Genomic DNA, 144179 nt, shown 5'->3' on the forward strand with positions numbered 1-144179 from the left:
GTAGCAAACCAACTGCGCTGAACTTAACCTCCCATCCCAACACCTGCCACAGCATCTGTGAAAAGTTGTAGTTCCATGCATGAAACCCAAGGGGATTTCCAGAAAGATACCCCATTTACTGATTAAAAAAGATATACCACAAGCGGAGGCCCTCCTTGACTCTGCATGTTTTCTTACTTTGTAATGATTGAGCTTGCTACCTGTTAATACATTTAAGATGGCTCAAAGGAATGTTCTACCCAGGGCAGAAGCCTTGCAAGCAAAGATTAATATCCATGAAACTGTATTACCTCTTCCACCTTATCCCTACTAGCCCCCAGAAACTTTTTTATCATGCTTTTGAGAAACCAATCTACCAAAAGTTTGAAGGACCTTGAAGTAATGTCCACTATCAGTCCTAGTAATGTCAACTATCAAAAAATCATCCAGGTAATGAATCTTTGCTTGCCATGAGCCCTTTGCTCCCAATACCAGTGAATGGCTGTGCTGAATACTTTGATGGTGGAACAAGCTATGGCACAATCCATTGACATGACTTTGTCAAAATAAAGTTTCCCATCCAACTGAAAACCTGACAAAAGCCAGTCTTCTTGCCTGATTGGAAGAAAGTGAGAAGCCTATTTGATATCTAATTTACAAAGCCAGAGATGGAGTATCTATAAATCATGTCACTTCATCAAGGAAAGTATAGTGTTCTTTAGATTAGTCCTTGTCAATCTAATCATTAATGGATACACCAGCTGGGTGAGAAAGATAGTGTCTCAGTCTAAATTTCCCCTCCTTCTTTTTAGGGACTAAACCTATTGAAGAAATTTTGAAAGAAGGCTAAGGTGGATGCACAAAGGGGCCCAATGCCCTACCTGATAATACTGCTTTCTCAATTGCTCTGAAGGCAATATCCTCATACACCTTGAATGATAACAAATTTTTAGCGGGTCTACAATCCAAAGTAAGCAAGGAACCAATCCTGAAACCAATTGCAAAATCTTCAATAAGAAACTCTGCTGCATCACGGTTGTATTAATCTGAGAACACTTGAACCACTTTATCTAACTTGACTGGGGAGTGCAAATGCCTGCCCCCTAGTTTGCTCCCTAAACCCAATGGCTCTTGAGCCATGAAAAAGATGACTTGCCCTTGCTGAGCTATTCTGCGATGAAACTAAGTTATTTTCCTAATATGTGAAGGGGTTGTTGTAAGTCGGGTGACTTGACTTCGATGAACAACTGCTGAACATAGGTTCATAGATAGGTACTAGGATATCGGCCCTGGGGCCTATACAAGCCCAGCCAAAAAGGTACCCTGGCATTTGCCACCCAAGAAAATTATTTTCCAGTGCCACTGTCGAGCAGAGCCACAGAAGTGATCCCCAGGGTCAATTTCCTATTTCCCATCCAGTTATCAAGATTTTTCTTGAAGAGTGCTAATGAGGAGCTTTGTTTGATATAGATGGGTAGTTTATTCCAGAGTATGGGAAGTCTCTGGGACAGGAATCTATCCCTCTGGCATGTTCTGTTTATTGTGGTGACAAGATTTATGTCCCTAGAGCATGTAGCTCGGAGGGATTGGGATTTCTTTAAGTGGAGCATGTCCAACAGCTCTGGGTTTGACATAGCTTGTATGTTAGGCAGAGATCACCTCTGAGTAGGCGATATGCGACAGAGTAAAGCTGGAGTTTTTTGAGACGGTTCATGAGGGCATCTGTTTGAGGCCAGTAATCCTCTTTGTGAGGTATTTCTGCAGCCTTTCCAGTTGTTGTAGATTTCTTGTGAGGTACATACCAAAAGGGGCATTGTACTCTGTAATGAGGGATGAGTAGAGGGGAACAATGACCTTTTTTTTCTGGGTGAGAAACCTTTTGTAATGAGGTGTGCCACATAGAAGGATTTCCTGACTACCATGGCAATGTGATTATCAAAGGAGAGACTACTGTCCACCTGTGTCCCAAAGTCTCTTATCACACTTTTGGTGTTAAGTATACTACTGCCTATGTTGTAGTTCATGGAACAGGTGCCCTTTTCCCAGGAAGAACATAAGTGTGGGAACTTACAAGACAGCCAGACGTACTTGCCACTGTTGAACACCCAGCAGAACTTATTCTCACCTGGAACTATGGTGGAAACTTCATTCCCTAAAGTATTACATTTACCTAACATGGCACTTAGCCAGATATCAGGATGCCTTCTCTCCCATTTGATGGATTTGTCCACTGCTCTCAGTTTTCTAAACATATGATCATAGAATGGCCATGCCCTCTTTTAGATGATGGGCTTCACTCAAGGACAAAAAATAGGCAAGCAAAGGCAAGGCCTGACTCGGACCCTTTTCCATGATAATAGGCATAAACACCATGACTCCTAAAGACCACATATCCCAGTTTCTAGTCAAAGCTTTGGCTGAGGCTTTTTTCCCTACAGCTGCTAAGGTTGGTGTTATGTCCTTTGATCCAGGGTTTTCTGCCTCTATTATACAATGAATAACTTCAGTATCCACCAAGTCAAAAATATCAACAAAATCCCCTCTACATATTTTATCTTTGATAACTAAGGGGACATGGGCAGTAATGTGAGAACCCAGAACTGCAGTTCTAGAAGGGTTAGTGAGGGCCAAGGGTCACAAAAGTTGAGGTTTGTTGAGGTCAGGGTCAGGCAAAAAAAATCCTTCTCTGGAATGGGAGAGGCAACATCTGTCTGTCTGATTGTATGGGGGGGGCCCAAGGAGGATCTCCCTGGGAGATATTAGGCAGTGCAGGTTAGGCACCAAAATGCTTCTCCAAAGCTAAGTCAAATATTCTCACCCTACACTTCTCTGGAAGTGAAAAACTCTTCAAGATATTCCTCTGCTGACTGTCCCTATCACCGACATTCATTTCAACCTCCCCACTTCTAAGATTACCTTTGGAGACAGCCACACTTTCTTGTAAGGCCGTTGCATTTTCTCCAGTAACTGGAGCATCTTTACTAGCCCTTTCCATTGATTTCCTTGGAGAGCTGGTCCTTGCGGTTGACTCATCTTCTATCACTGACAATGGTCATTTTCTCACAATCGAAACCTGGTCCTGCATTTGGGCTGCTTCTAGCTCCATAAAGGACCCTGTGCCTCTTGGATTTACCGCCATCATAGGTGATTGAGTACCTGGAAGGATGAAGTACTTGCAAATACAAAAAAAAATTATTAGTAAGTACAAGATATTAATTTAACCTATGTTACAAAGTGTTAACCTGCTAAGGCAATGGAACCTAATATTCTCTTATTACTGTATGGTTTTAATATTCTATGCTTAACCAAAATATGTAAAAATGCTTTATTATATTTATTCATTTATTTTACCTTTGTTCATAAATGTGTGTATATATATATATATATATATATATATATATATATATATATGGGTCTACTGCTCTACATCGAAAATACACTTCTTCGAAATAGAGCAGTAGACCCTACACTTCAGTGAAAGTCCACGTAAACGAAAGTGCACTTTCGCTGAAGTCTAGTTCCCCGGGCTACCCAAAAAAAAAAAACACTAAAACATGCTTTTGCAAGCCCCCCTGCACCCCCCATGTGTGGGGGGCTGTGCCCCCCACCCCCCCTACTTAAATATACCAACTTTGAGATTGCACTACAGTCGGGAAAGGGAATATTCCCAGTCCACATTGTAGTGTGACTGCCGAAGTCAATGTTCAAAGTTTCACTACTTCGAACAAGACAAGTGGACCCGGTGAAGTGGGGTTCGAAGTAGTGAAACTTCTAATATATTGACGGATCCCATATATATATATATATATATATATATATATATATATATATATATGTGTGTGTGTGTGTGTGTGTGTGTGTGTGTGTGTGTGTGTGTGTGTGTGTGTGTGTGTGTGTGTGTGTGTGTGTGTGTGTGTGTGTGTGTGTGTGTGTGTCCCAGTTACAGGTGGTGCAGTGGTGCAGCAGTGTGTGGAGTCTGCATGTCCTCCCTGCATTCCTGTGGGTTTCCTCTGGATGCTCCGGTTTCTTCCCACATTCCAAAGACATGCACCTGGAACATTTCTCCCCACTGAAAATAGGCTCTGTGCCATTCGGACTTTCCCAGTAAACAAATGTTAAATAAAATAAATATAATTTATTTACTGTTGATTGCTTTCTGTTCTTGTTTGTCCACCAGGCCTCACTTCATTAAGCAACCTTAGAACAAAGTTTCTACACAAATTAATAATACTGGAAAATGGCACAACAACTCTCTCCAGATTCTAGATTCACTGCCGCTGCATTGGTTCCAGAATGCCAAACAATTTCAAATAATTGAATAGAAAGTTGCTTCAACAAATGCAGGGCCAAGATGACAAGAGTAAAATCAACCCTAAAGTTATCATCTGAAGAATGAACATGGTGCACCAACACCCAAAACAAAACCAAAGATTAAAGCAGGTGCCCTGTACATAAAGAAAACAAAAACAAACCTAAGTAAGCCTGACAAGAAGCAACACAATGTATAGCTCCAAACCCTTCACAAATGCAGTAACTTGCAGTCCCACAGCACCTTATGTGCACCCAGGTAAACCCAACATTTTTATATAACATTGTCTCTACTTTTATTTTCTATTTTTTTTAAAGGTCCTCTATCACCTATAAAATAATATTCTAAATTCCTGAAAATACTTCTGCACCTCCCGCTTGGTGGCATTTATTTTACATTGCCTTTACTTTTCCCTGCCTCCTTTGTTTTTTTGTTTTTATTTTTTAATATTAAAGTCTGCTATATCCTATATAAAAATTCAACCCTCCTGGAAAAAAGATCCCCACACTCCCAGCCCACTGGCACCTTGTATGGAAAATGCACACTTCAACTTTAACCCCCTACGGAAACCTTGACTGATTATTCCTTGTACAGTGAGAAACTCATATATGTTTGAGTGCAAACGTCCCTGTATGAAGCACTGCTAAACTTCAATCTACTCTAAGTGATAAACACACAACTTTCTGTTGACATGAATGAATATATTAATGCTGCTGGGCATGCACATTAGCAAGAACTATGTTGTTTTTTAACGTAAGGTACCACACATACTTTACAGAGATAAATAACAGCCTGCGATATCTGATATCTCAGCACTAGCTCTCTCAGAAATGTGCCTACCAACATTCCAAAAATCTGGATTAGTTAACCTTTAGTTTTATTTTTATTTATGTATTTACTTATTTTAAAGTGCAACAAATTCTATATGATCATCCAACCCACGGACCTGCCTTGCCACTTGCAATAAACCTATAGACATTCTAAATATTTTCTCTTCCTTTTAAAACAGCAATAACATGGCTGTGGACAAACAAATGGGCAGCTTTAAGACCTACCTGTTCGGTCACTGACAGCAGGCTTAATTTCCTTACACCAAGATGAAACATAACAGTATCCTACAAGACGCTGCCATGAAGGAAAAGAATAGTGCAATAAGAGAGGGAAACCAACTCTGCCTGGGTCTAGGACATTTGATCGAATTATCAAAAGTCCGAAACCCAAACGGCCAGGCATACTTATGCGAAAGTGCTTTTCACCGAAGAAGCACTTTCGCGTAAGCATGCCTGATGCCGAGGTTGTACTATGGTGCGGATAAGGGAAATTTTCCTTTTTCCCACTGTAGTGCGGTCTCGAGGGAGAATATTAAAGTAGGTGGGTTGGGGGACACGGGGGGGGTGAAGCCCCCCTGCTAAAACGTTAATGCAGTGGGTTTTTTTTTTTGTTTTTTAGTAACATACTTTAACGAAAGGGCTTCTTCAATAAAAGCTCTTTCGTTAAAGTGCGTTCTGTGGTTATGAATTCGGACGTTTGATCATTCGATCAGACGTCCTAGATCCCTCTGCCCATGCTTAGCTCATGGACAAGTGGGCTTTCTGGTAAGCCTTCCATGTACTACCCTTAAAAAATAAACATTTCTGGAGAACCTCTTCAGACACATACTACATAATTGAATAAAACATTAACAGAATTTATTTAGTTATTTATTGACCGGGTTAGTCCATCTGAGCTAGTGCCCATTTTCAGCAGAGACCCGAGGAGAAAAACTCCACAGTAAAAAAATATACAAGTATAAAAACCCAAAGCATAAATTTGGAAGTATAAAAAAGAAAAAAAATCACAATTCTCACAGCTCCACATTGCAAAGTATAAAATTAAAAGGGCAAGTTGTACAGAAGATAAAATTATAGTACAAAAATCATATTCACTGTAAAGAATATTCTAGTGTATAATAATACAAATTAGTTTCAAAAGATATAAAGGAAAAGATAGTACAGATGAACAGATGCAGTACGAGAAGAAAAGTCTGCAAGTGAGGGATTAAAAAAAGGATGAGTATGGAAGAGCATATGGTCCAGGCAAAGGTAGATAAGATGCAGAATAAGAGTTATAGATGGTTAGTGATTACAGACATAAGATATAGACATAAGATACAGATATAAGTTAGTTTTACAAATAGTAGAGTGAGGGGAAGAGCTAGGTAGAGGGGGAGAAGGGAGAATAGTATCAGTTTACCAGGGACTGTAAATTAGAATGGAATAGAGAGCAGTAAAAGAAAAATAAGTTAGTATAAAGGAAGTTGAGTTACTGGAAAGAGTACATTAGAGGGTATAAAGAACACTAGAAGAGTATAGTAAGGTAAAGAGGAAGTCAGGATACATAATACTGTAGAAGTAACAGAATTAACAGAGAGGAAAGTAAGGGAGGAAAAAGATTAAAGGAGGAGAGAGGGAGGGAGGAAATGTAGGTGGGATGAAGAATAAACCGTCCTAACATCTTTATAATAACATAGCTCATAAAAAGAATTGTTCGCCAGCAGCTCTTCTATATGTCAATATATTTATTAGAGTCCAGGAGGACAGTTCTGCCTCCTTTGTCACATTTCATCACTCATACATCATGACAGTAGCTATATCAATGCAAAGCAATCTTTTGTCAGATTTCATCATTCGTATATCATGATTGTTTCTTAGTTCCAGAAATGCATGGATGCCACACACACATATTGTAATATACAAATCGCAAACCAGTGATCAAACTGCCTAACTTAAAAACATGAGCACTAATCTGTAAACTACCAGTTAGTATGTGATAATACTGGCCACACTACCAGTGTGTCCACACTGCCCACACTATCAGTGTGTCCACACTGCCCACTGGATAACAAGAGTAACAAGAGTGCCAGTGATTGCTTCAAAGCTGAACATATCCTCCATGGACACTTATTAGATGATCCTAAATATTTGCTTGAGACATAACGTTTGAGACCCTACAGCAAATCCTAGTGAATTTAAATACTTTAAAAGTGCTATCATGTACCTACACTATGAAGAAATATTGAAATTCACCTATGACTGCACCACCCAAGAATTTGATATAGCAGCTAGTTTCACTAAGAAATTCACACTCATTTAAATAATCTATAAACACAGCAGTCCTACCCAACACCAAGTTATCACAGAAAATTAAAACATAAATCACCCTTTGGTTCACCACCATAAATATACTCTACAAAAAACTTTAAAAACAGATCCAAAACCAATTTTCTCAAATAGATGTCAAAAACATCATAAAAACAAAACAGTATCGGGTCTACTAAAGGAGCCTATAAACTTAGGCTGGCCTCAAAAGTCAAAGATAGTTATAAATCCATTTTCTACTATGTTGAAAAACTATAAAGCAATACCCTACACTGTTCTGAACTTATTTATAATGACATTTCTTACTCTGACCTAATAAAATGCATCCTCGTGTCTTGGTGAGTATCTTCATGTGACGGACACAGTTTTTAAAAAAAATAACTAAGATGACATTGATATATAACCTGTATTTTGTATATTGTTGAGAAAGGTAGTTCAAAAGATTAGAAAGAAGACTGGAAGTACAGGTCCCAGGATAAAATAGGTGCCTACCCTAGTGTTAGGACTGGAAAAAAGGCAGTGTAGAATCCACAGAACATGAACATATTCCTACAATAGATCTAGGCCAGGCTTAGGTTGAGAGTGGACTACCATGGTAGAAGGAAGTAGTAGTCCACAAAAACAAAAAACTGATAGGCCTAGCAAAAGACATAAGGACAATTAAATGTTAGGAATAAGGAAGAGATTATATACTGTTACTATTATGAAAAAAAAAATACAGAGGATATGTTGCAAGAGTAAAAGAGAAATTAGGGAAAAATGATTGTATTTGAACATAACAAAGATTCTGAATGGATAAAAGAGTTAACAGGAGCAGTAAGACACTCTAATAAACAGGATGTGCAATGGGAGAAAGTAACAGCCAGAGAAACTGAGACAAAAATTAAGAAAATCACCTAAGTGAAAAACACTGGTTCTAGCTGCAGTATCTAATGTCTGGCTGAAGGTATTAACATGTTTACACAAAGATTTGGCCCTGAGTAAAAATTATTTATATTCACATCCTAAACAGACACCAACGTGGTTATCAACAGGAAAAACATACTCCTCCTTAAAAGTGAACTTGTAAGCCATCCTAATAACTATATAGACCAATAACATGCCTTCTAACAATATATTAGTTATATATTGGAACTAATGCCGGCAGAGGTTATAACCATCTAGAAAAAGCAATCATGGCAATAAAACAAAAAGTAATAAAAGACAGTCATGTAGAACAAAGGATCATCTATTCTTAAATAAAACCATAACAGAGAGCTGTAAAAAGTGGAAGAATATGGATAGATTACAAAAGCAGTATTCAAAAATATCTTACATTCATGTATAATGGAATGGAATGTTTACAAATGTATAAAATGCACCCTTCAGTAATCAGTTACCTTGTAGCGACTATGAAACAGTGGCAACCACTTTGCAGCTAAGCCATTACAAAGGGCATATTATTATCCCCAGGATAAAGATTCAGAGGGGGATAGTCCACAGTAATTCTTTGTCATTCTGGAGGTTTTGTCTTACACTTAACCCATTAAGCTGTTTTCTTAATACTCTAGGATATGGTTACAGCATAACTTACACAAACTAACCTTGTTCAAAGACTAATGTCTACTTTTTCTGGATAATTAAAAACTGTGTAGTTCATCAGATGAGAATTGAAAAGCACAACTACAAATAGTAAAACATTTCTCAGATGATGTGAGAATGGCATCTGGTGCTGATAAATTGCTAAAGTTACAGTGTCTGTTATTCTAAAAGTGTAGTAGTTATGGTTTAAGCACTTGGGCTTCAGGCCAGTTATTTTACATTAAGAAGGTTCATGGTCTGCACTCTTGTGGGAGGAGAGGCTGGACTCTGCCCTTCTGAGCTGGGAATTTCTGGTTAAAGGCTTATAGTGCCTGCATATTTCAACTGTTTCTTACTGAAATTGGTACACCTTGTTTGCTGTAGCATAGACTAGATCCAGGCCTGCTGCATCTAGATTTGTTTGTATGCTTGTTGTTTGTTTGCTTGTTATTTCCCTGAAACGCTAATTCCACCTAAAACGCGGCTTTTCAGCGCTTCTGTGGATCCCTAGTGATATCTGCATTGCTTACTGTACTCATTTCCTTGTTTCACTTAAAAGAAAGTTACTGTTTGTCGTTTTTGCATTTAAGTTACCTGGCACTTGCTCACTAAAGGCACTTGCTCACTAAAGCAATTATATAAGTCAGCACTAAAAAATTAAAAGCACTACACTCTCACAAAGTCCTCTTGAGTACCTTGTTCCCCATTGGCCCCTTTTTTTTCAATTATAAAGGAATTCCCAATACTATTTTAGCATGTCCAAAGGTCAGTTGTCAATCTTCTCTTCAGTCCAGCTGGTGAATCTGGGAATCTTGAGGCAATGTTACAACTGCCTCATGTACACAGACAACCCTCTCCTCCTCCCAACAAATTCCACCACATGTGAGAGATGCATCCATATAGCCAAACTGGAGGCTAAGCTCTCTCAACTCAGTACTGGTGTAACCAGTCAGGAGGAGAAGGAAACCACACTCAGTACAATTGCAGTCTCACATAGACCTACCACGACAGCAAGCCAAACACATAAACACACAAAAACATACTCGGAGGCTCTAAATAAAAATCTGCCTAAGCAGCAGAGACCTCCAAGGCAGACACCCGTGCAACCGCTACCCCAAAACAAAACACGTGCAACACATAGCTCACAAAGCCAGTGTGCCGAACAGTCACAGCCCTTAAGGCTAAACAACACACCTGATACACTTGTAATAGGTGACTCTATCATCAGGCACACTGACGTCCCGCTCACCAGGCTGAACAAGGAGAAGGTCACGGTGAGCTGCCTGTCGGGCGCTAGGATCTGCCACATAACACAAGCACTTAGGTCACTCCAAGGCAAGTACAAATATGACTCAGTCATTGTCCATGCTGGTGTGAATGACCTGAGACGTACCTCCCTGGACTACATGAAAAGACACATAGAGGAGCTCTCTGAGCATGTGGCTCAGGCCGGTATGACCCTGACCTTGAGTAGCATCTTACCCTCACCAAGAATGATGCCACAATATGAAGACAAGATGATCAATTTCAACAACTGGCTTAAGTATTGGTGTCATTCAATGGGGATCCAATGCCTGTCAGCCTGGGATGACATGCTCGACAAGCCACGATGCTTCGCTAGGGACGGCTTGCGCCTGTCACCCCTGGGCTTTCGGATATTGGCAAAGGCTCTTACTACCCCCATAGTGCCTTTTTTAGGCAAGGCACAAAAGACAAACCCACCTCCATAGGTATCACAAGGGATAAGAAACTAAGAGTAATGCTACTCAATGCCAGAAGTCTAAACCTCAAGATGCACTTTTCAAACTCTCCTTAGCATGGAGAACATCGATATATGTGCAGTAACAGAAACCTGGTTCAAGGCTCCAGAGAGCACCCCAGCACTACCAGGTTATACCTCATACCATGCTTTTCGGCCCCAAAACTTGGACCGACCCACAAAAGGAGAGGGAGTATCAATATTCGTCAAAGATACCCACACCTCCAGGTTGGTGGCACAGCACGAAGCATCAGAGACTATCCATGTGCAACTAACAGTGGGTAAAACTACCTTCCAGTTTATAGCCTGCTACAGACCACTGTCCCTAACCCAGGAACCCCACTCAGCCTTTCTGAGAACACTGGAAAATATGAAGGTCTCTCCAAACACCATTATATTGGGCGACTTCAACTACCCAAATATAGACTGGGAGCATTACTCTAGCTCCAACACCCTAGCCCAAAGGTTCCTAGAATTTATAAACTCAAATGCTATGGAACAACTTGTTACCACTCCCACAAGAGGGGAAAACATACTGGACCTGATCATCACCAACATGGGGACTCTATGCTCCGGACCAGAAGTGTATCCCTCACTGGTAAGATCAGACCATAAACTAACCTCACTGGATATTCACATCCCGACACCACCCCCTGCCCAGAAAACCACAGTGAAAAACTTCTCTAAAGCAAATTTCACACTCCTCAAAACCGAGGTGGAATCCTTCAAAGCCCCCGGGCCTGTGGAAAATACGGCCCAGACCGAGAATCCTTTATAAACGCATTCTATGAACACCTTCAGGAATGCATGGATCATGCGATCCCAAATAAAACCAAGACCCAGTCCTCCAAAGGCAGACGTCCTGTCTGGTGGACCCCAGCCATAAACAAACTATACAATAGAAGGAGGAAGCTACTAAATGATAGAGCAAAATTCCAAAAAGGGAAGGCATCTCTGATAAGTATTAGCAAAAAACTACGGGCACTCATAAAATCGTCTAAGGCCAGCTTCAAGAGAAAAATTGCACAGGACACTAAGGATAATCACAAGGCTTTCTTTAGTTATGTTAGGACCCTGGGTGGTAATTCCCAGATATGCTCAGAATTAGTCCAAAATGACAAAAATACACGAACCCACAGACATTGCCAACATCCTAGCTGACAGGTTCAGCAGACTTCTCCCCTCCCCACCAAAAGGGCAAATATCTATCCCAGCAGAGTGCTGCCCCCTGACATCTCAGATGCTCAGGTAAGAGCCGCTCTCCAAAGCAAAAACACAGCATCAATGGGACCAGACGGTGTCCCGGGCTGCATCCTACATGAACTCCAAGAAGAGCTAAACCCAAACATAAAACTACTGTTCAATCTCAGCCTTACTACAGGATATGTACCCAAAGAGTGGCGTACAGCAACAGTGGTCCCTCTCCACAAAGGTGGTGCCTAAACGGATCCTGGAAACTATCGCCCCATAAGCCTGACTAGCTTGGTCTGCAAAGCTATGGAAAGGATCATCATGGACCTCATAAATAAAGATATTGGGGACCTACAGACAATGGATCCTACCCAGTTCAGCTTTGTTAAGGCAGATCCTGCCTCTTAAACTTGGTTGATTCCTTTGAAACAGTCACAAGGCCATTGACGAGGGGAAGGTGGTCCACACAGCCTACCTGGACCTCGCAAAAGCCTTCGATACAATACCCCACTCGGGCATTATAGATAAGCTCACCAGCTTAAATATAAACCCCTATGTCACTAGATGGGTTGCAAACTGGCTCAAGGACAGAACCCACATGGTTAGAATTGCTGGAGCCATGTCAGACTCCAAACCAGTTACAAGTGGCGTGCCACAAGGCTCAGTCCTAGGACCTCTCTTGTTCGGTATATATTTCTCGGAGGTACAGGCCAACATGGAAGGACTGTGGCTGACCAAGTTCGCAGATGATTGCAAACTGGGCGCCATAATCGACTCTCCAGCTGACACAAGCATCCTCCAAAAGGGCCTCATAGAAACAGATAACTGGTGCCAGAGCCATGGCCTCAAGCTAAACGCCAAAGTGTATAGTCAGCCCTTTGGCAAAAACAAAGTGCCCACAAATTACCACATAGGTGGTAATCCATTAAGTACAGAGGAAGTAATTAGGGACCTGGGGACCCAAGTTGATAGCAATCTCTCATTTGACAACCACATGGCCAAAGTGGTTAGAAAAACATTTTATATAGCCCACCTAATCATGAAGGGATTCACATCTAGATCAGGGGAGGTCATCGTGCCTCTTTACTCATCCCTCATCAGGCCCATAATTGAGTACAATGCCCCTTTTGGGATGTACCTTACCAGCCACCTGCAGCAACTGGAAAGACCCCAAAAGTACCTCACCAAGAGGATCAAAGAACTCAAACAGATGCCATATGCTGCCCGGTTAAAGAAACACCAGCTCTACTCAGTGGCATACCACCTGTTCAGAGGCGATCTGTGCCTGACGTATAAAGCCATGTCCAACCTGGAATTAATGGACATGCTGCACCTCAGAAAATCCAAATCCTATCGAGCTACACGCTCGAGAGACTTGAACCTCAGCACTGAAATAAATAGGACATGCTGGAGGGACAGATTCATAACCCAGAGGCTCCCTTCACTCTGGAATAAAATCCCAGTCCAGGTTAGGCAGAGTCCCTCATTGACTCTCTTCAAGAGGAATCTTGATGAGTGGATGGGAGATCGTAGGTTTACCCTGGGTATCACGTCTGTGTCACTGTTAGACAGAGACACAGTATACTAACCTCGAAAAAGGGCATAGCAAAATTAATTTAAAATGGGTGGCGAAAGCCAAACACATTCTGGCTAGGCTTATAAATGCCCTAGGGCAGATAGCCTAGTATGAACCTATGAACCTAATAACAGGAAAACTGCATTGCCAAGAAAACATCAACCTGAGACAGGAATGTGGTATAGAGGAACTCAAACAGGAGGTAGTGTATAAATATTTTGGAGCAGAAGAAGGATCAGAAAAAACATGAACTAGTGAGAACAAAGCTTAGTAAGGACTACTTTGAGTGACCAAAGGTAACAATGGAAACTGCCTTGACATCTAGGAATAAACTGCAAGCTATAAATCAATTTATTCTTTATGTTCTAACTTACATATTTGTTATGGTTGACTGGTCCTAAAATGCACTGAATCTTTTGGACCAGAAAACAAGAAAAAATGTTTTAAGCTTATCAAATTATATATAAAACCAAGATTAAATATCACTTGGTCTGAAGGAGGTAGGGACTTTATCAAAACTGACTACATGTGTAGGTCTGCAGTTGTGGGAATACATACATATCTAGTGATCTTATCAGATCCCCAAATCTACACTTGTGTTTGGTTTTTTGGAGTACATAAATCCATTTCTACTTATTTTTCCGAAAAACATCATAAAAACAAAATACTATCGGGTCTACTAAAGGAGCCTATAAACTTAGGCTGGCCTCAAAAGTCAAAGATAGTTATAAATCCATTTTCTACTATGTTGAAAAACTAAAAAGCAATACCCTACATTGTTCTGAACTTATTTATAATGACATTTCTTACTCTGACCTAATAAAATGCATCCTCATGTCTTGGTAATTATCATGTGATGGACACAGTTTTTAAAAAATTTAACTAAGATGGCATTAATATATAACCTGTATTTTGTATATTTTTGAGAAATGTAATTCAAAAGATTAGAAAGAAGACTGGATGTACAGGTCCCAGGATAAAATAGATGCCTACCCTAGTTCATAGCTCTCAACCTTCAATCTCTAAAATGAGGAACACTAGCCCTCATGATGTGGAACAAATGGGCAAAATGTGGGACACATACTAATGGCTTACTAACAACTTCAACTAGGAAGGTCATAGGATGGTTAAAATATGCTGATTTTACTTATAATGAAGATATTTTAATGAATTAATAGGATTAATTTATATTTACAATGGATTTCACTAAAAAAATTCCTAACACTGAATGTGTGACAGAGTCTTTCAATGTGGAACATTTGAGGAACTTGGAGGAACCTGAACTTTTTAAGACCCCAAATGAGGTACGTTCCTCGTAATGAGGTACACTTGAGAGGTATGCCTAGTGTTAGGACTGGAAAAAAGGCAGTGTAGAATCCACAGAACATGAACGTATTCCTACAATAGATCTAGGCCAGGCTTAGGTTGAGAGTGGACTCCCATAGTAGAAGGAAGTAGTAGTCCACAAAAACAAAAAAACTGATAGCCTAGCAAAAGACATAAGGACAATTAAATGTTAGGAATAAGGAAGAGATTATGTACTGTTACTATTATGGAAAAAAAAATACAGAGGATATGTCGCAAGAGTAAAAGAGAAATTAGGGAAAAATTATTGTATTTGAACATAACAAAGATTCTGAATGGATAAAAGAGTTAAAAGGAGCAGTAAGACACTCTAATAAACAGGATGTGCAATGGGAGAAAGTAACAGCCAGAGAAACTGAGACAAAAATTAAGAAAATCACCTAAGTGAAAAACATTGGTTCTAGCTGCAGTATCTAATGTCTGGCTAAAGGTATTAACATGTTTACACAAAGATTTGGCCCTGAGTAAAAATTATTTATATTCACATCCTAAACAGACACCAACCTGGTTATCAACAGGAAAAACATACTCCTCCTTAAAAGTGAACTTGTAAGCTATCCTAAGAACTATATAGACCAATAACATGCCTTCTAACAATATATTAGTTATATATTGGAACTAATGCAGGCAGAGGTTATAACCATCTAGAAAAAGCAGTCATGGCAATAAAATAAAAAGTAATAAAAGACCGTCGTGTAGAACAAAGGATCATCTATTCTTAAATAAAACCATAACAGAGAGCTGTAAAAAGTGGAAGAATATGGATAGATTACAAAAGCAGTATTCAACAATATCTTACATTCATGTATAATGGAATGGAATGTTTACGAATGTATAAAATGCACCCTTCAGTAATCAGTTACCTTGTAGCGACTATGAAACAGTGGCAACCACTTTGCAGCTAAGCCATTACAAAGGGCAAATTATTATCCCCAGGATAAAGATTCAGAGGGGGATAGTCCACAGTGATTATTTGTCATTCTGGTGGTTTTGTCTTACACTTAACCCATTAAGTTGTTTTCTTAATACTCTAGGATGTGGTTACAGCATAACTTACACAAACTAACCTTGTTCAAAGACTAATGTCTGCTTTCTCTGGATGATTAAAAACTGTGTAGTTCATCAGATGAGAATCGAAAAGCACAACTACAAATAGTAAAAAATTTCTCAGATGATGTGAGAATGGCATCTGGTGCTGATAAATTGCTAAAGTTACATTAATAACAGGAAAACTGCATTGCCAAGAAAACATCAACCTGAGACAGGAATGTGGTATAGAGGAACTCAAACAGGAGGTAGTGTATAAATATTTCGGAGAAGAAGAAGGATCAGACAAAAACATGAACTAGTGAGAACAAAGCTTAGTAAGGACTATTTTGAGTGACCAAAGGTAACAATGGAAACTGCCTTGACATCTAGGAATAAACTGCAAGCTATAAATCAATTTATTCTTTGTGTTCTAACTTACATATTTGTTATGGTTGACTGGTCCTAAAAAGCACTGAATCTTTTGGACCAGAACACAAGAAAAAATGTTTCAAGCTTATCAAATTATATATAAAGCCAAGATTAAATATCACTTGGTCTGAAGGAGGTAGGGGCTTTATCAAAACTGACTACATGTGTAGGTCTGCAGTTGTGGGAATACATACATATCTAGTGATCTTATCAGATCCAAACATCACGAAAGTTCTGAAGCTTGAAGAGAAGAAGACTGAAATGACATCTTTGGTTAGTTTAGCAGCGGCATTTCAGAAAAGAGTGGGAATGGAAATCAAACTGTAAGCAGACAAGAATCAGGTCACAACAAAACAAAAAAACAAACAACTAGAAGTGCCAAAAACAAACAAAAAAACAAATACAGAGAAATGGACCAGAAGAGAAGGAAAGACAACTGGAAATCCCACAAATACAGTGGCAAGTATAGAAAACTTCTAGAACAACCACTTGTTGACTAAGACTTAATACAAGAATGGTTAAGGAGAGGTGACTCTAAACCAAAACAATGGCAATCCAAGACAGTGGGCTACATACGCATTGGTTTACAAAGGCTAGAGAAAAAGTCGGGGAAACAGACAAATGCAGGTTCTGTAAAACAGAACTGAGAACAATTGTGCATCACACACCTTGTTGCTGTTTGCAGTATACTCATCACTGCGGGTCTGTATACTGAAAGGCACAATAATGTGAGACTGCTGCATTGGGGATTGTGCAAACATTCTAATATACAAGTAGCTGAGAAGAACTGGAATCATAAACCACAAAGTATTATTGACAATGAAGATACATTATATAGTATTAGCTAATAAATAAATAAACAAATTCAGCAAAAAAAAAATATAGTAGTCCAAGAAAAAAGGACAAAGGTAGCACTAATCACTGAAATAGCTGCACCCAGTGATTTTACTGTCATAAATATGGAGAGACACAACATTATAAAATGGAAGGAACAGATCCAGACAGTTCCAATAGCAGTAGCAGCAAGACTAATTACAAATAATTTTCAAGCTTACTTCAATATTCAGCCAATACATGTAGCCCCATAAGAACTACAGAAGGAAACAAATCTAGGCGTATCATGGGTGCTGAGAATAGCACTCTTGGAAAACGCCAAAAGACTGAAGCAATATTAATTTCATATAGTTAATAAAAGTTTAACTATTGGTTTTATCTCTGATGAGTGGCACAAAGCAGTGGTGATGCTTCCAATAAAGGTGGCCTTACAACCGATCCAGATGATTACAGACCAATCGACCTTCCAAACCACATCTGCAAAGCCGTGGAATGTATTACAACAGACATCATAAACTATAATATCAAAAATCTAAATAGACTTGAACCCCCAACAGTTTGGCTCTCTGGAGGGTAGATGCTGTCTACTAAATCTAGTAAACATCCACAAAAGAATTTATGGAGGCTGTAGATGGTGGCCATACATATCTTGACCCATCCTAAGGCCTTCAACAGCTTCCCCAGGATGGTATCAAGCAGAAGCTAAATGTTTAAAAAAACGAACCCCTGTATGGCAAGATGGACAGCAGACTAGAGGAATGACAGGACTTACACATTGTGAGTTGGAGGCATCTCGTCAGAAAGTATGAAAGTGACCAGTGCTGTCCTCATGGTTTGGTGCTGGGATCTTTCCTTTTCAGCCTTTCCTTCTCAAACAGAAAGCCATGAACTACTATTAATGAGAACTGCAGATATCTGCAAAATAAAAGCTGTTGTTAAGTCACCCTGTGAGACCAAAACCCACCAGAATGAACTCTCCATAACAAACTATTGCTGTGCTAAAAATAGGCTCAAGCTAAATGTTGTAGAAATTTAGTACTGTTATTTTGTGTGTGTGGGAAAGATCCCTCCCCTCAATATAGACAACACACTAGCACACCACTGCAAAACAAAGATGTTGTCAGGGACTTAGATTGATAATTACCTCTCTTTTGACCATCATGTGCTAACAGTTGGGGGGAAATCTTTTTATTTAGTACAGCTAATTGCCAAAGGAATATCATTAGGTCTAAAGAGGCAATTATTCCCTTATACTCAGCATTGATTAGGTCAATTGTCATGTGCAATGCCCCTTTGAAATGTACCTCACTAAATATGTCAAACCATTAGAAAGACCCCCAAAGGTTCCTAATCAAAAAGATTACAGGTCTAAAGTCCCTGAGCAATCAAGAGGGGCTGAATGCTCTATCCCTTTATTCGGTGTCTTAAAGAGTTTTGAGAGGAGATCTCTGTTTCACTTACTGCACCATTATCTACCCAGTTTTCCCGAACCTCCTGTATCTCTGCAAGTCCAGTGGCTCCACCAATACTAAATCCAGGGACCTATATTTTCACCAACAGATAAATAAAACATGGTAGAAAGGTGAGTTAATAACCTGACACTTCAGAACTCTCTAGAAAAGAACGTCCTCTGCATGTTAAACAGTATGACTCACTATTTTCCTTTAAATATAACCTAGATGATTGGACGAGTATCCAAAAATTTACTTGGACATGGATTGATATGGCCCTCCTGGAAGGTGTAGTGAGAGAGAAGGTAATGAGAACGTTTAAATGGTCAAAAGGCTCAATAGCCTTGAAATATCTATGAATCAATGAATCTGTAGGTATCTTTTTAATAACATTTTGCTGCTGCTGCAAATAGCTCATCATTCCTGTTGCTTTGCAGTTTTTTAATTGGTGTGTGTTATTTCTGGCTGCATTTGTCCTTTGCATTTATTCTGCAGTATATATTTGAAAATTTGAAGCATGCCTGTCTGTGTTAGCCATGTACAGGTATGACTCTAGGTTCCCACTGCGTATTAAAGAGCCATTAAGTGTGTGCCTCATATGTCTGCCTATATTTTTCATCCATGTGATATGCATAACCCTATCAGCAGTCTATTATCACTGCAATATGTGAACAGTTGTGTGCATATTGGCAATGTTATGACTCAGTTGTAGCACACACACAATGTCAGTAAGTTCCATTTATGTTCACATACTATTCTACTGCAGTCATCACAAATAATTGCAGGGTGCCTTTGTGTAACATGTTACTGTTCACAAAACCTGTACTGATCTTTGTGGTACACTACATTGTGCATATTTTCCTCACTGTGCAGCACCATGTACTTCATTTATACATCTAATGGTAAATCTGCATTTGTCTTGAAACTAAATGAAGAAAGACATCAATGACCAGTCCAGGGTACACTCACTCTCCAGTGCAACACAGCTAAGCCACAAGGAACAGGAGCTCTATCAAGTACAATGGGTGCAAGTAAATGTAAGTAGGAATTAAAACTACCACTGCTAGACTGTAAGGTCCAATAATGAGATGGAAAATCTCAGGAAAAATAAAACTAAACACAAAGGAAATCAAGACAGACATGAAGAGGAATTAAAACTGTGGATCTGCATAATACTGCAATGCAGGATTACTGATGAACTGAAACAAGGAAGTCATAGGTTCATACTAGGCTATCTGCCCTAGGGCATTTATAAGCCTAGCCAGAATGTGTTTGGCTTTCGCCACCCATTTTAAATTTATTTTGCTATGCCCTTTTTCGAGGTTAGTATACTGTGCCTCTGTCTAACAGTGACACAGAAGTGATACCCGGGGTAAACCTACGATCTCCCATCCACTCATCAAGATTCCTCTTGAAGAGAGTCAATGAGGGACTCTGCCTAACCTGGACTGGAATTTTATTCCAGAGTGAAGGGAGCCTCTGGGTTATGAATCTGTCCCTCCAGCATGTCCTATTTATTTCAGTGCTGAGGTTCAAGTAGCTCGATGGGATTTGGATTTTCTGAGGTGCAGCATGTCCATTAATTCTGGGTTGGACATGGCTTTATACATCAGGCACAGATCGCCTCTGAACAGGCGGTATGCCACTGAGTAGAGCTAGAGTTTCTTTAACCGGGCAGCATATGGCATCTGTTTGAGCCCTTTGATCCTCTTGGTGAGGTACTTTTGGGGTCTTTCCAGTTGCTGCAGGTGTCTGGTAAGGTACATCCCAAAAGGGGCATTGTACTTAATTATGGGCCTGATGAGGGATGAGTAAAGAGGCACAATGACCTCCCTTGATCTAGATGTGAATCCCTTCATGATTAGGTGGGCTATATAAAATGTTTTTCTAACCACTTTGGCCACGTGGTTGTCAAATGAGAGATTGCTATCAACTTGTGTCCCCAGGTCCCTAATTACTTCTTCTGTACTTAATGGATTACCACCTATGTGGTAATTTGTGGGCACTTTGTTTTTGCCAAAGGGGATGACTATACACTTTTTGGCATTTAGCTTGAGGCCATGGCTCTGGCACCAGTTGTCTGTTTCTATGAGGCCCTTTTGGAGGATGCTTTTGTCGGCTGGAGAGTCGATTATGGCGCCCAGTTTGCAGTCATCTGCGAACTTAGTCAGCCATAGTCCTTCCATGTTGGCCTGTACCTCCGAGAAATATATACCGAACAAGAGAGGTCCCAGGACTGAGCCTTGTGGGACACCACTTGTAACTGGTTTGGAGTCTGACATGGCTCCAGCAATTCTAACCATGTGGGTTCTGTCCTTGAGCCAGTTTGCAATCCATCTAGTGACATAGGGGTTTATATTTAAGCTGGTGAGCTTATCTATAATGCCTGAGTGGGGTATTGTATCGAAGGCTTTTGCGAGGTCCAGGTAGGCTGTGTGGACCACCTTCCCCTCGTCAATGGCCTTGGTGACTGTTTCAAAGAAATCAACCAGGTTTAAGAGGCAGGATCTGCCCTTAACAAAGCCGAACTGGGTAGGATCCAGTGTTTGTAGGTCCCCAATATCTTTATTTATGAGGTCCATGATGATCCTTTCCATAGCTTTGCAGACCAAGCTAGTCAGGCTTATGGGGCGATAGTTTCCAGGATCCGATGAGGCACCACCTTTATGGAGAGGGACCACTGTTGCTGTACGCCACTCTTTGGGCACATATCCTGTAGTAAGGCTGAGATTGAACAGTAGTTTTATGTTTGAGTTTAGCTCTTCTTGGAGTTCATGTAGGATGCAGCCGGGACACCATCTGGTCCCATTGATGCTGTGTTTTTGCTTTGGAGAGGGCGGCTCTTACCTGAGCATCTGAGATGTCAGGGGCAGCACTCTGCTGGGATAGACATTTGCCCTTTTGGGGGGGAGGGAGAAGTTTGCGCTGAACCTGTCAGCTAGGATGTTGGCAATGTCTGTGGGTTCGGTGTATTTTTTGTCATTTTGGACTAATTCTGAGCATATCTGGGAATTACCACCCAGGTTCCTAACATAACTAAAGAAAGCCTTATGATTATCCTGAGTGTCCTGTGCAATTTTTCTCTCGAAGCTGGCCTTGGACAATTTTATGTGTGCCCGTAGTTTTTTGCTAATACAGATCAGTAATGCCTTCCCTTTTTGGGATTTTGCTCTATCATTTAGTAGCTTCCTCCTTCTATTGTATAGTTTGTTTATGGCTGGGGTCCACCAGACAGGACATCTGCCTTTGGAGGATTGGGTCTTGGTTTTATTTGGGATCGCATGATCCATGCATTCCTGAAGGTGTTCATAGAATGCATTTATAAAGGATTCTGTGGTCTGGGCTGTATTTTCCACAGGCCCGGGGGCTTTGAAGGATTCCACCTCAGTTTTGAGGAGTGTGAAATTTGCTTTAGAGAAGTTTTTCACTGTGGTTTTCTGGGCAGGGGGTGGGGTTGGGATGTGAATATCCAGTGAGATTAGTTCATGGTCTGATCTTACCAGTGAAGGATACACTTCTGGTCTGGAGCATAGAGTCCCCATGTTGGTGATGATCAGGTCCAGTATGTTTTCCCCTCTTGTGGGAGTGGTAACAAGTTGTTCCATAGCATTTGAGTTTATAAATTCAAGGAACCTTTGGGCTAGGTTGTTGGAGCTAGAGTAATGCTCCCAGTCTATGTTTGGGTAGTTGAAGTCGCCCAATATAATGGTGTTTGGAGAGACCTTCATATTTTCCAGTGTTCTCAGGAAGGCCGAGTGGGGTTCCTGGGTTTGGGAGGGTGGTCTGTAGCAGGCTATAAACTGGAAGGCAGTTTTACTCACTGTTAGTTGCACATGGATAGTCTCTGATGCTTCGTGCTTTGCCACCAACCTGGAGGTGTGGGTATCTTTGATGAATATCGATACTCCCCCTCCTTTTGTGGTTCGGTCCAAGTTTTGGGGCCGAAAAGCATGGTATGAGGTATAACCTGGTAGTGTTGGGGTGCTCTCGGGAGCCCTGAACCAGGTTTCTGTTACTGCACAGATATCAATGTTCTCCATGCTAAGGAGAGTTTTGAGTGCATGCATCTTGAGGTTTAGACTTCTGGCATTGAGTAGCATTACTCTTAGTTTCTTATCCCTTGTGATACCTATGGAGGTGGGGTTGTCTTTTGAGCCTTGCCTAAAAAAGGCACTATGGGGGTAGCAAGAGGCTTTTCCAATATCCGAAAGCCCAGGGGTGACAGGTGCAAGCCGTCCCTAGTGAAGCATCGTGGCTTGTCGAGCATATCATCACAAGCTGACAGGCATTGGATCCCCTTTGAATGACACCAGTACTTAAGCCAATTGTTGAAATTGATCATCTTGTCTTCATATTGTGGCATCATTCTTGGTGAGGGTAAGATACTACTCAAGGTCAGGGTCATACCGGCCTGGGCTACATGCTCAGAGAGCTCCTTTATGTCTCTTTTCATGTAGTTCAGGGAGGTACATCTCAGGTCATTCACACCAGCATGGACAATGACTGAGTCATATTTGTACTTGCCTTGGAGTGACCTGAGTGCTTGTGTTATGTGGCGGATCCTAGCACCCGACAGACTGCTCACCGTGACCCTCTCCTTGTTCAGCCTGGTGAGCGGGACGTCAGTGTGCCTGATGATAGAGTCACCTATTACAAGTGTATCAGGTGTGTTGTTTAGTCTTAAGGGCTGTGACTGTTTGGCACACTGGCTTTGTGAGATATGTGTTGCACGTGTTTTGTTTTGGGGTAGCGGCTGCTTGGGTGTCTGCTTTGGAGGACTCTGCTGCTTCGGCAGATCTTTATTTAGAGCCTCCGAGTATGTTTTTGTGTGATTATGTGTTTGGTTTGCTGTCGTGGTAGGTCTATGTGAGACTGGAATTGTAGTGAGTGTGGTTTCCTTCTCCTCCTGACTGGTTATGCCAGTACTGAGTTGAGAGAGCTTAGCCTCCAGTTTGGCTATATGGTTGCATCTCTCACATGTGTTGGAATTTGTTGGGAGGAGGAGAGGGTTGTCTGTGTACATGAGGCAGTTGTAACATTGCATCAAGATTCCCAGATTCACCAGCTGGACCAGAGAGGAGATTGACAACTGACCTTTGGACATGCTAGAATAATATTGGGAATTCCTTAATAATTGAAAACCAGGGCGAGTGGGGAGTGAGGGGGTAGTACTTTTAATTTTTAGTGCTGACTTATATAATTGCTTTAGTGAGCAAGTGCCAGGTAACTTAAGTGCAATGTGTTACAGGTAACTTAAATGCAAAAACGACAAACAGTAACTTTCTTTCAAGTGAAACAAGGAAATAAGTACAGTAAGCAATGCAGATATCACTAGTGATCCACAGAAGCGCTGAGAAGCCGCGTATTAGGTGGAATTAGCATTCCAGGGAAATAACAAGCAAGCAAACAACAAGCATATAAACAAAGCTAGATTCAGCAGGCCTGGATCTAGTCTATGCTACAGCAAACAAGGTGTACCAATTTCAGTAAGATACAGTTCAAATATTCAGGCACTATAAACCTTTAACCAGAAATTCCCAGCTCAGAAGGGCAGAGTCCAGCCTCTTCTCCCACAAGAGTGCAGACCATGAACCTTCTTAATGTAAAATAACTGGCCTGAAGCCCAAGTGCTTAAACCAGAACTAATACACTTTAAGAATAACAGACACTGGGCTCTCAATCAGCAGTTCCCAACTTAGAAGGATGAAATCTACCTCTCCTGCCACCACAGTGCATACCACAAACCTTTCTAATGTAAAACATCTGGTCTGAAGCCCAAGTGCTTAATCCAAAAGGCTTAGAATGATAGCTACACTTTAATCAAATTACTACCAAGCAGTAATAAATACAATTGAATACTTTAGAGAATGCCTGGATTAGTGCTCAAGTTACACAAACAAAGCTAGATCCAGCAGGCCCGAATCCAGTCTATGCCACAGCAAACAAGGCGCACCAACTTCAGTAAGAAGCAGTTCAGATATGCATGCACTATAAGCCTTCAACCAGAAATTCCTAGCTCAGAAGGGCAGCATCCAGCCTCTCCTCCCACAAGAGTGCAGACCACGAACCCTCTTAATGTAAAATAACTGGCCTGAAAGCCCAAGTGCTTAAACCAGAATTAATACACTTTTAGAATAACAGACACTGAGCCCTCAATCAGCAGTTCCCAACCTAGAAGGATGTAAGCTACCTGTTCTGCCACTACAGTGCAGACCACAAACCCTCTCAGTGCAAAACAACTGGTCCGAAGCCCAAGTGTTTAAACCAAAAGGCTTAGAATGAGTTACACCAAGCAGTAATAAATACAATTGAGTACTTTTAAGATGATGCAAAAGTAAAAAAGTAGGTAGAAACACAAGTACAGTAAAAGCAGATGAAATTTTTATTTATTTTTTTTTTTCTGAACAAGTGCTGAGATCAAAGAAACAGATTTGAGTGCTGAAACTAGAAAACTGGCTAGTTATAAGAAAAAAACTAAGCTAGAAGGCTTCCCGCCAACACAGAAGGGCTTGGGGCTCAGAAGCCTACAAATAGTCTATACCACTTAACAGGAAAGGCAGGAAACAAGCTTAATTTTTTTTTCTGTTTCCCAGATGCTCTCTTTGTACACAGTAGGAGTGCCTGAAATCAGAATATGATCTCACTGCACTCAGTTGAGTGAGCAAATGAGATGGGCCCAGAAGGAGTATCCAAACACTAATTTACAAGAGGGGCGGGCAGTTGCAAGGCCACTAAGATTAACACCAAAACAAAAACAGGGACGGTGGGTGGGACTAACTGAAGAGCAGAGTGAAAACTTCCAGTTCAGTTAATATTCCTTCCACACAGTTAAAATCAATTTAAATACTGTATTTTTTGAAAAAAAAAGAGCAGATAAAGGTACTTAAATTCTCTTATACGTCCAGTTGAATATAGCAAGTTCTTAGCCGGCCAAAGCTGAGGTTTTTAAGCAGAAAATATTTCACACTGTACCACTTAAATAGGCAAGGACAGGAAATCAAAGAATGTGACTACCCCCACACCTGTAATTACTAGCAAATAACAAAATTCAGCAAACACTGACTAACTTCCAGTTCAGCTAATATTCCTTCCACACAGTTAAAATCAATTTAAATACTGTATTTTTTTGAAAAAAAGAGCAGATAAAGGTACTTAAATTCTCTTATACGTCCAGTTGAATATAGCAAGTTCTTAGCTGGCCAAAGCTGAGGTTTTTAAGCCATGGCATGAATTGGGGGGTACTGTGGACATACTGTTGGTGGTGATAAATATGACAGGGCATGGATGCTGCTATGTATATCACCACTGTCTGAAGTGCAGTGAACTAAAGGAGTGAAGGAGATCATCAAAGATGGTGAAGTAATAAGATGTGAGTATTATTAATACAGTTGTAGGGAATCTGGAAAAGAAATCTTGTTAGCTCTGAAGTAAGAACCTCTGTTCTATTTTCTGTCTCTCTTACTTTTATTAGTTAAACACACACACACACACACACACACACACACACACACACACACACACACACACACACACACACACACACACACACACACACACTATTATAAACAAACGAAAACAGCTAAAGAAACTGGGACAGGATACAGAGCAATGCTCTATACCAGCAATTAACAAGCACAAGTAAGACTTGCAACAAAAACTTACAGTTCTCCAGAGTAATACGGTCAGCTAGAATTTTTCTGTTCTTCAAAACTGAAAATTTGAAACAACTTTTTATTTTTTTTTCTTAATTTATTTATTTATTTATTTTTTTTTTTTGAAACTCCACCCCCATGCAAGCAACTTCTCACATTCCCCTAAGGATTCTGATCTTTATCATAATTTTCCATAACATTCTATCCTGTATAATTTCTAAGCTTTCTCACTCTTTTTTGAAGTCTGTAATAGTTTGTATGCTGGAATCTGCACTACTATTTATTTTTATTTATTTATTTAACATTTGTTTACTGGGAAAGTCCGACTTGAAACGAAGCCAATTTTCAGCGGAGACCTGGGAGAAATGCTCTAGACCATGATAATAATAATATAAAAAAAGTCAAGCTGAGTAAGGCAGATTTTCACATCATGTCAGCATGAGTACAGTTCTTGTGTTTCACTATAGTCATATTATTATGAGAATGCAAACCTGGGATGTTTTCTTCGATTAATAGTATTAATCATAGCCCAGTGTTCAGTAGGTGTATTAAGCAGAAATCAAAAAGTTATGGCTCCTTGCCAGCCCAAGGTAAACAGATTTTCTAAAGCCTAGTGAAGCATTCTAACCTTCACATGTCATGCCATTATTAATGAAAAAAAAAAAATAGCCACACACACTCGTACAATTCTGCTCCAAAGAACCCCAGATGATAGCCTGTGCATTCAGAGAAATTACTACAGCTAGGTGGAGCTTTAGAAATGATGCCATAGTAGATAAACTACACTGTATTAAAATAATTGTTAGCAACTCTGTGCAGTATATAGAATCCTTAAATGATCAGACTAATAAGTCATGGTACTTTGCTAGCTAAAATACAGAGATTTGAAACCATTTAGTAGTTAAATTAAAAATCATGCATAGTGTATATGATGGTTTCCTTTCCACTGCAAACTTAGCACTCAGCCGAGCCTTGAAAATAAAACTGTCTTACATAAAAACTGAGAAAATTATTTTGTTATCTGATCATTCCTAAGATGATAAAATCACAAACAGGAAGCACTGTTTACTTTTTAAAAACTATGTTGACTGACAGCAGAAAATGCTTTCTCTGCATTGTTCTGTGTATTGTGTTAGATAATTTTAAATGCTTATTGTGATTCTCAAAGGAGAAATGTATTTTGCTAATGGATCCCAACAGAATTTGAAATTAATTCATTTGTTTAACAGAAGCAATGCTGATAAGCATACTATATCTGAGATTCCTAAACATTTGAAATGACAAAGTGCCTGTCACACACTACATTGGAAGTTGTACAAAGCAAATAGCTGGGCCCAATAGTTACAGAGGAGAAATGGAATGAACTAGAAGATGGCATTCATATTGCACCAGAAGAAATGAACTGCATAAGATAAAGAGCAAGGGGAACAGCCACATACAAGGTGTCAATAAAAGCAGCAAAGCACATAAATGAGCAGGCTGATTAGCAAAATAAGAGACAGACAGGTACAGGGGCTTCTGGAAATGGAACATTCCAGCACAATCAGTGATGGTACAACAGAAGCTCACAGTAATATAATGACAGAACAGTAGTGTTGTTCTCTCCATGGTGTGGTGAACCTCAAAAGCTACGCACACATGCATGGGCGTATGCACACAGACACACACACACACACACACACACACACACACACACACACACACACACACACACACACACACACACACACACACACACACACACGTATATATACACACACACACACACACACACACACACACACACACACACACACACACACACACACACACAAAACTTACAGATTGGGATGCACTCGCAGTGTGGGCTAGGAAGGGGTATGCAACACAAAACAGCATGAACACACATGAGAAAGTGAGCAATACCTAAGAATGCATATGTGTGACACCAAGTGGTACCTGACGTAGTGGTTGCAGGAACAGCATGGGGGTAGCGAGACTACCATTCTCTTTGAGTACCCTTGCTACCTCAGCTGTCACGTCTTTAGACAATGCTCCTGCAGCAATCTGCTAACATTAAATAAACTGGAAAGAATAACACCATCACTTAGAACATAAGCAACTATACATTTATATAAATGAAAACAAACCGCACCAACACATTACCACCATGGAAAATGCACTCCCAGAACCTGGACAAGAAATCTTTATAGGACTCCCAAGAAGACTTCTAGCTGAGAAGTTAGGAGTGTGTTTCTGATGTGATAATAATATTCATTCCACTTTGTTATCTGCTATTTTTAATTTTTATTGAATAGATAATCTCCTTACGATGTTGGATACATCAGTTCAATAGCTCAATCTAAATCTCCTTATGATGTTGGATATATCACTGCGATAGCTCTTTCTCTGGTGCATTGTACACATCACAAATGCCATTTGCTGTAGTGTCAGAGACTGCAGTCTGAGTGGCATTGGTGTGTCACATCCTCCTCATGCATGGTTGCAATGTGATCCGTAATGGTAAAGATGCCCAGGGCCAGAGGGATATAGCAAGCACAACCATTACCAGGGCATCTGTCAGCTGTGGGTCATCGCCTGTACACTGGCATTGTATGTATCTACAAATAAACCGTCCAGTCTAATCTTCATCCTCCTCTTCATCTGCACATGTCCAGAGGGTTTACTGCATGAGAAGCTGTAGAAAGTGATGGGATTACAGTGTATATGCAAAACAAGTGTACATCATCAGCAGCATGTCTGGCAAAAATACTTTAACCTTGGGAAGCATGTAATCACATCTCATTTGAAGTCCAAACACACTACACTGGACATACATATCTACATTCTGATGTTATGTCACCTCATCTAGACAATATGTGCATGGGAAGCAGGTGAGCACACATGTAGAATCCAAGCATAGCTTTGCACAGCAACGAAGTCTCACAAAGCACAAACCTCAAAGCAAATTAAGCAAGTCTGAGAAAAGAGTCAGTCATCCACTGGTGACTATATCCCCACCCAAAATAACATGAAAATCTGGCAGTTAGTTCAGAAGATAATCTCCTCTTACACTCAGTCACTATCTTCCTTCATAGAGCCAAGCCCGCAGTCACTACATCTGACCTCAATATTGAAAGAGCTCTGCCACAAGGCCCAACTCCTACAGGTTTACTGAGAATTTTATCATTGTGTAATAGATTGTGGTTACTACATCTGACCTCGATACTGCAGGAGCTCTGCCACAAGACCTTATTTCTACAAGTTTAATGAGAATTTTGTCATTGTATAATGCAAGCACATTTATCATGAAGAACCTTGCTATGTATTAACTTAATCAGTTAAATGAATGTATGCTCTGTGATTGCAAGTCTCTGTGAAATAGTTTGTGCACTCTAAGGACCTCTTACTAAGTTGACCACTGTCCCTTTTTCTTGACCAGAAGGCTATACTGCAGATACCAGTTATTTAGCCTCAGGAAATGACAGAAAACCTGTTTTAATTTGCCATCTCTTTGTTAATTACTTTGTACTGCCTATAAACTGATTGTTCTCAGTTATAATTTGACCTGAAGGTGGGATGGTCACTGTAGTAGAATGTATTGCTAAATATCCCCTCAGTGTGGTCCCCTCTTACACTCAGTCACTATCTTCCTTCATAGTGCAGATATGTGTCATATGTTCTAAGTTTCTGTTTGTTCTAACACTGTGCAGAACAGTGAAAAGACTTTGGTAGGGTGTTATATTTGTAACAATTTCATTCATATTGGATAAGCTTTATGTATGCTGAGCGTGTTTCCCTTTAAAACGTATGCATGTAATGTGAGTTGCTGGTGTTCTGCTATATATATAACTTTATATATATATATATATATATATATATATATATATATATATATATATATATATATATATATATATATAAACACTTTCTTGATGACATACTGGTTAATGCCATGAATATTTATTAAGTGATGGTTTTATACTGTGCTTATCAGTGTAGTGCCATGTTATGATAATTTGCTTAGTACAGCTGCATATTTGCAGTACACTGTACTACTGTGATTCCTTATCAGTATATTTCTGCTAAAACTGCTTTAAACTTACATTCATAAACTTTCTTGCCATCACTCTGCTCGTATACTTCCCCCATATTCTCTTGCTCCGACTTACTGTGGTCCTTCCTCCATCTCTTTTTTGTATAATAAGTACTAATTTTATTGCCTTAACATAATATTACAGAGAAATGTTCTCTTTCTTTCATTTCAGAGCCTGTGGTCACTACAGCTGACCTTGATACTGCAGGAGCTCTGCCACAAAGCCCTAATCCTACAAGTTTATTTATTTATTTATTTATTTATTTATTTATTGACATTTGGTTACCGGGAAAGTCCATCTTGGTGAAAAACCCATTTTCACTGGAGGCCCAGGGAGAAAAGCTCCACATATAGGTTAAAAGTACATAGTATTACAAAAATTTTGCAGTACAATCAATAATATATTTCAGACAATATCTTCTTTCAGCTTTTCCCGGTTAGGGTTCACCACAGTGGATCACCTGTCTGCTCATGATTAGCAGTGGAGCTTTTATGGTGTTGAGTTGCCAGGCCAGCATCCAACCTTCCACAGAAGGCACACACACTCACACCTAGGGCCAATTGAGAGTGTCCAATCCACTTGCAACATGTTGATGGGATGAGGAAGGAAAACAGAGCACCTGGAGGGAACCCACACGACCACAGGGAGGGCATGCAGACTCCACACAGAAAGCAGCCCAGCCAAGGATCGAATTGGAGAACCTCATGCTGTGAGGCGGCAGTGCTAACCACTGCACCACCACGGCTACCCAATATATATATATATATATATATATATATATATATATATATATATATATATATATATATATATTGCAAAAGACAAATTAATAAAGATGCAGTACAAATTAACAGAGATGCAGTAAGTACAGGATTTTTAAAGTAACAATTCAGTTAAATATAACAATATTTAAGTAACAATTCAATTAAATATAACAATATTAAGACAGTTTAAATATAGCTATTTGTCAGAAAGAGCTAGGATAGCAAGAACAAGCAATTCTACAGCTACTTAGCCTGGACTAGTATAGGTACAAAGCCAAGAGTCATCAAGGAAACTTTTTAGGGAATTTTTAAACTAATGGGCATTGGTAGTAGTTTTAATAGGAAGAGGAAGTAAATGCCAGACTTTTGCTACATAGTGGGAATATAAAGAATCACCAGCAGAGTTGGTTGATTTACTCACTTGTAGTAGTGATTTATTTTCAGATCTAAGACTGCGGTTAGTAAAATAAGGTTTTAATATGTTTAACAGAGCTGGAATTTTTTCAGCCTGATATAATAATTTGGTGCCATGATTAGTTGATTGTATGATAATAGTTGTGGTATTTCTAGCCAAAATATTTTTTTAAGGAGTTACAGTGGTGTGCCTGATGTCGACAGTCAGTAGTAAACTTTGTTATATTGTTATAGCATATTTCAAGTTTCCTTAAATCTGCCTTTTATAGATTAAGAAGAATTGGGGAAGCATATAGCAAGGTTGAGAAGAGATGGGTTCTACAAATAGTAATTCTAGAAGTATGTTAGGAATTATTTGTTCCTGTATAAGATGCCCACATTTTTTATGAACTTTCTTGATTGTTTGGGATATATGTAGATCAAACCATAGGTTATCAACTGCAACACCAAGTAATTTTGCTAGAGAGTCAGAGATGATTTGATTTTTGCAATATTGCCAGAAGTAATATAGAAGATGGCAGGGATGTATGAGAGTCTAGTAGGTTGGAAGATCATAAGTTTTGTTTTTTTGGGGTTAAGTATGAGCTGGGATTTTGATAGCCATAATTCATTATCAGAGAAGGACTTCTGGGTTATGTCTAGGAAGTTTACTGAGAATTTTGTCATTGTATAATGTAAGCACATTTATCATGAAGAACATTTCTGTGTATTAACTTAGTCAGTTAAATACATGCCTGCTTCGTGGTTGCAAGTCTCTGTCTCTTTGAAATAGTCCATGTACTCTAAGGAGCTTTTACTAAGTTGGCCACTGTCCCCTTTTTCTTGACCAGTAGACAATACTGGACACGCCCATTAGGAAATGACAGAAAACCTGTTTTAATTTGACATGTCTTTGTTAATTACTTTGTACTGGCTATAAACTGATTTCTCTCAGTTATAATTTGAAAAGGAATACTTTGTCCAAAGGACTTACCCAGTTAATAAATAGATGGACTACAAAGGTGTGCAATTTATCTGGAAATATTTCCAGAACAGAACATAGCAGACATGTGTTAAAGACCATGTACAAAGAGAAGTGGCAACATGTCAGTACAGTATGTCTCAACATTAGAAAAATGTCAAGGTAATTTGAAATTATTTGAGCAGACTAGTTCATAGGTTCAAAGGTTGGTACTAGGCTATCGGCTCTAGGGCCTATACAAGCCAGAGTCCCTTAGTGTTAGCCTGTACTTCAGAGAAGTAGATGCCAAACAAGAGTGGTCCCAGGACTGAACCCAGAGGTACTCTACTTGTCACTTGTCTGGAGCTGGGTTTGGAGTCGGCTACTTTTACAGTGTGGGTTCTGTCAGTAAGCCAGTTGGCAACCCATCAAGTGACGTACAGATTAATGCCCAGCTTAATAAGTGATATTAGGTGAACACTGGTGCATACCATAGCATGCCCCTTTGGGCAGCTACACATCTGATCTGTTATTTCAGAATGCCAAGCATTCTTTCTACCATTGTGTATATTTTGCTATGGTCGAGATGCACTTGTCCCTAATTTTCATTTTGAATGGAGGATAGACCTCATCATCCAAGGCTGAAGTAGAAGGCTACATTACCTGTGATGTACACAGAACACACACTTTAGCTGACAGGGGTTCTGTGCAGCAAACCTATCCCTATGTCATGGAAATTTCTTTGCTGGTTTCAACCCCATATGTTCCTGTAAAATTTCCTTGTAGATGAGAATGCCTTGGATAGGTTATTCATCTGCCACAAGTATAGACATTGGTCACAGATAACAGCTTTTTCTTTCTGTTGTCTATTACCTTGAATGAAAATGTGGTTCTGTTGGGGAAACATAGACATTTATATGCCAGGTCATGTTTCTTAACATTCTGCAAAAAGTAAACATAACTAAGATCATTACATCTTCGGGTAATAATGTATTTTAGTATGAATGTGAAGAGGTCTTCGGGGTTCTGCCTCCCACCAATGCATTCTTCCCTTTTGTGTAGTCCAGACAGTAATATTTTTTAACAGTTTTATCATTGGAGAACTCATATTAGAGATAGCTATATCTATAAGCCTGCTGTTAAATCATGCTTTGTTTTTTTACAGCATGTGAATGTATAAGGCATAAATCACCAGCAGCTTCTTTTAGCAGGACATATTCCTTGTTATGGAAATGTATTAACAAGTTAAAGCACTTTATTTTACTTTTGCATCATCTTAAAAGTACTCAATTGTATTTATTACTGCTTGGTGTAACTCATTCTAAGACTTTTGGTTTAAACACTTGGGCTTCGGACCAGTTGTTTTGCACTGAGAGGGTTTGTGGTCTGCACTGTAGTGGCAGAACAGGTAGCTTACATCCTTCTAGGTTGGGAACTGCTGATTGAGGGCTCAGTGTCTGTTATTCTAAAAGTGTATTAATTCTGGTTTAAGCACTTGGGCTTTCAGGCCAGTTATTTTACATTAAGAGGGTTTGTGGTCTGCACTCTTGTGGGAGGAAAGGCTGGACTCTGTCCTTCTGAGCTGGGAATTTCTGGTTAAAGGCTTATAGTGCATGCATATCTGAACTGCTTCTTACTGAAGTTGGTATGCCTTGTTTGCTGTGGCATAGACTGGATTCGGGCCTGCTGGATCTAGCTTTGTTTGTGTAACTTGAGCACTAATCCAGGCATTCTCTAAAGTATTCAATTGTATTTATTACTGCTTGGTAGTAATTTGATTAAAGTGTAGCTATCATTCTAAGTCTTTTGGATTAAGCACTTGGGCTTCAGACCAGTTGTTTTACATTAGGAAGGTTTGTGGCATGCACTGTGGTGGCAGGACAGGTAGCTTTAATCCTTCTAAGTTGGGAACTGCTGATTGAGAGCCCAGTGTCTATTATTCTTAAAGTGTATTAGTTCTGGTTTAAGCACTTGGGCTTCAGGCCAGTTATTTTACATTAAGAAGGTTCGTGGTCTGCACTCTTGTGGGAGAAGAGGTTGGACTCTGCCCTTCTGAGCTGGGAATTTCTGGTTAAAGGTTTATAGTGCCTGAATATTTGAACTGTATCTTACTGAAATTGGTACACCTTGTTTGCTGTAGCATAGACTAGATCCAGGCCTGCTGAATCTAGCTTTGTTTATATGCTTGTTGTTTGTTTGCTTGTTATTTCCCTGGAACTCTAATTCTACCTAATACACGGCTTCTCAGTGCTTCTGTGGATCACTAGTGATATCTGCATTGCTTACTGTACTTATTTCCTTGTTTCACTTGAAAGAAAGTTGCTGTTTGTCATTTTTGCATTTAAGTTACCTGTAACACATTGCACTTAAGTTACCTGGCACTTGCTCACTAAAGCAATTATATAAGTCAGCACTAAAAATTAAAAGCACTACAACCTCACTCTCCACTGGCCCTTGTTTTCAATTATTAAGGAATTCCCAGTATTATTCTAGCATGTCCAAAGGTCAGTTGTCAATCTCCTCTCTGGTCCAGCTGGTGAATCTGGGAATCTTGAGGCAATGTTACAACTGCCTCATGTACACAGACAACCCTCTCCTCCTCCCAACAAATTCCAACACGTGAGAGATGCAACCATATAGCCAAACTGGAGGCTGAGCTCTCTCAACTCAGTATTGGCATAAACAGTCAGGAGGAGAAGGAAACCACACTCACTACAATTCCAGTCTCACATAGACCTACCACGACAGCAAACCAAACACATAATCACACAAAAACATACTCGGAGGCTCTAAATAAAGATCTGCCTAAGCAGCAGAGACCTCCAAAGCAGACACCCAAGCAACCGCTACCCCAAAACAAAACACGTGCAACACATATCTCACAAAGCCAGTGTGCCGAACAGTCACAGCCCTTAAGACTAAACAACACACCTGATACACTTGTAATAGGTGACTCTATCGTCAGGCACACTGACGTCCCGCTCACCAGGCTGAACAAGGAGAGGGTCACAGTGAGCAGACTGTCGGGCGCTAGGATCCGCCACATAACACAAGCACTCAGGTCACTCCAAGGCAAGTACAAATATGACTCAGTCATTGTCCATGCTGGTGTGAATGACCTGAGACGTACCTCCCTGGACTACATGAAAAGAGACATAAAGGAGCTCTCTGAGCATGTAGCCCAGGCGGTATGACCCTGACCTTGAGTAGCATCTTACCCTCACCAAGAATGATGCCACAATATGAAGACAAGATGATCAATTTCAACAATTGGCTTAAGTACTGGTGTCATTCAAAGGGGATCCAATGCCTGTCAGCTTGGGATGATATGCTTGACAAGCCACGATGCTTCGCTATGGACGGCTTGCACCTGTCACCCCTGGGCTTTCGGATATTGGCAAAGGCTCTTGCAACCCCTATAGTGCCTTTTTTAGGCAAGGCTCAAAAGGCAAACCCACCTCCATAGGTATCACAAGGGATAAGAAACTAAGAGTAATGCTACTCAACGCCAGAAGTCTAAACCTCAAGATGCATGCACTCGAAACTCTCCTTAGCATGGAGAACATTGATATCTGTGCAGTAACAGAAACCTGGTTCAGGGCTCCCGAGAGCACCACAGCACTACCAGGTTATACCTCATACCATGCTTTTCAGCCCCAAAACTTGGACAGAACCACAAAAGGAGGGGGGGAGTATCGATATTCATCAAAGATACCCACACCTCCAGGTTGGTGGCACAGCACGAAGCATCAGAGACTATCCATGTGCAACTAACAGTGGGTAAAACTGCCTTCCAGTTTATAGCCTGCTACAGACCACCCTCCCAAACCCAGGAACCCCACTTGGCCTTCCTGAGAACACTGGAAAATATGAAGGTCTCTCCAAACACCATTATATTAGACGACTTCAACTACCCAAACATAGACTGAGAGCATTACTCTAGCTCCAACACCCTAGCCCAAAGGTTCCTAGAATTTATAAACTGAAATGCTATGGAACAACTTGATCATCACCAACATGGAGACTCTATGCTCCAGACCAGAAGTGTATCCCTCACTGGTAAGATCAGACCATAAAATAATCTCACTGGATATTCACATCCTGACCCCACCCCTTGCCCAGAAAACCACAGTGAAAAACTTCTCTAAAGCAAATTTCACACTCCTCAAAACCGAGGTGGAATCCTTCAAAGCCCCCGGGCCTGTGGAAAATATGGCCCAGACCGCAGAATCCTTTATAAACACATTCTATGAACACCTTCAGGAATGCATGGATCATGTGATCCCGAATAAAACCAAGACCCAATCATCCAAAGGCAGACGTCCTGTCTGGTGGACCCCAGCCATAAACAAACTATACAATAGAAGGAGGAAGCTACTAAATGATAGAGCAAAATCCCAAAAAGGGAAGGCATCACTGATCAGTATTAGCAAAAAACTACGGGCACTCATAAAATTGTCTAAGGCCAGCTTTGAGAGAAAAATTGCACAGGACACTAAGGATAATCACAAAGCTTTCTTTAGTTATGTTAGGAACCTGGGTGGTAATTCCCAGATATGCTCAGAATTAGTCCAAAATGACAAAAAATACACTGAACCCACAGACATTGCCAACATCCTAGCTGACAGGTTCAGTGCAAACTCCCCCGCCCCACCAAAAGGGCAAATATCTAGCCCAGCAGAGTGCTGGCCGCCTGACATCTCAGATGCTCAGGTAAGAGCCGCCCTCGCCAAAGCAAAAAACACAGCATCAATGGGACCAGATGGTGTCCCGGGCTGCGTCCTACATGAACTCCAAGAAGAGCTAAACCCAAACATAAAACTACTGTTCAATCTCAGCCTTACTACAGGATATGTGCCCAAAGAGTGGCGTACAGCAACAGTGGTCCCTCTCCATAAAGGTGGTGCCTCAACGGATCCTGGAAACTATCGCCCCATAAGCCTGACTAGCTTAGTCTGCAAAGCTATGGAAAGGATCATCATGGACCTCATAAATAAAGATATTGGGGACCTACAGACACTGGATCCTACCCAGTTCGGCTTTGTTAAGGGCAGATCCTGCCTTTTAAACCTGGTTGATTTCTTTGAAACAGTCTCCAAGGCGATTGACGAGGGGAAGGTGGTCCACACAGCCTACCTGGACCTCGCTAAAGCCTTCGATACAATACCCCACTCAGGCATTATAGATAAGCTCACCAGCTTAAATATAAACCCCTATGTCACTAGATGGATTGCAAACTGGCTCAAGGACAGAACCCACATGGTTAGAATTGCTGGAGCCATGTCAGACTCCAAACTAGTTACAAGTGGTGTCCCACAAGGCTCATTCCTGGGACCTCTCTTGTTCAGTATATATTTCTCGGAGGTACAGGCCAACACAGAAGGACTGTGACTGACCAAGTTCGCAGATGACTGTAAACTGGGCGCCATAATCGACTCTCCAGCCGACACAAGCATCCTCCAAAAGGGCCTCAAAGAAACAGACAACTGGTGCCAGAGCCATGGCCTCAAGCTAAATGCCAAAAAGTGTATAGTCATCCCCTTTGGCAAAAACAAAGTGCCCACAAATTACCACATAGGTGGTAATCCATTAAGTACAGAAGAAGTAATTAGGGACCTGGGGACCCAAGTTGATAGCAATCTCTCATTTGACAACCACGTGGCCAAAGTGGTTAGAAAAACATTTTATATAGCCCACCTAATCATGAAGGGATTCACATCTAGATCAGGGAGGTCATCGTGCCTCTTTACTCATCCCTCATCAGGCCCATAATTGAGTACAATGCCCTTTTGGGATGTACCTTACCAGACACCTGCAGCAACTGGAAAGACCCCAAAAGTACCTCACCAAGAGGATCAAAGGGCTCAAACAGATGCCATATGCTGCCCGGTTAAAGAAACTCCAGCTCTACTCAGTGGCATACCACCTGTTCAGAGGCGATCTGTGCCTGACGTATAAAGCCATGTCCAACCCAGAATTAATGGACATGCTGCACCTCAGAAAATCCAAATCCCATTGAGCTATGCGCTCAAGAGACTTGAACCTCAGCACTGAAATAAATAGGACATGCTGGAGGGACAGATTCATAACCCAGAGGCTCCCTTCACTCTGGAATAAAATCCCAGTCCAGGTTAGGCAGAGTCCCTCATTGACTCTCTTCAAGAAGAATCTTGATGAGTGGATGGGAGATCATAGGTTTACCCCGGGTATCACTTCTGTGTCACTGTTAGACAGAGGCACAGTATACTAACCTCGAAAAAGGGCATAGCAAAATAAATTTAAAATGGGTGGCGAAAGCCAAACACATTCTGGCTAGGCTTATAAATGCCCTAGGGCAGATAGCCTAGTATGAACCTATGAACCTATAAACCTTATGCTCTCTATGCTCAATTAAAAAAGGTAACCCATCATGCATTTACATCAATATTAGTAAAATGCGCATGCAGATTATATTGGGTTATACAGTCATTTGCCTTAAAGTAATGCTTGGATGCAGATCTGAGTGAGGAAAATCTGAGAACACATTAATGAGAAATATGAACCACAGAGAGTTTTTTTTCAGGAATTCTGTCCATTCATGGAATGAATACGGTCATTCCTCTTGACAAGAACTGTACTTAAGTGTAGGTACATGGTCCATAACTAAGTATAGACCTTTAAGAGACAGCATTTATTGCCCTATGCAGTTAACCGGGAACCTCTTTTTGATACAAAAGATTAGTTTTGATTAAAGTATATCATTTTTTAATAGCTACTCGGATGTGCAGAGGCAAGGTGTCTGTCTCTGCCCCTGACATAAGTTCAGTTACTCCAAGATAAAAAAAAAAAAAAACACTGTGGAACAAACTGTGCTGTAACCAAACTCAGAAATCCAATATCATAGTTTTATGACTGTATAAAATTGAAAGAATACTGGAAGTCAATTAATGAATTTTTGCAGGCTCTTTTTACAGATAATTTCATTATTTCTAAATCTCTTATATTATTCAGTTCAATGAATTTAAAATGTTATGAATATAGTGTGCCATATGGAAATAAACACAATTAGGACTAGAACAAATAGAAAAACATCTTATTTTATTGTATGGGATAATTTACAAAATTTGTTAAAAAAAAATTTAATTTCAATAGCATGGTATTTTAGTTTAATTAATTGATCTGATTGTAGTGGATGTCTTTGTAAATACTTTAGTTGTTTTGTTGAATATTATAATAATACCTATTTTTAATTACTTGTATAAAATTGTTATGATATTTCTCTTATATGTTAAAACAATAAACCTGTTTTGAAAATAAAAAAGAAATCCAATATCATAAACTGCAACAGCACAGACCACGGATGACTGAGAACAGATACGCAAGGTGGATCTTAATAATGCCCTTGCCAAGCATGTATTGGACAAAGGCAATAATCATATCTTCTCATTTAGAGTTTTAGAAAAATATATATAAACATCAGGATGGGTGATTATAAAGTGGATACTGAAAATCGTGAGCTCCAATGGATTATTTCATGGGTTCATAGGTTCATAGGTAGGTACTAGGCTATTGGCCCAAGGGCCTAAGTAAGCCTAGCCAACAAGGTTCCCTGGCTTACGCCACCCAAGAAAGTTATTTTCCTGTGCCCCTGTCGAACAGAGCCACAGAAGTGATCCCCGGGGTGTATTTCCTATTTCCATCCACTCATCAAGATTTTTCTTGAAGAGTGCTAATGAGGAGCTCTGTTTGACATAGATAGGTAGTCTGTTCCAGAGTATGGGAAGTCTCCGGGACAGGAATCTATCCCTCCAGTATGTCCTGTTTATTGTGGTGACAAGGTTTAGGTTCCTAGAGCATGTAGCTCGGAGGGATTGGGATTTCCTTAGGAGTAGCATGTTCAACAGCTCTGGGTTTGACATAGCTTTCTATGTTAGGCAGAGATCACCTCTGAGTAGGCAATATGCTACGGAGTAAAGCTGGAGTTTTTTGAGACGGTCAGTGTAGGGCATCTGTTTGAGCCCAGTAATCTTCTTTGTGAGGTACTTCTGTGGCCTTTCCAGCTGCTGCAGATGTCTTGTGAGGTACATTCCAAAAGGGGTGTTGTACTCTATAATGGGTCTAATGAGTGTCAAGTAGAGGGGAACAATGACCTCTTTTTTCCTGGATGAGAATCCTTTTGTGATGAGGTGTGCCATATAGAAGGATTTTCTGACTACTGTGACAATGTGATTATCAAAGGAGAGACTACTGCCCACATGGGTCCCAAGGTCTCTTTATCACACATTCAGTGTTAAGTAGACTGCCACCTATGTAGTAGTTCATGAGTACAGAGTTTTTACCAAAGGGGATGACAATGCACTTTTTGGCATTGAGCTTGAGGACATGGCTCTGACACCAGGCATCTATCTCAGTGAGGCCCTTCTGTAGGATGCCCATATCATTTGGGGACTCAACTATGGCTCCTAGTTTGCATTTGCAGTCATCTGCGAAGTTTGTTAGCCAAAGGCCTTCTGTGTTAGCACTTCAGAGAAGTAGATTCCAAACAGGAGAGATTCCAGCACTGAACCCTGTGGTACTCCACTTGTCACTGGTTTGAAGTCAGATTTGGAGTCTGCAACTTTTACAGTGTGGGTTCTGTCAGTGAGTCAGTTGGCAACCCATCTTGTGATGTAGGGATTTATACCTAGTTTAGTGAGTTTAGCAATAATTCCAGAATGGGGTATGATGTTGAAAGCCTTGGCGAGGTCAAGATAGGCTGTGTGAACCACCTTACCCTCGTCTACGGCTTTGGTGACTGCCTCAAAGAAGTCAATCAGGTTAAGGAGGCATGCTCTGCCTTTCACAAACCCAAACTGGGTGGGGTCCAGAGTTTGGAGGTTACCAATGTCTTTCTTTATGTGTTCCATGATGATACGCTCAATGGCTTTACAGACCAGGCTCGTCAGGCTAATAGGGAGATAGTTCCCGGGATCAGTGGTGGCTTCCCCTTTGTGGAGTGGGATAACTGTTGCTTTGCACCATTCAGTGGGCAAAAAGCCTGATGTGAGACTATGATTGAACATGGTGCTTAGGTGGGGAGTCAGTTTGTTCTGAAGTTTGTGTAAAACACAGTCTGGGATATTAAAGTGCAGGCAGACAAAACTCCAGGGTAGAATGGGCATGTCTCTCTGAGAACTGTCCTGAAATCCAGGGTTTATTTAAGTGAATATACTACTAATTAAGTGATAGACGTGATTGGGGATTTTGCAATGTGATGTGTATTTTTATAGGTTAGTTTCTGGTTGGTTTTCTATTTAACTGTGCTTGACTCATATACTTGCATGGTCTGATGTAGCACTTCATAGCGTGAAAGTGCTTGCCAATGTTTTTTGTGGAATAAAGTTTCTATCTGTGCTCAGTCGTCTGTGGTCTGTGCTGTTGCAATTTATGATACACGTTCAGTTACTGCCCTGGTCACATATGGGCTACATGGGGGAATATGGTTCACTATGCATATGGAGCTCACCTATCTCTGGAGAAAGACAGCTAGCAGTACATGTTCACCCCATAGTGGTGACCATGAGGAAATCAGGTAAGGCTCCACTTACAAGAAGGAACATTAAGAATGGTGTATGACTACTGCACACATGTGTTTATGGTGTAGGTGCACTGATGACACTGCATACACATGTCTCAGTAGGCCTAGGGTGAAAAACACAGCCCCTGGCTGCAGCACTCAGGCCTTGCCTCTGTTTAACTCTACTTCCTTGTGCTAGGGTGAAGCACAGGGGCATACCTAGGATTTTTTTGAATTATAAGCCAATTTATAGCCCCCCAACCACAGACATCGCATGTTATTTACATAATTACCTTTAATGCGATATGTGGCATATAATAGACTTCAGCTTTTATTGACATATATTTTGATTAAAATATACTTAGAAATGTAGGTACTTAATACCTTTATAAGACTTAGAAGCATAGTAGAGAAACAGACTCATGGCTCTGTTGGATGAATCTGTATAAACAGAGCATAACTTTCATATACAGAAAAGTTTCTATGTAATAGTATAATGCTCTGCATTGTATACATGATATACTATCAAATATGCAATGACTCCTAAAAGAGCTTGATATTTTGAGTCTTGTAACCAGCATACGATAAGTCATAAAAATTGTTCAGAACAGGGTATCAAAATGCACACTTAAAAAGGAAGGAATAGCAAGCAGAAGACTGAAAATTAATGTTATACTACTATGATATTCCTATTAGGGATGAGAGAATGCACATATAAGTTTCTCTGCATACATCTGTCCTGTAGGTATACTCATATCTAGCCTCCTGATGCTGAATATTTTTTTCAGTACATCATACTTGTACAGAAAGAAGAAATGGGTGTTATAAATTAACTATAAGACATTGCGTGACATTCATAGTGTCATTCACTGATGCATAATGGGAGTTTGTGTAGGGTCAATATCACATTATTGAACTTCCAAAATATGGAATAGCATAAGCTCGAACTTGGAAGTTTGAAATGTGATATAATCAAAACCTCAGAACAGCGAATTTTTTCCCAGGGAAAAAAAATTGCTGTTCCAAGAAACACACACACAACACAAGCACACCACAAACCTATGTCTAACACCCCTCAACATGGGGGGCTGTGCCCCCCACACACCCCCTACTTAAATATACCAACTCCGAGATCGCACCACAGTGGAGGAAATAGAATATATGTGGTGTGGGGGGCAAAGCCCCCCACTTACTTTTGTTTTACTAAGCAGTATTAAAGCAAAACTAAACAATATAATATGAAATTAAGTAGGGGGCAAAGCCCCCCACACCCCCCATTGTGGGGTTTGTGCCCCCCACACCCCCCTAATTATATATTCTAACTCCAGGGTCGCACTACAGTGGGGAAGGGGGCATATCCCATTTTCTTGCCAATAATACTTGTCGGTCAAATGAAGTGTCGGTCAAATGAAATTTCAGTCATTTGGTCTCGGGCAAATGGGTGTCGGTCAATCGGAAGTTAGGGCAAATGAAGTAGACCCATATATATATATATATATATATATATATATATATATATATATATATATATATATATGTGTATATATATATATATATATATATATATATATATATATATATATATATAAATACGACACCTCACATGCCCGACAAACAAGTAACCGACGGTCCACAAACATGAAACCCCATACACTGCACACACCACAATAACAACAATCAACTAACAAACACATCCCTTATCCAAAACCACACACAGAACACAAGCACCAAACTCCTCACAAACCCACACTAAACCTCACACACAACTATGTACAACCCTAACCCAAACCCTTACCCTAAGGTCCGTCACTATCGCACACTCAGCTAACCCTAACTCACTTAACCCACCCCTAACCCAAAAATACCACTACCAAGACACCTCCTACATAACCTCTAACCCTAACTCACTTAACCCGCCCCTAACCCAAAACATACCACTAACCCAAAACATACCACTACCGCACACTTTACCCCGCCCTAACCCTAACTCACTTAACCCACCCCTATCCCCACAGACTGTCACTATCCACACTTACCCACCACCACATACTCACACAGCCTTCTTTCCAACTCACTATCCCCGTCACTATATCTCGGCATGTTATTCATCATCGTCCGGTCTTCCGAAAGTGTCGATCATCTGGCCGCTAATCCGTTGTCGGTGATGTCGGCTCGATCTTCTAACCTAGACCCATATATATATATATATATATATATATATGTGTGTATATATATATATATATATATATATATATATATATATATATATGTGTATATATATATATATATATATATATATATATATGTGTGTATATATATATATATATATATATATATATATATATATGTGTATGGGTCTGCTTTCAGTCACTGAAAACTCATTCCACTGAATTTCAATTCACCCTCAAAAAATTGTTGAAAGCTCTAATCACTGAAAAATCATTTCACTAAACCACATTTCACTGAATGTAAGTACCATTGGGCAAATAAAATGTATATGCCTTTTTCCCCACTGTAGTGTGATCCTGGAGTTAGTATATATAGCTGGGGGGGTATGTGGGGGGTGTAGCCCCTCACCTACTTATCTTTTATATTTATGAATCTTATTTCACTGAAAGCTAACAGTATAAAACCAAAAGTAGGTGGGGGCTACGCCCCTGAGGAATCCCACCATGAGGAAGAGGCAGTACAGTGAGCTAGTGTGCTAAATATGGGAGTAATAAGTGTTGCCATGATACTCGGCTGACATGAGTCATAGGTTCACATTCATGCAGCACATATTACCTGGCAGCTGATGGAATGGTAGTCCTTCCTGTTCAAGTACCACTCTCCCCATGGGTCCATATGGGGCATTGCTAGCAACATTGGTGCAATCTATCACACCAAGCACCTCTGGAAAGTGTGTCATTATGCTGAAAGTATGTATGGTACTGGCTCAGTTTTGAGGAAACACTGGGGAATAGATATACTGATCCACATGTGCCAATAGTATGCCGAGGAAGGCTGAAGTATCTTCAAAGCAAAAGCCTGTGAGAAACTCAAGGTGTTCCCAATTTGTCTCTGGAAGGTCTTTGTGGCAAATATAGTACTCTCTATGTATATCTTAGTATGCACCATTATAGGAAGGCCCCATATTCTGCAAGTCCATGTATGTGGGTAATACCAACTCACCAAAGCATGCATTATGCCCCTGTCCGCTCTAAACCTGTCCAAGATTTCATAATCAGCCAAGCTCAGATGAGTTATCCTTTATCTATATCTCAGTTAATCTGCCAGCATTGTTGAGTGTGCCTAGTTTTGGAGCAACCAAAACAAGTACCTCAGAATGAGAACTACCTACACTGACAGTGAATGCAAGCATGTTTGCAGATGACAAATTGGGTGGAAAAGGTGCATCTTTGTTTTTTATAAGCCTTATGCTCATGGTAAACGTGTGCATCAAAAACAACAACGAATCACTCTGAGGTGGAAAGAGGTTCTTATCTGGATAATACAGCCACAAATTTGTAACACATTACTCATTTTTATTTTATTTATTTAACATTTGTTTATCGGGAAAGTCCGACTTGGAACAAACCCAATTTTTAGCAGAGGGCAGGGGATAAATGCTCCAGACGCAGGTTTTGCAACGTGGGAGGAAACCGGAGTATGAGAAAACCCACATGAGCGCAGGGAGGACATGCAGACAACACATAGAAGGCACTCCAGCTGAAAATCATATCAAAGAACCTTGCACCACTGCAACATCCAATGCTACCTCATTTACATACGATTTTCTCAAACTGGTTCAAACAGCTGCAATTTAGTGCAACTACTGTCTCTGAATCCTGACTTAGTTGTGCTTAAAGGCTACCTGTGCAACCCTAACCATATCGCTCAACCTTACAGTGCAAGAAATCTGGATAAAGCCAAACAAAATGGGGGGGACAAACACCCACAAATAGAGACATATTTTAAATATTGGTCTTATAAATTTAGAAAGTTGCTAGAGTAACAAGTTTTATTTTAACATACATTTTCTGAAAGATTTGAAGTCTTAAACGCAAATGTATTCTATTATTTAGTGACTTCAGTCCTCAGATCATCCCAGTGATTTACCAGCAAACCACTAATTTTATGAGGAACAGACCAAAAATATGAGACAAAACTCTGGACATTCTATGAAAATCTGGACAGTTGAGATGTGTGGGCCTAACCAAAACTCAATAAAAAGCACCCTATTAAGCTACCAATAGTGCCCTTAATTGGGGAAATAATAGACCACCCAGAATTCAGGCCTCTCCACCCGTAGAAGGTCCATTTTTCTTCCTATGACACCCACCCTAGAGGTCTTTACTGTACTTAAAAATGCACTGTTAAAATGGGTTGCATTTTTATTAGTATATTTTTTATATATTTTTGATGTAAAATATTTCGTCCAACTGATGCTTCATAGTTGGTGTTGGAGATTCAGTGGCTGTATTGCTAAGTATTTAATATGTACACTGCATGCACACACAGTGAGTTTCATATAGACACACAGACTAAAAAATGCAAAGGTAGACAGCTTGTCATGCATATGCACAAAAATGTAACGATTACTGGTACTCCTGCTGCTAATTCTGTTTTTTTTTTTTTTTTGGCTTAAAGGTTGCTTCCTAAACACTTGTGTTTAATGAGTGCAAAACAAGATGCTGTCATTGTTCATTCCATTTTTTCTTCTTAGTCTCATGGTGGCTTAATATAATGCCATGAAGCCAGGGCCTAGATACTGGGCTCTCTTTGCACATTAATACCTTGCTGGAGAACCTCTGTTCTCCAGGAGGGTACCATATGCGGCCTCCACCCACTTTCTAACTGTAATTAATTATGACATGCAGCTTTGAAGTATGATACTATTGTATATTTTTAAATATTTTTTAAATAAATATTATATAAGATATGGTTCACGTAGAAGAAAGTTTCCAAAAAAATAAACGTATAGGAAGAACAATGCATATCTTAATTATTTATCAATTCTAATTAATCAGTCTCATAGCTGTCTACATATAGAAGCAATATCTACTAGCTATCTGATTTCCTAACAACTTTGTTACCAAATTGCTTTGTCATATTCATTTATTACTGAATTGCATTGGAATTTTATGTTGGCAATAAAGCATTATTTTATAAAAGACAGATAAAAAAAACAAATTAAGAAGAAAAGAAACAAACAAAAGAGACCACTATGGAAGATTCTTCCTAAAATTCACATAATGAAATAAAATATGAAGGAAAATATTTCAAAACTCGAGGAACCTAAGGAAGAGTGAGAGGAATGTTAACAAATGGATTTCAGCTGATCAGCTCAGTCTTTTAAAAAGAAGAGTTTATATTAGCACCTTTACTAAATACTTTACTCTGTTATAATTGAAAGTGGCTAACAAACTAAATATACTGTAAGATATTTATAATAAGATAGCACAATTAATACATGTTATGTACTATGTTTCAGACCTTATCTGTTTGTGTGAATATAAACCTTTATTTTTTTTCATTAATTATGTCACCCTTCACTCAGTCATACATTTAATCATACTTCAGTACCCACTTGATCCTAGTCAGAGTCAGTATGGAGCAAGATCCCATTCCAGACTCAGTAGAGATAATCATGCAAGGCAGGGCTTGATCCTAGTCAGAGTCAGTATGGAGCAAGATCCCATTCCAGACTCAGTAGAGATAATCATGCAAAGCAGGGAAGTGATCCTCAACTGGATACCAGTCCAAATCAGGATGCCCCTCCCCACCACACACAAAGCTAAAGGCAATTTCTGGTGCACCAGTTCATGTTTTGCACATTGTTGTGATACCGGACGAAACCAGGGCACCTTGTAAAAACCAAAACAGACCCAGCAAGGATGTGCAGATTGTGCACAGAAGGAGCTCAACCAGGAACTAAACTAGGGAACCCCATCATCACTAAAGAATGTGTACTGAAGTTGTTGTCCAAGACTAAAACTACTTCCTCAGTGGTACCTGACAATATACCTGGCTGTTTAACAAACAGTACTAAAGATGCACTGGCAGAACCACTCCTGTTTAACCTGAGCTCAGCCACTGGTTTTGCTATGGTTTGGTGCAAAGCAGTAACAATGCCATACTACAAGGGTGACCCTACAACTGATCCAAGGAATTATAGGCCTATCAGTCTAATTAGTCTTCTCTACAAAGCTATGGAACATATTATGACTGGCCTGATAAACTGATATTAAAATCTTATCAGGCTAGCCCTGCAGAAGTTTGACTTTGTCAAGGGAAGATCCTGTCATGAATGAATCCAGTTACTGTCTTCAAAAATGGTAACATAGCCTTTGGACAGTAGGCATGCTGTCCACAGAGGCACAACATACTTTGACATGGCCAAGTCATTTGACACCATCCACCATACTAGCATAACTAGTTAATTTAATACATTACAGATTAGATCCCTGCGTGATAAGATGTATAACAAACTGGATAACAGACAGAACTTACACACTGTGGGCAGTGGGTCCCTCATCAGAAAAAAGAATGCACTTTATGCATCGCTGCTTAGCTAGGCTTAAAGTATTCCTGGCACCATAAAGTCTGCTCTTCAAATTTTCCCTTAGAACTAGACATTTTTTTTTTAGTTTTAGCACTCAACTCTGTTTCTTTGAGCTCAGCACTTGTTCAGAACTCATTGTAAGCACTAAATAAGCTACAAATTACTACAGCACTCAACTTTCTTCACTTGTCTAGAGGAAAACAGTTTTTAGTACTTAATAAATAACACCTATTCAGGCATGTCTAATGGTCAGCTCCTGGTGTTTTCTCCTGTCTACCTGAGGAATCTGGGCATCTTGAGGCAATGCAGCAATTGCCTCATGTACACAGACAACCCTCTCCTACCACCCAACACTACAAGCTGTAAGAGATGCACTTATATAGCCAAACTGTAAGCAAAACTCTCTTCAACCAAGACTGACCTAGACAGTCAAGAAGAGAAGGTAAACACTTGCACCACACCACACTCATCACATAGTCCCTCAAAACCAACACCACCAAAACACAAACATAGCAACACAAAACACACACCTACATTCACTGAGGCTCTCAATAAAAATCTGCTCAAGCAACAGAGACCTCCAATGCAGAAACTCATGCAACCTCCACCCCCCCAACACAACCCAAATGACACATAGCCCACACACTCAGTGTGCCACTCAACCACAGCCCATAAGGCATAACAATGTACCCAACACTCTAGTCATAGGTGACTCTATAGTAAAGCACACTGATGTTCCACTCACCAGGCTAAACAAGAAGAAAGTTACTGTCAGCTGCCTGTCGGGTGCCAGGATCCGCCACATAATGCATGCACTCAGGTCACTCCACAACAAGTACAAATATGACTCTGTCATTGTCCATGTTGGTGTGAATGACCTGAGACGTACCTCCCTGGACTACATGAAAAGAGACATGGAGGAGCTTTCCAATCTTGTAGCCCAGGCAGGTATGACCCTAGCCTTGAGTAGCATCCTGCCATCACCCAGAATGATAGCACAGTACAAGGACAAAATGATTGACTTCAACAACTGGCTAAGCTTCAGGTGTCATTCTAAGGTGATCCAGTATCTGTCTGCCTGGGATGACATGATCAACAGACCACGATGTTTTGCCAGAGATGGCCTGCACCTGTCACCCTTGGGATTCCAGATACTGGCTAAGGCTCATGCCACCCCTATACTGCATTTTTAGGCAAGGTTCAAATGACAAATTCACCACCGTAAGAGGTACAAGCAAGCAAGATCTGAGGGTAATGCTACTCAATGCTAGAAGTCTAAACCTCAAAATGCATTCACTCGAGGCACTCCTTAAAATGGAGAACATCAACATCTGTGCAGTGACAGAGACATGGTTCAAAGCTCCAGAGATCACCTCTGCATTACCAGGCTATAATTCATACCACACCTTTCGGCCACCTAACCTGAACCAAAACACTAAAGGTGGAGGCGTGTCCATATTCATTAAGGATATCCACACCTCCAGGCTAGTTGCTCAGCATAATGCAGCCGAGATTATCCAAGTGCAACTAACTCTGGGCAAGACCGCAATCCAAATTGTAACTTGCTACAGATCCCCCACCATGCCCCAGGATTCCCACTCCTCAATTCTTGATACATTGGAAAATATTAGGGTAAACCCAACACCCTACTAATGGGTAATTTCAACTGCCCCACTATTAACTGGGAAAACTACTCATGTACCAACTCTTTTGCCCATCGTTTTCTGGAATTCATAAATTCCAACGCCTTGGATCAACATATCCACACCCTCACCAGGGGCAGCAATATCCTAGACCTGGTCATTACCAACATGGCCGACTGGTGTTCCACACCAGAGGTTAATTCCTCATTGGTCAGATCCGACAACAAGCTAATCACCCTAGACATCCACATACCGCTCCCACCCCCAATTAGGAAAACCACCATAAACAATTTCTCCAAAGCCAACTTCACGCTTCTTAACACAGAAGTGACAAACTTCACGACAACACCCATGCAGATGGACAATAGCAGTATGACTGCTGAATCCTACACAAATGCACTTTATAAGCACTTACACAAGTGCATGGATCGTGCTATACCTAACAGAACCAAGATGCTATCCTCCAAAAAAAGGAAGCCAATCTGGCGGTCCCCTGCCATAAACAAAGTATACAACAGAAGAAAGACACTGTTGCAAAAAAAGAGTAAATCCCATGACTGGAAGAACTCCCTGGTCAGCCACAGTAAGAAGCTGAGATCCCTCGTAAAATCATCCAAGGCTAGTTATGAAAACAAAATCGCCACTGATTCTAAAGACAGCCACAAAGCATTCTATAGCTATGTCAAAAATCTCAATGGCAACACGCAGATCTGTTCTGTGTTACAGCACAATGGCACTAAATACACAGAACTAACTGATATTGCCAACATCCTGGCAGATAGGTTCAGTGCTAACTTTACCCCCCCATCCCCTAAAGAACCCATCTCTATATCAGAAGAATGCAAAGTTCCTGTAATCATGGCTGCACAGATAAAAAACACACTCTCCAAGAACACAGCATCCATGGGATCTGACAACATCCCAGACTGCATTCTACATGATCTAAAGAATGACCTGGCACCTCACCTAAGCACCATGTTCAATCATAGCCTCACCTCAGGTTTTGTGCCCACTAAATGGTGCACAGTGACAATTATCACACTCCACAAAGGGGTAGCCACCACAGACCCTGGGAACTACCGCCCCATTAGCCTAATGAGCCTGTTCTGCAAGGCCATGGAACGTATCATCATGGAACTTATAAACAAAGACATTGGTAATCTCCAAACTCTGAACCCCACCCAGTTCAGGTTTGTAAAAGGCAGATTATGTCTCCTAAACCTGACTGACTTCTTTGAAGCAGTCGGCAAAGCCATAGATGAGGGTAAGATGGTTCACACAGCCTATCTAGATCTCGCCAAGGCTTTTGACACCATCCCCCACACTGGAATTATAGATAAACTCACTAAACTAGGTATAAATCCTTATTTCACAAGATGGGTTGCCAACTGGCTCACTGACAGAACCCACACTGTGAAAGTAGCAGACTCCAAATCCATATTCAGACCAGTGACAAGTGGAGTACCTCAGGGTTCAGTCCTGGGTCCTCTCCTGTTTGGTATCTACTTTTCTGAAGTACAGGCTAACACAGAAGGTCTTTGGCTAATGAAGTTCACAGATGACTGTAAACTAGGAGCCATAATTGATGTGAACATCCTACAAAAGGGCCTCACTGAGACAGATGCCTGGTGTCAAAGCCATGGCCTCAAGCTCAATGCCAAAAAGTGCATTATCATCCTCTTTGGTAAAAACTCTGTACCCATGAGCTACCACATAGGTGGTAGTCTACTTAACACCGAAAGTGTGATAAGAGACCTTGGAACACAGGTATACAGTAGTCTCTCCTTTGATAATCACATTGCCACAGTAGTCAGGAAATCCTTCTACATGGCACACCTCATCACAAAAGGTTTCTCATCCAGGAAAAAAGAGGTCATTGTTCCCCTCTACTAGTCACTCATTAGACCCATTATAGGGTACAATGCCCCTTTTTGTATGTACCTCACAAGACATCTACAACAACTGGAAAGGCCACAGAAATACCTCACAAAGAGGATTACCAGCCTCAAAGAGATGCCCTACCCAGACCATCTAAAAAAACTCCAGCTTTACTCCATCACATATCGCCTGCTCAGAGGTGATCTCTGCCTAACATACAAAGCTATGTCAAACCCAGAGCTGTTGGACATGCTCCACTTAAAGAAATCCCAATCCCTCCGAGCTACACGCTCTAGGGACCTAAACCTTGTCACCACAATAAACAGAACATGCTGGAGGGATGGATTCCTGTCCCAGAGACTTCCCATACTCTGGAACATACTACCTATCTATACCAAACAAAATTCCTCATTAGCACTCTTCAAGAAAAATATTGATGATTGGATGGGAAATAGGAAATTCACCCCAGGGATCACCTCTGTGGCTCTGCTCAACAGGGCACAGGAAAATAATTGTCTTGGGTGGCGAAAGCCAAGGTACCTTTTTGGCTATGCTTGTATAGGCCATAGGGCCAATGGCCTAGTACCTACCTATGAACCTATGAACCTATAACAGTGGTATCCCACAGGGCTCATTGCTTAGACCTTTTTTGTTTGGCTTTTACTTTTCTGATGTCCACACCTGAACCAAGACCTCTGGCTAGCCAAGTCTGCTTATTACTACCAAAGTGAGAGTCTTTCTCAAGATTGCTTCTAATAACTAAGCCTTTTCTTAAGAGTTTACACATGCAAATACCTGGTGCACTGAAAATGGGCTTAAATTAAATGTAAAAACTGCAATACTGGCAGATTTGATAAACAACCCACTCACACCAGCATACAATATAGACAACACCTCATTCCAAAATGCGAATGTTATTAAAAAGCTCAGACCTTGGGTTAAAAATTCCCTGCCCTTTGATCATAATGTAACAACAGTAGTCAGAAAGTCCTTCTACTTAGCACACTAAATTGCCAAGCAGATATCGTCCAGCTCTAAACAGGTCATTGTCCCCTTATATTTAGCATCGATTAGGCCAGTTACTGAATACAATGACAATGTCCCCTTTGGGATGTACCTCACTAGACATATCAAACTTCTAGAAAGATCCCAGAAGTTCCTAACTAAAAAAGATCACTGACTTAAAAATCCCTGAGCTACCAGAAAAGGCTGAAAGCACTGTCCTTTTATGCAGTATCTTACAGACTTCTGAGGAAATATCTATACATTGCTTGCCATGCCATTAGGGACCCAGTGGTTCTGGATATCTTCTATCTCCACAAATGAAATAGTCTAATAAATACCAGACATGGGGATCTAAATTTTCATCAGCAAATAAAACATGGTAGAGAGAATGGACATGCTACACTTAAAGAAATCCCAATCCCTCCGAGCTACACACTCTAGGGACCTAAACCTTCTCACCACAATGAACAGAACATGCTGGAGAGATAGATTCCTGTCCCAGAGACTTCCCATACTCTGGAACAGACTACCTATCTATGTCAAACAGAGCTCCTCATTAGCACTCTTCAAGAAAAATCTTGATGATTGGATAGGAAATGGGAAATTCACCCCAGGGATCACTTCTGTGGCTCTGCTCGACAGGGGCACAGGAAAATAATTTTCTTGGGTGGCGAAAGCCAGGGTACATTTTTTGGCTTGGCTTATATAGGCCCTAGAGCCAATAGCCTAGTACCTACCTATGAACCTATGAACCTATTGCACAGTGCTATCTCCTCCTCTGGAATAGACTCCTGCAGCAAATCAAGTAGTGTGATACGTTATCTCCCTTCAAAGGGATTGCATAGTTATGCACTAATTCACTTCTGTCTTCACTAGCCCTCTTAGAAAAAAAGAGATTCAGTCTAAGTATGGGTACTGACAAGGCATAAATGGTTACAAGTCTCAGTTGTCTTGCATTTCCTTAGAATGGATATGATCTTATGTTATACCACATGCTATTTTCAAGAGCCAGTTACAATGAAATGGATTTTTTTTTTCTTTTTTGGCTCTCTGCAGCTAGCCATCAACTGCTCCCAGAACTCTACTGGGTTAATCCCCCAACCAATGTCTGGGGTCAGTGTGGAGACTGAGAAATCTGGAGCAATGTTCTACTGCTGTCTGTAAGTGTTTTACAGATAAATTCCCCACACCTTGCATGCTCTTGTCCCAAACCCAGGAGCTGGCATGAAGTGGGCTCAGTGACATCAGCCATGCCTCCATGTGCACTTCACCCATGCGCCCTGCCCTCTCTAATGCAATTAATTGCCCCATACAATATAACAAATGCTCATGAGTCCCTGACATCTACTAGGGATCTGCAATGGTGTTTCGAAGACTGCACCCACCCCTCCGGATAAGCATGTCCATCCTCCTTACCTGCACCATCAAGCAACTGAGCCACTAGTCAAACCTAGGTTACCTGTGTCACCTGGGATATAGTCAGGATTTTATCCCAGTATGCCACTGGTGTAGGCTGGACCTCCTGCATTTTTACTGAATGCATGACAGTGATATTTTTCAGTGATACAATGTATGACTGACTCTGTGTGAGTCTCTCCTTAACAGCTGACAATCCCTGTTAATGGACTGGTGAAGTAGACGTATTTAACTTCTCATCCTGTAAGACTATTTGCATTATTGAAATAAATGTTTCTATATTATTTTTGATGGCTTTGATACCTTTAGGCTCTACACCAAATCTCTCTACCCTTTTGAACATGATGGACGTGACAATTGACTAAAACTATAATGTGGCAGAATTTTTACTGTAGGCTGTTGCACTAAAACAGCGTGAGAGAGAGAGAGAGAGAAAGAAAAAAGATTATATTCAATTGCCTGGGCAACATACCTACCACATTGCTACCATGCATTGATGATTATTTACTTTTAAAACTTGCAAGGTACTATGAGTAAAGAAGAGATCCCATAAATGTAGTTACTTACCATTGCATGCCCCATCCACATCCCACCCATAATAAATTTTAGATTATTAGTAAACAGTTATATAGAGGTTCTCCTGTTCAATTCATGGCTGGAGTGCCTTCTGTGTGGAGTCTGCATGTCCTCCCCGCGGTCGAGTGGCCTCCGAAAGACATGTGTGAATGGGCATGCCTTTGCTGAAGGTTGGGCATCAGGCTGGCAACTCGGCACCATAAAAAATCTACTGCCAATCATTAGCAGACCGGAGTTCCGCTGTGGCGACCCCTAACCGGGAAAAGACAAAAAGACAAACAAACAAGTAAACAGTCATATAGTAAAGATCTTAATAGTGTTGCAAAAGAAGGGATGATACGCATCTCCAAAAAGCTGTAAGTTTATAATAAGTTTATTGAAATATTACTAGTGATAATATTAATCTTCATTTAAGTATGTCTTCAAGCATTGTATGAGATAAACATGCATCAACATGAGTACTTAGAGATAATGTACTTATAAAGTCACTGTGACCTGTTTAACTGCAAGGAAAAGCTACAGCTAAGCAATACAAATATTTTACAAAGGAAGATAAAACAAAGCTGAAGAGCCCTATAGCAAGTAATTAGGCAGCTTTAGTCTAATTTGATGGCAGCCAAGGGGGCTTGTTTATTAAATGTAAAAACATCATCAGCTATCTCTGGCCTGGCACTTAAAAATATTGCATAGTTTTAAACTTAGCACAGCAGTATAATGAAAGAGATAACATCTTGTGTCAGTGTTTGTTTTTTCAACTACAGAGTAAACAGAAAAGTTGCTAGGAAACAAAATGTGTTTTTACAAGTGGCAACAACAAGACTGTTAAACTCTAGCATCACAATAACTGATCCTGTATGTCCTTTACTGAATGTATTTAAGCAAGAATTAAACATGTTCTAGTACTTTACAACTCTGCATGCAAAGACTGTGTACATGCATCTCGAAGTTATCTATTACGCGTGTTCTGTTAAAAAAATGTTAAGCTGCATGTGGTTATGTACAACTTACTATTAGACACGATTATAAACAGGGCATCTGGTACTGTAAGCTAATAGCATATTAGCATAGTATCATTTAAAACTAAAAACTGAAGAAATGCACAAGCTAATGGTAAACTGATGGGACTATATTGTAAAAACAATAGCATCAGGAATCCTAACTTGCAGTCCGGTGTACTTTAATAGTGAAGAGAATATGTAAAAGCCCTAGTTTGGTTAAATTGATCCCTTGATATATAGTGGAGTCTATTTAGAACAGCATGCCTCACTGTAGCTGAACTGAGTGGCAAAGAGGAGAGCGTTTAATATTACAAAACCTTCACAAAAGCCAAAGTGATTCTTGTTGAAGGAGAGGTTACACTGACCTAAAAAAAAAAGGTAAATAGCTAGATGAATTTGCACAAAGTGTCGTCAATGTCACTAGAGTATAATGCTGCCAGTATTTCAAAATAAATGTAAATATATTCAGAAATAAAGTTCTTTTCCCTTTCCTGAGTGTAGAATATTGCAATAGCCATATCTTCTAGAGAAAAGTGAAACTAGACATGACAAAAAAACAGAAATTAATAAACACTCTATAACAAACAATGTGGAGTTTTTTTTTTTTTTTTGTTAGTGACATCAGGTCATAAAAGTACAACATGCAATAACTGCCAGCAAAAGACATAAAGGCAGAAGAAAAATATTACAGCAAACACCACAAAGCAATTAGAAATGATCGAGAAAGAAAGAAAGAGAGGCACTTCAGTTAGACTAGAAAGAAAATACGTGCAATGAACAATCTACTACAGATGAAAATTATATTGTGGGGTACCTAAGCACAATTTAACAGGAATAGTCAGAGCAGCCACGGTGGTGCAGCGGTTAGCGTTGCCACCTCACAGCAAGAGGTTCTCCGGTTTGATTCTCAGCTGGGGTGTCTTCTGTGCTGAGTCTGCATGTCCTCCCTGTGGTCATGTGGGTTTCCTCTGGGTGCTCTGGTTTCCTCCCACATCCCAAAGACATGCAGTAGGTGGATTGGACACTCTAAATTGGCCCTAGGTGTGTGTGTGTGAGAGTGTGTGTGAGAGTGTGTGTGTGTGTGTGAGAGTGCGTGTGTGCGTGTGTGTGTGTGTGTGTGTGTGTGCGTGTGTGCGTGTGTGTGTGTGTGTGTGTGTGTGTGTGTGTGTGCCTTCTGTGGAAGGTTGGGTGCCGGGCTGGCAACTCAACAACATAAAACTCCACTGTCAGTCATGAGCGGACAGATGATCTGCTGTGGCGACCCCTAACCGGGAAAAGCCGAAAGAAAAAAGACGTCTTCAGTATAAAATGTAGAAAACCAAGTCATATTTAATTATGACTTATTTATCATTCTCATGATCAGAAATTGAAAACTAATAATGCAAAAATATTACACAAAAGACAGAGAAATTTTCCTGTCATAGAATTACATCTCTAAAGAGTGGTTATTAAAAGAATGTCAAATTCTTAGAAAACAGTACTGTATGCAAAGAATCAGAGACATGATCCATCATGCATACGGCCACTGCATAGATAAATACATGGAAATTGCCAACTTCTGCTTTAGGCAACTGAATATTTAAGGCTGCAAAAAATAACGCTAAGTCACACCAAGCAGGTGGGTGGATAGTAGTTCATAAGCAAATGAGCTACCTAGTATGACTATGAAGGTCAAAATAACAAAAGTCAGTCATTCAACATACTTATTTACACATAAGACTGAGTTATATCACAATTGGAGAGGTGTAGGAGTACAAGAGATCGCATTGTGCTGCTTCATCAGTTTGCTGCAGAAGTTTAAGTCTATGTGATGTAAAATTTAAATACTGCAGCAATCTTGGGTTAGACGCTACATTTGCCTGCTGTGAAAGCAAGTCACAACCAGATATGTATCCCCTTGGGCTGCCCTTGAAAATTTCTACTTGTTGTCTGGAGGGCTTACCTGATTGACAAATTTTTGTGATACCCTAGATGAGCGCGCGCGCACACACACACACACACACACACACACACACACACACACACACACACACACACACATGTTCACATAGAATTTGAGCAGTATTCTATTACTTCTGGCACTAGTATGCAATCCATTCCCATGAGCACTACTATACATAAAAAGAGGATGCAAAATACACACTCTTAGAATACATTCATTATATCGAATTACCAAAAGTTCGAATGCCAGAAGATCGACCATAAAAGGGTCGAAACATAAAAACCCTTTTCATACTTCTAAACATACCAGTAGAAATAGATTTGACTTTCTGTGTTGTTTTGATCTTTTGCAATAAAATAATAAACATTCCAGGGGCAGCAGTGGCCTGAGCCTGGGTAATACATGCTCATAATGTGGCTGGGCCGTGCCAAAATGGAGCAGCTGAGCAGATACAGATAACTGGGGTTGAGAAATGTGCATGCGACAATTTCTTTACATAGGTCAGCTTGTGCTGGATCTGTCCCTGACCACAAGCACACTTCCTGCATCTGGCAAAAAGTGCTTTCAAAGTATTTCCAAAGCAGTTTGCTCTGTTGATGAACTGACTATTTGATAGAACGAACTACACCTGTGTGTGTGTGTGAGTGTGTGTTTGTGTGTGTGTGTGTGTGTGTGTGTGTGTGTGTGTGTGTGTGTGTGTGTGTGTGTGTGTGTGTGTGTGTACGCGTGTGTGTTTGTACATATATATGTCAAACAAAGCAAGGTTACTATATATAACAGGTGGTTAAATAATCAATTATTACCTGTGTGTGTGTGTGTGTGTGTGTGTGTGTGTGTGTGTGTGTGTGTGTGTGTGTATGTGTGTGTGTGTGTGTATATACATACATATGTGTATATATATGGTTCCCTATTAGAAGATCGAAGACACATTCTTTCGACTGCATCTTGGTCGAACTCAAAAGACAGAAATGGCAAAAGATCGAAGCAGCTTTTTTAGCAAATTCTTTCCCTGGGAAAGAATTCGCTTGGCCGCTTCATTACTTTGCCATTTTCTGCACTGTAGTGCAGTCTTGGGGTTGGTATATTTAAGTAGGGGGGTACTGTAATGTTTAAAGTGTTTTATTTTATTTATTTATTTATTTTTTTGGAACAGCGATTTTTTTCCCTAGGAAAATAAATTGCTGTTCTGACAGTTTGAAATTGTAAGCTTTTGCTTACATAGGGTAGATTAATCACCGTTCGCTTTTTTAACCATATGTTCGAACTTGTAAAAGTTTGATTGGACTGAATGGAGATCTCTGTACAGAGCAGAAAGTGAAGATTTCCCATTTCCGCAATGTAGTGTGATCTCGGAGTTGGTATATTTAAGTAAGGGGGTGTAGGGGGTGCAGGGGGGTGTAGCCCTCCTGCTATAGACGTTTACTTGTTTGTTTTTTATTTTATGTGTTTTTACTTCAGTATTCACACTTTTACGAGTTCGAACATATGGTCTTGGCCATATGTGGTTCAAACTTATAAAAGTTCGATCTACTGAAGTAGATCCATATATATATATATATATATATATATATATATATATATATATATATATATATATATATATATATATATTAATCTATGTAAAACAAAGCATGGCTGCTATACATAACAAATGATTAAATAATCAATAACCCATGATTTTAAACTATAACAACTTTCATCTTATTTATTTACCACAACTTCATCAGACTATTATAAAAAAATTCACATACTTTTGGGATTCAGAAATGTCATGTATGAGATCACAATTAATATTTAAGTGAGTAAGTTTATTAATGATACAGATGGAGGGATAGTATCAAAAACCTTTGCTAGATCAAGGTAGGCAGTCTACATTGATTGATGTTTATTCAGTGATTTGGTTATCTTCTCAAAGAAGTCAACCACTTTCTGTAAAAAGAACTTGCCAACATTGCTTACAATATATGGTCATTGATCCCAGGACTCATTAGCAAAGTATATAGCCAGGCAATATACGCAATGAACAGCTGCTCATCATGACCACAAGAGGGACCCGCAAAAAGATCATATTAGACCAACTTGCAGCCAGGGTAAAGTATGAACAGCTGTTGTAAACACACTGATCATACACAAGCACCTATGTTAGTTGTCATGGAACTCATCACACAAATGGTAATGTTACAATGTTACAGTCCTCATTTCTTTTTGCAACAGTGGGCAATAGATATGCAGACTAAATGTCTTATGGAAGGAAGAAAACTAAGTATGCTTGTGGTTAACGGTAGAGGCAGTAGAAAGGCAGCAGAAACAAACAGAGATGTGCAGAAGATTCCAAAGGTAGCTGATGACCAAATCAGGGATATAGAGCTTAATGGAAAAGGAGTTATGACACAAACACATAGATATCAATCCAAAGTATTTGAATTTAGAAAATGTGAAACTCAGACAAGATAGGCGGGTTACAGAAAAGGTAACAGGATGTCCTGACCTACACCAGTCCTGACATCATTAGAGATTTATCAGTGTAACAGTTATAATGTAAACACCGAGGTGATTTCAACAATCAGCACTGTTGAACTGCTCTTTATACGGCACTTCATTAACACAGTGAGCCATAGGAGCCATAGAAGCAGTCACACTGAAGCTCTCATGGAAGCACTTCAGCTGAATGTTGCATATTTGCAGAAAGAAAGAAAAAGACAGGTCTCAAAGGATTTAAAACCATCCCCTCTTCAGTGGTATTTTTTCCAAATACTGCATTTACAAGGTGAGCTATAGAAGCAATCCCAGTGAAGGTGTTAAAGAAACACATATCAGGTGAAATTTACACATTTGCACACTGAAAGCAAAAAAAAAAAAAAGAGAGAGAGAGAGAGAGAGAGAGAGAGAGAGAGAGTCCTTAAGGGATTTAAACCTGTTCCTGTCTTCACTGACAATCTAGCAAACACTGAATTAACATAGTAAGCCAATGAAGCCATCAAACTGAAGGTGTTGAAGAAGCACATAGCCTGTGAGTGTTCCACAGTTACAGAATGGAAGCAGAAAACTAAAAAAGAAACATCAATAAATCTTTGAGGGGATTTTAACCCTCTACTGTGTTGTATTATTCATTTATTTATTTGATTTGATTACAGGAAAGGTCCAACTGGGTCATGCACAACCCTTTTTTTAGCTTAGGTTTGGATAGAAAAGCTCCAAAAAGATACATAGTGAGAGAAAAACATACAAAGAGGTTCATAGATTAGTACTAGACTAACTGCCCTTGTGGGCCATTTTAAGCCTAGCCAATTACCCCCTGTGAGAATCAAACCCAGCACCTTGTGTCTATAAGGTAAATACCTTACCCATTATGCCAGCCTCCCACCCACAAACAGATTATAGCAAACCCTTTTGTGAGTACAGACAATATTTGAAACATGGGATTACAGATTCAGCATACAATAGGTGTCTAAGTGAATGTGAACAGTAGCAGTTATCAAAGAAGGAAAAGTGAAAAGGGGGGGGATTGCAATACATGCAGTAGTTAGGGTATACCAGTTGTACAAGAGTGGGAACAGAAGAATAAGAAGAGAAAAAGATCAAGAGCTACATATCTACAGAGAGCCATACTAAAATATATGAATGATCTGCATGATCAAGTCAGAAAATAAGAGGTTAAGGATTTACACCAACAGTTATAAAAACAGCAAACTACTAGACTTATTGATGAGAGGAGAATCTCTGTGCACAGACATTCCATGACTCGTTAACAAATAGAGTCAAGCATGATGCTGCACTGTAAGCATCTGCTGTACCCTATTTCACATGTGCATCCTACCATGTAATGATGCTTAGCTCACCTGCATGACTGATACCAGCCAAAGCCAATTTATGTAGGACTTAACACTGATTTGTTGCTAAAGAATGAGCAGTGCCATATCTCATCAGTTGTACATGGACATCAGTGTTGCTGTCATCAGTTGTACATGGGCATCAATGCTGCTCTCATCAATTGTACATGGGCATCAGTGCTGCTGTCATCAGTTGTACATGGGCATCAGTGCTGCTCTCATCAATTGTACATGGACATCAGTGCTGCTGTCATCAGTTGTACATGGGCATCAATGATGCTCTCATCAGGTGCAGGTGTACATGGGTATCAGTGATGCTCTCATCAGTTGTACATGGGCATCAATGATGCTCTCATCAGGTGCAGATGGGCATCAGTGCTGCTCTTATCAGTTGTACATGGGTATCAATGATGCTCTCCATGACCTGTTATACACAGTATGACCACAAAAACAAAAGGATTTAGAAGCCCTTTTTAGGCATATGTGTGTGGTATGTTCATCTCTTTTTGACCAGATTAAAAGCTGGACTGAGAGGGTGTGAGATAACACAATGAGGGTGAAGAAACACAGTGCTGAAGGTAGCATCAGACAAACAGAGGGAAGACAGTGGTTTGGAGAACACTGTAAAACCAACAAGGATGACCATGCACACAAATGGGAGGAAAATACTAGGTTGGGGGATTAGGACTACATGTTCACATCTCCAGTCTCTGCCACCTAAGACCTATCGGGGGATTATGCGTCACTCTGGGAACTGCAACCACTGGGCCCTGGCTCAGTAGGTAGAGACAGTGCTGGGCAGGGATACAACTCAATGAATCACTGGTTTCCATTTAGCCAATGTGGGCATCCAGACTCCTGTCAATGGTGATATCCCCCACAAGCTCTGCCACATACAGATGGAAGACAATGATGTCACCTTTACTTGCATTGCTAATGGTGGTTATAACTACAAAAGCCTCTGGTGCAGGACTACCCGATGAGACTAATGCAGGTACAGCAGGAAGTGCGGAGGCAGCTGTGGCAGGCTAGGACCCAGACATGCTGTGTGGGCCCACTACTTGTGGTTGCGGTGTTGGTGCAGTTGCTGTTGCTGCTGCCACTTGGGGGGAGAAGCTGACAGACCTTGCCAAAGGAATGTGTGCAGGTTTCTGTGATGCTGCTTATAATAGTCAAAGAAATGTATGTATGTTAGAGAAAGGATAGTGACAAGGAGAATGGAGAAGAGAAATACAAACACAATGAAAAATTGCATTTCTAACTATGTTGATAATGACAGAGTTAATCCGAATGCACTTTTCAAACCAGTAAATAATTATCAATTTCAGAATATGAATATACATATGCATAGATGGTGGGACTGAAATCAAAACCAGCATCACATGCAGTCGGACAGATAGAAGATCAACAGTTGGAGCTATTTAACCAGACTAACATCCACCTGTGGTTAGAGATGCAATTGGATGTTTGAGAATACTGTACATATTACAAGTAAACATTCTGCTCAGATATACATGTTTCAATCACAGGTGATAGGCAAAGGAAAGCAGCTTCTATTGTACATTGCAAAAATGTCTACCAGTGTCTACCAACTACTAATGATGATCTTACCTACATGGACCAAGTACTACTGCAGTTATGCTACTGGAGAGAAAAATATATAGAAATGTTTATCATGACAACACAACTGTTGGGTGAGGAACTGAACATAACAGGCATCCTCAGAGACTTAACACCATAACTGCTTATGTGCCTTCACAGGAAGACACATGCAGAAACACACTTCAAACACTACATAGTCATAGCGCTACTGTTGAGCTATGCCAGTACTGAAAGATGTAGCACTGTTTTAATCCTACTGGTGTTACTAGTGACAGCCATACATTCTTATGAAAGCATGTATATTCACCTGGCCATCTGTTAGGTGCTCCAGTCTGCTGCTGAGCAGCTGTCTGCTCCTTTTAATGTCTTCAGCATCTAGAGACATAAGGGCATAATGTCAAATGTGTGAATGTCACACAGTGGCAGGTTATTGGAAGGGAGGTCAGGACTGTAACACCTCATGTCACTATAATAGTGACCTCATGTCCCTGTAATGGTGATGTCACTGTTCCCCATGCATGGGATGCCAGTTGCATAGGTTACAGTCTAGTTCATACTAACCCAGGCTTTAGCCTTATAATGGGGCATGGTATAGCCTTCCTGCTGGAGCCTCTAGCTGTACTCCAAATGGACAATGTCCATAAGAATACAGAGCTCCTTCTCACTCCACTTCTGCCCTCTGAAAGGAGCACTACTATCTCCTACTCCAATTCTGATGTCTCATCTTGAAGAATCTCAGAGAAAAATTAAAGACAACTGGTACCCAAAACAGTTCTCATGTGTCCCACCTTCCAAGCAACGATGAGCATTAACAGGCATGTCATATGCACAATGCATGACAAAATCATAAAATATAGGTACTATATTCGGGTCTATATTGGAAGATCGAACTTTCAAATGTTCAGCTGCCATATGGTCGACACCATATGATCGAATTTTTGAAAGTTCGAACATTTTAACTGAGATCTCTGTACAGCACGGAATGGGAAGATTTCCCTTTTCTGCACTGTAGTGCGATCTTGGAGTTGGTATATTTAAAGATGTATATTAAAAGGGTGTGCAGGGGGGGGCAGGGGGCTTGCCCCCCTACTTAAAAGGTTCAGGTAGGTTATTTGTGCAGTTTTTTTTTTTTATTAGATTTTTGAACTTTTAAAAGTTTGATCATATGGTGTCGACCATACAACAGTCGAACTTTTGAAAGTTCGATTATCTAATATAGACCCACTATATTCGATGGTTCCAATTGCACTTTAGGATGTGAAACATGACAGTCCTCTTTCCTTCTTTATACTGCTGACAATACATGATCTACAGTGACTCCATATGCAGATGGTTACGTATGGCATGACAGTTCCCTCACCTGTAAAATAATAAGCTACTAACACATGCACAGAATTCCCCGTTGGTGCTCAGCAGTTTGCACAACATTGTGTAGAAATCGTCACTATCTTTACCGGACGTGTTCATAGGGCATTTTGAGTGATTCAGAAACAATAATGAGCTAACCCCTATTTCACTTAAACATCATGCTCAGAGAGCGGAATCTACATGATATAAGCACAATGACAAGCACAGAGCCTCATTGAGCTATGGAAGAAAAACAGTGGAAAAGGAGTTTGATTCCTGCTAAGGGTGCTTTTGAGAAAATCATTCCTTCTAAGATATCTGCTTATAAAATATAAGTATTACTTCATACATATCCATTCCTTTATACAATAATTGCTTTTGACTGTGATGTCTATAAAGAATATCAGTTTGTCAGTACCTTTAAATGGTTGGTAAGGGGTACATTGCAAATGTACTGAATCTGACTGTCTGCAGGATTGTTAAGCTAGATGGGAGATACCACTCTAAGCTCATATACAGGGTACTGTTCAATACTGTTTTAGTGTTGTGTGCCTTACACAGATGTCATTAGTGGCAACTTTGGTAACACTACTATTGTAATGGTCATGCATTCTTGTTCATTTGCAGTTTTGAGCTTGTTTCTGGAGAAGCTGTGGTCAGTACAGATACATGCCTGACATTTATTTAAAGATTATGGATACAAATATCTAACTCTCAGGCACAACTTCAACATACTTTATTGCCCAGTAGAATAGTAGCATTGTAAGGATTTCTATGGCCCATGCTGGAATAAGACTCTTTCCATACCAGCAGAGCTATGTTTAAATAACAGGGCACAAAGAAAAAAAAGTGCTGCATATGGTGGGCAAGCCCCATCCATTCCCAAGCCATAATTCACAAATGTTGAGAATGAAGTGGTAGTACAAGGCCACTCTTTATGACTGATTGCCTTTGCTGCCCATGACACTGACCATCCCTACTTTGACCATGCCTGGACTGAAACTGTCAGCAGTGTCAATGAGGTGGGTGATCAGTACTGTGGCTTTGAAATGGATTGCCACAGATACCTACAGGGCAGAAGCCATGGCATGGAAAAGTAGGACGACGGGTAGTAGGCCATAAACCAAACTGCCTCTTACACAGACAGATGGTCCTGTCCTCTCTTAAAGCCTGTACCATCTCCACACTGTCCCCTGTAGTGGGGCTGAAGGTTGGTGCAAAGTTGAGCAGGCCCAAGGGAGTCTCTGCTGTGGCTTCTCCACACATGTAGTCAATTTAATTGAATCAATAGCTGAAAGTCCTCTTACCTCTTAGTCACTCTAAACATCATTAAAGTTGTCTGATTTATGGTATACAGGTACACTGGAGATCCAACTGCCATGTCCGTTTGTACAAGATATGGTTTTAAGTATTACTTTTTCCTCATGCTCATAGTTGTAAAGATATTATCTGCATGTGTAATTGGTGTGCTGGGTCATACTTACACTAGATATATTTTGCTTTGTTTTATTCATAGGTGATTTGTTATTTTGCACAAGCATTGCAGAACTGCCCCATTTGATGTTGGATGACTGTAGCCTCCAAAAATGATGGCATAGAGCAGATGGCACAGACAGGGGGATACAGAGTATGTATTTGACATTGGGAGCGCAACCACCACATCTCCTACACAGACCATGGTCATAGTCTTTATGCTTGTGGATACCCAGGAAAAAAAACATCTGAGAGAGTACAGATTGATGGGGACACTACTGATCAGGGAAGTGTGCTGGTTCCAGGAGATAGATGTCTGAATCTACCACTAGCTGTCATGGCTGGGAGATCCACACGGGGGGTTGGTAATTGTGTTCAGTGGAGATATGGTTGCCATCCTCTCCTGAGGTCGGTGTATCAATGGCTGCAACCCAATATATGTGCAGGAGCATTGTTGAAGCACAGGCTAGTGCCACCACAGCCATGGCAGAGATAATGAGGGTGATACAGGGTGTGCTTACTGACATAAACCAGTGCATGTCCCATATATGTGATTCATTAGATACACTGAATCACACACTGGACAATGCAGTGTCTTCTCTGGAGCATCTGGCAGGGGCAAGGGGCTGTTTTCTCAGCCAGTAATCTGTTTCATCCACAGATCTTAGCCAGTTTGGCAAAGGGCATGTAAGATACAGCTCCTCAAGTACTTCCACTTCTATAGCAACATTTACTGTGGAGGTGTCTGCTCCCAGGAGAGGGCATCCCCTTGGTCATGGCCAATGTCATTCTGCTGCTATCACTTCCACAGCAACATCTACTGTGGAGGTGTCTGCTCCCAGGAGAGGGCACACCCTTGGTCATGGCCATCGTCATTCTGCTGTTATCACTTCCACAGCAACATCTACTGTGGAGGTGTCTGCTCCCAGGAGAGGGCACCACCTTGGTCATGGCCATCATCATTCTGCTGCTATCACTTCCACAGCAACATCTACTGTGAAGGTGTCTACTCCTAGGAGAGGGCACCCACATGGTTATGGACATCATAATTCTGCCATTATCACTTCCACAGCAATATCTACTGTGGAGGTGTCTGCTCCCAGGAGAGGGCACCCACATTGTCATGGCCATCATCATGTTGCCATTATCACTTCCACAGCAACATCTACTGTGAAGGTGTCTGTTCCCAGGAGAGGGCACCCCCTTGGTCATGGACATCATAATTCTGCCATTATCACTTTCACAGCAACATCTAATGTAAAGGTATCTACTCCTGGAGAGGGCATTGCCTTGGTCATGGCCATTGTCATTCTGGCACATCATCTGGAAGATGTTTGTCAATGTAACATAGCACACCACAATCTAGCCAGTGTTGTGGTACACCAAGTGCAACTCCTGGAAAAGCCACCTCTCACATGTGAGCACATGCATGAAAGAAAAACCCTGCATCATGTATGTTCTGGGCCTGTCCAGTAGGGTGAGTGTTAGTGCTACATAAACTGCTGAGACTGTGTCCATGCAGATAGACACACGCACACACACACGCACACACACACACACACACACACACACACACACACACACACACACACATGCGAGCGCATACACACACACACACACACACACACATGAGCGCGCACACACACACATATGAGCGCGCACACACACACACGCACATACACACACACACACACACACACACACACACACATACAAACACATCCACTGACCTGGTCCTTCTCAACATACCCCCCCCCACATGTTGTGACATTTCCCATGAAAGCACCTTTTCTTTTTATACACATATGTATGTAACACTCACGCATTTCACTGTGAAAAACATGCACTCCTGTTCTGTCTTCCCCATTTTAAAAATGATAATAACTGCTCCCTGCCCTTTGTACACTGTTACCTATGCCTGGCACTCAGTAAGGCCAGCTTATGCATGACTAAGCATAGTCTGGTATTTTTGCATATATCACTTTAACCCTAGTGCACTGGCTTAACTGTTGTTAGTAATGTTACAAAGCTAAATGCATTCCTTTTCCTCTTTGCTAGTGCCGTGGCATATCTGTGCATGTCTCCATCTCGTATTATCACTTCCTTCTGCTGACTCCACATCTAACTTCTCATCTGTTTCAGCTTCTGCTGCCTGTGGTGCTGGAAACTGCTGCCCCTGCAAGTGTCCACTCAGCTGCAACTGCTTTCTGAATATGATATTGTGTAAGACTGCACACACCAAAATAATATTGTACACATTAGGGCCATACTGCAGGGCAACATTGGATGAATCCAAACAGTGAAAGTGTTCCTTTAGCAGCCCAAACACAAACTCAGACTGTGATTAGTCAGGGTTGTATTCAAGGTCTATTTGATTATGTGGATTTCTTGTTCGTGTCTTGAGACAGGGTTCTAGGGTATATCTAACATCTCCAGCAAGATGCTCCTGTGGGAAGTTACCATTTGCAATTGATTGGTACATATGTACCATATATGGGAGTCTTGCTAACAGCCTGGATAGCCTACACATGCAATGTGCATGATACACAGTGCATTACAGACCACCAGGCAGTTGATAGAGTGGTACCCCTTTGTGGTTCATGTACTTCCTTTAGAGCTCACCAGGTGGGACCTTTATATCAATGTAGGTATGATCTATAGCTCCCGGTGCCTCAGGGAAATGGACTATATCATAGCAATCCCACATGGTGTTAGCTCTCTCCACTGGGGGGCATGGGCACCACAAATGCTCCCCCATATGCTGAAGCATGACATTGAGAATCTAATGGAATACTGCCATGGCAGATGCCAGAGATATCCCCACTGTGCCTCCAGTAGATCGCTGAAACATCCCTGGAGCTACCCATACCTTAGTATCCACTGAGACAGGTACTCCATGACACTGGGACAGATACTCCATGACACTGGGACAAGTACGCCATGACACTGGGACACTCCATTATACTAGGATATGTACTCCATGACACTGGGACATGTATTCCATGAATGATACTGGGACAGGTACTCCATGACACTGGGACACTCCATCATACTAGGATATGTACTCCATGACACTGGGATGGGTACTCCATGACAGTGGGACAGGTATTCCATGAATGATACTGGGACAGGTACTCCATGACACTGGGACACCCCATCATACTAGGATATGTACTCCATGACACTGGGATATGTACTCCATGACATTGGGACAGGTACTCCATGAATGACATTGGGACACTCCATCATACTAGGATATGTACTCCATGACACTGGGACAGGTATTCCATGAATGACACTGGGACAGGTACTCCATGACACTGGCTCAGGTCAGGTATTCATCACACTGAGACAGGTACTCCATGACATTGGGATGGATGCTTCATGACACTGGGATAGGTATTCCATGGCATTGGGGTAGGCACTCCATGACTCCCACAGGGAGCGAGCGAAGCTGACAATTTCCATGATTTCTTGAATGATGTCCCTATCTGCATATTACTGGTCTATAATGATTTTATTGCTGAGTCCATGAAATTTTAAGAGTAGTCAGATGACTGGTACTTCTCAGTAAAACAGCAATAACAACAACCTCTTGCAGCTGCACATTTACTAATATGGCAGCAGCACCTAAAATTATTTAGTGTGTTCCTTAATCTTAACATGAGTATATGGCCAAGTTCAAATATGCTGTTGGCACAGTCCCTTTGCATAGCATTTATTCAGTTCTAAATCACTCTGCCATCTTGTTTTGCCTTATTAGCATAGAGGGAGAGGTTCATTTTAATCATGATTCTCATTAACATGCCATTATATGATTATTTACATAGTTGACCGTGCTGTTTGGCCTGGCTGTATCGAGAAGCTTCTTTTTCAGAATCACACACATCCTGTGCATTGCCATTCATCACAAAAATTTGCTTACCATGATGCCGCAAAGTTTTTTGAATCTCAGCCTGTCTCTAACAATAGTTACAACTATAGACAAAACAGAGAAGCTTAGATTGAGTAAATTAATACCTTTATAATTCTTTTTACCTCACTCATTCAAATCTGTAACCCTGGGGTCTACTTCACAAGCACAAAATCTCACATAACATGTGTTTTTAATGTCACACCTTTATGTTTTTATTTTGTTTTCACTTCATCCAGAAATATTGTGCAGAGACACTAGCAGGAGGGTTAGAGACTGTGAGAATTCTGCAAAACATACTGATATCTTAATGCGCGCTAATACAAACCCTGTTCTATTAAGTTTATCATAGCAATGTTTTAAACTATCCCTGATGTTACACTTTTGTTCTGCAGTTGTTTTTGGCTTTGTCTGGAATTCTTAAGCTGTGAGGTGAGTATAGGGGTAAGGCTGTGAGAATGTTACACAATGTTTAGATGTTTGCCCTGCATTTTTGGTTTGTTCCTCATCAAAAATGTGGATTAACACAGTGCATGCTACAGAACAATCTGTTATTCTACCATCTTTATTAGTTCATAAGTACATTGTTTTAGATCCAGGGGCGGCTCGTGGCATCGGACTGCCGGACTGCAGCCCCCTCAGTTAAAAAGAAGAAGAAATGTAAAAAAAAAAAAAAAACCTTTGCAGCTGTTTAATGTAAACATTCGAGTCCGAGACACTGAAGTACACGCATGCGCACTTAACCTCTGGCTGTGGCGGTTTTAAACAGATTTTTTTTTGTTTTGATTGCAGCCCGGTGGTGTAATGAAGGTATCATTGTGATGCCCAGAAGTCTATGCAGTTCCAAACTGCATAGAATTGGAAGGGGCTCGGACTGCGACGTCCACAGGCACGTCATGACGTGCTTGCTGGGCTAAAGGCTGCTGATTGGTTGTCGCTCTCTTCCCGGGCCATGTGCTGGGAAAAGAGCGAGAACCAGTCAGTTGAGTTGTGGGCTTGACTTGTGGTGTCTGATTTTATTATTTGGCAACTGGCATTGGATTTTAATTTTTTTTTTATTTGGGCAGATTTTGTCAGCTGTGCTGTGCAGCCTGTGCTAGCCTAGCCTGAAGGAAGAAGAACAGAAGAAGAAAGAAGAAGAAAGAAAAGAAGTTAGAGAAGAAGAACAGAGTTGAAGGTGCAGAATTGAAGTAAGTATTGTAGCTCATGTAGATGTGCAGAGAATCCCACCCATCCAAGGTAGCCACAAGTACTAGAGTGGCTTTTCATCTGTCCTTGATTTTTACAGAATGGTCTGGTTTCTTTCATATTTTTTGTACTGTTGATTTATGCTTATTACTCAAAGTGCCTGTTGCTCTGTGTTTAAGTAGCAATACTCTAATGACCATCAGGTAAGCTTGGCTGAGATTGCAAGATGCAAGTAAGCTTTAATAAGCATACTGTTAAAGAATTGCCAACATTGAAAGCCTTTCTGTTGCCATGTAGAGAATACTTAACTAGATAATGTATAAGCCTTGGATATTGAAATGCATATGCCAGTATTTGTAATAAAGGACAGAATTACATTATTTTAAGAGTCTCATTACATTGGAGACTTCCAGTCATCTCTGCAGGCTTTACCTGTAAACCGAATGCCAGTCGCGTGGTCCATAGCCTGTACAGTAATCCTTTTAAGCAATGTATCTTGTGCTTATTTCTTGTTTGCTTTTCATTTTTTACTTTGATCATGTTTTCCCCATGAAACAAGTAGATGTCAGGCAGCAGGTCTTTTTTTGGATAAGGAACATTTTTACAAGTGGGGGCATCAGAGATTTCTACTTTCAGCATGTTACTTGTTACTTTAATAAAGCTTAATATAAATTATAATTAGAACTGCAGTGCAAGAAGTGGTTTGAGTTGAGTGCTGCTTGTTTTTCTTATACTTGATTTTGACTGGCATTCCATTAATGTATTTAAAAAAAAGTAAAATGTAAAAGCACAATCCAACTGAAAAGTAAATGTCGAACCCAGCATGGAGGCTCGGCCAGAACAGGAACACAGTCTTCACAATTATACCTTGTATAATACGGCTCCCCACCACAAAAGCTCCGATGACAAGGTTAGAATGTCGAGGATTTTATTCCAAATGATCTTCCACACTTTCACATAGAACAAATACTGGATACAGTCTCAATGTCACAAAATACGATCACAACTGTAACAGAGGGTTAAGCGCTTTCATCTGTTTCTCACAGACTTCCTCAGAACCATTTTTTCCACTTACGTTACACTTTAAATACGCCCCTGATTTGATTGAATTGATTTTCAAATTATTCCAAGAAAGAAATTATCCTACAAACATGCTCATAGATGTAGTGGAATTTGTTAAAACCCAATGGGGAGTTAAATATTTCCCATTGTTAGGAAAAAGTGAAACAAACACAGTGGATAATAACAGAAAAATGGTGCACAGACGGGTATGTGTCACCATGTTTAATCCACAGACTAACATTGTAAAGGAAATTATACAAAGACACTGGATCATTTTTTCAAATAGTGAAGAAGTAAAAGACATTATAGGTACTTCTCCCAATATAGTATTAAAGACAGGACTTAATATAAAAAAACTATTAGAAAGAGGTGAAAACATACACAAATCAAACCAACAGAAGATGAGTGGTACACAAAAATGTGGGGCATGCAAACAGTGCCAATACATTAATGTTGAATATAGTATCAAAATTGACAATATATTGAAAAGTAAATGTAAAGCAAAATCAGGCAATTGTAACACCCAAGGAGTGATATATTTAGCAACATGTGTAAAATACACTGCATATTACGTAGGAAAAACTGAGAGAAAATTAAGAACCAGGATATACGAACATTATTATAAGATAAAAAAGGGTGATACAAAAAATGCTTTGAGTAAACATGTCATAGAAAAAGGTATTGACCACATGTTTAAGTTCTTTATTATAGATCAGGTGGAAAGAACGATAGACAGTGGTAATTGGAAGGCCAAATTAGGATGCTTAGAAAGTAGGTGGCAAATATGTCTTGATGCAACCACCTACCCAGGCCTCAACGAATTCATTAGTATAAAACCATTTCTAATATTAGGCCATTAATAATTAATAAATAATATCTTATAACATATTGAATTGATGGTTAGGTCTAGTAGGTATACAAAAACAAAAACAAAAAATTTTAAAATTATTTTAAAGATATTTTTATCATATAATTTTGTTAACATAGATTATATTAATTATAATATTAGGGAAATATTTATTAATTTATCAATTTACAAGTGCAATATAATTTATACATAATCTATATATAATTTATATATTTTATAAATAATATCCATTATATGTGTTTAGAGGATGTATATATATTTTTAAACATATGCTTTTAGATAGTTGAAATAGAATAGATTGAAAAAAACACTAACATTAAATTTGTCCCTATATCACATCATGAAATTAGAATATTGATAATGAGTTCAACACTATTTATTTATATATATGTAACGTGTCACACACTATAGTTTTTAAGAATAAATGAACATAGATAGTTGCACCTAGCACTTTGCATTTAATTTAGTTTAGATTTAGTTTAGAATTATTGATAAAATGAAATTTATGACATACAAAAATAAGTATAAGTGTTTAGGAAGCTAGTTATTCATTATATACTGATCCACGCAAGCGCTAAAGTGATATATTTTCAGTCAGTTATTAATTATTTACTCTATCAGCGGCAGACCATCAACTTATTATTATAATAATACAGTAATAAGAAACAACACAGTTAAAATCATTGTTATTTATTATTTATTAAATTTATCAAGTTTATTCATACATTTTGGTATATAGATATTAAAGTTTTAAAGTTGTAATGTTTCAAATGTTTAAATGTTTTAAATGTTTTAAATGTAATAATTTTGGCGCCAAAGGGGCATATTTAAAGTGTAACGGAAGTGGAAAAAATGGTTCTGAGGAAGTCTGTGAGAAACAGATGAAAGCGCTTAACCCTCTGTTACAGTTGTGATCGTATTTTGTGACATTGAGACTGTATCCAGTATTTGTTCTATGTGAAAGTGTGGAAGATCATTTGGAATAAAATCCTCGACATTCTAACCTTGTCGCCGGATCATTATACAAGGTATAATTGTGAAGACTGTGTTCCTGTTCTGGCCGAGCCTCCGTGCTGGGTTCGACATTTATTTAAAAAAAAGTAATTTATTTTTTCATGCCTCACAGCCTTTTTTGTTTCCATCTAGATATTACGCTGTCATGCAGCCAATGCATTGAAATATTTTTATTCTTCTACACTTCATTTTGTCTTGATTGGACTCTCATAATGACGGTTTGGCACCCAGGGCAGTATATTTAGTTTTTGTGGTTTGCTACTACAGGTGTGTGTGTGGTAGGGAATACCTCAGGCTTGAACCCTGTACCTTGTATGCAGGTGTTAAAGACCTGAATTCCCTACCGACCACCATTTGTAAAAAATAAATTGCAGATTTTTGCCTCATATTTGATCTGATCTGTTCCTCATAATATCTGTGGTTTGTAAATGCTGCAATGCTTGATATTTGATAGTGCAGTGGTAGCATTGCTGCCTCACAGCTGCAGGTTCTCAGGTTTGATTCTTGGCTGGGTTGCCTTCTTTGTGGAGTCTGTATCTTCTCCCTGTGTTTGTGTGGGTTTGCTTTTGTGTCCTCCCATGTTACAAAGACATGTCTGCATTATTTCTTCCTGGGCCTCTGCTGAACATTTTTTTTGTTCCAAGTCAGACTGTCCTGATTAACAAATGTTAAATAAAATTGACAGGCATTTGAATTTCAGACTTCAGGTTTCTGAAGGTTTAATTCCTTGTATATTTGATGGGGCAGTGGTAGTATTGTTGCCTCACAGCTATAGGTTTTCTGGTTTGATTCTTGGCTGGGGTGCCTTCTGTGTGGAGTCTGCATCTCCTCCCTGTGTTTGTGTGGATTTGCTCTGGTGCCCTGTCATTTTACAAAGACGTGTCTGCAGTATTTCTCCTTGGGTCTTTGCTGAAAATTGTTTTTGTTCTGTCAGCAGTAAAATTGACAGGCATTTGAATTTCAGACTTCATGTTCTTCAGAAAATACATAGTAACACAACCGTAACACAACCTTTTATTCTAGCAATTTTCTAAGTTTATAAGATGAATATTTGAAATTTGTCCCTATTTTTGGGACTGTATTACCCCATTATTGGCTTTGTCCAGGTTTTTTGTGCTAAGGTTGACAGCTATGGCAAGAAGTGAATTCACTGAATATGTTTGAGGGCTGTATTCCCTCATTACTGGGTTTGTCCAGGTGTTTTGTACTAAGAGGTTGACAGCTGTGGTGAGAACTGAATTCACTAAATGATAGCCATTTAAGTTTCAATCTTCCTCTCTTTCACAAAGCAGCTGATTTGGCGCAGTGGTATGTTGCTCTGACTGTTTTGCACAGGGACCTTGGCAGTAAAATGTATGGTGGTAACACAGCATTTTATTCTAGCAACTTTCCAAGATTATACAAGCAATGTTTAATGTGTCCCTGGTTTTTGGGCTTTTGACCCCCCCCCAATACATTTTGGCTTTTTCCAGTTTTTTTGTGCTGCGAAGCTGAGATGCAGTTGAGTATTGAGTAGATTTTACAAGGAGCTGAGAGCTGCAGGGGAACAGAAGTTTAGTGTTGCTTAAGTGAAGCTAGTTTGCCTTGTTAATAGCACAACAGGTTGTGTACTTGCTTTTGATGCAGAAGACTGTGGGTTCTACTCCCACAAGGGGTGGATGCTGCCGTACTGAGAATGTTCTCCTTGGTGAAGATACTAACTATGAGTCTGTTATCAGTTTGCCATCCATTTCCTCTTGCAATATTACTAGCTTATTGTTTTAATGTAATATAGGCAATTTATTCCTGAGGGGCAACAGACACTTTATTTTTCGATGAAACCATGAAATATAAAGGTGTTTGCTAGCAGCAACCTCTTCATTAGTTACAGATTTCTTTAATGTGGAATTATTTAGATGACTTTTACTTCTTCAGAGATTGTGCATATTTACTGATAATGGACTGTAGAATTGTGCATATTTACTGATAATGGACTGTAGAATTGTGCATATTTACTGATAATGGTGGACTGTGGAATTGTGCATATTTACTGATAATGGTTGACTGTAGAATTGGCATATTTACTAATAATGGTGGACTGTGGAAGTCTGAGTAGACTTTTATGATAAATGTTCTGAACTGGACAGTTTTGCCATTATGGGTGCATGCGTTTTGTTTCATTGCTTACTGGAAAAATGTTCAAAACAAATTTAAAATGCCCTCTAACAACTGTACTGTATTGTACAAGGAATATAATTTAGTACAATGAGGAAGGTGTATCAAAGAGCACATGTATGTTTCATATGCAAGGGGCCTATGATTTGAAAACAGCCCAAAACTAATCTTTATCTGCCACTGGCAAAATGTATTTTCTTTGAATGTGGGTTTCAATGTTGTTTCAATGAATGTGAGTTTCAAGGGCAGAGAAGTTTTAATGCTAAGTTTTCATTGTGAGACTGCATTGCTTTGTTTAGCAGATGACTTAATGTTTGTGCTGTAAAATACAAAATAAAACTTTCAAATGAAGTCCAACTCATCATAGAAGTAAAGCAGTATGCACATTAGTGTTTATGGTAAATGGAGTGAAATAGCCAAGTAATGGTTCATTGGAATGGCTGCAGAGGCTCCATTCAACCACGATTTTGTCAGGGGGGAAGGGCAGCAAACTCAGACAGGCCCAGCTGAACTATACCTCCCAACTGTCCAGATTTTCAAAGAATGAATAGATTTTTGCTTCTTATTTTTGGTTTGTTCTTCATATAATTTGTAGTTTTCTGGCAAATCATTTAGGAATTAAGTCACTAAATAATGATACACTGAGTTTCAGACTTCAAAATCTTCAGAAAAATGCATGCTAAAGTAAGAACTGTTATTCTATCAACTGTCTCAGTTTATACAAGAGCAATATTTAGTACTGTTTATATGTTCCCCCAATATATTTGGCCTTGTTCAGATTTACTGCATTAACAGGTTGAGAGGTACATGCAAATAACTTGCTTTATAGAATTAGGCATAGCCAACCTCTCAACTGTCCCCGATTTTGGCTCAAAATGTTGCTCTTCCCCCTAATAATCCCTCCGCAAAATAGCAATTTTGGAAGAAAGCATGGAGGGTTTACAATTAAGAAATAACTGTAATAATCAAAGTTATAGATTACTTGAAATGCATGTAGATTCTTTTATTTTGTCAGCTGCTCATGTTAGCAGTACTAATATTAAAGTGTCCCTTCTTTGACAGGTCTTGAGTATTGTGTGGCTATTTTATATTTTTGCATCACATTTTTGGTCCATTTTTCATAAAATTGTGTTTTTTGGCAAATTAGTGACAAATCACTAAAGACTGAAGTTAGAAAATAATGACTGACATTTGAGTTTCAGATTTTATACCCTTCAGAAAATTCATACTAATGCAAGACCTATTCTATTATCTTTCTAAGTTTATTAGAGCAATATTTAAAAAATGTCCTTATTTTTGGGCTTTTGTCCCACTTCTGTGTATGGCTTTGTCCAGATTTCTTGCTCTGAGGTTGAGAGGTATGGCAAATGTGTCAGGGCCATCACAGTCAGCCAGAGACATTTCAAATTGTGACATACTTGTTGCACCCCACTCCCCCATGTAGTGACTCTGGATGTGTCCAAGCAAGGCAAGGAGAAGTTATGCAGTGTAAATGTGCAGTGTGTCCCCCCATCCAAGGTAGACACAAGTACTACAGTGGCTTTTCATCTGTCCTTGATTTTGCAGAACGGTCTGGTTTCTGTCATATTTTTGTACTGTTGATTTATGCTTATTACTCATATTTATGCTTATTACTCAGAAAGTGCCTCTTGCTCTGTGTTTAAGTAGCAATGCTTTAATGACCATAAGGTAAGCTTGTCTGAGATTGTAACATGCAAGTAAGCTTTAATAAGCATACTGTTAAAGAATTGCCAACATTGAAAGCCTTTCTGTTGTTGCCATGCAGAGAATACTTGACTAGATAATGTATAAGCCTTGGGTATTAAAGGACAGGATTCCATTATTTTAAAAAGCTCATTACACTTGTTGGAGACTTCCAGTCATCTCTACAGACTTTACCCATAAACTAAACAGAATGCCAATCATGTGTGGTCCATAACCTGTACAGTAATCCTTTAAGCAGTGTATCTTGAGCTTGTTTCTTGTTTGCTTTTCAGTTTTTACTTTGATCATGTTTTCCCCATGAAACAAGTTGATAGTTGTCAGGCAGCAGGTCTTTTTTGGTTTAAGAAACATTTTTACAAGTGGGGGCATCACAGAGATTTCTACTTTCAGCATGTTACTTGGTACTTTAATAAAGCTGAATATAAATTATAATTAGAACTGCAGTGCAAGGAGAAGTGGTTTGAGTTGAGTGCTTCTTGTTTTTCTTATACTTGATTTTGACTGGCATTCCAGTAATGTATTTAAAAAGTAATTTATTTTTTCATGCCTCACAACCTTTTGTTTCCATCTAGATATTAAGTAAGCTGTCATGCAGCCAATGCATTGAATATTTTTATTCTTCTACACTTATTTTTGTCTTTATTGGACTCTCATAATGATGGTTTGGCACCCAGGGCGGCATATTTAATTAAAGTTAGTTTTTGTGGTTTTGAGCATAGCTCCTCCACTTTCTAGATGGCCACAACCCTTCCCCTTGACCCCACCCATTCAGCTGTCTCCTGCAGCCCCCCTTTGATTTTAAGTCACCAGCCGCCACTGTTTAGATCCCTAATGTACGTCTTTGCCTTGTGTTTTTTTTATTGTTTTTATCATATCTAGAATTGGGGGTGGGAGTCATGATTATTCTGCAGAATGTACTGATTATTTTAACAAATGCTAATGCAAACCCTGTTATTCTAATATCTTTCTGTTTATCACAGCAATTTTTGCAACTATCCCTGATATGACACCTTTGTTCTGCAGTTATTTTCAGCTTTGGAATTATGCTGAGAGGTTAGGGGGTTGGTAGGGGTTGTGAGAATGTTGCACAATGGCCAGATATTTGCTTGTTTTAATTTGTTCATCAAAAATATGGGATCACACAATGCATGCTGATGCAAAATCTTATTCTAGCATCATTATTAGTTCATAAACCCAGTATTTTAAATCCTTAATGTTCAGTCTTGCTGTAGTGCTTTCTTATGTGTGGGTGTCTATGTCCTGTGTGTGAGAGTCTGTGTAGTTGTCTGTCTTGTGTCTCTGTCTTCTGTGAGGATGTCTGTGTGGGTGTCTCTATTCAGTCTTGCTGTAGTGTTGTCTTTGTCTTGCGTGTCTGTCCTGTGTGTGGGAGTCTGTGTCTGTGAGTTAGTGTGGGCATCTTTGTGTATCTATGTGGGACTGGCTACCTTACTACAGTACAGAGGCTTATCATAATGTAACAACATTGCTACTAAATGCCAGTCAATGTGTGCATGTACCTCTGTGAGTGCCTACCTTGCTGTGGTACAGGGTCTTGTCATAATGTAACATCGGTACTAAATGCCAGTAAGTGTGTGTACCTTGGCACTTCAAGTATTTTTAATGGTCTGAATTTTGTTACACAATACAATGATCATTAAATGGTGGTGTATGACCTTGACAAGGGAAAGGGTGTAATGGCAACATGGTCACACTTTATATTCTTCTGGGTAAGGCCCCAGCTTGAAACTTGGTAGGGGCCCCCAAAATGCGAGCACTGGCCCTGTATAGAGGCTGTGAGGGATTCCATGTTGAAGGAAACCTTAGCCTCACAGGTGAGATTACCCTAATTTCTAACAATGCATTTGGTACTGAGCAACAACTTGGATTCATAGGCGCCGGAACCATAGAGCGAGGGGGAGGGAGTGCCCCTCCCCCACTTTTCCCCTGCAAGACCTTTAACGTTTTAGGACCCAACAGAGGACTCATGCATGATTCGCATGCTAACATGAATTTTAAACAAAAAAGTAAGTGGGTTCCCAATCAACACCAAGCCTGTTACCAGAGTCACCCACAGTAAGCACTGTTCCGTTTTATTTTATGAAGGCTGTAAGCTCAATTTTGGTGTTGGTGTGTGTGTGTGTGTGTGTGTGTGTGTGTGTGTGTGTGTGTGTGTGTGTGTGTGTGTGTGTGTGTTCCATTTTGTTTTATGAAGGCTATAAGCTCTGTTTTGGTTTATGAAGGCTGTAATCTCCATTTTGGGTTTTGTGTGTGTGTGTGTGTGTGTGCGGGTGTGTGTGTGTGTGTGTGTGTGGGTGTGTGCGGGTGTGCGTGTGTGCATGTGTGTGCGTGTGTGTGTGTGTGTGTGTGTGTGTGTGTGTGTGTGTGTGTGTGTGTGTGTTCCATTTCATTTTATGAAGGCTATAAGCTCTGTTTTGGTTTATGAAGGCTGTAAGAACAATGATACCACCTCTGCTGTCTGACCCTTGCCTTTAGGAGAAACAGAAAAGTGCTCTTCTCACTATTTTATTGTAAATTATTACTGCTTTTTCTTGCAATGTAAAATTAATACTACTTGATTACTCTTCAATAAAGCAAAAATCTTTATGTGGAAGAAGACAGCTCAATGGATTCCTTTACCAGATTTTGTTGGTGCCAAGAGTTTTAGATACATTAATTCTTTATCCTAAAAATGGAAGGCACACCATGGGAATAGTGAGTCAGAATTCCACAAAACATTGAATAATCTAACATATGGAACTGTAACATGTGTCACTTTCTTAAAAAAAGTAATTATTATTACTTGTACTTTTATTATAACACTGTCAATATGCATTTCCTTGATGCTTTATAGTACCGTCAGATTATGTTTATCTTTTGGGTTGTTAAACTCATTTGAAAATTCCCAACAAAAATAGTTTTTTTCTGGCTCTGCCTTACAGAATTATTTTCATTAAATTTTCTGCCTTTGAAGGGGATCACTAACCTTGCCCTAAATTACCTGCCTATTTAACAAATAAATATCCATGTCCTATGCAGATATAGTATTCCATCCTAACACCCTAAGCAGTATTCTCAGATATGTGCAGTGTTGTGACAGTCAGAGTGCCTTAACAACAATACAATAATAACTAGAAACATGCACTGATACAAGTGAAATAGAAAGCACAGAGAGTGAGTACCTGCCTTTCTTTTGCAATAAGATAGAGTTTCTAGACAGCTTTTTTTCCCTTTGGCATTAGATGAGTTCCTGTACTGCTCTTGCAATAGAAATATAGTTCCTACACTTTTTTTTTACTATCTGAACTTAATTCTTTTTTTAAACAGTTTTTATTAAGGTTTATAACAAATCAAAATGTTTACAAAGATTCACAAATAAATTGCATTTTAAGCAGAAACCAATAAACACTACAACAAAATAAATAAAGTATTTACAACAGTGTCTGAAAGATAAAACATAACAGAATTGATAAAAATCATAAAATACTGTTTTAAACAGTACATAAATCTTTATCTAGTATGGATTTCAGATTGGGCCACAAATTATATGAAAAAGGTATTCTATTAGTTCTTGACTTAATAGTCATCATTTCTAAACTAGAGGTTTCAATAAGAATATTTTTGAATTCTGCAAAAGAAGGAGTATGTTCAGATTTCCAATTTCTGGTTATTACTTTTCTAGCAACTGTTAAAACAGTCCATAAAATAGGATATTTAATTTTCTTAACACAATTAGGAATTGGAGTGTTAAACAGAATCAAAGATTTGGTCAATGTAAACTTATCATTAAAAAGTGTTTGTAAAAGATGATTGATTTTTCCCCAATATTGCCTCAGAGTTATACAATCATAAAACATGTGTGACCAGTCAGGTTAAAATTTGATTTACATCTCCAACACAGCATCCTATTTTTAGTAATCAGTTCTAATATATGAGGTGTGAGAAAAGCTCTGTTCATAAATTTACAAGCACATATTCTCCATCTAAGGGATGGTAAACTTAGGTGATTCCAGAATAGTTTTTTTATCTAACTCAGAAGGTGACTTTTTATTAATTGAAATGAAATAGTTCCAGAAATTATCTGAAACATTTTTTGATTCTTTATTAATTATTCTACATATAGAAGAGAGTTTACATTCAGAAACTGTATATTGGTGCATAGAAAATACCAAAAACAATTATTAAATTAGGCATTGATGATCTTGAATATCAATGGATTAAGTAAATTTTATCTATCATAAATTGTCTAAGAGATGGAAGTTGCAACCATTCAGATTTATTTAAATCAAAATTAATTATTAGATATTCTAATGTACTTAATTTTTCGTCTTGTAAGAACTGAAACCAAAAAAATAAGACTTTTTTCTTTCAATAAAAAGATATTAGTCATAATAGAAGAGGCAATAAGATCCTTTGTATATGCAATTGGAAACAAAATAAAAATACAATTTTTATATATGTAATTTCTAAAGTCCTTAAATAAAAGTTTCATATAATATGTTACGTTATCAGGAAATCTATTTAAGAGAAAGTAATCTTTGGATATCCAAATAAATAGATTATTTATTATTGAAAGTTTAATGAAGTTAGTGCCCTCATTTGCATTAAAACAGACAATTTCCTGGAATGTCTTCCATTTAGCTGAATAATGTCCATCTAATAATAGTAAGAACGTCCTAATCATAGAAGAAATAATGTAGAGTTCTACATCTGAAAAACCTATACCACCTAGGGACCAATCTCTCAAATGATGTGTAAGGGATATCCTAGGTTGTTTGGTTGCCATAAAAATTTCAAGATCAACCTATTAAATTCTCTAATTAATGTCTTTGGATGCATTAAAGAAATAGATTGAACATCATAAACTATCTTAGGTAGAATAATCATTTTAAGAATTGAAAGTTTTTCATCCATTGAAAAAAAATATTTCCACTTAATTATTAGATTGTTAATAGAAGAAATGCAATTAGCATAATTTTATTATAGCCTTCAAATTGTCAGTTAATATAATACCTAAGTATTTTAAGCCTTCTGATTTGACTAAATATTTGATATATTTCTGATTCCAAAGATTAGTGTCAGAAGGTATAGAAAGAATTTTTGTTTTATCACCATTAAAAAATAAACCCAATTTTTTTAAATGAATTTCATAAAATCAAAAGTGGCTTGTAAAGTTGAATTTGTTCCATTGACCATAAGAAGTATGTCATCTGCAAAGAGTTGTACTTTGGAAGTTATTTCTGCATTCAATTCTATTTCTTTAATGTTTGAGTTCATTCTTATATAATTAGCTAATTATAGTCATACTATTAGAATAAAGACCAAAACAGCACCTTGGCTAACCTCTAATACTAAACAAAAAATTATACTCAGAAATAAATCTTGGAAAAAATGGTATTCCTCTAGAAACCCAACAGATTATCAAACCTTTAGAGAGCTGAGAAACAATACCAAAAAAGCTATTATTTCAGATAAAAAGAATTACTACTTTGAACTTCAGCAATCCACCAAAAAAGAACCAAAAAAGTTCTGGTCTACTATTAATAATCTACTTACCCCAGGCAAAGTAGTTACACCCAACCCACAGAATTTAGACCCTGATAATCCCTATTTAATAGCCAATAACTTCAATACCTTCTTTACTACTTCCATACAAAGTCTAGCAAACCACTTATCTCCTGATGCTTCCCAACTGCTCTTAAGTAACACCAACAACTCCCTTCTTCCCCTTCAACTTCAACCCATACCCACCTCCTACATACAATCTCTCTTACAAAAACTTAAACCCACTACCCCCTCAGCAGATAAGCTTCCTGATGAATTCCTTCAAGTAGCAGCTAAAGCTATTGCCTACCCTGTTTCTATCCTAATAAACAGATCCATAAAAGAAAGTACTTTTCCAGCAATCTGGAAGATATCACACATCATACCCTTACACAAAGGAGGCAAATCCACTGACCTTTCTAACCTTCGCCCTATAGCACTATTATCTCCACTAGCTAAAATCATGGAAAAATGTATACACAAACAATTACTTAACCAACTCCTTCATAACAACCTACTAGCAAACACTCAACATGAATTTAGACCCTCACATAGTACTACCACTGCACTACTTTCTTTTACCAACACCATCAACTTTTTCCTAGACCTGTCAAAGGCCTTCGACATGGTCAACCATACACTTCTTCTACACATATTAAAATCCCTTGCCTTGGATTTTTCTTCCTTAACCTGGTTCTCATCCTATCTTGAAAACCGACAACAAGCAGTACTCTGGAAAAATTCTCTATCTGCTCTACTACCTATCTCTTTAGGAGTACCTCAAGGATCAATATTGGGTCCACTCTTATTCTCCATCTTTATTAATGATCTTCAATCATCTATCCAAAACACTACCTGTATACAATATGCAGATGATTCTACCATTATTTGCACAGCTTCCACCCAATCTGAACTCCAGTCACTCACACAATCTACCTTTTCTACTGTCGAACAGTGGTTCTCAAAAAGATGTCTTCTCCTCAACTCCAAGAAAACAAAACTATTACTATTCTCACCTACCCACAAATCTTCTTAACTAAACTTTACTATTACTGCAAGTGATAATTCCCTCATCTCCCCAGACTCCACTACCAAACTGCTTGGTGTTACTATTGATAATAATCTTAACTATGATTGTCACATCAATAACACTATAAAAGCAGTTAATAAAAAGATTGGTTCACTGTACAGAATCAAACCCTTCCTTACACCAGAAGCACGGACCACCTTAGCACAATCACATCTTATCTCTACCCTACTGTATGCTTCCTCTATTTACACCAATCTCTCAAAGCAACCTGAAAAAACTGACTACATCCTACCACAATATAGCTCGTTTTGCCACAGCATCCCAGTACAGAACTCACCACTGTCAAAACTTAAAACACTTACACTGGTTAGAACTACCTAACAAGCTTATCTATCAACAACTTTTAATTACACATAACATTCTTTATCAACCAACAAAACACCTGCTCTCAGTAACCTCTTGACCCCCTACAATAACTTGAAACAGCTGTGATCTGCCGAAAAGCTACAAGTCAACACAACTAGAATAACAAATTCAGCAGGTAACTGCCTATTCTCCAACTCCGTAGGGAAAATATGGAATAACCTCCCCTCACACATTACCTCTCTAGGCTCCTTTCATCTTTTCAAAAAACAACTTCTTTCACATCTGAACAACTTCTGGCTCTGCTCTTGTACCAATCCAGACTAATCTACGTTTTTCTTTCTACCATCATATCTCCCTATTTTAAAATTCCAATCTTTCTCTGTTATCACAAATGACTTAATTACTGTACTGTTCTCTAAAAAAAAAAAAAAAGGGGGTACAAACAATGTCTTTTACATTTTAAAATATGTAATACCCCATCCTCACAAAATTGTAGTGTAAAGAATTAATGCCTTTCTCAATACATAGATAGCACTATGTGTTTTTTTTACTAGACTAATATGTATGCATTGTTGCTTAAATGTTTAATTTTGATAACCTTGTTTTTATCTGTGGAGCTTTTCTCCCCGGGCCTCCACTGAAAATGGAAATTATCCAGCTGGACTAGCCCGGTCAACAAATGTAAAATAAATAAAATAAATAAATAGCTAAGGATTCCATTAAAAGAGTAAAAAAAACAAGGGAGAAAGGGGACAGCCTTGTTTAGTTCCGTTATAGATTGGAATATTTTGTGATAAATATGGGCCAATCTTGATATATGCACAACTACCTTTATATAAATGAGAAATTAAATTAATGAAACTTTCAGAGATGTTGTAGGCCTCTAAGGTAAGAAATAAATAATCCCAGTTGACTGAATCAAAGGCACAATTTATGCCTAAACTTATTAAGGTTAAATTCTTATCAGATTTGGTTGCGTAGTCAATAATAGTTAAAAACCCTTTTAATACCATCAAATATATTCCTGTTTACAACAAAACCCATCTGATCATCATCTACTAGACCAGGAAGACATTTTAAGCCTATTGGTATAAATGGACATAAAAATTTTATAATCAATGTTTAAAAGAGAAATTGGCCTATAAGAAGAACATTTAGAAGGATCTTTATCTGTTTTTAAGATATGGGAAATGAGAGTATATTTCCAGGAGGGAGGAATATTAAACAAATCCTGACATTGAGAGAAAACTTGCTGCAGTATAAGAAGTGATTAATTGGGAAATAATTTATAAAGTTCTGGAATGATTCCATCATTACCAGGGGCCTTGTTTTGTTTTAATTTATTGATTTGTTTTTTAATCTCTATGAGTGAGATTGGTTTATCTAATGCCTTAATTTACTGTTCTTTTAATTTGTTCTTTGTATGTTTCTTAATAAAGGCGGTTATTTTTTGTTTTGAATCCATAATAGTTGGTTTCTGATTAATTTCAGTAAAATAATTTCTAAATTCCTTTAAAATATCTTTTATATCAGTTACCATCTTCCTTTTACTAGAGTAAATCTCTCTAATATAATACAATTTGTTAATTTGTTAGTTTTAATTGCTAGTTTCTTAAGAGATTTAGGATTAGTAGAAAAGTTTAAGTGTCTAAATCTCTCTAAATTAATCTTAGTCATTTGATTTAATATTTCTAAGTATTTGTTATTTAGGGCATTAATATCTTCTGTATTGTTAGATGTACTTGTCTGTTTTTGTAATTTAACTTTGTCAATCTTTTCTTGAAGGGTTTTTAGTTCCTTATCCCAAAACGTTCTCTTATTTATGTACCAATTAATTATTCTTTCATATAAGTATGCTTTCAGAGCATCCCATATATAAATAACAGATGTGTCTTCAGAATTATTACATTGAATCAAATTGTTAACTTCAGAAATGACAAAATCTCTAAAATCAGGTACATTGGTAAGATATGCAGGTATTCTTTTAATTTGAGGATAACAACTAGAATGTAAATGGAGTTCAAATGTTATTGCATTATGATCAGAACGTGGGCATGAATGAACTTTAACTTTAATTAATTTTTTAATTAATTGATTTGAAATATATATTCTGTCATTTCTAGAATATGTGCCAAATCTTGGTGAGAAATATGTGTAAAAAAGTGAACTTGTATCTGCAAAATCATTTATGTCTTTAATATTAAAAGATTCAGCAAATTCAGTTACGTTTTTAGCTGGAGATGAAATCATTCTCTTCCTGAAAGCAGTAGAATCATTTTCCTTTACTATACAATTAAAGTCTCCTGCTAGAATGATATTCCCTTTGGAGAATTGAATTACTTGCTCTAGCTGTTGTTTGCCAATACAGTAACCATCTGCCTGTGAAAAATTATTAAAGAATGGCCATCCTAATGTTTGTAGAAATTAAAGTGAATAATTAGGCATTTCTGCATCAAACCCCCCATCACATATCCCAGAAGCCGTACCACCCAACTAAATTTGACTCCAGCTTATTTATACTTTTAACCCCAAAAATCAGAACAATGAAGATAACAACAAGCCAGAAACAGGGGAGATCTAATCATTACTGTAATAAATTCAGCAAGAATACAATCAATAGCAACACATATTAAGTTATAGCAATCCAGTCATCCAAAAAAGAATTGCTGAGCTAAAAGTCTGTAACAATAGTAAGACAGAAATAAATCATTAGAAATAATATATAAATCTGAGCATTGTGCAGCACTATATTTATATAATATATTGTTATTTATAGACAGGGAAGTAAGTATGTGAGTACTGACTGGCATTTTCCACTCCTTCTTCCAAACATTGTCTTCAGTAAATGAGTGAGATTGCTTCCTTATGGTAAAGAGAATGCTGAAACACACAATCTTGAAAGTCCCCTTGGGTCACTCAGTCAAAACAACATCAGAAATGGTTAGACCATTAGGTGTGTGCATGTTAGAAGAATTGTATGTGGTACTGGGCCTTTGTTACCCACAGTTAGTGAGAGTCCATCCAAAGTCTGACAAAAATAAGTTATTATCACAGCAGCCCCTGTATTAGTTGTTTACCCACCTCCCAAAATAGCTAGAAATTATCTGTAATCTGCTATCTAGAAAAAAAAACATGATACATCATAATGTCAGGTGCAGACAGAAGGTTGTATCAGTGTCACATGTACTAGACGGTATATGAGAGCTTCACCTTAGTTGTCTAAAAATCTAAAGAAACTTACAAGAAAGCACGTTCTACTCTTAGCTGTATGATAAAGTACAAAAAAGCAGATCATCCCTTCTAGATGATCTTGTAAGATACCTGATTGTTAATAAATCAACACTGAACTTAATTTGGTTTGCAGTTGTAAATGCTGACCAGACAAGGATGTGATTTGGACTCCTCTAACTTGTCTCTGTGACCGCACAACTGGTGCAACACTATGATCTTGAAAGATAGCTGTGTGCTCCATTCACAACACCTAGGCAGACTTGTCAAACTCCTAAGGGGAAATAGAAGCGCCAACTCAGAACACAATTAAGAGAATATCAATCAAGCCATCAATACCAAAATATTTCCTAAATGTCCATTAATATATACAGAAAAGTCTAATTTTTTGAAGCAGCGTAGGGGACAACATTATACCTACAGACAGAAATTTTATTTTGGCATGACAGTGAAATCCGATCCCTTGAGCAAACTGTGGGTACTGTTTGCCCTGTGAATTCTCATGTGTTTCCAAAAAGGTGATAGTATTAGCATTGTCCCCCCACTCTCACAGACAATCAAATGTGCATTGGTGAATATAAGGGTGTAGGGTGACTAGCATCAGTGTGTCACAAGCACCACTTTAAAATATAATGAAAACCTTTAACTGAGCGATTGCCTGGATTAAGTCAAGCTGGTGAATATACTCAGTAAACAATCACTTTCTTTTAAAACTGCTCATTGCTTTTACTAAATATTCTGAACTTCATGAAGGAACACTGTTTCGAATATGTCACTACATATTTAGGCACCTGAAGACTGAAGTTCGTGTTTTACAATGTAGTCACCAAAGTCAGCATTTTAACATTCTAACAACTTCCTGCTCTAAACAGGTCAAAGTTCATAACTGTCTTGATAGCTCTACAGCTTTGAGATTGTTAAGAATTATGAGCTTTCAAATCAAAAGGGCTCGAGACTTCATTCTGTATTTCTGGTGAAGCTTGACTTTTTTTCGTGGGAACCTTCTATAATATGACAACACGGATCTTATCCCATAAGTGAACAACTAGCAAAAAAAGTCGCAAAAGCTTCCCCACAAACTGCAACACTGTTAACAGCAGTGAAATTCGGATGCTTAAATCCTGAGAACCCTACAACCATCTGTACAGCAATAAAGCACCATGAAACCATAACATAAGCCAGTCATTCAAGAAATAATAAAAATAAATAAACAGCAGTAAAGCAAAATATAAATAATCACACATAAAGCATCTCAAACGCTCAGTATCAGCAAGTGTTAACCAACTGATACAAAGTTACCCTAAACACAAACAAACACACAAAATTACCATTAATCCTCCAATCTATAAACACACATTAGTTTTTAAACTGTAACTTATTATCAAGTGTTCAGAATAAGTTAACTTAACTTACTTTTGAAATGAGAGATTTCCTCACCATCTGGAATAAATATAATAAGAATTTCAAAGCATATGAAAAAAATAAAACATGTAACTGAATGTCATTAAAATAATAAAGAAAACAGTAATTTATCTTTCAACCTTTTCTTCTTCTCTGAAGATTTCCAAGATCCATTCTCCGCAATTCATTTTAATGAAGGGCGTGTCCATTCCATTTCCTCTATTTTATCTATTAATGTTTTTGTTTTTGTAAAAAAAATAGCAGAGTCAAGGTCTTCAAGGGTTTTAATGCAATCTGTAAGAAATTATTTCAGTCTGGCTGGAAACAGGAGATGCACTTTTATCTGGTTCTTTTTGAGTTCTTTTATAAGAGGTTGAAAGAGCTTTCTTTTGGAAATAACTGCAGAAGAATAGTCATTGTCAAAGCATACAATACTGTCATTTATTTTTATAGGAGATTTGGACCATGCAGTTTTCAGCACTAGTTCTTTATCTTGAGTTGAAATGAATTTCACTATAACAGATCTGGGAACATTTTTATTTGGAGACGAGACAATGGATCTGTGTGCCCTTTCAATCCCATATGAAAGGGCTTCAGGAAGATTCAAAACAGTTGGTAACCATGTAGTTAAAAAAATCACCATATTAGTTCCTTCTATGTTGTTTGGCAGACCAAAAATCCGTATATTATTCCTTCATGATCTGTTTTCTAAATCATCTAATTTATTTTGTAGGATAGTGTTCTGCAGTTTTAAAAGTACTGCATTTTCATTTTTTCTGTTTCCTAATTGTGCGTTTCTGAACAGTGTGCTGTGTGTCTCTCTGCAGTTATTTTGCTATAAGAGCAGGTGGTGCTGTCACTACTTTGTTATTTGATATTTAATAGCCTAGAGGGGTTCCACTGTACTTTAAGTGCTAGCCACAAAGTTTGAGAAATCATTTTATGCTCAACTCCTGAGAGACTTGCTTGGCTACAAACATCTGCATTACAAGCTGAAGCTAGGTGAAACTTGCAGTAGTGAATTTTAGTCTTCTGTTAAGTACAAACTTGCAGTTTTAAAAGTACTGTATTTTCATTTTTTCTGTTTCCTAATTGTGTGTTTCTGAACAGTGTGCTTTGTGTCTCTCTACAGTTATTTTGCTATAAAAGCAGGTGGTGTTATCACTTTTTTGTTATCTGATATTTAATAGCCTAGAGGGATTCCTCTGCACTTTAAGTGCTAGCCACAAAGTTTGAGAAATCATTTTATGCTCAACTCCTGAGAGACTTGCTTGGCTACAAACATCTGCATTACAAGCTGAAGCTAGGTGAAACTTGCAGTAGTGAATTTTAGTCTTCTGTTAAGTACAAACTTGCAGTTTTAAAAGTACTGTATTTTCAGTTTTTCTGTTTCCTAATTGTGTGTTTCTGAACAGTGTGCTGTGTGTCTCTCTGCAGTTAGTTCCCCACCCTCCCTCCCTGTTCCTGTGTTGGTATTAGTGTTGGTGGCTCCGGAATTGCCCGCCCTCCTGTAAGTCTGTATTAGAACACTCCTCCTGGGTCCATCTCATTTGCTCACTTAACCAAATACAGTTAGATCATATTCTGAGTCTAGTGTTCACTCTACTTAATACAGAGAAAAGATTTGAGAGGGCCAGCCCACTTGGGTTCTTCCTTCCTCTCTTCTTGTACTTTAAAAAGAAATTTGCACTTTATGCATTTGCTTTTACTGTATTTGTGTTTCCTCCTACTTTATTTTGCTTTTCTTAAAAGTGCTCAATTTTATTTATTCTGCATTTGTTACTGCTTGGTTATAACCTGATTAAATTGTAACTATAATTCTAAGTCTTTTGGTTGAAGCACTTGGGCTTCATACAGGCTGTTTTACATTAAGAAGGTTTGTGGTCTGCACTGTTGTGGCAGGACAGGTAGCTTACATCCTTCTAAGCTGGGAATTGCTGATTGAAGGCCCAGTGTCTGCTATTCTAAAAGTGTATTAGTTCTGGCTTATGCACTTGGGCTTCAGGCCAGTTATTCTACATTAAGAAGGTTTGTGGTTTGCACTCTTGTGGGAGGAGAGGCTGGATTCTGTCCTTCTGAGCTGGGAATTTCTGGTCACAGGCTTATTGTGACTGCTTATTTGAACTGTTTCTTTCTGAAATTAGTGTGCCTTGTTGCTGTAGCATAGACCAAATTCAGGCCTGCTGAATCTAGCTTTATATGTATAACTTGAGCACTGATCCAGGCCATCTTTTTTTGGAGAAGGTTTCCCAGCACCCTAGTAAGCAGGGGTGTGCAGTTGGAACTTGTCTGATTGAAGACTGCTGGAACAGGGCTCAGTTTTGAGCTTTTTTCTGGTTAATTGGATAACTTGTTTAAGTCGGTTTGTTTGTTTTCTATTGTTTTATGTATATATTTAAAACAAATTGCACTTTATTTATCTGCTTTTACTGTATTTCTGTTTTTTCCTACTTTATTAATGGAGGCAATGACTACAACTCTGATCTGTGATATATAACAATAAGTATCCTTTTCTGTGCTTTTAAACTGTTTTTTTTAGTGTATCTGCTTTATTTTCTGAAAAAAAAATAAAATATATATATACTTGTTTCCCACCTTTCTAAGCTAGTATAGTCCAGTTTTCAGGTTAGTGCTGAATTCAGGGCTGTGTTACAAATCTCTGTGTTTGCCCATACCTTACTTGGATAGAAGGAAGTTTCTCTGTTCACCTGTGAGAGAGGGGAGCTTTAAACAGCCTATCTGTCCCTGGAGGAGTAGTTTCAGCCCAGAAATTAGTAGTTTATTGGCTATTTTGGGCTAATTTATATCTCTTTAATTTCCCTGCTATAAATACCATATTTGTCTGGTTTTGCGCTCTGGGCAGTGCTGGTTAGCTAGCGTAAAACTATTCCTGGCTCCATAAAGTCTCCTCTTCAATTTTTCCCTTGGAACGAGACAAGCTTTCAACTTAAGCACTCAAGTCATTCATTTCTCAGCCCAGCACTTGCTCAAAACTTATAGCAAACACTTATAAACCCTAACACTAGACCCTCCTGTACTGTACAGAAGGACAAGGCTCTCTATTTGACCTTACCAGCCATCCAGTAAAACAGTTCACTGTACCTATCCAGGCATGTCCAAAGGGCAGTTTCAGGTGTACTCTCCAGTACAACTGATGAATCTGGGCATTTTGAGGCAATGTTACAACTGCCTCATGTACACAGACAACCCCCTCCTCCTACCACCAAACACTAATACATGTGAGAGATGCAGTTATACAGCCAAACTAGAGGCTAAGCTCTCTCAACCCAAGACTGGATCAGACAGTCAAGAGGAGAAGTGAAATACTTGCATCACACCACCAGTCTTACATAGACCCATTAAACCAGCACCGGCAAAAAACACACATAAATGCATGAAAACATACTTGGAGGCTCTAAATAAAAATTTGCAAAACCAACAGAGACCTCCAAAGCAAGCATCCAAGCAACCTCCACCCCCCAACACAAACCATGAAACACATACTTCACAAAACCAGTGTGCCATGCAATCACAGCCCTTAAGGCAAAATAACATACCCAACATACTAGTAATAGGTGACTCTATAGTCAGGCACACTGACGTCCCACTCACTATGCTGAATAAGGAGAAGGTTACTGTTAGCTGCCTGTCGGGTGCCAGGATCCACCACATAATGCAAGCACTCAGGTCACTCCAGAACAAGTACAAACATGACTCTGTCATTGTCCATGTTGGTGTGAATGACCTGAGCTGTACCTCCCTGGACTACATGAAGAGAAATATGGAAGAGCTCTCTGATCACGTAGCCCAGGCAGGTATGACCCTGACCCTGAGTAGTATCCTGCCCTCAACAAGAATGATACCAAGGTATAAAGAAAAAAAAAATCTTGATTTCAACAATTGGCTAAGTTTCTGGTGTCATTAAAAGGGGATCCAGTGTCTGCCGCCTGGGATGATATGCTCGACAAGCCACACTGCTTCGCTAGAGACGGCTTGCACCTGTCACCCTTAGGCTTTCGAATACTGGCCAAGGCTCTTGCCACCCCCATAGTGCCTTTTTTAGGCAACGCTCAAAAGACAAACCCACCACCGTAAATAGCACAAGTAACAAAAAACTGAGGGTAATGCTACTCAATGCCAGAAGTCTAAACCTCAAAATGCATGCACTCGAGGCACTCCTCAGTATGGAGAAAATAGATATATGTGCAGTAACAGAAACCTGTTTTAAGGCTCCAGAGAACACCCCAGCACTGCCAGGCTACAACTCATACCATACATTTTGGCCACAGAACCCAAACCAAAATACAAATGGTGGGGGTGTATCCATATTCATCAAGGATACCCACACCTCCAGATTAGTGGCACAGCACGATGATTCAGAGATCATCCATGTGCAACAAACAATGTGCAAAACTGAATTCAAATTGTAGCTTGCTACAGATCACCCACCATGTCCCAGGACCTCCATTCCGCATTTCTGGACACACTGGGAAACATAAAGGTCCTAGCAAATACCCTAATATTGGGTGATTTCAATTACCCAAATATTAACTGGGAGAACTACTCAAGTACTAACTCCCTTGCCCAACTTTTCCTAGAATTTATAAACTCAAACACCCTGGTTCAACTGGTCAACACTCCCACCAGAGGTGACGACATATTGGACCTGGTCATCACCAACATGGGCGACTGGTGTTCCACACCAGAGATCAACCCCTTGCTAGTTAGATCTGACCATAAACAAATCACTTTGGATATCCATATTCCGCCCCCACCCCTGGACAAGAAAACGACAGTGAAAAACTTTTCAAAAGCAAACTTCACATTACTTAAGACCGAGGTGGAAAGATTCAAAGCCCCCATGCTGAAGGATAACACTGTCCAAGCTGCAAAATCCTTTACTAATGCATTCTACAGGCAGCTACAAGAATGCATGGATCGTGCCATCCCAAGCAAAATCAAGACTCACTCCTCCAAGAAAAGGAAACCAGTTTGGTGGACTCCTGCCATAAACAAGCTATACAATAGAAGGAGGAAACTAGTACAGAAAAGAGTAAAATCCCAAGAAGGGAAGACATCCCTGATCAGTATCAGCAAGAAACTATGATCCCTCATAAAATCATCCAAGGCGAGCTTTGAAAGAAAAATTGCCAAGGACTCCAAAGATAACCACAAGGCATTCTTTAGCTATGTCAAGAATCTAAGTGGCAATGCTCAGAACTGCTCAGAGTTAGTGCATAATGGCACAAAATACACTGAACCAACTGATATCGCCAACATCCTGGCAGACAGGTTCAGTGCAAACTTCACCCCCCTCTCACCCCCAAAAGGGCCCATAACCATACCTGAAATCACAGACACTCAGGTTAAAACAGCCCTCTCCAAAGCCAAAAACACAGCATCAATGGGACCAGACGGTGTCCCAGGCTGCGTCCCACATGAGCTCAAAGATGAACTAACCCCTCGCCTAAACACACTGCTCAAACTCAGCCTCTCCACAGGTTACATACCCATAGAGTGGTGCACAGCAATGGTTATTCTGCTCCACAAAGGTGGAGCTACAACAGACCCTGGGAACTATCACCCTGTAAGCCTGACTAGCTCGGTCTGCAAGGCTATGGAGCACATCATCATGGAACTCATTAACAGAGACATTGGAAACCTTCAAACACTAGACCCTACCCAGTTTGGCTTTGTTAAGGGCAGATCATGCCTCCTAAACCTGGTGCACTTCTTTGAGACAGTTACCAAGGCTATAGACAAGGGAAAGGTGGTACACACAGCCTACCTAGACCTTGCTAAGGCCTTCAACACCATTCCCCATTCTGGTATTATAGGCAAGCTCACCAGCCTGAACATAAACCCCTACTTTACAAGATGGGTTGCCAACTGGCTCACGGACAGAACCCACATGGTGAGAGTTGCAGGAGCTAGTTCCAACTCTAAACCGGTTACAAGTGGCATTCCCCAGGGCTCAGTCCTAGGACCCCTCCTGTTTGGCATATACTTCTCAGAGGTACAGGCAAGCACAGGAGGACTATGGCTGACCAAGTTTGCAGATGACTGCAAACTAGGGGCTATAAGTGACTCTCCAGCTGACACAGACATCCTCCAAAAGGGTCTCACTGAGACAGATACCGGGTGTCAAAATCATGGCCTCAAGCTAAATGCTAAAAAGTGCATAGTCATCCCCTTTGGAAAAAACAAAGTACCCACAAACTACCACATAGGTGGTAGTCCCCTAAATAGGGAAAGATGTAATAAGGGATCTGGGGACACAAGTAGATAGTAATTTCACCTTTGATAATCACATTGCCAAAGTGGTTAGAAAATCCTTCTTCGTGGCCCACCTAATCACAAAAGGGTTCGCATCCAGATCAAAAGAGGTCATTGTGCCCCTCTACTCATCACTCATCAGACCCATCATAGAGTACAATGCCCCATTTGAGATGTACCTTACAAGACACCTGCAATAGCTGGAAAGACCACATAAGTACCTCACCAAGAGGATCACTGGCCTCAAACAGATGCCCTATGCAGCTCGACTGAAGAAACTCCAGTTGTACTCGGTTGCATACCGCCTACTCAGAGGTGATCTCTGCCTGACATACAAGGCCATGTCCAACCCAGAATTGATGGACATGCTCCACCTAAAGAAAACCTTATCCCCTCCAGCCACATGCTCTAGGGATCTAAACCTCACCACAACAATAAACAGGACGTGCTGGAGGGATAGATTCCTGTTCCAGAGACTTCCCATGCTTTGGAACAAGATCCCAATCTACATTAGGCAGAGCTCCTCACTAACACTCTTCAAAAGAAACCTTGACGAGTGGATGGGAAACAGAAAGTTTACCTCGGGGATCACTTCAGTGGCTCTGCTGGACAGAGGCACAGGGAACTAATGGAAGTGGGTGGCGAAAGCCTACACATTCTGGCTAGGCTTATAAATGCCTTCGGGCAGATAGCCTAGTACCAACCTATGAACCTATGAACCTAAGAAATTCAATGTTATTCTCACCCTCCTGAAGTCTTCCGTCCACATCAGTGAGAGACTGCTCTATGTCAGAAATTTGGGATTTCTGAAACTGCAGTTCTTTATGAATTAAGTCCATCTGCTTTGAAAAACATTTCTATTCAAAAACATCTATTTTTGTGTCCATTTTGTCTAATTTTAAAGACATCTCTTGCAGAGTAGATGACAAAGATAAAAGCTCTTTCTTAAGAGAAGATTCTGAAGAATTGCTCTTAGTGTGACTCATCTCTCATTCAAATAAGTTGTAGATATGTGTCTGAAGATTTTGACAGGAAAAATTCAGAAAAAGATTATAATTTTTCAATACAATCCACAAATAGGTTGATAGGAGTTGAAATATGTCAAAATAAGTCAATTTAGATTGTTTTTGAAGTTTAATTCCTATCAGGAATATGAAAACTGTTAGAGCTGGAAAAAATGCTGCTAGTCAGTGCCCATCTTGGCCACGCCCCTCCTGAACTTAAGCCACACAGTAACATTTGTGAAGTTGTGCCATCATAGTAGGCGCTTCCATCACACAATGTAACTTCCGATTATCGTATTTGCCATAAATACATAACTTCTTTAAGTTACAGTAATCCTTTATAATGTGGCTTTAGAAAGGGCATTGTCCATAGTTGCTTATGTTAGAGTTCCTTTAGTTCATGATTAATACTTACAACATTTGGAGAAATATGTAGTTTCATTACAGAATTAAATAACATTGTGAGTCCCACAAAACACATTCCTGTATTGATGCTTGCAAGTGAAGTATTACTATTTTATAGTGTAACATCTGTCTTACAGTATGAGTGTATAGCTATTTTAGTGATGTTGGAACTGCTTGAGTACGTGCTCAAAGTTCTTACTGTGGCAGAGTCTGCCTGTTACTACCTAGTGTATTTACATATTGACTGAATTTCTATTTAGCTAAGTCCCACTAAGACAAAACCCTTTTCCACAGCATAACATTAAATGGTACAACTGCAGAGGTTATGGGCATTAATGACGAGGGCATATACCTGCAGATTGTTACAAGTACAGTACCAATATGATTGTCATATATAAACATTATGATGTTTCCATGCATTATAAAAGTTCCTGTTTTGGGGAATCCAAGCAATAATGTCATTATTTAGTGTTTTACAGTTTGATTTTTAAGGAGTAGCAACATGCATGTTGTTGAAAGATGTGTACAAAGAGAGCTGTCCATTATATCTTATACTCAACAGTTAAAAAATTAAATGCCTTTAGTAAGATGTGCTACTGATTTTTATTATGCCAAGTGTGAAGGCCAATACTGCTCAGACAAGCTCCTCGTGGTCCTGCAGAGTGGTCCTAGCTACAGAGAACTCAGAAAAACGACTACTTTCTGGATTTAAGTATCTTTGCTGTTTTTTTACTTGAAATTGCTTCTCTAGCTTACCCTAAACAAGCTTAAACTGTTTTTTTTAGCTGTTTACTGCATTATTTCAATATCTGCACTTAAAGTTACTTTTTAGTCGAATTTGATCGAAAGTTTGTTTGTTTGTTTAATTAAACTGTTGAGGCTGCCCACTAAAGTGTGCTAGCCTGTGTAACTGATTTATTACTGTTTCTGCATTTTCTGTGTGTTTCTATCTAAAAACAAAAAAAACAAAAAAATAATCCTTGTTTTCCCGCCTCTTCTCGACTAGTTTAGACCAGTTTACAGGCATTGCTGTATTCTGGGCTGTGGTGTAGTTCCTGTGTTGTCCATTACCTTACTTGGATAGAAGGAAGATTTTTTTGCTCACCAGTGGGAGTGGGGAGCCTTGAGCAGCCTACCTGTCCCTGTAGGAAGTGACCTCAGCACAAGAGCTGTAGTAATTGGTTGCTTTGGACCATTTCTAGCTCTTTCAAAGTTCCCTGTTTAAAATCCGCCTCTGGGCGTTTTTGCGCAGTTGTGCACATAGCGCAGCGCTGGTTAAACAAGGTTAAACTTCTTCTGGCTCCGCCAAGTCTACTCTTCAAATTTTCCCTTAAGGAAGCTCTACTCTTGGTATAATCAGACTACTCGCTATATTATAAGCCTAGCACTTGTTCTCAAAACTTCTCTACTAAGTAAGCACACTCGTACTAAGTAAGCACTACATCCACCTACCACCTCTGTGAATATCCACTTCCCTTAAAGGCACAGCACTCCCTTATATTATTCTAGCATGTCGAGTGGTAGATTACTGGCGTCCTCTCTAGTTCAGCTGGTTAATCTGGGTATCTTGAGACAATGCTACAACTGTCTCATGTACACAGACAACCCTCTCCTCCTCCCAACAAACACAAATACATGTGAGAGATGCAACTATATAGCCAAACTGGAGGCTGAACTCTCTCAACTCAGGGCTGGCATGACCAGACAGGAGGAGATGGTAACCACACACACAACAAACCCAGTCCCACATAGACCTACCACAACTGCAAACCAAACAAATAAAAACACAAAGACATACTTGGAGGCTCTAATAAAAAACTTACTAAAACAACAGAGGCTCCCAAAGCAGACATCCAAAAATCCACCACCTCAAAACAAAACATATGCAACACATACTTCAATAAATCAGTGTGTCAGTCAATCACAGCCCTTAAGGCCAAACACCATGCCTGATACACTAGTAATAGGTGACTCTATAGTCAGACACACTGATGTCCCACTTACCAGGCTGAACAAGGAGAGGGTGACTGTGAGCTGCCTATCGGGAGCTAGGATCCGCCACATAACACACGCACTCAGGTCACTCCAAAGCAAGTACAAATATGACTCCGTCATTGTCCATGCTGGTGTGAATGACCTGAGATGTACCTCCCTGGACTATATGAAAAGAGACATAGAGGAGCTCTCTGATTATGTAACCCAGGCTGGTATGACCCTGACCCTGAGCAGCATCTTGCCCTCACCAAGAATGATGCCACAATACAAAGACAAGATGATCAGCTTTAATAATTGGCTCAAGTACTGGTGTCATTCTAAGGGGATCCAATGTCTGTCTGCCTGGGATGACATGTTGGACAAGCCACGCTGCTTCGCAAGGGACAGCTTGCACCTGTCACCAATGGGCTTCCGGATATTGGCTAAGGCTCTTGCCACCCCCATAGTGCCTTTTTTAGGCAAGGCTCAAAAGACAAACCCACCTCCTTAGAAAACAAAAATGGAAAAAAACTAAGGGTAATGCTGCTCAATGCCAGAAGTCTAAATCTCAAGATGCAGGCACTCGATGCACTCCTCAGTATGGAGAACATCGACGTCTGTGCAGTAACTGAAACCTGATTCAAGGCTCCTGAGAGCACCCCAGCACTACCAGGCTATATCTCTTATCATGCTTTTCGGCCCCAAAACCCGGGCCAAACCACAAAGGGAGGGGGAGTGTCCATATTCATCAAGGACACCCACACCTCCAGGTTAGTAGCAACACATGAAGCATCGGAGACCATACAGGTGCAACTAACCATAGGCAAAACTGCTATGCAACTGGTAGCATGTTACAGACCACCCTCCCAATCTCAGGAACCCCACTCAACCTTCCTGAAGACATTGGAGGATATGAATGTATCACAAAATACCATCATACTGGGAGACTTCAACTACCCAAACATAGATTGGGTACATTATTCTAGCCCTAACACTCTAGCCCAAAGGTTCCTGGAATTCATAAATTCAAATGCACTGGAACAACTAGTCACCTCTCCCACTAGGGGAGATAATATACTGGACCTGATCATCACAAACATGGGGACAAAATGCTCCACACCGGAGGTATACCCCTCACTAGTGAGATCTGACCACAAACTAATCACCCTGAATATACATATCCCACCTCCACCCCCAGCACAAAAGACCACAGTGAAAAACTTCTCAAAAGCAGACTTCACTCTCCTTAAGACTGAGATGGTATCCTTTAGGCCCACTGGGCCAGTGGATGCCACATCCCACAATGCCGAATCCTTCACAAATGCTTTCTATGGACATCTCCAAGAATGCATGGATCATGCAATCCCAAATAAATCCAAGTCCCTCTCCACCAAAGACAAGCGTCCTGTCTGGTGGACCTCAGCCATTAACAAATTGTATAACAAAAGAAGGAAGCTACTGCATGACAGAGCAAAATCCCATAAAGGGAAGACATCTCTGATCAACACTAGCAGAAAACTGCATTCTCTTATAAAAACATCCAAGGCCAACTTTGAGAGAAAAATCGTTAAGGACACTAAAGATAACCACAAAGCCTTCTTCAGCTATGTTAGAAACCTGGGTGGAAACCCTCAGATATGCTGAGAGTTAGTTCACAACAACAAAAAATACACTGAACCCACAGATATTGCCAACATTCTGGCTGACAGGTTCAGTGCAAATTTCTCCCCTCCCTCACCCCCAAAAGAAGAAATACTTATCCCAGCTGAATGTAATCTCCCTGTCATCTCAGATGTTCAAGTGAGAGCCGCCCTCAACAAAGCTAAAAACACAGCATCAATGGAACCTGACAGTATCCCAGGTTGCATGCTACGTGAACTCCAAGAGGAGCTAAATCCGCACATAAAAATGCTATTTAACCTTAGCCTTACTACAGGATATGTACCTGAACACTGGCGTACAGCAACAGTGGCCCCACTCCACAAACGGGGTACCTCTACAGACCCTGGGAACTACCGCCCCATAAGCTTAACCAGCCTGGTCTGCAAATCTATGGAAAGAATAATCATGGAACTCATAAACAGAGACATAGGGGACCTACAGACACTTGACCCCATCCAGTTCGGCTTTGTGAAGGGCAGATCCTGCCTTTTGAACCTGGTTGATTTTTTCGAAACAGTCACTAGAGCCATTGATGAAGGCAAAGCAGTCCATACAGCCTACCTGGACTTGGCTAAGGCCTTCGACACAATACCCCACTCAGGCTTCATAGATAAGCTCAACAGCTTAAACGTAAACCCTTATGTCACTAGATGGGTTGCAAACTGGCTAAAGGACAGAACCCACAAAGTTAAAATCGCTGGAGCAATGTCAGACTCAAAGCCAGTCACAAGTAGTGTCCCGCAGGGATCTGTCCTGGGACCCCTCTTGTTCGGCATTTATTTCTCAGATGTTAAAGCAAACATGGGAGGGTTGTGGCTGACAAAGTTCGCAGATGACTGAAAACTAGGCGCCATAGTCGATACACCAGCGGACACATACATTCTACAAAAAGGCCTCACAGAAATGGACAATTGGTGCCAGAGTCATGGCCTTAAACTAAATGACAAAAAATGTATAGTCATCCCCTTTGGGAAAAACAAAGTACCCACAAGTTATCACATAGATAGCAACCCACTGAGTACGGAAAAAGTAATCAGAGACCTAGGGACCCAAGTCGACAGCGACCTCTCATTTGACACCCACATTGCCAAAGTGGTTAGAAAAACATTCTACCTTGCACACCTTATCATGAAGGGATTCACATCCAGATCCAAGGATGTCATTGTACCCCTATACTCCTCCCTCATCAGACCCATGATTGAGTATAATGCCCCATTTGGTATGTACCTCACCCGGTATTTGCAACAGTTAGAAAGACCACAAAAGTACCTCACCAAGATGATCAAGGGTCTCCAACATATGTCTTATTCTGCCAGACTAAAGAAACTCCAGCTCTATTCAGTAGCATACCACCTGCTCAGAGGTGATCTCTGCCTGACGTACAAGGCCATGTCCAATCAGGAACTGATGGACATGCTCCACCTCAAAAAATCCAAATCCATCAGAACCACGAGAGCTAAAGACTTAAACCTCAGTACAAGTATGAATAGGACATGCTGGATGGATAGATTCATAACCCAGAGGCTTCCCATGCTCTGGAACAAGATCCCAGTTCATGTTAGACAGAGCCCCTCACTGACTCTCTTCAAGAGAAATCTTGATGAGTGGATGGGAGATCGTAAGTTTACCCCAGGGGTCACATCTGTGTCACTACTAGACAGGGGCACAGTAAACTAATTTTATTATATAAGGGGACCTTCACTGTGTCACTACTAGACAGAGGCACAGTATTCTAAATCTATTCTGTGCATTTTTGTACCATTTCATGGGGTGGCAAAAGCCACATCACTATGGCTAGGCTTACAAATGCCCCAGGGCAGATAGCCTAGTACTAAACTATGAAACTATGAAACTATGTCTGTTTACATTAAAGGCACAGGGAGAAAAGCTCCAGCACATGTAATGATGCACTTGCACTATTGCTTCCTGTGACTGGTAGCGCCTGTAACTGCAAAGTACACATTATCACTTTGTTCACCTATAACCAACCTGCAGCAACATCTACACCAGCTGATTTTGGAGTAACTACTCTATATAGCTACTTTTCCACTGTTATGTAGTACATTCTTCTAAAAATAGGCAGAATTTTTTGGAATTGTGGAGATAAATATAGCTCCTTCCAGAATTTAGCCCTCACAGAGAGTACAGAGTTCACTTCCCCTACAATCTCATGTATCACTCTGTCAGCCTGGATCAACCTCACCAAATTCATGAACAGAAAAAATAACATAAATTTTTGACTGCTATACAGAACAATTATACTTATCTATCTACTTGTCTGTAATCTTGTCCATTGAAGCAAACGTGGATTTGGTGAATGATGCATAAAATCAGTGAAGAAATGCTGTGAAGAAAAACTGCAATTATCCTGCTACTTTCAATATCAAGTGAAGTGGACAGACTAGGTGGACAAAGTGATGTTTCTTTTTTAAATATTTCTGTAGTCACCAACTACCATCTAAAAATCTGCAAAGCTTACTTGAAACAGTATTCCACCTCTTTTAAATCAAGAGGGCCTATCCAAAATTATAGATTTTGCTTAGTACATTATCAGATAATCATAGCCAGTTCTATTAACTAAAATGTAGTTTTGCAGATTAGAATACAATGTAACTATTCTAGTTTGTCAGTAACAGTTTTGTCTTGTTTAATAACATGCACTCCACAACCCCTCTGTGATTGGTACAAAACAAGGAATGATTCTGAATAACAAACAATTAGAAATAAAAGACACTGTTTACCTATCCTATCTGTGTGTGCTTTCATTAGTGCCTTAAATAACACAAAATAAATAATCGTTTTGCTCATTGCACTAAAGAATTAATTAATTTGTTAATATGTCTGGATTGTGTAATATATTCCAGACATGTTGCATTTTAGTAATATAATTTTGCAGTGCCTTCTTTACAGCCTCCAGCAACTGCAAAGGGGTTTTAACTGAGTTTAGTTAAAACCTGTTATTTTGGAAATTTGACACAGTGGACTAAAGCTCAAAATTGTAAATGAGCTGCTACCCATGGCAAGGATACAAGGTTTGAATCTTTCCACCTTAATTTACCTACTGTGTAACATTGAGCAAGTCACTTAACCAGAGAGTGCTTTGGAGCAACTGGGAATTTGGGCTAGGCTCCTTAAAGGTATCTAGGACTGCATGCCTACTAACTGTGAACCTGTTTTAATTTGCCAGCCATTCTCTATTGTTGTATTGCATAGCTGAACTAGTTCAGGAAATATTATGGCAAAATCACCAGCACACTAATTTTTTTAATGCAGTCTAGATAGTTTATTTTTCAAGAGCAGCAGACATTGCATTTGTGGATGAGGCAGTGAAATGCAAAGTTATTTATCAGTAGCAACCTTTACACTAGTAATAATTTCCTATAATGTTGAATTCAGATGACTTTTACTGCTGCAGAGATTTGCATATTGACTTAGCATATGTTAACCAGCTGGTTAATATTCCTTATACTGTCAGAAATACTCTTCCATTCAAACTGTGCTGCACGAGGCTTGGTCTTATGGTATGATGTTAGTGATTTTTATACAGTTTCATGTAGTTCATACAAAGCTAGCAATAAGTACGTATAACTTAATTTCAAAATAACTAACAGGTATACACAGTCAATGAATTGGCTATAGGAGGCTTTGGGTGGATGAAAGTACATTATGCTCTTATCCAGTCATTTTTAATCTGTCTTTGTAGTGTGTGTGTAATGCCCCAGATACTTATTTCTGGTGGGTAGAATTACCTAGGCTCAAACCATGCACCTTAGGTACAAAAGCCTGCATTCTCTACCCACACCACCACTGATTCAGGGAGTTAAGACCATAGCTCTCAACTGTCTAGATTTTCATAGAATATTTGGCTCATACTTTAGGTCTGTTGTTCCTCTTAAACTTTGTGTTTTTTCTAGCAAATCAGTAAGAACATAATTCACAAAATAATGATAGTCATTTAATTTTCAGTCTTCCTATCTTTCTGGAAACACATGGCAACACAACACACTATTTAGCAACTTTCTAAGATTATACTAGCAATATTTAAAATGTGTCCCTAGTTTTGGGCCTTTGCCTCCCCCAATACATTTTGGCTGTTTCCAGATTTCTTCTGCTGTGAAATTGAGAGATTTAGTTGTGTCAAGTGGATGATGCAGTGGTAGCATTGTTACCTCACAACAAGAGGTTTTCTGGTTTGATTCTTGATTGGGATGCCTTATGTGCAGAGTCTGTATGTCCCCCTGTGTTTGTGCAGGTTTCCTCCCCATTACAAAGACATGCATCTGGAGCATTTCTCTCTGGGCCTCTGCTGCAAATTGGCTTTGCTCCAAGTCAGAATTTCCCAGTAAACAAATGTTAAATAAATAAAAGAATTTACTAGGAGCTGAGGGCTTCAGGAGAAGTTTAGTGCTGCTTATTCCAAGTCTGTTTGCATTGTTAGTAGCACAATAGCTAGTAGCATTATTCTTGATGCAGAAGGCGTTGTGGATTCTACTCCCACAGTATGCAGATGGATCGCCGATGCTGTGCTGTGTTGTACTTTAAAGGGAATAGATGCTGCAGTCCTGTGAACGTCCTCCTTTGGAGGAGTTATCTAGTAACTATGAACCTGTTATCAGTTTGCCACCCATTCCTTATTGTAATATTACTAGCTTATCATGTTTTAATGTAACATAGGCAATTTATTCAAGGGCAACAGCCACTTTATTTGTAGATGAAACAATGAAATATAAAGTTGTTTCCTAGCAGCAACCTCTTCATTAGTTAGAGATCCCTTTAATGTGGAATTATTTAGATGACTTACTTCTGCATACATTTTGCATATTTATTCATATTGGTGGATTGTAATGACAAAAGTTTGAGTGGTCTTTTATAGTTTAAATTTTCTGAAATGGGTAGTTTTGTCATTTTTGGTTCATACGTTTTGTTTCATTGCTTATTAGAAGACTGTTCAAAACTACAAATTTAAAACACATTATAACAACTAGTGATGTATTATACAAGGAATATAATTTAATACAATCAGGAAGATGAATCAAAGAATGCATACATGTATGCAAGGTCCTAAAAATGTGTTTGAAAACAGCCCAGAGGAAAGTGTGAAAGGCTCAAAATCATGGGCAAATTTTAAGCTTTACTCTTGTTACCAAAGCAATGGATGAAGGTAAAACAGTTCACACCACATTTCCTTGACCAGCCAAGCCTTTTGACTCAATCACCTACTCAGGTGTAGTACAAAAGATGAATGATTTAGTTGCAAACACTTGCACCACTAGCTGGATTGCCAGCTTGCTCACACGATGCAGAAGATCAAAATAGGGGAAGAGACCAGTCACCAATGGAGTCCCCCAGGGTTCAGTGCTGCTACTTTTTCTGTTTGGCATATACATCTCAAAAGTAAAAGGAAATACCAAAGGGGTTTGGGCGGCTACGTCTAAGATGGCTGCAAGCTAGGAGCAGTTATTGAATCCCCAAATGACTTATGCAGGAAAGTTTGTCCCAAATAATAATTGGTGTCATGACAATCATGACAATGCCCTCTGAGAACTGACCCAATTGTTTGGCATTTGAGAACTTGTGTGTACAGTGACCTAACTTTTGACCAACATGTGCTCATAGTCATACAAACTCCTTTCTATATTGCACAGCTTATACAAATTGATTGTGACTAGATCTAGAGTTGTTGTTGTCCCCCTTTACAAAGCTCTCATTAGGTCAATCATTTTGTATAATGCCCACTTTGGCATGTATCCGTCCAGCCCCATGCCACAATTGGAGTACCTTCAGAGATACCTTACTAAAAAGATACAGGTCCTAAACAATAGGTCATGCATGGACCACCTCAAAGATTTATTACTATACTCAGTATCCTACAGAGTGCTTAGAGGTGAAATGTCTGGCATACAAGGCATCCTCTGACCTAATACAGATGGACCTACTAAACATCAACAAGTCAAATGGCATCAGAAATACTCAGTCCAGGTATCTAAACTGAATGTTGTGGAGAGATGGATGTATATCACAGAGGCTACCACTGCTCCAGAACAGACTATCCATATTGAAATGCAACTTGGATCTAAGGATGGGTAATACAAAATGTACTCCAGGATTTCCCCTCATGCCACTAATGGATAGAGGCAGTTCCTAAATGCTGCATCCCTTACATGAGTCCCCTCAGATTATCTATGGTATGATCACAGTTATTCTCACTAGGGCTAATACATAATTATCAGCCATGGGATGAGTAAGACCAATCAGAAAATTTTAATTCAATCACCAAAAGGGAATTGGCTAAGCTTAAAATGTCTTCCAAGTGAACCTATGTTGTGGTACTGAATAGTTATAATCAAATTGTCCTTTTAAGATCACTAAGTGCCTTTCTCACCTGCCGCCCCCCTCAGTATTCAACAGCTTTCAGCACCTATGCTTGAATTTAATGACAGAGTTTACAAACAGAAATGTTGAATTTCAATTGGAGCAGCTATGCCCCCTAGCCTAGCTAATATAGCCTTAACTAATTGGGAGAGTGAAACAGTCTATAACTCAGAGTCCTGGTGCTTCATCAAATGTTACCTGAGATTTGTTGACGATATTTTTATTGTATGGGAAGGGTCAGGAATTTTCATACATATTGCACAAGCAACTGACTTTTTGAAATGTGCTACTCATCCTGATTACCATAAGGTTAGTTTTCTGGATCACACTTTTTATAAGCACACACAGTCACAAGAACTTTACAAGGATTTATTTTGCAAACCCACCTGGATAAAGGGTACACTTACTGCTTCATGTCCACAGCATGCACCCACAAATCACTAAGCATAATGTAATAAAGTCACAAGGTATGTGGATTGCTTAAGTGTCCAGAGAAACAGCAAATTTTCTAAAGAACCTGCAGGACCTCCACAGAGATTTTCTTGAGAGAAGGTAAGAAAATGGGACTATCGTATGCATTTTGGATCTTATTAAGGACCAGGAAACTCCTTATATGAACCACAAGGAAGTGTTTTTATGTGGTTTCAGAAGTCCTCACACTTATCAAAGGAAAGAAAATAAAAAGTATGGCGTTAACTTTCAGGAAAGATGACCATGAGATTAAAAGGATAATTTGTGACAACTAGTCCATTTTGAATAGTAATGGACTGGTGAACAAGATTCTGGATCATGGTCCTTCTTTTGTTTTCAAAAAAGGTAGGAACATTAGCAGCCAAATTCAATAAAGCCTGCACACTCTGTTTACACAGTGTGTGAGTCATGCTGTGACGCACACATGGTAGCGCACTATTTGGATTCAGTAAGCAGCTCTACACAGTGAGTAGAGCTACGCACAGCCACACAAACAAGGTAAATGCCGCGGCATGAAAATTACAGCATAAGCAGCTGAACTGTAGGCTAATCAACCAATCCAAGCTAGAGGCACTATAAAGCAACCATGTAGACTCAAGTGCTGGTTTTCCCTGTAAATTCCAAAACCTATTGAAAAACAGCCATGGAAAGGAGTCTACACAGAAACAATGTTAAGGGATGTTGTTGCTTTATTTCATGTGTATGTGTAATAGGCTGAATTGTATCTGTATGCTGCTGCTGCTAACAGACCAAGGCCAAGACATAGAAGGGTTTTCAGACCCCAGGTAACTTATCACAATCTACATGGTGTGGAAATTGTAGAGTGATACAGGGTGGCGGGAAACCCACTACAGGAACTCTACAACCTCTTTCATCCTCAACTCAGAGCCTGGGTAAACAGAGAGGAACTCATCCCAGTGGAGACAAAGGTATGTGTAGCATTTAGAATTTTAACTATGATTTCCTTCCAGAGACCAAAAGAGGACATAATGGGGGTGTCACAGGCATCAGCATCCAGGATTTTCCATCATTTCCTGAATGCCATGTTACCACATGCTAGTGACCACATACATTTTCCCCATACCCTTGAGGGTAGGACCAAAAATATGCAGTTCTACCATGTAGCACACTAGCCTGAAGTACCCGGTGACATAGATTGCACACATGTAGAAATTAGGGCACCACTTGGAGAACAGAGAAGGTTGTACAGTAATAGAAAGGGCTCCATTCTAGTAACTGCCAAGTCGTGTAATGCCAAGGTAATCATCTTGAATGTGTGTGCTGGCAACCCAGGCAGTTGCCATGACTTGCATATCTGACACACTTTCCAACTGTATCAGATGTTCACTGGGGTGATATCCCACAGGGTCATTTAGTGGGGATGCATGTTATGCACTGGAACCATGGCTGATGACACCAGTCAGAAATGCACACACAACAGCTTTAGAATACAATAATGAGGCACATGTGCAAACCAGAAATATCATAGAGCATGTGTTTAGGCTGCTGAAGTTATGGTCCTGGTGCCTAGATACATGTGGGAGAGCACTGCAGTACAATCCACATACCTACTAAAATATTCACAGTATGTGCTATACTACACAGCATCATCTTGATGAAACAGCTTTAGAAGGATCAACAAGGGGGAGGGACATAGATCCCACCACCAATGTCAAGGTCATCACAGCCACACACAGGTGAGGAGTCAGAGGGGTAAAAAGTAGCTGCTGTGGGTGTAGGCAGACATAGGCATGCTCAATATACCTTTGCATTGGCTAAGAAAAATTGCATAGCACACTCACTCACCACCTAAGGGCCTAAAACCTTCCTCCTATGCACATACATATAGTAACATTGATGCTAGGCAATGCTCACAGCCTTTACGTACCAATGTAATGGCTGTGTACTGCTTGGATCAGACAGATTCAGCCTTGAACTAAAACTGTTCAACTGCTGGATTTACACAGTAAATGTTGAACCTGGAAGGTATTTTGCAATAATATGAAAGACTGGCATATGCTTACAGGTTGTTACTTGGTAGTTTATGCAAGTAAAAGTTAAGAGATTTCTACAGAAATTACCTTAACATGTGAGAGCAGAGACTTATTTGACTTATATGTGTCCATTTTTAAGTAGCAGGCCTTAGGCATCAAAGAATCACATGGTCATACCTCTCAAAAGTAGTGATGGTCACTGAATGCCCTCAGTTTAGCACCATATGTTTGTACTGGAAAATCATTAAAGAGAGAAATGAAAAAGTAATGATACACATTTCACTTTCAGACTTCACAACCCAAACAAGATCATTAACAAAGACGGAAAATGTTGATGCTATCAACTAACTTTCTAAGACCAATATAAGTCAAAGGTACAATTACCAAATCAAATGACTTGACAAACATGCCCATGCCATCAGTACACTTTTAATTAAAGCATACAGATAAAAGTGTAGCATTTTCCAATAAAAAAAAAAAAAATATATATATATATATATATATATATATATATATATATATATACTCCTCACTCGATTGGTGCACGCAACAATGGTTCCCAGATGCAAGAACTGTGCACGGATAATCGCGTACATGACAAACCAGACCCAGCACTAGTTCGCATCTACTTTTATTTAAAACAAGACAAATACCATGATAAGCAGTAGAAAGCAAGGTCGACTAAACAGTTTCCTTCCAAGATTTCTTATCTTTCCACAGTGAATTCCTGACTTAGAATTCTAAGTTATAAATTCACTGTGGAAAGATAATAAATCTTGGAAGGAATCTATTTAGTCGACCTTGTTTTCTACTGCTTATTATGGTATTTGCCTTGTTTTAAATGAAAGTAGATGCGAACTAGTGCTGGGTCTGGTTTGTTGTGTATATATATATATATATATATATATATATATATATATATATAAAATATTAAGCAGAATTTTCTGAATAACATTTCAGCATATGCAGTATATAGATGAAAAATGCAAGCATACCTTCTCAAGTTCAGTAATCTTCTGTGCAGATATATCCCAAAGTAGCAGCCTCTTTTCTGTGTTCTCTACATAAAAAAGTCTCTTCACTTTCAGGTTCAATAGCTACAAGGTTGCCTTCTTATGGTGTAGATTCAGGGGCTTCAGCACAGTGAAAATTCAAATGAGGTGTGAACTCATTAGAATTGTTGAATCCCAAACACTTTGCTCTGTGTAGGAGATGTAAACATAGTGCAGGCCCTCCCTCAGTGCTTGTTGCAACTGTGAATGATTACTGGTAGGGAGAATGAAAACACAGCATCAATGCAGACTGTCCTACCTCCAGTGGATGTGTCGGATTAGACCTACAAAGTATATAAAAGTCATTTTATCAAGGTTGAAATGTAAGTAAATAGCACACAATTCCAAGTTCTGTTCATTAACATACTGCCTCCCCTTCATTTGTTGACAACTGCATATTATTGCCATATAACATTCTGATTTCAGTTCCCTTCTGCAAATCTGTTTGTGTGGCAAAGAGGGATAAGGCTCCCTTACAGTGGTCTGAAGGTTCACTGAAGTGGTAGTTCAAATACAGACCTATGTAGAAACATGTAATGTGTACTAACAACCATTTTGGAGTGTTCATTTCATAGACTGCTTTTTTCATGTTAACTACTTTTCCCTTTAATGCCAGTGTTTTCATGGTGTGCATCTTAGGGCAAACAATAGAAATGAAGAACAATTTATGTCAGATTTGGCTGTGCTTATCTTATTGCGCAATGCTTAGTAGTGCACAAACTGGACTAGTGGGTGACCCAGAAAGCATACAGAACACCCGCAGAACACCTGCAGACAGTGCTTCTGTAAAAGCGCAAAAGTCAAAAACAATACAGTGTTGCAATTTTTGATTTTCATCATGCCCCTGCTCTTAGCAGCATTGTGTGATGCTGCACTGGAGTTGGCAAGGTTCCACAACACCTCCTGACTCAGACAGCCAAAAATTGAAAATGGAAACATTCAATTAATTATGTTAGGCACCACACAAACACTCTAAGAGGTGTGGCATGGCAGTTAACACAGAAAAACCTAAGAATTAGTAGGAAATTATGGAAATATATAACTAGTCCTGTGGCAGCAGGTGTAAATGTACGGCTGGAATATGGCTAGTTCTGGGTTCTAGTACAGTGTGTGCAAACTATTTTTATTGTTGTGACAGTGCAGTTTATAGTAATGAACTGAAAAATAAACAAGTGTTATTTCAACATTCTTGTGGCAACAGGTTTAAGTCTAGGACAGCTGTACAAATGGTCCTGGGTTCTCATATAAGATAGTCCATATATTTTTACTGTTGTTCCACTTCCCACTATAGTCACTCTCACTTATAACACTTGAAATGAATTACATGTATGAGGGATAAATCACCCTTATTGTGTTTTCAGATGTATGACTAAGGATATACTGTCTACTAGATTTCTGCAATTATAATTCTACTATCTTGACTTGCATGGGCTTCACAATTATATAGGTCCATAGGTTAGTGCTAGGCTAACTGCCCTTGTGAGCCATTGTAAGCCTAGCCAATTATCCCTTGTGAGACTCAAACCTTGCACCTTGTGTTTGTAAGGCAAATACCTTAACCATTAGGCCACCCTCCCAACCAAATAACCAGCCTTCGCAAGTCTCAAACCCAAGACCCTGCACACCATAGCCACAGAATTTACCACTAAGCCATTTGATCTATAACACACATACACAACTGGATCTATATATAAGAACCTTGTTAGATCACACACACATGTGTAACACCTCAAACTGTCACCTGTATTTATGAATAATTCCTGACTATGTCTGAGCAGCACATCTTCTGTGGTAAAGATGGAAAATCAATGCTCTGGAAGAAAATGTTTTGTCTCGTATGCCAAGGTTAAAACCCCAAACTGAAAAATCTTTTATCAGTGTATAAAGGGAAAAAGCACAATGTGTTAAGTCATGACATGTATGCCCCAGTGCATGTCTGCAAATTAACTCACCTGACAGTTACCTCCCAATTTCCGATATAAATTTCCAAGATACATCACCAGACACCACTCAAACTAAGTCCAAGAGTAAGATTAATCTTCCAATTTCAAGTATTTATATCCTCCCTGTTTGGCACTGCTGCACTCCAGTTAACATTTTGCAAACATGGTTGGCATCCTTGCTCAGGCTTGTGCACTATCAGTAAATGCAATAACTGGAATTAGCGGGAAAGCATCATTTTCTAGATAAGGTGTTAGACATGTCTGGAGTTAGTGGGGAAGCTGTCAAGCTTAGGGCACAGAAGTGGGGTGTCCAGGAGTCTAGGATATTTATTGGACTCCTGGTAAAGTACCACAGCTAAAGGCTTCTGCACGGGGATTATTCTGGCTCCCAGTAAAAGTCTGAGGCATGGAGTAGTTTTGCTCAGGTTACATCCAGTGCTGATGGCATCCTGTGTACTACAGAACAGTGTAGACATAATTTTAATAAACTACATAGGTGAAATATGGATACCCTCAACCATTGGTTGAATACATTTGAGACTGAGGACATCCCACAGCTGTGTAAGTATGATAATAAGTGAGAATTTGTAATACTTAGAAAGGTAAATGTAGGAAAGACTGGTATGCATAATGTTATTCTGTTCTTTTCTGTTCTTTCCCCAGCTAACACGGACAAAGAGTTCAACATACGGGGTCATGTTGCTTGATTGGAGAGAGTGAGGGAAACAAATGGTATGCATGCAGCACAAGAGAAGTATTATTGTAGCTTTAAATGTTATAGATAGATTTTGTTTTGTATAGAGTTGTAGCAAATTGAGCATGCATACCCTAACTGTAACAGCAAGTATGCATGCATTAGTCTGTAGCACAGCCCAACTTTAGGAATCAAATATAAGATAGTAGGCACAGGTTCTGGGTTCAAATACCACAAGTAACAAATATACAGTACTGGATTTCTTTAATAAATTCTTCTTCTTCTTCTTTTAGCTTTTCCCGGTTGGGGGTCACCACAGTGGATCACCTGTCTGCTCATGACTGGCAGTGGAGTTTTACAGTGTTGAGTTGCCAGCCCGGCACACAACCTTCCACAGGAGGCACACACACACACACACACACACCTAGGGCCAATTTAGAGTATCCAAACCACCTACCAAATGTCTTTGGGATGTGGGAGGAAACCGGAGCTCCCAGAGGAAACCCATGTGACCACAGGGAGGACATGCAGACTCCACACAGAAGGCACCCCAGCCGAGGATCGAACCAGAGAACCTCTTGCTGGGAGGTGGCAACACTAACTGCTGCACCACCGCAGCTGCCCTGGATTTTTTTAATAAATATTTACATTAAATTAAACTTTATACAAGTGGCATAAATACCCCACTAACTAGAATCTGTATAATTGGAACACACATGTGCAATGTATGCAAATTACAAAGATTACTTTCAACAATCTATAGTTATAGTGTGCATTTGTTAAGATGTATACTTAAATGTAATACTTTAGATAAAATAGTTGCATACTACTGCTAATGCATTGTAAGTCATATATGATTGTACTAATTTTATATCTTTTTTCTCTCACCCCAACCTTTATCTCTCTTTTTTTATTTTAAATTACATGTCATCCATCTGTACCAAGTCACTAAATGCTACACAGCACAGCGAGGTAGGCCAGCCCCCATGGATCAGCCTGCTCCTGCTTCACTGGCTCCAGCACCAATGCTCAGCACATGTGGCAGTCAACCTGACAGCACTGCCACTGCTGCCCCTGCACTACCTGTGCCCGGCAGTTTGTGCAGTGGTACCCTTTGGAAGCATTGATAAAGGTGGTGGTTTTAACACTCACCAAGAGATGCCAGGTTTTGTGCATAAGGTTGTGTACCTTACCATTGGTGCACACCTACACTGGATGGAGAGGCTGCTTTCCCTCATGGTCCATAGGAGAAGATGTCAAGCACACCAGCCACTAGCACAGTAAGGGGACAGTGATGACAGGCCAGTGTGTGTGAGGACTCGATTCTCACTGTCTCCATGTTTGATAGGCATGAGCTTGTGGTGACCCCTCCCTCACCCCAATCATGGTGTCCCCCAACCTTTTGTGTCCCTCACTGCCCCTGTCAGTTGTCTTATTTGTCTTGTTTGTTTGCATTTGTTTCCTCACTTACCCAACTTACCTGACCCAAAAACAGCTATGACCCTTACCCAGCATTCCTTTCTTACTGAATTAAAAAAGAAAAATGGGCACATGTCCCACAAAGCATATCATCCCATACATAGCTCTCCATTTTGCACACATGTCTTCTTGACACACTTGATTAGGTCCATTTGGCTATACAACATGATTATGTTGTGGTCACCCCTCTCTCTGGAGGTGACAATCCAAATTCAGCTAACATTCTGCATATATTACCAGTTTTTACTGTTGAAGAAATGGAGATCCATGGTTCTTACCTCCCTCCCTCCTGTACATTCCTTTATTGCTTCTCCTTTGTTCTTCCCCCAGCTTACTCCCCATTTCACCACTTTCCTATCTACCCCATTTTAACAACTATAATCTGGTCAAAAATAGAATCACACACACCACACAAAAGTAGCAGAAATAGCAATGGATCCCTTCACTTTATGGCCTCTGTGTTTGTCCGGAGTTTGGCATTGCTCACCAATGCCAAGCAATGGTGAGTGGCTGTGTAATGCTGCAGTTACCTTTGCACAATGCTGCTTAACCCTTCTGCACTATGCCAACACACAGTAATACATGCTGAATGTACTATACAGAATACTGCCATTGCATTATCACTATTTAAAAGTATTAAATATACCTGTCTTTGAACCCAGTATTATCTGGGCTCAAAAAAAAAAACATGTCAATACATTTTCACCTACTGCCACAGAGTTAGATAAGCAGCAGGTGTGTTTCATACACTCAATACTAACTTTCAGAATTTTAGCAATGCAGCTCACATTTCTGCACTGCTTAGCTATGTGTAAACATGAAAATTAATGGAAATGTGATTCTCACAGGCTTAAACACTTTGCCAATCATCAAGCAAACCCACTGCTAGCCACTGCACTATGCCAAGGCAAATTTAGCATGTACTAGTGCTGTTTACTGTCCATTTTACTCTTTATGCCGTGAAACTACATGTGGAAACTTAACAAACTGAACAATATGTCACATATTTACAATGCGGCCATGTGTTGCCTCTCCCATGCACTGCAACCCTGGTGTCTCCAGTACGTTTTCATAAATATATCAATTATGCTACATACATTAATATCAAATGTTGTGTGATATGCAATGCACATCAGTTTGGTAACATGCAGAACTAGAACTAACTTCATATGCTTACACATCCATCAACTGACCCTGGGAACTATTGACCCATAACCACCAGCCTTATATGTAAGTCTATGGAAAGATTTATCACGGACCTTATCCAATAGGACATAGGTGACCTTCAACACTCTTGACCTGACCCATACTTTTTTTGTTAAAGGTAGGTCTTGCTTATTAAACCTATTGGACTTCTCTGATAATGTCCCCAAAGCCCTGGATGAGTGAAAATAGGATATACCACCTATCTTGATTTAGCAAAGCTGTTTGACACAGTCCCCCATTCAGGTATCATAGAGAATGAATCCCAGCTGGGGGTTAACCCATACATTACTACATGGCTAGCCAACTGACTCACAGACAGAACAGACACTGTCAAAGTTGGGGAGTCCACTTCCACCAGTAGACTAGTTACCAGTGGAGTACCACAGGGATCTGTGCTGGGTCCTCTACTGTTTGGAATCAATTTTTCTGAAGTTCAGGCAAAGGTAGATGGCCTGTGGCTTACCAAGTATGCAGATGACTGTCAAATGTGCACAATCATCTGGAGTCCCTCAACAATATTAACATATTACAGAAAGGCCTGACACAGACAAATGACTGGTGCCAAACTCATGGACTGAAACTTAATGCAAGAACATGCCTCATTGTCCCCTTTGGAAAAAAGTAGCCCTGCTAATTATGTTATACATAGCACCCCTGTAAGCTCAGTCACTGGTGCAAGACTTGAGAACACAGGTTGATAGCAATCTAAACTTCAATCGTTATATGTCCTTAGTGGTAAGAAGCACATTCTACATTGGCCACCTCAGAGTTAAGGGCATCACATCCAAGACCAGGGAGATCATAGCTCTGCTGTACTTGACCCTTATCAGACCACTCATTGACTAAATGCTCCTTTCTCTGTGTACCTCAGCAAACACCTGCAGCAACTGGAGAGACCACAGAGGTTTCTGACCAAGAGAAACCAGGGCCTCTATAACATGACATATATGGAAAGACTGAAAGCCCTGTCACTGTACTCTGTATTATATAGACTGCTGAGGGGGTGATCTGTGTCTGGCCTACAGAGCAATCTGGGACCCTACCTTAATGCAAATGCTGGACATCCACAAATCAGATGGGACAAGAACAACTTTCTCCAAGGATCTAAAGCTAGCCTGTGACATAAACAGAACATGCTGGAGAGACAGATAAATCCTCTGTATTAGGCTTCCACTGCATGTGAAACAGTGCTCCTCAATGACCCTATTCAACAGCAAATTTGACAACTGGATACATAATTATAAATTCACCCCAGAGGTGGCGCTTATGTCCCTCATGGACAGGGCCAGTCAGTGCTTATCACAAAATCACTCTGCTAACAATGAACATCTACCTATACTCAATAACAGTACTTGAGTTTTTTACACAGCTAGGTTTGTAAAGCCCCTGGGGTCATTAGCCTAGTAACCTCCTAGGAGCCCATGAAGTTATGAACCTATACAGGCCTCCCATCATCTACTCTCCTACATCCAGCGCTGATGTCATGCACTATAAGCTGTCCTACAGAGTTGTAAAAATCAGACTTGTGCTGTGACTCTTGAATAAAGTACTGAGTTCTGTAGACTGTGTACTTAGATAGGTAGGGGTTCTGTTCTCATTGCAGTTAACTGTGTATTTGTGTTAAGGCAGAAGATCAGAAGTGTGTAACCTACTGTTACTGCTCCAATGCCATGGATTGACAGTATTTTGATACTTGTATATGCCTACACATCCATTTAATGCAGGCCTCCCAACATCTTCTCTCCAACAGGCCCTGCTGATATCATACCCTATAAGTTGACTTGCAGTCCTGTAAAAGTCAGATTTGTGCCATGGCACTTGTAGAAAGTATTAAATTCTGTAGTCTGTCTACTTAGATAAGTAGGGATTCTAGTCTCACTGCTGTCAGCTGGGGTGTGTATGTGTATGTGTATGTGCACTTGCTTGATATTACATGGGAGCCTTTTACACCGGCATGTGGGACAATGTTATTTCCATGTTCTTCTCACCAGACACTGCTGATGTCATCAGCCACAAAATGTTGTCTGAGACACTCTAGGTCAGACTTGAGCTATGGTGCTTACCTTAAATACAGACTCCTGTAGTCTGTATACCTAGAAAGGTAGGGGTTCTATTCTCACTGCAGTCAGCTAGGGTGGGTATATATGTGTACTTGCTTGACATTACAGAGAGCCTTTTATACCAGCATGTGGGACACTGTTATTGACATATTTTCCTCATCCGATGCTGCAGATGTCATCAGCTATCTCTGAATTCTGGATATGCACTATTCCCACCTCATCCAATACAATACAGATTACAGCGACATGGATTTCAGTCTGTCCACATACATCACAATATGGTTTGTAGGCACTGTTTTTTCTTAGTGAGTAACCCATGTGATCTTTCCAGCTGCTGCATGTGTCTGGTGAGATACATGCAAAAGAGACCATTATACTCTCACTCATTACTTTCTCCACATCTTCTGGGTTTCTAATACCATGATGGGAATGGACCCCATTCCTAAGTCAAAGTATGATTAAAGTTCATGAAATTAGTATTGTTTCAATATCTGATGTCAGCCAGAAGTGCTCCTTGCAGCACCCGCAATGTGTCCAGAAATTACTCCTTCTGCAATTTGTACATAGTTACATGGATTGATAACATATCTAAATACAATTGTAGATTTTTTTTTATAAGACCTGTTGCTTCTACTACTATTGGAACTGTCTGGGCATCTTTCATCCACATTGCTCTCATTTCTGCCTATAGATCCTGATATTTTATGATTTTGTGTCTCTCTCTGTACACAACACACAGTAGTCACTGGGTCTGGCAATTTCAATGATCAAAGCTACTTTTGTCTTCTTCTCGTGGACCACTATATCTGGTTTTCGAGCATCTATCCTTTGAACTGTTGGTAATGGGTGAGCCCATGTGATATAAACTTCATCATTTTCTATGATGTTTTGTGGCTCATGTTTCCAGTGTTTTTCAGCCACTTCAGTACCATAATGTTTGTACAATCCCCAGTGCAACAGTCTTGCCACATTTTTATGCCTTTCAGTATACAGTCTATCTTCCATTAGTATGTCACAACTAGCAACGAGGTATGCAACTGTTTCCAATTCGGTTTTACAAAACCTACATTTGTCTGTTTCTCCCACATGTTCAATGGACTTTGCAAACCAGCATGCACGTAGCTCACTATCTTGGGCCGCCAATATTAACGTTTCATCTCTTGGTTTGAATTCACCTCTCCTTAACCATTCCTGCATTCGTTCCTGATCAACATGAGGTTCTTCTAGAAGTTTTCTATACTTGCAACTATATTTATGCATTTTCCACATTTCTTGCCTTCTCATCTGGTCCTTCACATTATATTCTTTCTTTTGTTTTTTGGCACATTCATTTGCTGCCTGATTTTTATCTACTTCTGGTTTGATTTCCATTCCTGCTTGATACTGATATGCTTCTGCTAAATTAAGCAGAGAAGTCATCTTAGCTTTATTCTCCTTATGTTTCAAAATTTTCACTATGTTTGGGTCTTGTGAGGTCAGAAGATATGTGTGAAGTCCCACGATTTCAGATCTATACATGTAATCAATTTCAAGGAGGCTCATCCCTCCTTCGGAATTGGGACTATATAATCTTAGTATGTACTGAATTTTATAAATCATTTGGTATGCATGAAGCATCCTTCTTGTTTTCCTGTCTAATCTATCCAACACATTTTGGGGCAAGTCAATCACTCCAAAACTGTAAGTTAGGACAGGAAAAGCAAATTAGTTTACAGCTTGGATTTTGTTCCTAGACGTCAGCGCTGTTTTCAGGATTAATTTAAGTCTTCCAAAGTATTCCTTACTAAGTTTTATTTACACATGTTTATGTTTTATTGTTGATCCTTCATCAATTCCCAAATATTTATATACTCCCTCTTCCTCAAGTTCTTTTATATCACGTCCTTGTCCCAAACTGATGCCTTCCCTGTGCTGCAGTTTTCCTGCTTTAAAGGTTGCTTTTGCATATTTATCAAAACCAAATGACATTCTTATAACATTTGAGAAGGTTTTGACAACCTGCAGTTGTACTTTCAGTTCCTCATCAGACGAGCTATACAGTTTTAAATTATTGACAAAGAAAATATGAGAAGTCTTTGCACTTTGTTGTTTTAGAAAAACAGCTAGATGGAAGCCACCACAACGTAGGAATAAAAATAAAGTTGATTTATTTGGATAACGAGCACTTTCACGTGCATCCAAAGCACGCTTCCTCAGGTTTACACAACTTCATTACTTTGAGTAGCTTTTATATGCTACCAAATTATTTAACAATCAATCTAGTTCAATTAATCAATAAAGGCATTCATCAATTAAGCTTACTAAAATCTAGTGCAAAGATACAACAGTTTAAAAACAGTTTAGAAGCAAAAACAGGTGAAATAAAAATAAAATACATATATAATAGTTCCTTAAACATGAGCCAGAAATATCAAAATGTATTCTATTATATGATATATAATAGAGCCATCTAAGACCTCTAAAATAAATCAAAAATATATATAAAAAAGGTCAGTACAAAAAACTAACTTACATATCAAATATGTTGTTAAGGTATGTTACATAAAATATGCATAAAAATACATATTATATTTCATCTTTCAGAACAGTACTAAAACAGTATCAAATCTGTTTGTACATTTCATATGCCATTAGCTGCTTTCAATCACGTGCAGTTAAAACAGGTTTGATACTGATGAATTGATTTAAACCTGGCTCTATATGTGCCATTAATCTCCAAATCCATTTTAATTCCACAGTTTCTAAGTAGTTCATCCTATCTCGTCTCCTTTGTTGTTTTCTAGGAGTCAAATTATATTATATTCCTATGTTACTGTTATGATGAAGTTCAAGTACAGTGCTTTAATATAATCCTGACATCGGAATATGATTGCATGACTTATGACGTATACAACATATGCTTTCAATACCAATGGTGGTCAAAGTACAGATTGCTATGTACATGTGTTCCCAGTGTTGCATCACTGGGTTTCAGTATAGTGGGACTGTTGTAATGCTGTAATTAGCAGGGAATTCCATTTTGCAAAAGGGCAAAATAAAGACACATTTTTGCATTTATCTGTAGACCATGTGGCTTTGTCACCAATTGTTTGTCTGTTTGCCCCTTATGTAGTATGTTATCATCATAGCTGGACTCAATGATGGCGCCCAGTATGCAAGAACCAGCAAGCGTGGTAAGCCAAAGGTTGTATACTTTAGCTTCAACTGTCAAGAAATATATTACAAACAGCTGTTGCTGAAATGTTGATATGATAAACTTCAGTTTGTGGAGGAAAGTGCTTATCATAAATAAAAGCTGAGTTATTCCAGTAACTAAGCCTGTTTGAGCTTGTTTCTTCAGTATCTTCACAGAAGAGGAATTAATGTCTGAAATCTTGGACTGTTTATTACTGTTGCTTAATATTGTAATGTTATAGTGTTTTTATTTTCATTTTTCACAAGGACATGAAGTCAGTCTGCTACTTTAACATTGGGGACAATTATCTCCTTACATCCCTGTTGTGGTTTTTGTACTTGTTCTTCCTATGACTGTTTTTGTGATATACAGGATTCCTGGCTGTGGAGCATGTTTAACAGAAACATTGGGGATCTTTGTCATTTGAAAAACAGAACAAGTGAGATAAGGGAGATAATAAATGATGTAATGGACGAAAACAATGCAGATAAAGAGAAATTACAAATACACTGTTGGAAGGTTGCATTATAAGGACAAATGGCAGACAAAATATAGCAAAGAAGGCATAGTTAAACATTATAATAAAATAAATTACCTTAAATGACTACAACAAATCTCAGATAGGGTGTTGTTTTTTTAATCAGGGAAACATAAGCAGACAAGTTTAGCTAAAGTTGAAGATAAAGTTCTTAGAAGTAATACAACAAGGGCTGAAATGGTGAGAAGGATGGTGGTACTCACTGGTGGTCCAGAATAGATGAAATCCAAAATATATTGCTATGACTTTAAGCAATGGCAAGAAAGGTGATCCCTAGTTCAGGTGAGGGGCATAGACTGGACCAAGGTTATAGGGGATAATACAATTGCCACTTTACCAGAACTTCAAAAGATCATGCAAGAATCATTCACATCTGTAGAAAGCTGGTTATCCAATGTCCAACTTCTACTCAATCCCAGCAAGACCAAACTGCTCATCTTCTAACCTTCCAAATCTAATCAAACTCTCACCCACTTCAACATACATGCCAAAAACAGCACCATTATCTCCCTATCAGAGCACACCAAACTTCTTGCTGTGGAGATTGAAAACAATCTCAAATTTGACCTCCATATATCCCTTAACATAAAAAAGTACACAAAAAACTTGGGGGATTATATAGAAATAAGCAATAGCTAACCATGGCAGCCAGAACCTCTATCGCTAACTCCCTGCTTATCTCCACCTTACTCTATGCCTCTCCCATACTCACCAACCTTAGACATTCTGACCTAAACAGACTTGAAACCTGCTACAATAAAATAGCAAAATTTGCAAAAGGCACATCCTACCACTGCTACCACTTTAACACTGTCAGGGAACTGGACTAGCTTGAACTCCCACAGCTTCTACACCTGAATCAACTGACATTTGCCTATAAGTTAGTAAACCACCCGCATAAGGCTCCATCTCTCCAAAACCTATTCCAGCCCTACAGTTCCTCAAGACCTTTACGATCCAGCAGCAAAAATCTGTTTCTTACCACCAAACCCAAAAACTCAGCAGGAGAAGCCCTATTCTCCTGTACCATATCCAAACTATGGAACAACCTCCCCCATCGATAACCAAATTACCATCCTGCAGTCTTTTCAAAACCACTCTCAAGTGTCACCTAAAAACACACTGGCTCTATCCTTGCTCCAACCCTGATTAACAAAGCTGGTAGTCAATCTGAACAGCTTATATGCTCATCTGCCACTATACTTGCTTTTATCACTATAACTTTTAGACTCCTTATTTGTCTCCTCAATTGTTACAACAGATTATTACTCAGTTTTTACTGTATGTTTGTTTCTATAATTGATCTATGTACCCTGAATGTCATGCTGTTGTTGAAATCTAAATTTTACGCTGTTTGCATTAAATTCATTTACTATTGTAATATTTACTTATTTGTACTTTAGGAGCTTTTCTCCCTGGGCCTCTGCTGAAAAAGGACCTGTGCCCAGTCGGAATTTACCGGTAAACAAATGTAAGTAAATAAATAAAAATAAATAAATAAGTTAAAAAAACACTATGAATTGCTGTCTAAAGCAGGGGATGATGGGAGATAGTAGAATGATTATTGTCTGAAGCAAAGGATTATGGGAGATAGCAGAATGTGACTGCTAAGCAGTGTATCAAAGGACGTTAACAGAGACCCATTGTAAAAAATAAAAAAACAACACAACACCAGCTACCTGAAAAGAGATGGCTCTCAGCAAAAACAGGTAAAAAGAAAACAGCTGAGCGAAATCACCATGGCTTATGAAAATCCACTTTAATTATACAATCACACAGAGAGTAAGCGCTTTCACAATCACAGTGACCACTTCATCAGACTAAAACCATTTAGTGATACACTTGCTTTTAAGCACATACTTCAATCAAACCATCAATCAATCAATTATATAATCAAACATCTCAGTATGCAAAAATATATATATATAAATCAAAATATATATATAAATATAAAAATATATGTCAACTGTCATAAAAACTAATACAAAATACATAAGCTTAACATATTAATGTCTAAGTGTCCTTGTTTTTAAGAAGGGTTTTAAGGAGACAGCTTCATTAATTCAGGTGGTGTATGTGCATTTAACCTAAGAATCCATCTTTGTTCTGCAACTTCGGTTTTTCATATCTCCACCCCTCACTCCTTCTTTTTTTTTTATATTTATATATATATATTTATATTTATATACATTTTTACATATTAAGATGTTTGATTATATAATTGATTGATGGTTTGATTTAAGTATGTGCTTAAAAGCAAGTGTATCACTAAATGTTTTTAGTCTGATGAAGCGGTCAGTGTGATCGTGAAAGCGCTTATTCTCTGTGTGATTGTATCATTAAAGTGGATTTTCCTAAGCCGTGGTGATTTGGCTCAGCTGTTTTCTTTTTACCTATTGTAAATAGCTTGATAGACAGGTATTAGCTGATGAACTAAAAGGATCTATTGCACAAATGATGAAGCAAAATGTAGCAGTGGTTGATGGTTTCCCAGCCAAATTTTACAAATGGGGTGTTGAGATGTTATGGCAAAACTTAGTCAGGCTTTTTCACAGTTATAAGAAGAATAAAAGTGTCATGTAAGAGACAAATCAGGCAATAATTATCCATCTGTCCAAGACCAAGGATGTAATTCCAGGTTTTAGTGATTTTAGGCTCATCTCTCATTAATTTGAACATAAAATATTAGACAAATATTGGCAAGACAGTTACATAAAAATTCATCATTCAGTTTTAAGCCCAAAAAAGAAGAATGGGGTCATACCCAACATATGTTTTTCCATGAATTAATGGAAGCTAGTTGCATTTATAGTACATTATGGGTGCAACAACTCCAAGGCATGGATAGTACTATTTGATTTTAAAATAACATTTGATTATGTCAGGTGGGATTTCTTTTTCAAAGCATTGGAAAGCAAACAATTTGTGTTGAAATTCCTTCAGTGGTTGAGTTTTATATAATGAACTCATCTTCAGCATCTTTTCATAGGGGCATGTTAGAGATATGAAGTATAGCTAGAGAAACAAGGAAAGCCTGCCCACTCTTACCTGGATTATTTATCATGTAATGGAGGAAGTGGCCTTGATGGTGTTTTCTTAATGTTAAGCAGTCATCAGAGCAGACAGGATCAGAAATGCCTTTCTACATGTTTCTGGATGATTGCTTATTATTAAGTGAGAATGTGAGCCTTGTACTTAATGGGATGTTGGAAATTTTCAAAGAGTTTGGGAAAGATTCAGGTCTGGTCTGCAAAGAAGGCAAATCAGTGTTGTTAAGACTGGAGAACCTGGAAACACAGCAGGTAGAAGCCAAAATAGAAGAACGATTGTACCCGAAATACCTTGGGTTTCAGGTAGGAAAAACATGGGATGATGCCTTTTTAAAATATGGAGATTTTAGAGACTTAAGGTTAAGGAGGAACTTATTGCCAAGATTTATTCATTAATAACTATGTGGTATGGAATGTCGCACCTCAGGCAGCCTGCATACATCTTGCATTCCAAAGAATTTTCTGAGAAATACACTTAAAAAGCAAATGTAAATATTCTGTGAGAAACAAAAGTATCATCTGCAGTCATAACACCCAGTGCATTGCATTCATAGTCTTTTCATAAGTACTGCAATATATTATAATACGGGCAAACATAAAAGATATGACAAGTTGTCATACCTTGAACACTGTACAACCTAGACATATATTGTTAGAATATTTTTGTTAACCAGACATAAGCCTTCACATGACAAAAAAAATAAATCTATGTGTGCATGTTTAATGAGATATGTACAGAAATATGAAACTATATGTTCAATTGTACAATTATCAAAATAAATAGCACTGAATATCTCTCAAGATGTGCAACTTACAGTGCAAATATCAAAGACATGTTTCTTTAATAAGATCTAAGGTTTTGCCACATCTCATGCAACAGTTTGCTAGTCAATTGTTTTTTAAAGTATTAAGTAGATGTGGAGATATTACTAACAAACAACTATCAATGTCTCATGTATGGTGTAATATAAATGGTCATTGACAATAATTTTTCCTGTTTCCCACCACAGCATATCACAACATGCACCTCAATACCGTGTAGGGCTCCCAGTTGCAAAAATATGAACATATATATATGAAAATATGAACAATAAGTAAGAAACAGCAATTCATTTTTCTATTTTAAGATATCCTCAATTAACGGTCTTACTGTAAATTTGTATATAAATCTTTGCACTTTCTAATACTGTGTGTTATTAGCTGGTTTGTCAGTTAAACAAGCCAGAACCAAAAAAGGTCTGGACACCATAAGGAACTATGAGTGTTAACTGGAAGACTATATATGCTTGAATGAAGCAAAACATTTAAAACTACTAGAAGCAGGAAACAAGATGTTACAGCTAAGACTAATCATTTTGCACAGTAAGGAATTTTCCAGTATGGGCAAACCATTCAGTTCTAATGAAAATAAAATAGGGAAAGACTGGAAGATATCAGCAAATAAAGCCTGAGTTCCAAACTGTTATGTGTTTGGGGGTTTACCAGACATTCCCAGGCATAGACTAGCACTTCATTTGACACAATTAGCACAAGAAGTTCAGGGGAGGTCAGGAGACCATAGGGAAGAGTGATTTTAGGACAATGAAGGCATACTAAATAAAAATGTTTTAATATTAAATGTTGAAGAGATCAAGTTAGGAGACAGTAAGTGAAGCATGGGACCAACCAAGGTGGTAGGATATTACCCTAAAGTAACTGAGATAACATCAGAAATAGGAAAGAATGGGTTTGCAGAAGATTACTAACATGAAACCAGGTGTTAATAAAAGAAAGGGAGGATAACCTTAAATCTTTCTCAAGTGGCCTTGCATCCAAAGAAAAAGAGGTCACTTGCATATCAACAAATAAAGGCAATTTGCAGATGCACAATTAGAGCAGTACAACAAAAATGAATGGGCTGTTATGTACTAAGTGGAGTGCAGTAAGAAAGTGTACAGCCAGCACAATATATGGAGATCCATGAAGTGTTAAGGTATGAATCCTATTAAATGTAACCTGTAATCATTGGGCAAAAGTAAGAGGGTTAACCCAAACAAGCTGGAATGGAATTGAATATGGCTGGCCAGTGACAAATTGAGTGGATGATAGAAGTTTAGAGACCAGCAGATTATATTAGTTTATTTCTGGTATTTCATCCAGCTTTAAGTGTTTCAGGGATGGGAGAAAACAAGACTGTAACTGTTTGAGGCATAGAATCTGAGGCCAGTAGTATTCCCGTGTTCTGTGAATAAGAAGGACAAGGAAGGATCAGGATGATCTGAAGGAAATAATTTGGTAGATATTGAATTCAGATCATCTGCAAGAGTGGACATTTTGGCTGTTGAGGATAGACTGTGAAGTTAGGAAGCTAATAAAATCTAAATAAAGTTGAGTGGGTGTTGATAAGTATAATTAAAATGTTAATAACAAATGAATGGAACATGCCCTGCACTGCTTCTCTTTAGATATGAAAACTTTATTTTCAAATATTTCTATAGAAACTTGTTGTTCAAGTTGATAAGGGCAAAAAATAATTGGTTAAAGGAATGGGGTAAACTACGCCAAGCATTTAGACTAATGTAAGTGGTATATATGAAGAAAGGTTGGATCTAAAGGTAATGAATTTGCCTTTGTTAGAATTGTTGAACTTGATATGAGTTTTGAGTTACTCATTTTAAGGATTGTTACAGCTGTGGTTTATTGAACATTAAATATACAAGCCAATTAAAATATTTAATGAAGTAAACAACTTGGACAACTGTATTTTTTTTTAAATAGGTTAGCTACTTCCTGTTAAATGATTACTATAGCTGCAGAAAACTTTAGGAAGCCAAGTAGTACCTGATTTTTTTCTGTTGCATATCATATTAATGTAAAAGGTAGTTTGTTGAATTTTCACGTTTATTTGTGTCTCATCAGTATGTGTTGCAGAATGCAGAAGTTAATAATGTCACAGAACTCAATCACACTACCCTAGTCAGACTTGCTTGGGCCAATGAGGACAGTATCCCAGTCTGTTTTTATGAGTATGTCATCTCTGTCTACAGTTATTTCCATACTCTTGTTAGAACTTTCAGCTATCAACTTAAAACCTTTAAAATCCTATAACATCTCATGCCATAAATCAATATCATTTTGTACATGCATCCAAGATTTTTAGAATGGAACCACGTCTTCCTAAGTTGCCTGTCTCACCATGTAAGGGTAGGGGAACAATCTAGCTTGACACCAATTATAGCATTCTAATCATCCATTATTATTAATGATGCATTCGACAAGTGTTGTGCTCCCTTTGCTATAGCTTCTAAAAATGTAGAACTTTTGTAGAGCCATATATTGATCCTATAACCAGAAATTTCCCAATGTAAAAAATATTAATTAATAAAATATTCTCTGCCATCCTATGCATCCCAGAAATCTTAATATCATTACTCTCACTTTTGAGTAGTACTAATATCTTTAAGGAGTAATGTTCAAGGATTTATAATTCACTTTTGAGTAGTACTAATATCTTTAAGGAGTAATGTTCATGGATTTATAATTCATTTTTGAGTAGTACTAATATCTTTAAGGAGTAATGTTCAAGGATTTATAATTCACTATTGAGTAGTACTAATATCTTTAAGGAGTAATGTTCAAGGATTTATAATTCACTTTTGAGTAGTACTAATATCTTTAAGGAGTAATGTTCAAGGATTTATAATTCACTTTTGAGTAGTACTAATATCTTTAAGGAGTAATGTTCATGGATTTATAATTCACTTTTGAGTAGTACTAATATCTTTAAGGAGTAATGTTCAAGGATTTATAATTCACTTTTGAGTAGTACTAATATCTTTAAGGAGTAATGTTCAAGGATTTATAATTCACTTTTGAGTAGTACTAATATCTTTAAGGAGTAATGTTCAAGGATTTATAATTCACTTTTGAGTAGTACTAATATCGTTAAAGAGTAATGTTCAAGGATTTATAATTCACTTTTGAGTAGTACTAATATCTTTAAGGAGTAATGTTCAAGGATTTATAATTCACTTTTGAGTAGTACTAATATCTTTAAGGAGTAATGTTCAAGGATTTATAATTCACTTTTGAGTAGTACTAATATCTTTAAGGAGTAATGTTCAAGGATTTATAATTCACTTTGGAGTAGTACTAATATCTTTAAGGAGTAATGTTCAAGTATTTATAATTCACTTTTGAGTAGTACTAATATCTTTAAGGAGTAATGTTCATGGATTTATAATTCACTTTTGAGTAGTACTAATATCTTTAAGGAGTAATGTTCAAGGATTTATAATTCACTTTGGAGTAGTACTAATATCTTTAAGGAGTAATGTTCATGGATTTATAATTCACTTTTGAGTAGTACTAATATCTTGAAGGAGTAATGTTCAAGGATTTATAATTCACTTTTGAGTAGTACTAATATCTTTAAGGAGTAATGTTCATGGATTTATAATTCACTTTTGAGTAGTACTAATATCTTTAAGGAGTAATGTTCAAGGATTTATAATTCACTTTTGAGTAGTACTAATATCTTTAAGGAGTAATGTTCAAGGATTTATAATTCACTTTTGAGTAGTACTAATATCTTTAAGTACTAATATCATAGGTGGTAATCCATTAAGTACAGAATAAGTCATTAGGGACCTGGAGACCCAAGTTGATAGCAATTTCTCATTTGACAACCACGTGGCCAAAGTGGTTAAAAAAACATTTTATATAGCCCACCTAATCATGAAGGGATTCACATCTAGATCAGGGGAGGTCATCGTATCTCTTTACTCATCCCTCATCAGGCCCATAATTGAGTACAATGCCCCTTTTGGGATGTACCTTACCAGACACCTGCAGCAACTGGAAAGACCCCAAAAGTATCTCACCAAGAGGATCAAAGAGCTCAAACAGATGCCATATGCTGCCCGGTTAAAGAAACTCCAGCTCTACTCAGTGGCATACCGCCTGCTCAGAGGCGATCTGTGCCTGACGTATAAAGCCATGTCCAACCCGGAATTAATGGACATGCTGCACCTCAGAAAATCCAAATCCCATCGAGCTACACGCTCGAGAGACTTGAACCTCAGCACTGAAATAAATAGGACATGCTGGAGGGACAGATTCATAACCCAGAGGCTCCCTTCACTCTGGAATAAAATCCCATTCCAGGTTAGGCAGAGTCCCACATTGACTCTCTTCAAGAGGAATCTTGATGAGTGGATGGGAGATCGTAGGTTTACCCCGGCTATCACTTCTGTGTCACTGTTAGACAGAGGCACAGTATACTAACCTCAAAAAAAGGCATAGCAAAATTAATTTAAAATGGGTGGCGAAAGCCAAACACACTCTGGCTAGGCTTATAAATGCCCTAGGGCAGATAGCCTAGTATGAACCTATGAACCTATGAACCTATGAGTAATGTAGTAAAAAGTAATGTTCAAGGATTTATAATTCACTTTTGAGTAGTACTAATATCTTTAAGGAGTAATGTTCAAGGATTTATAATTCACTTTTGAGTAGTACTAATATCTTTAAGGAGTAATGTTCATTGATTTATAATTCACTTTTGAGTAGTACTAATATCTTTAAGGAGTAATGTTCAAGGATTTATAATTCACTTTTGAGTAGTACTAATATCTTTAAGGAGTAATGTTCAAGGATTTATAATTCACTTTTGAGTAGTACTAATATCTTTAAGGAGTAATGAATTTGCCTTTGTTAGAATTGTTGAACTTGATATGAGTTTTAAGTTACTCATGTTAAGGATTGTTACAGCTGTGGTTTATTGAACATTAAATATACAAGCCAAATAAAATATTTAATGAAGTAAACAACTTGGACAACTGTATTTTTTTAAAATAGGTTAGCTACTTCCTGTTAAATGATTAATATAGCTACAGAAAACTTTAGGAAGCCAAGCAGTACCTGATTTTTTTTCTGTTGCATATCATATTAATGTAAAAGGTAGTTTGTTGAATTTTCACATTTATTTGTGTCTCATCAGTATGTGTTGCAGAATGCAGAAGTTAATAATGTCACAGAACTCAATCACACTACCCTAGTCAGACTTGCTTGGGTCAATGAGGACAGTATCCCAGTCTGTTTTTATGAGTATGTCATCTCTGTCTACAGTTATATCCATACTCTTGTTAGAACTTTCAGCTATCAACTTAAAACCTTTAAAATCCTATGGGGACAAACTTGTATAAAAACGCAAAAACTGCACAGCAACACCCACGAAACCTTGGCACAGCTCACTAGTCCCAAAGCAAAGTACACAATGAAGTAAAAAGGTGTACTTTAATAACTTTAAGTGTACAACAATATAATCCACTTTTCGTTAACACAAATAGTTCAACTTCTTCAGAAAAATTCACAAACTGATGTTAAAACAGGTTGCTTAAATATACCATTAATTTAGTCACATGGTAAATAAATTGAATTAATTAGAATAAATTAAGGTTTTAAAGCCATACAACATAAATACCATTGAATATATTCAGAAAGTATGACCTAATATGAAAATGAGTTTATAAAAAACAACGTCCAACACAGTTCTTCAAGAAACACTCTCCAAGAGACACAAATCAGTAAAAGACATCATATTATACCCATAATTTTAAAATATTATAAATCTATACCTAATTTAATAAAGATTTCATTCTATATTAATAAAATAAAGAATTCATTCTGTATCAAATAATAGGGGAAATTACCCTAAAGTAGAAAATATATACAATATGTTATGCATTAATATACATAATAAATAAAATAGATAAAATAAACATACACATAATATGCTTATGTTTAAAATGCATATATGTATACCTACACCCATATATGTACATGTAGCATAATGTATTTATAAATTCTACTAAAAGGAATGAATAAATTCCACCATAAAAACAATATTAGAATGATAAATATATTCACATATACTTCCTAATCATCCTGTAAATAACAAATACATTAAAAGTTAAAACATCAATATTAAAACAACCACTAAATTATATAGTATTGATTAAAACATAAAAATGTATAAATGTATGAAATATAATATTGATACTCATAAAAATAATTTTAATTTATTCTGATATAGGTAATAGCTGATAATAATAATAATTAATATTAAATAATAAATAATAATAATTATCAATAAAAACCATATATCAACTAATTATACCTATCTAGTCAAATTTTTTAATCTCAAAATACACATAATATTGCACATTTCATTAATTCCAGGGTATTGGCATGCATTCAACCTTAATTGCCAAAGGAGTTCATTCCTTTCTAATTTTAATGACTCTGGGCCACCCCTTCCATCACTCCTCAGTTGGTCTATAACTCTAAAATTAAACTGGTGTCCCTCATTTTCATTAATATGTTTGGCCAATGCATTTTCTAGTTTATTTTTACTAATACAATATATATGTTCATAAATTCTCTCCCCCAGCTTTCTATCGGTTTTACCTATATAGAAAGCTGGGCATAAAGTGCATTTGGCTAGGTAGACAACCTGTCTACTGCTACAATTGTATCTACCATTGGAAAAGTACTTCCTGTCCCCAATAGTAAATTGATTACCAGTATCAATATACCGGCAGTAACGGCACATATTACATTTATACATGCCTTCTTTGTATGTCCGTGGTTTTAACTTGGATTCAAGGATAGTTCGTAAATTGAAACCACGTCTATAAACCACTTTTGGTAATGGTGGAAAACTACTCCTAAATTTACTATCTCTCAACAAAATGTCCCAGTTTTTTACAATAATGTTTACTATCTTATGTGCATCCACATTGAAGGTGCAAACAAAGCTATAAGGGTTAAATAATTCATTCTCTCTCCTAGGCAAAACCCTACTCAATCCACTATTATTCAAAATAGGGGTGTACACTCCAATAGTTCTTTTATGTTTAACTTCATTAAATATTTCCAAAACCAAATGTCTTGGATATCCTCTCTGCAAAAAATAAGAAAATAGGAGTTCACATTCATCCTCAAAATCCGTATCCTTAGTAACCATCCTTGCAGCTCTCACAACTTGGCCCTTCACTACTGATTTCTTCTGGAAGGTAGGGTGGCAACTAGAGTAGTGAAGGAACATATTTGAGTAAGTCCCCTTCCGATAAATCTATGAGACATACACTTTCTCATGATAATCTTTCCTTAAATCAATATCTAAGTAAGGGATTCTGTTCACATCAAAATTTGATGTAAACCTCAGAAAGGTAGTACTAGAGTTAAACATAATTAACATATTATCCAGATCTACTGTATTACCACGGAAGAGGATAAATATATCATCTAAAAATCTAGTATAAAATTGAATAACATCTTTATACACTAGATTATTTAACACAAACTCCCTCTCCCAATAGGCCATTACCAGGTTAGCAAAGCTGGCACCACATGGGAACCCATCGCCACACCTACTTTTTGGTGGTATATATCATTATTAAAAAGCACATAATTGTAGGATAAAACTGTATCCAGAAGTTCTAACACCAAATCAATCTCATTCTGGGGGGCTCCAAGAAATTTCAACATGTGTCCTGACCATTCAATCCCTTCATGATGTGGTATAGATGAATATAGGTCCTTCACATCTATTGTAACCAGCAAATCATCTGCTCTAAATTCAAGTTTGTTAATATGCTCAAGAAATGACCAGGAGTCCTTAGAGATTTGGACTTCATTTTTAATATATTTCTTTAAGATATTATCTGCCACCTTAGCACATGTATATGTAATACTATCCCGGCCATCAACTATCTGTCTCATAGGTGGGTCCATTATGCTTTTATGTAGTTTAGGGATACCAAAAAGTATTGGTATCCTAGGTGCAGGTTGGGACATATATGTATATAGAGTTTTATCTATTCTTGCCTCTATATACAATTCCTCAATTAGAGCTCTCACTTTACTATATGCACCATTCAACTCATTTCTAGATGCTTCCACATATATATTACTATTCAGAATGGTAAGCATTCTAGTATTATAATCATCTATATTCATAATGGCCAAACCACCTCCCTTATCCGGTTTCATAATGCGGACTGGGGCTTGACTTAAATATTTCAAATTCTCCCTGTCATCCTTACTAATATTATATTTCTTATTTTTTAACTCGCCTGGTATTTGAGACACTTTCGCAAGATCACGTAGATCTAATTCACTAACCTGTTCAAAAAGTGTTAAAACTGGATGTAGGGGTGGTAGGTAGTAATAATGTGTACTTTGCTTTGGGACTAGTGTGCTGTGCCAAGGTTTCGTGGGTGTTGCTGTGCAGTTTTTGCGTTTTTATACAAGTTTGTCCTCGTTTTTATGTTATATGGAGCCTGTGACACCTCCTAGTTCTACCCCAATATCCAGCTTACGAGGCGAAGATGGTAATTTAACTATTCTTATTGAGTTGTTATCCCAAAAGGTGGATAACCTTTCCAAGAGACTCGACGATCTTCCGCCATCTCAAACTAACTTGATGGCTAACAACCGAACTTGCGCTATGAGTAATTCAAAAGTCCCTCCTCAAACAGAGCGGAGCGTTTCGGATCATCAGAAAACGGCTTCTGATAGCTCTGGGTCTTATGGAGGTGGTTCTACTGCTGGGGAAGTGAGTGCAGCGGCAATATCGAACATGTTGCCTCATTCAGCTAATCTTATTCCTTTAACCACGCAAAACCTGGGTGCGTGGGTGAACAGGTCATTCTCATTTTCTGGAACTAACACAAACTTTAACAACACTATGGAAGCTACCGAAGAGGTAAGGACTGACTTGAAAACTAAACTTAACCTCCTCGATGAGAAGCTTTGTAAACTGAGGAAAGTACAGCTTGAAATAGCGTACTTTCGTGAATGCATTAACTTGAAAATAATACCGAAGGGCTTAAGACTATGGCAATATCCAATGGGGCTTATTGAAGGCTCTGATTTTCATAAAGCGCTTGTCAATTTGTTTGATAAGCATGGCTTTGAATTATTGGAACTTTTTTGTTTGCACTATCAGTTATCTGTGGATGAACTTTTAGCTGAAACTAATCGTTTAGATGTAGAAATTAAACAGCATTACGATTTTTCTAGGTATCGCTTTGAATACAACCACATTTTTGAAAGTATTGACCAATATTTGTCAAAAATTAATACTACTAAGGTTAAAAAAATAAGACGTGATGTTAAAGAGTATGAAAGTGGTACAGCATATCCTAAGCCTTTAGTACATCGAGTTGGGCCTAGTATGAGTGTGACTAGTAATGTTACATCACAAAATCAGGTCCAAAATCATGTAGTTTCTCCTATTGTGAATAACCAAGTGGATGAAGTTGAATGTGAAAGTGATGTTAATACTGGTGGTACCCACCAGAATGATATGGTAGTACCTGTTGTCAATAATGGTGCCGGTAATGTTATTAAGCAAAACCAAAATGAACAAAATATGAATTCAAATCAGAGGAATTTTCAGAACCGGGCCTCAAATTTTGTTCCAGCGAAACAGAGACAAACCAGGACCAGGAAGAGGAACAAATGGTAGCAGTTTCTAATGTTAAGCTACCAAATATTATCCCTCACAAATGTAATATTGTGCTGAACCAGAAAGAAGACTTTAAAGTATATAATTATTCTGATGTGATTTTAAACCCAGAAATTGTTGAATTACTCTCTAAGGGTTATACTTTTGTTCCTAGTACTAGATTGGATTTGGCTAACACACTAATTGATCTGAAACTTTTTACTAGGAAATTGAATCTTTTAGCATTAATGGGGGAAAATATGAATAAAACCACGGATTATTATGTTTCCATTGTATATAACCCACCCCTACATCCAGTTTTAACACTTTTTGAACAGGTTAGTGAATTAGATCTACGTGATCTTGCGAAAGCGTCTCAAATACCAGGCGAGTTAAAAAATAAGAAATATAATATTAGTAAGGATGACAGGGAGAATTTGAAATATTTAAGTCAAGCCCCAGTCCGCATTATGAAACCGGATAAGGGAGGTGGTTTGGCCATTATGAATATAGATGATTATAATACTAGAATGCTTACCATTCTGAATAGTAATATATATGTGGAAGCATCTAGAAATGAGTTGAATGGTGCATATAGTAAAGTGAGAGCTCTAATTGAGGAATTGTATATAGAGGCAAGAATAGATAAAACTCTATATACATATATGTCCCAACCTGCACCTAGGATACCAATACTTTTTGGTATCCCTAAACTACATAAAAGCATAATGGACCCACCTATGAGACAGATAGTTGATGGCCGGGATAGTATTACATATACATGTGCTAAGGTGGCAGATAATATCTTAAAGAAATATATAAAAAATGAAGTCCAAATCTCTAAGGACTCCTGGTCATTTCTTGAGCATATTAACAAACTTGAATTTAGAGCAGATGATTTGCTGGTTACAATAGATGTGAAGGACCTATATTCATCTATACCACATCATGAAGGGATTGAATGGTCAGGACACATGTTGAAATTTCTTGGAGCCCCCCAGAACGAGATTGATTTGGTGTTAGAACTTCTGGATACAGTTTTATCCTACAATTATGTGCTGTTTAATAATGATATATACCACCAAAAAGTAGGTGTGGCGATGGGTTCCCCATGTGGTGCCAGCTTTGCTAACCTGGTAATGGCCTATTGGGAGAGGGAGTTTGTGTTAAATAATCTAGTGTATAAAGATGTTATTCAATTTTATACTAGATTTTTAGATGATATATTTATCCTCTTCCGTGGTAATACAGTAGATCTGGATAATATGTTAATTATGTTTAACTCTAGTACTACCTTTCTGAGGTTTACATCAAATTTTGATGTGAACAGAATCCCTTACTTAGATATTGATTTAAGGAAAGATTATCATGAGAAAGTGTATGTCTCAAAGATTTATCGGAAGGGGACTTACTCAAATATGTTCCTTCACTACTCTAGTTGCCACCCTACCTTCCAGAAGAAATCAGTAGTGAAGGGCCAAGTTGTGAGAGCTGCAAGGATGGTTACTAAGGATACGGATTTTGAGGATGAATGTGAACTCCTATTTTCTTATTTTTTGCAGAGAGGATATCCAAGACATTTGGTTTTGGAAATATTTAATGAAGTTAAACATAAAAGAACTATTGGAGTGTACACCCCTATTTTGAATAATAGTGGATTGAGTAGGGTTTTGCCTAGGAGAGAGAATGAATTATTTAACCCTTATAGCTTTGTTTGCACCTTCAATGTGGATGCACATAAGATAGTAAACATTATTGTAAAAAACTGGGACATTTTGTTGAGAGATAGTAAATTTAGGAGTAGTTTTCCATCATTACCAATAGTGGTTTATAGACGTGGTTTCAATTCTGAACTATCCTTGAATCCAAGTTAAAACCACGGACATACAAAGAAGGCATGTATAAATGTAATATGTGCCGTTACTGCCGGTATATTGATACTGGTAATCAATTTACTATTGGGGACAGGAAGTACTTTTCCAATGGTAGATACAATTGTAGCAGTAGACAGGTTGTCTACCTAGCCAAATGCACTTTATGCCCAGCTTTCTATATAGGTAAAACCGATAGAAAGCTGGGGGAGAGAATTTATGAACATATATATTGTATTAGTAAAAATAAACTAGAAAATGCATTGGCCAAACATATTAATGAAAATGAGGGACACCAGTTTAATTTTAGAGTTATAGACCAACTGAGGAGTGATGGAAGGGGTGGCCCAGAGTCATTAAAATTAGAAAGGAATGAACTCCTTTGGTAATTAAGGTTGAATGCATGCCAATACCCTGGAATTAATGAAATGTGCAATATTATGTGTATTTTGAGATTAAAAAATTTGACTAGATAGGTATAATTAGTTGATATATGGTTTTTATTGATAATTATTATTATTTATTATTTAATATTAATTATTATTATTATCAGCTATTACCTATATCAGAATAAATTAAAATTATTTTTATGAGTATCAATATTATATTTCATACATTTATACATTTTTATGTTTTAATCAATACTATATAATTTAGTGGTTGTTTTTAATATTGATGTTTTAACTTTTAATGTATTTGTTATTTACAGGATGATTAGGAAGTATATGTGAATATATTTATCATTCTAATATTGTTTTTATGGTGGAATTTATTCATTCCTTTTAGTAGAATTTATAAATACATTATGCTACATGTACATATATGGGTGTAGGTATACATATATGCATTTTAAACATAAGCATATTATGTGTATGTTTATTTTATCTATTTTATTTATTATGTATATTAATGTATAACATATTGTATATATTTTCTACTTTAGGGTAATTTCCCCTATTATTTGATACAGAATGAATTCTTTATTTTATTAATATAGAATGAAATCTTTATTAAATTAGGTATAGATTTATAATATTTTAAAATTATGGGTATAATATGATGTCTTTTACTGATTTGTGTCTCTTGGAGAGTGTTTCTTGAAGAACTGTGTTGAACGTTGTTTTTTATAAACTCATTTTCATATTAGGTCATACTTTCTGAATATATTCAATGGTATTTATGTTGTATGGCTTTAAAACCTTAATTTATTCTAATTAATTCAATTTATTTACCATGTGACTAAATTAATGGTATATTTAAGCAACCTGTTTTAACATCAGTTTGTGAATTTTTCTGAAGAAGTTGAACTATTTGTGTTAACGAAAAGTGGATTATATTGTTGTACACTTAAAGTTATTAAAGTACACCTTTTTACTTCATTGTGTACTTTGCTTTGGGACTAGTGTGCTGTGCCAAGGTTTCGTGGGTGTTGCTTTAAAATCCTATAACATCTCATGCCATAAATCAATATCGTTTTGTACATGCATCCAAGTTTTTTAGAATGGAACCACGTCTTCCTAAGTTGCCTGTCTCACCATGTAAGAGTGGGGGAACAATCTAGCTTGACACCAATTATAGCATTCTAATCATCCATTATTATTAATGACGCATTTGACAAGTACTGTGCTCCCTTTGCTATATCTTCTAAAAATGTAGAACTTTTGTATAGCCATATATTGATCCTATAACCAGAAAATTCCCAATGTAAAAAATATTCATTAATAAAATATCCTCTGCCATCCTATGCATCCCAGAAATCTTAATATCATTACTCTCACTTTTGAGTAGTACTAATATCTTTAAGGAGTAATGTTCAAGGATTTATAATTCACTTTTGAGTAGTACTAATATCTTTAAGGAGTAATGTTCATGGATTTATAATTCACTTTTGAGTAGTACTAATATCTTTAAGGAGTAATGTTCAAGGATTTATAATTCACTTTTGAGTAGTACTAATATCTTTAAGGAGTAATGTTCAAGAATTTATAATTCACTTTTGAGTAGTGCTAATATCTTTAAGGAGTAATGTTCAAGGATTTATAATTCACTTTTGAGTAGTACTAATATCTTTAAGGAGTAATGTTCATGGATTTATAATTCACTTTTGAGTAGTACTAATATCTTTAAGGAGTAATGTTCAAGGATTTATAATTCACTTTTGAGTAGTACTAATATCTTTAAGGAGTAGTGTTCAAGGATTTATAATTCACTTTTGAGTAGTACTAATATCTTTAAAGAGTAATGTTCAAGGATTTATAATTCACTTTTGAGTAGTACTAATATCTTTAAGGAGTAATGTTCAAGGATTTATAATTCACTTTTGAGTAGTACTAATATCTTTAAGGAGTAATGTTCAAGGATTTATAATTCACTTTTGAGTAGTACTAATATCTTTAAGGAGTAATGTTCAAAGATTTATAATTCACTTTTGAGTAGTACTAATATTTTTAAGGAGTAATGTTCAAGGATTTATAATTCACTTTTGAGTAGTACTAATATCTTTAAGGAGTAATGTTCAAGTATTTATAATTCACTTTTGAGTAGTACTAATATCTTTAAGGAGTAATGTTCATGGATTTATAATTCACTTTTGAGTAGTACTAATATCTTTAAGGAGTAATGTTCAAGGATTTATAATTCACTTTGGAGTAGTACTAATATCTTTAAGGAGTAATGTTCATGGATTTATAATTCACTTTTGAGTAGTACTAATATCTTTAAGGAGTAATGTTCAAGGATTTATAATTCACTTTTGAGTAGTACTAATATCTTTAAGGAGTAATGTTCATGGATTTATAATTCACTTTTGAGTAGTACTAATATCTTTAAGGAGTAATGTTCAAGGATTTATAATTCACTTTTGAGTAGTACTAATATCTTTAAGGAGTAATGTTCAAGGATTTATAATTCACTTTTGAGTAGTACTAATATATTTAAGGAGTAATGTTCAAGGATGTATAATTCACTTTTGAGTAGTACTAATATATTTAAGGAGTAATGTTCAAGGATTTATAATTCACTTTTGAGTAGTACTAATATCTTTAAGGAGTAATGTTCAAGGATTTATAATTCACTTTTGAGTAGTACTAATATCTTTAAGGAGTAATGTTCATTGATTTATAATTCACTTTTGAGTAGTACTAATATCTTTAAGGAGTAATGTTCAAGGATTTATAATTCACTTTTGAGTAGTACTAATATCTTTAAGGAGTAATGTTCAAGGATTTATAATTCACTTTTGAGTAGTACTAATACCTTTAAGGAGTAATGTTCAAGGATTTATAATTCACTTTTGAGTAGTACTAATATCTTTAAGGAGTAATGTTCAAGGATTTATAATTCTCTTTTGAGTAGTACTAATATCTTTAAGGAGTAATGTTCAAGGATTTATAATTCACTTTTGAGTAGTACTAATATCTTTAAGGAGTAATGTTCATGGATTTATAATTATACAATTTATCCATTTGTCCTTTTTTCATTTCTTAACATTGCCATCACTTGGACATGCTTCTTGTATACTAATATTTTTGCATTCAGGTTATGTAAATAGTCTAGGACCATTTTTTTTACTTTGCTCTGGTAATATCTTTAAAGTATCTGTTTATTATTCCTTTTCTAAAACTATTTACATTTTTACCAAACATTTTCATCGAGTAAAGAGACAGACAAGGCAATGGACAAAGCAAAATTTAAGAGTTAGAACAAAAACAATTCCATCTTCCGCAGTCCTAGAAGTACAGATGTAGAACACCTGCTTAACTAATACATAATATCCAGTTTGCATTTTATTCAATGGCTCCATTTGTTTTTAAGACTGACTCCAGCTTCTCCTGACATGTGAAAACTTAATGTTACCCAATACAAAATAACTTTTAATATAGCTGGATAGATGAAATAATTTTGCATTCTCTTATGATGTAATAATCTTATTTTAGTGACTATTTCTTAACATCCACTATTAAATTTGGTACATCTGACACTATTGAGACTGTGCCATTATCTAAATTGCATTTTTTTTGCTTTCTCATGTCTTAAAAATGTGTTTTTATACTTATAAAATATAGTAGTAATTCTAGTAGAAATGTCATCTCATTTCTCACTAGATTTCTGTATGTTCTGTCTAATGGAACATTGAGATCTTCATGTAATTCGTAATACTTTGCATAAATTCTATGGGCCATTGTTTTCATCTCTTGCTTCCTACATCGTTGAATAACTCATTAACACTTATGTCACACCTCTAGCAGCCTACACACATCTTGCACTCCAGAGCATTTTTTTGAAAAATACACATAAAAAAGCATAAGAAAAACAAATGTAAGCAGTTTGTGGACAATAAAAGCTATTAAAACTGTACAAATAGCAATGTTATTGGTATGAAGTATCATTTCCAATGATAATAGCCAGTGTATTCATACTCTTTTCTATAAATATTGTTAATGTATTATAATATAAATAAGATGTTGGCAAGACAGATATGTGTCGGATCTCCATGCTCTGGAACAGGCTCCCCATCCATGTAAAGCAGAGTCCATCTTTAACCCTATTTAAGTATAACCTTGACCAGTGGATGGGAAATTGGAAATTCATCCTGGATCTGGCCCCCATATCTCAGATAGAGGCAGAGAGTAATACCCAGATTAATATACCTCCCACTTTACCTGTAGAAACTTCCTAACACCCCCCTTCCAATAAACATCCATGATACATAGGGACACAACTGGGTTGGGTTACAAGGCTATGCTTATAAAGGCCATGGTGATCATTAGTGCAGTGTATACCCATGAACCTATAAATCTATATTGGACACAAACTACAAATTATATTTTTTCTAAACTTTCACAAACAAATTTCTATATCTTGAAAACTATACAACCTAGACATATATTGTTAGAACTTGTTAGAACTTTTCTGTTAACCAGGCATAAGCTTTCACGAAACAAAAATGTCCTTTATAAGTACATGTTTATTGGGATATTTACAGAAATATGAAAACATATATTAATGGTATAATTAGAAATACAAATAATGCTGGATATCTATCAAGATGTGTTACTTACACTTCAAATATCAAAGACAGTTTTCGTCAACAGCATCCAAGGTTTCACCTAATGTCATACAGCAGATTGTAAGTCACTTGACTATTGTATTAATTACATATGGAAATATTGCTTATTTTCATAATTACAAAGAAACAACTAGCAATATAGTATAGTGTGATTTAAACCGAATTTTAATTGAATTGTCCTGTCTTCCACATTGGTGTTTCACACCATGCACTTCAATAAAGTGTAGGCCTCTCAGTTATGGAAACATTACATAAATATGGAAATATAAATAATAAGTGGCAAGCAAAGATTCATTTCTCCACTGTAGGACACCCTAGACTAACAATCTTGGTGTCATTTTTTATTATCTCCTTGGCCTTTCTAATACTGCCTATTATTAGTTGCTAAGTCACTTAGTTAAGAAGCCACCCCCAAAAAAGTACCAGCACTCTGACTTTGTTTAGTGGAAGCTTCAAGCAGCCCTATGCATAATACCATAAAATTTCCAGTACCTTCCATAACTCAGGAAGATCAGCTGCCTAGACATTCTGTACAGTACTAAGGATTGTTATAAATATTTATCTGCAAGCACTCTGCCCATAAGCATGAATGTATCTCTTTCCAAACCCTGGAATGTAACAAAACAATAGTAGGCTAGTCATCTTCTCCTGACCAAGAACAATCTAAAGACTGTTTTACCTTGAAATGTACTTTTTTTCTGTACAATAACTACAGCTATATTCCTGATAAAGGAATAATTAACAAATTAAAATATCAAATTATCATCATCAGCATCATCATCAACCCCCTTTTTCCAGTTTTCTCAACATGGGGTTGGGGTGTCTTGTCACTTATTGCCATCTCTCTACCTATTCAATGTCACTCTCCTACCTTCTTTGACATTCATGCTTGACTGTTGCAGGTCTTTTCTCAGGTCTATATCATAACATTGAAGTTCTCTAACATCGAATGTTATTATATCGAACCCTAAACACTGGGAAAAAATTCACTATTCCAAGAAACATACACACAGCACAAACACACACAAAAATCAGCCATCTACACACATACACTTAAAATCCTACACCTAAACTAAACTTTACATACAGTACTAGCTATCCACTTACCTTAACCCAACCCTAACCCTAAGGTCTATCACTATCGCACACTCACCTCACCCGCGCCCTAACCCTAACTCACCTAACCCGCCCTCTAACCCTAACCTACACACAATCGCACACTTACCTGACCCACGCCCTAACCCTAACTCACCTAACCTGCCCCCTAACCCTAACCTACACACAATCGCACACTTACCTGAACCCGCACCCTAACACTAACGTTCACACAACCGCACACTTACCTGAACTGCTCCCTAACCCTAACTAACCTAACCCGCCCCCTAACCCTAACCTACACACAATTGCACATTTACCTGAACCCAACCTGTAATGCTCCAACATATCGAACGCTGAAAACAGCGAAGCCACAGCAACGACTCACCGAATTATTTCCCTGGGAAAGAATTCGATGTCCTGCACCTTTGCTGTTTTCAGCGTTTGACATTACAGTTCGATATTGTAGCATTCGATGTTAGAGAACTTCGATGTTATAATATAGACCCCTTCTCTCACACAATCCATCCACCTCTTTGCTAGATGCCCTT

This window comes from Protopterus annectens, chromosome 5.part1 (genome assembly GCF_019279795.1).
Source record: "Protopterus annectens isolate FY-2018-M chromosome 5.part1, PAN1.0, whole genome shotgun sequence".
Classification (NCBI taxonomy): domain Eukaryota; kingdom Metazoa; phylum Chordata; order Ceratodontiformes; family Protopteridae; genus Protopterus; species Protopterus annectens.